This window comes from Cynocephalus volans, chromosome 10 (genome assembly GCF_027409185.1).
Source record: "Cynocephalus volans isolate mCynVol1 chromosome 10, mCynVol1.pri, whole genome shotgun sequence".
NCBI classification, from domain to species: Eukaryota; Metazoa; Chordata; class Mammalia; order Dermoptera; family Cynocephalidae; genus Cynocephalus; species Cynocephalus volans.
In genome coordinates, this window is record NC_084469.1 from 2615629 (window position 1) to 2755016 (window position 139388).

At 52.2% G+C, this 139388-nt stretch overlaps 5 protein-coding genes across 5 annotated transcripts; all 5 read left to right on the forward strand.

The window, feature by feature from the left end:
• Positions 1–40474: 40474 nt before the first annotated feature.
• On the forward strand, positions 40475–47528 carry LOC134389646 (keratin, type I cytoskeletal 42). The gene is made up of 8 exons (XM_063113220.1): positions 40475–40939; positions 43373–43455; positions 43589–43745; positions 44874–45035; positions 45626–45751; positions 45960–46180; positions 47266–47315; positions 47431–47528. Exons 1-8 carry the CDS (start codon positions 40475–40477, stop codon positions 47526–47528), a joined length of 1362 nt encoding a protein of 453 aa, XP_062969290.1.
• Positions 47529–49627: 2099 nt separating this feature from the next.
• Positions 49628–55537, forward strand: LOC134386814 (keratin, type I cytoskeletal 17). Its single transcript, XM_063108940.1, has 8 exons — positions 49628–50111; positions 51103–51185; positions 51637–51793; positions 53188–53349; positions 54005–54130; positions 54223–54443; positions 54536–54561; positions 55319–55537. Exons 1-8 carry the CDS (start codon positions 49680–49682, stop codon positions 55411–55413), a joined length of 1302 nt encoding a protein of 433 aa, XP_062965010.1. The 5' UTR covers positions 49628–49679; the 3' UTR covers positions 55414–55537.
• Positions 55538–62241: 6704 nt separating this feature from the next.
• Positions 62242–65165, forward strand: LOC134389060 (keratin, type I cytoskeletal 16). The gene is made up of 8 exons (XM_063112493.1): positions 62242–62815; positions 63262–63344; positions 63480–63636; positions 63751–63912; positions 64004–64129; positions 64424–64644; positions 64737–64795; positions 64947–65165. Exons 1-8 carry the CDS (start codon positions 62294–62296, stop codon positions 65048–65050), a joined length of 1434 nt encoding a protein of 477 aa, XP_062968563.1. The 5' UTR covers positions 62242–62293; the 3' UTR covers positions 65051–65165.
• Positions 65166–88300: 23135 nt separating this feature from the next.
• On the forward strand, positions 88301–92672 carry LOC134389061 (keratin, type I cytoskeletal 14). The gene is made up of 8 exons (XM_063112494.1): positions 88301–88900; positions 90072–90154; positions 90703–90859; positions 91026–91187; positions 91281–91406; positions 91502–91722; positions 91820–91866; positions 92416–92672. Exons 1-8 carry the CDS (start codon positions 88370–88372, stop codon positions 92511–92513), a joined length of 1425 nt encoding a protein of 474 aa, XP_062968564.1. The 5' UTR covers positions 88301–88369; the 3' UTR covers positions 92514–92672.
• A 9459-nt stretch (positions 92673–102131) lies between these two features.
• KRT9 (keratin 9) lies at positions 102132–109134 on the forward strand. The gene is made up of 10 exons (XM_063113223.1): positions 102132–102384; positions 102433–102701; positions 104080–104162; positions 104281–104437; positions 105163–105324; positions 106037–106162; positions 106284–106507; positions 106903–106961; positions 107026–107724; positions 109112–109134. Exons 1-10 carry the CDS (start codon positions 102132–102134, stop codon positions 109132–109134), a joined length of 2055 nt encoding a protein of 684 aa, XP_062969293.1.
• The last annotated feature ends 30254 nt before the right edge of the window (positions 109135–139388 follow it).

Genomic DNA, 139388 nt, shown 5'->3' on the forward strand with positions numbered 1-139388 from the left:
AGGGATTTCTTCCTCCACCTGGGACCTGCCTTTGCTGGCTCCTTGATCTTCCTCTGATCCCCTCTCAATTTCAGACCTTAAACTTTTCTCCCTTTGGTTTTGTAGATCAGTTGATCTCTGCCCCATGCCTGCCCCAAATGTGTACAGACAAGACCCATCTTGGTACTGGGAAAAATAAAGGGCTTGCAGGACCCCTAGAAGGTAGGTGGGGTTAAAAACATAAAAATTTTTTTTTCTACTGTACATTTAAACTACAGAAAACCAGAATATGCTGCCCCCAAATATGTCTTCTTGGCATAAGATTATTTTGAGCTGATTATTTAAGAAACCACAACCATAGGAAAAGCTCTGAAAATAGAGTAGAAGTTACCCTTTTGTAAGGGAAATATATATTTATAAAGAAATCTTCATTTATGAGGATGTCTCTCTCTGTGCCAGGAAGAGAAAGATGACTCTAAATCATTAGAGACTCTTGACTTCCAGTCAAGATGGCAGAACAGACAGTCCCCAGCGTCACTCTCTCCCATAAATTAACCAATTTACAACTATAAAAAAGCAATGACAGCCAAGCTGGGGCTGCTAGAGCTCAGGGGAAGACGAGGAGAGACCTACACAGTGCATGAAGGTGGGAGAAGCCATGATGAGAGAAAGAAAAAACTGCTCTGACCATTTTGAGCCCCGACTGCTTCCAGGCTAGAGCTGCTAAGAGCACAGATCATGGAGCATGGAGCAGGAGCCTGCAAAAGCCACAGCTGTGCCCTTTGGATGAAGCTGCTTGCAGGTGGCAGGGGAGAAGAGGGCCTTTGTGGCCCCAGGACCACTAATAGGGTTCCCGTGGACCCACATAGGAGTGAGGAGCCAGAACAACTGAAAAAAGGAGCCACTCAGAGGCTGGTCAGTCATTGCAAGGAACCAAAGCATGGCCCGTCCCATGGGAAGTGTTTGGAGCACGGGTGGTGGGGAAGATGGGCCCACCAGGGGAACACTGAGGCAGGGGGCAGGTGTGTGTGTGTGTGTCTCAGGCCTGGGCCACGCTCCCCCCCACAATGTGCAGCCAGCCCAGTTATGACCATCAAGCCTCAGCAAGAAGAGTCCTGGGTACCTGAGCTGGAGTGGTGGGGGGCGAGGGCTTTTGCCACACCCCCCTGACATCTGCATCCAGCCTGGCAATGACCAAGCCACCACTGGATGCCTCCGGTCTCCCCTGTGGGAATGAGGGGGGTGCCACAAGCCTCAATCCTGCTCCTGCTCCTTCAGCCTTCTTCCATCCCATTTCCTTCCATTTCCCTCTCCCTCCCAATTGCCCAATTGCTCCGCAACAACATCCTCTAATGTAAAAAGATAATATTAATAAAACTACATTTTCTTTTAAAAAAAAAGAATCTTAATTCAGCTGAAAGCTCAAAAAAAAAATCACTAGAGACTCTTATAATGGAGAAAGTCCAACTTAAATCTTCATAACAAACCATATTCTTATTTACTGTGCTTTTCCAGGCTACCTCCTCCAAACCAACCTTCCCCACACCCTTTGTTCTTTGTTTCAACAGAAAGAAATACAATGTTATTTAAGCCTGAAGTCTAAGACACCTCTTTCAGATATACTCATTTCTCTAGGTATCGCCCATGTATATGTAAGATATACATGTGTTAAAGTACATTAAAATAGAGACCAGACCTGAAGAATCTCTGGGCAGACAAACAGTTAGGCCTCATCAATGACCTAAATCTTGCTTGATGTGCAAACATAAGCAAAACTTAATTTGAACTATTTCTTGTAAATGCCTATATTAAAGAAAAAAAAAAAAGAACATTAGTTCAACCCATCAAAGACAGAGACTTTGCAACAGGATAGACAAAATAAGGAAACTGAACAACTGTAACCAATCAAATATTTGCTTTGCTTTGCTTTCTTCTGTGTCTTTCCTGTAAGAACCTTCCCCTTGCATTCCCTTTGTGGAACTCCTGAACTGCTTATGGTTTGGAGCTGTCTGATTTATTAATTGTTGTTTGCTCAAATAAACTCTTTAAAAATTTTATTATGGCTCAGTTTACTTTTTTAAAAAATAGTTTGTTGCCAGAAGTGGGATCTGAAGGAGACCCCTCAACCACCTCCAGGAGCAATGAGTAACCAGGTGTAGGCACCCACTGGGGCCATCGTGCTCACTGCATTCTCGCTGCACTTGGTGGTTGCAGGGTAAGTCCCTCTTGGATGCTGAGCTGTGCAATTTGTATCCTGAGCTCTCTGTTTATTGGAGCAATTTTTATTTCGGAGGTCAGACTGAGTGTGACCAGGACTAACCTAGGTCCAGTATAGTTAGTGCACTTTCTTCCGGGCTAGACCTTGGATCAAAATTGCGATTTGGAGACTGAACTGAGTGTTTGACCATTAAACACTGGGTCCAGTTGGAGGCCTGGATAAGTAAAATTTTAGAGGGACAGGGAATTGTGAATTTTTCAGAATCTAAGGAGTCTGGGACTCCTCCGTCTGGACCTCCAACTAATTTTATGGTCAGAAATTATGAACTCAAAGGCCAGCCCGTGGCTCACTTGGGAGAGTGTGGTGCTGATAACACCAAGGCCACGGGTTCGGGTCCCTATATAGGGATGGCTGGTTCACTCACTGGCTGAGCGTGGTGCTGACAACACCAAGTCAAGGGTTAAGATCCCCTTACCAGTCATCTTAAAAAAAAAAAAAGAAACTATGAACTCAGAACCTGTGCTTTTCTAGAGAAATGGGTACACCTTAGGAAGATAACTTAGACTTGCAGTGGCCACAATGGGGAGGTTTTATTCTAGGAAAAAATATTCATCCAGGGGCACATTAGGGGGAAAAAAAAATGAAGATCCTAAATTCCTCAGAAACAATGAGATACATTTTTTTATTGGTATACAGAGGCATCCAAAAGACAGAGTGACAAAAACAAAACAAAACAAATGAAAAACCTCTCTAAAGGAATCTCTACAGCACACTAGTAAAAATTATTTTGCATCTACTAGTCCCTTTGATCTCCTGCCTTTTTCCATCTGAATCTACTCAAAAACGACTTTAAAAAAATCTTTAGATCCTCAGGTGAGCCAGGAATATCGGCAACAACTCAATTCAAATCTTGGTCTTGTAGAAAATTCTGAGCTATTATAAAAACAACAGTCTAAGGCTAAAAAGGAAAAAGACTAATGGGAAGTAGACTGGATATCTCCTCAGTCACTCACCTAAAATTTAGTCCACAGTGTCAATAAGTTTGACTCTTGGTAATAGGCAAATATGTTCCAAAACTCCTTCTTGGAGAAAACTTAATATCCTTTCTCTTTGCCTTTGAGATGTCCAAATCTTTAAAATGCAGGCTTCAAGAATGACTCATCAGAAGGAAAAAAAAAAAAAAAAGAACTTTCTAGAAACAAGTTGGCAAATAAGAAAATCTTAAATGTCCTTCCCGCAAATATGAATAAAAAGTTTCGGCCATCTGAACAGGTAACTTTAACTGCTAGCGACACAATTTGGATCCAATTAGTCAGTTTTTCTATTATTTATTTGGCACGTGACTAAAGTTTTAGAACAGAAGCATAATAAGTCTGTGTGTCTGCCTGTGTTTATGTATGTCTATACATGTATGTTATCTATGTATAAAATTATTTTACCTCTGGATGGTATTATTAGAACTACTGTCAAAAGAGCTCTATTTAACTGGCTTAGAGAAAAATAAATGCTTACATAAATTAAGTATTTTCAGAGAAGAAAGGAACCAACCCAAATAAGTTTCAAGCTCATATGACTTTAATCTTTAATAAATAAAGATATTAGTCATTGTCTTAGTCCATTTTCTGTTGCTATAACAGAATACCTGAGACTGCATAATGAATTAAAAATTTATTTCTTACGGTTATGGAGGCCGGGAAGTCCAAGAGCACGATACTGGGGTTTGATGACGACCTTCTTGCTGCATCATAACATGGCAGAAAAGCAGAAGGGCAAGTGAGCATGTGCAGAAGAGGATGAAAGAAGGAGCTGAGCTCCCTTTTCTAAAAACCTGCTCTCATGAGAACGAACCTAGTCCCATGATAAAAGCATTCATCCTTTCATGAGGGCTCCACCCTCATGATGCAATCAACTCTTAAAGTCCTCATCTCTTAATACCATTACATTGGCTATTAAGTGTCCAACATGTGAACTTTGTGGCTGCGCATTCAACCAATAGCAGTGATTTATTAAAAATAGATATTTTACCTAGCTTTACTAATGCTCTTGTTATCTCTGATAAAAAAATTCGTTAACAAGAAAAATAACTTGAAATTACAATTAACTTTGTTTAATGTTGTAGTGGGTTGAATTATGTCCCCCCGAAACTCATTGGAGCTTGAATTGTGTCCCCCAAGTTTTATGTATTAAAAACTTAGCCCCCACTGTGACTGTTAAGAGGGTGGGAAATCCTAATTTGTTAATTGAACGGTGGAGCCTTGAAGAGGTGATTGGATTGTAGGATCATGCCATAATGAACGGATTAAAAATGGTGGTCAGGGACTTGGTTCTGAGGGCTTTAAAAGAAGAGGAGAGTCTATCCGTCTTTCTCTCTGCTCTCTCTGCTTCCACCATCTTGCAATGTGAGACCCCTGCGTCACTGTCGCCACCACCAGATGGACTTTGGACTTCTCAGCCTCAGAGACTGCAAGCAAAAAATTTCATTTTCTTTATAAATCTCCCAGTTCAGTGTACTTTGTTATAAGCAACAAAAATGGACTAATACAAATGTTATAATATGAAAATAGTTTGCAAAATCTTTCTGATAACTAAAAACATTAAAATATACTGTTACATTAAATGATAAATATTTATTAGATATCTATATCATTTCCAAATAAGATAAACCACTAAAACATTAACTCCTGAATGTAAGTTCAAGCTTATATATTTCCGGCTTCTTATTGAAGAGAAGCTAGAGATATTTGGGTCCACTGGTAAGCATCTGCTGTGCTACGAGGAAGCATATGCTGTTTAAAAACTGAAAAAAAACTACGAAATCATGTACTTCCTAATTTTCACTAGATATTGAGATTATTAAGGGTTAAAAATTCTAATTAGTATATATAATTAAAACTACTAGATATAATAGGAATAAAAGGAAACAACTGTATATAAAAAAATGTACAAGGTGAGATGTGTTTTTAACAAGGAAAAGTATAGAAGGTATATGTTTTCATCAAAAGAAAAAGAGTAATTTTGTCTTAAATCAAGATACTGATTGTTCCAGAATAAAAAAGAATAAACAGAGAAGACAAAAACGTAATGGAATAGAAAGTTGCAGAAAGTCTGAGAAAAATGAATTTTATGTGTGGTCAAACTACTGAGATTAGATAAATTTTATTTATAGCATTTTCTTTTTAAGCTTAATAGTGTACTGATAAAGAGTTAGAGTTTGGATTCCTTTCTGTTAAAATGACAGTTTTCTTGGAGCACTGGTCTGCTCTTTATAATGAAAGCATTTTTCTTTACCTTTGAAGTAATTGGCCTAGAAAACAAAGATTTTATGTTTTATCAGGATGATTTCTCATAGTCCACGTTGCCTTTTATTAGATCTTTGATCATTTAAGAAAAGTGAGTCTTTTCAATATTAAAAGAGTTTTTTTTCACAACTATGTAACTTTCTGTATTTGCCATTAAAATCTTTTGTCGCTTTGGTATTGTTTCACAGTGATCTGTGACTCTATTTAATCAAGTGTTTTAAACTTTTTGACATTGTTGACAGGTTCCTAAAATAAAATTCTAAATTAATTCATTTTGACCTTGAACTAACTTTGGGAGTTTCCAGAAGGGTCTTTGGAATATCTCAAAATAATTTATTTCCCCCCCTTATAAAAAGAGAAATGTTAAACTAATTAGGCTTGTTTGATGTGGTAAATTTATGGGAGGCATTGCCAAATAATAAGTGATACTAAACCTTCTTTAAGTTATATTTGTTCTTGATACACGTGTTCCAGAAGTTGTGTGAAATTCCTAGAAATCTGATATATCCTGGTATAATGTTATCAGCCATAAATCTAATTATTATCTTAAAATTCTGTATGCCATAAAATAACCATATTTCCTTGTCAATTACATTATAACAAAATCTCAACAGATTTCATATAAAGGACATTTAAAGTATTTTGTCACCCATAGACTGTTATCATTGTATTCTGATGCTTTCCTAAAGCTTTTGAAAGCAGCTATGATACAAAATTGCAAAGACTTGTGAAAAAGACTCTAACAAGTACAAGTTTCTGATGGTGCTATTGGACTGGCGAAGGATGTCCAGAACTCTAATGGAAAACTGATGGATTCATAAATCTGCTATATCAAAATCAAACAAAACAAAAATTAATTATATGGGACTCGATGAGGATAATTAAAATTTTATGACTTTTTGTTTGAAACATTGCTGGTCCTTTGATGTCTTGTTTTCTGATTTTTTTTTTTTTTTTCCTGTTTTTGGCAGCTGGTTGGTAAGGGGATCTGAACCCTTGACCTTGGTGTTATAACACCGTGCTCTAACCAACTGCACTAATCAGCCAAACCCGTTTTTCAGATTTAATAAACTCTTTTGTCTTCTCTCTTAAGCTGTCTATAACTTATAGCACTTTGATAAAATATATTTTTGTAAACAAAATGGAACATATATCTTTTTCTCTTTACCTGATTGCTCCAGAGTTTGGAAGCTCTTATTAAATATTCTTATTTTCATTGCAACGTAGATATTTGCATAGGTTCAATAAGAATCTATTCTCCTTGTAACAGGGCCATAATTGGTCAAGTACTTGGCTTGGCTTCTTAGCCTAGAGAGGTTTTTTTTTTTTTTTTTGTCACCTGGTAAGGGGATCGCAACCCTCTGCATGGTGTGGTCTGCACCACACTCAGCCAGTGAGCGCACAGGCCATCCCTGTATAGGATCCGAACCCGCGGCCTCGGCGCTCCCAGCGCCGCACTCTCCCGAGTGAGCCACGGGGTCGGCCCTCTAGAGAGATTTTTAAAAGTCTAATCTGATGTTCCTCATTACCAGACAATTTTTTAAAAAACTAAGGTTGACTGATACAAAGTCAGTAAAGCCCCTTGAATATTATCAAAGCTCTGACTCAAATATTGATATGCATAGAATCACTATCCTTGTTGCACTTAATCAACTTGAAACATATCAAATATGCTTATATCAAATATATTAAAATTCCCAAGTTTATAATAATTAAAGAAAATCCCTATAGGTCACCTTTGGAGTGTGCTGGGGAATCATCTGATTACTCTGAAAACTGGTAATTAGAAGGAAATACTTCATTTACCTTGCCTTTCCTGTAGAAACTGCATCGGTGGAAACAAACTGTAGATATGGAGAGAGAGGGATGCTTCTCTTTATAAAAGTATTTTGGGTTTTAGGAGATAAACTAGCACATTAAAATCTTAGAGAGTTGGGGGCCGGCCTGTGGCTTACTCGGGAGAGTGTGGTGCTGATAACACCAAGGCCATGGGTTCGGATCCTATATAGGGCGGCCGGTTAGCTCACTTCGGAGAGCGTGGTGCTTACAACACCAAGTCAAGGGTTAAGATCCCCTTACCAGTCATCTTAAAAAACAAACAAACAAAAAAAAACTTAGAGAGTTTATTTGAGCAGATAGTGATTCATGAATTGGGAAGTTCCAAACTGGTGTAGTTTGGGGCTCTGCTGAAGGGCCACGATGTTTCCATCCTCTTACAGGGTAAACACAGAAGCATAACAAATAAATTATTTTATTAGTTCAAGTCCAGATCATTCCAAGGGGAAGTCCCCAGTTAGAAGTTAGTTGGTGGTTTCTGAGTAATTAAGACTATTTATACTGAGTTGGGTTTTGATTTAATTATGTAGGAACCCAGGGCAGTGGAACTGCCTCAGTCTAATGGCCTGCCAATTAATTATTTTAACATACGTAATAAATGAAGAAAGAATGATATGATTAGAATATCACCATTTTGCAACCTGAAATGACTGAACGGAGCTGAACATCGATGATCGATGGCTGCCAAAGTCACAAAAGGAGAAACAACTCTATCCCACCAGCACCACATACAAATTGTCCCTGCTGAGAAGGCGAAAGAAGAAATCCTGAATCTGTTCCAGGCTTTGGGTCTAACTAGCAATTTACAAGCAATACAGAGGACAGAGGAACATGTGAAATTACACAATGGGAATGCACTCAGCAAACTTCAGACTGTGGAAACTCTACAGGACAAATGACCTCTTCAACAAATAAATTACAAGGGGGGGGGGAGAGGGAAAGATAAGAGATGGGGGAGGTACCTATAGATTGGAAGACTTAAGGTGCATAGAACCAAACCAAAACCAAAACTATCATTTATGAGAGTTACAAATTGAAATACCAGATTTTAATTATATTAAGAAATTATTATTAATTATTTTGGGTGTGATAATTGCATGTGGTTATGTTAAAGAAAAAGAGTTCTTATCTGTGAGCTACACACTGAGAAAATTTAGTGTGATTATTTTTTTATACATATTTATGGGGTACAGAGTTGACTATCAGTGTTTGTGTGTAGCATGTGATGACCAATCAATATCATTATCACGTTGGTCATCACAGATCGTGATTACTTTTTGTGTCCCTCACCCAGTTACTCCCTATCCCCCCCTCCCTCCCCCTTTCCCACCTCCAGTAACTCTAGGTCTGTTCTTTCCTCCTGAAAATTCAATGTTTTATTATGGTCTTTCTTTCTTTGCTTCTTAGCTCCCACTTATGAGTGAGGACATGCAGTATTTCTCTTTCTGTGCCTGCCTTATTTCACTAACATAATTTCCCCCAAGCTCATCTGTGTGGCTGTGAACGGTGGAGTTCCATTCTTTTTTATGGCTGAGTAGTATTCCATCATGTGTGCATATATATATACACACATGCACATCACATTTTCCTTATCCAGTCATCCATGGATGGACATTTAGGTTATATGCTGAAATATTAATGGATGAAATGATATGATGCTTGGGATTTGTCTGAAAATAATATGTGGGAGGAGGGGGGAGGTAGGTGGGGGTATAAAACTGACCATGACTTGATAATGGTTGACTCTGGGTAATAGGTGCATAGGGAGGTCTATTATATCATTTTTTTCTACTTTGGTGCGTGTTTAAAAATTTATATAGTGGAAGCGTGGCAAATAGATGTCTTAAGCCACTTTTTGTGCTGATTCCATGTTTTTTACTGGCTATATAATCTCCCTTTGTCTAGATGTAGCCTAAATTCCGTAACCAGACCCCTTCTGTTGGGCATCTAAATTGTTTCTAATCCTCTGTTCTCATCAACAGCCCTGGAGGAACATCCTTGTGGCTAATTCAACATGCAATTCCTTCAACATTTCTTAAGATAAATTCCTCTAAGTGGGTTTTCCAGGTGAATAGGTAAGCGTATCTTTACTTTGTGTTGTTTGCCACACCGACCTGCAGACACAAATTGATTCACATTCCCTCCAGTAGCCCATGAGAGGTCTTTACCCCTCTCCCAGTGACTTCTCAAACCCTTCTCTCTCTTGGCTTCTACGACCCTCTGTCAGATCTATCCTAAGGGCTTCACAGATCTTAGCTCATCACATTTAGTTCTCACATCAACGCAATGAGGCAGGTACTTTTATCATCAACATTTTATAAGACAGCAAGACCAAGGCTCAGAGAGAATAAGTAACCAGCCCAACGACACAGCTCCTAGTAAGCTGCGATTGGCACACAGAGCTGCCCGATGCCCGGGCCTGGCTTCATTACCACTAGCTGTAGCAATGGACAGCTCTTCCTTAGCCTTCTCTGCTGGCTCCCTTCTTTCTCTGGGCTGCTGCATGGTCCCAAACTTCTGCTTCCTGCTCCCTTCAATCTCTCATTCCTTTCTTCTGAAACAAACTCATTCCCCACCAGCTCTATGAACATGGTTCCTAAATTTGCACCTCAGTTCATTTCAGTTCTCTTGGGTTTATATTTCCACCAGGTCTATTCCCAGAGGGTGTTGTCAGAATCACAACAGCTCAGTGAACCAGAAAATTCTCTAGGGCAAAGGTCCTTGGGCCAGGGCTTTTCCCCCAGGCGCTCTGCTATCAGGGTAAGTCCCTTTGCCCGTCTGATTCTCAGTTCCCTCCTGTGCAAAGTGGGGGCAAAAACACAGAGTTGGAAAACAGCATGGCATTTCTCAAAAAATTAAACACAGAATCATCAGATGATCCAGCAATTCCACTTCTGAGTATATACCCCAAAGAATTGAAAATACGAACATGACAGGTACTTGCACACCAGTGTTTATAGCAGCATCATTACAATAGCCAAAGGGTGGAAATGACCCAGATGTCCATCAACAGATGAGTGGCAGGCAGAATGTGGTATATGCATACAATGGAATATTATTCAGCCTTAAAAAGGAAGGAATTCTAACACATGCTACATCATGAATAAACCTTGAAAACATTGTGCTAAATGAAATAAGCCAGATACAAAAGGACAAATATTGTATGATTTCACTTATATGAGGTACATAGAATAGTCAAATTTAGAGAGACAGAAAGTTAAATAGTGGTTACCAGGGGCTGGGAGACGGGTGAATGAGGAGTTATTGTTTAATTGGTGAAGAGTTTCAGTTTGGGATGATGAAAAAATTCTGGAGATGGACAGTGGTGACAGTAGCACAACAATGTGAATATACTTAATGCTACTGACTTTATGTTATATATATTGGACCACAATAAAACACACACACACGCACACATGGTTACCAAGTGAACTGAATGAAGTCAACACACATGACACCCCCCTTCTGTGTTTTATAAACATCTCAAACTCAGCATGTCCTGGACTAAGGCCCCCTCACGATTGAGCAGGTCCTGCCCCTGACCCTCCCGTAGCAGCCAATGGCAACTCCATCCCCTCGGAGAGAGCACCCTTGACTCCTCTCCCATCCCACATCCAACTGTTTAGGAGATCCTGGGGCTGTCCTGGCACAATATCTCCAGGGTCAGACCACTTCTCACCACCCCCTTTGCTCCCACCCTGGTCTGAGCCACCATCCTCTGTCATCTGGATTATTGCAACAGTTTCCTGATCTCCTAACGAGCCTCCTCCTTCCACCCCTGCTCCCTGGTGTTTGGTTTCCACACAGCAGCCAATGTCTGAGGCCTCCTGTGATCCAGTCCCTGTTACCTCTCCCAGCTCATCTCAACTACTCTACCTTCCATCCCCATTCCAGCCACAGCAGTTCCCTAGCTGGGCTTAGAACATGCAAGAAGTGCTCCTACCTTGGGGTCTGGAAGTGTCTCCCTAGATATTCCTGTCTTTCTTTCTCAAATTCTCAAGGTTTTGCTTAAATGTCACCTTTGTTCCGAAGCCTTTCCTGACCACCTTGTTGTAAATTGTGTCCCTGCCACCCTTAGTTCTCCCATATCCCCTCTCCCTGAGTTACTGCTCTTTTTCTTCCACAGCACCTTCTATTACACCCTATAATTTAATTATTTATTAGGGCTGTTAGTTAATGTCTGTCTCCCCCACTGGAATCTAACACCATATTTACTGATGTCCCCAAACCATTTAGCACAGGGCCTGGCACATCGTAAGGGCTCAATAAATACGAGTCAAATGCATATATGAATTAAAGTGCTTTATTTTCTATGAAGTCTGTACACATGTGAACAGTTACTATTACTTCCACTTTGATTAATTTATTATTTCTAGTTGCCTCAAGGATGTCTTCACCAGAATGTCCTGCCAGGAGCTCAAACCCAAGTTCTTGTCTTCCCTGTTTTGCCCCTGATTTCCCCAGCTCTGCCAGCCTCCTCCTGTTCTCTCCCCGACACTCCCAGGTTCCCTGTCCGCTTCCCCAAATCCCCAGCTATCATGGCTTTGCCTGGAGAGACCTATGCTTAGGCTGCTCCCTTGCTCAAAGACGTTCACTGGATCCCACTGGCTAAGGAATTAAGTAAAGCTGCCTACAGTGGCACTCAAGGACTTGCCCGTTATGCTCCCAAATGATTTTCCCCTCTACTATTTACGTTTGACCTAGACTTGGGACGAACCGGAATAATTAGAATCTATATTTTTGTACCTCGGTGCCTTTGCTCAGGCTGGCCCCTCCACCTGGAGTCCCTTCCTATATACCCCCTGTAGCCCCAGCACAATGACTGGTTTTGCTCAACCCAGGAGAAATACCGCATGTCCTCACTCATAAGTGGGATCTACAAAACAAAACAAAAAACAAATTAATAAGAAGGAAAGAAAGATACGACAATCACAATAATCCGTTGAACTTTCAAAAGGAGAGAATAGAACTGAGGCTACCAGAGGTGGGATAAGTAGAGAAGGGGGGGCGGGGATAGCAAGAAATTGGTAAAGGGCCACAAAAAAATGATTACATTGTGTGATATTGAATATACTAATTATCCTGATTTGAGCATCACATATTACACACAGGTATTGATAGTCAACGCTGAACCTCACAATCAATTATGTTTCAATTAAAAAAAAAAAAAAAAGGAATTTCAAGTCCGGTGCAGGGCTGCAGCACAGGCGCACTTCCTGCAGTGGCCACACGATGGCAGCACAGACCGGGTTTCAGTACAGAGATGCGCCTCCTGCACCACCCCGCCCGATGTTTCTCAATCCTAATAGGGTAACCCGGTCCCCTTGAGGTGTCGTACAGGAGGGTCCTCTCTCCAAGGCTGGGGGCTTTCGGGAGGGGTGGGGGCAGCAGGGCAGAACCTCTGGACTCCTGGCGTCCTGTAGTGAGTGTTTGTGTTTCCTTCCCGCAGCTCCCTCCCGCGTGGTTCCTTTTCCAAGAGACAAACCCGTGGGAAGGAAGGAACACTGGGTGCGGAGTCGGCAGATCTGGGTCCTGGTTCTGCGCTGCGGCCTTCGGCAAATGTCCTCTGTGTACCAGGAAAGGGTCTATTACAGAGCTGGGCAAATTTTCTCGTACCAAGTGCCTGTGAATATTCTTCTCCTTGCCCCCGGCGCCCCTGCATCCCGCCCCACCAGTTTTCCCAAAGGCAAAATAATGGATTGGACTAGGGATCTCACGTTCAGTCACATTCTCTCCCTTTCTGGGATCTGTGTGGTGGGGCAGGGGGGCGACGTAGGGGTCCCTGGGGCCCCGGAGGGCCCTGCTTCCAACTCGAGGCCTATTTATCCCCCCTGCCTCAAGAGGCAGGACTAACCCTGTCTAAGCAAATAATAACACAGGGCTTCTTAAAAATTCTTGCTGTGTGACCTTGGGTACGTTCCTTCGCGCCTCTGGCTTTAGCTGCCCACCTGTAAAGGGAGGGGCTGCTCCTCCTGGATGGTTGCAAGGTAACAGGGTGTAGTGGATTGAATTATGTCCCCCCAAACTCACTGAAGCCTGAACTGTGTCCCCCAGGTTTTATGGTTCGAAACAGTCCCCACTGTGACTGTTAAGAGGGTGGGAAATCCTATGATGGTAATTGAAAGGTGGAGCCTTGAAGATGTGATTGGATTGCAGGACCGATGCAGTAGTGAATGGATTAAAAATGGTGGTCATGGGCATGGCTCTGAGGGCTTTAAAAGGAGAGAGAGAAGAGTCTGTCTCTCCGCTCCACTATTTTTGCAATGCCTTACCCTGCCGTCCCTGAAGTCACCACCAGAGAAAGCCTTCACCACATGTGTTCCCTGGCCTTTGAGACTTTCTAGCCTCTGAAACTGTAAGCAATACATTTTGTTTTCTTACAAATTACCCAGTTCCGTGTATTTGGTTATAAGCAACAGAAACGACTAATACACAGGTCCTGGCGAATTACAAGTGCCCAGTCGGCAGTAGCTGCCTTAGTAGCAATAATAGTAATTATTATTAAGGTCCATTCCTGCTCCAACATTTGACGATTCGAGCTTCACCTTGAGACCCACTGAGAGAGCCGGAGAGGGCTGGTGGACACTTAGGGACGCCTAGAATGTTTGCGAGGGAGTAGGAGAGAGGAAAGACAAGGACAAGATTTCCGTGAAGGGTCAGGGACTGGGCCTGCCTGGGGCTTCCCTGGACGAGGGGACGGGTAGGGAAGGGGCGCCAGGGTCGAGCCTGGTCGCAGTGGGGAGAGGAGGCTGCGCGGCCAGCAGGGGGCGCCGCGAGTTCGCAGGCCCGGGGCTGAGGTCTCCCCAGCTGTTATTCCCGTGGATTTGTCTCGGGGAACGGTGGGCCTCTGCGCGCTCGCCTGGGATGCGATGCGGGGCGAGGGTTAAGCGGGGAGCTGTGGGTTTGTCTGTGATCACCACAGTGATCATTCATTCATTCATTCGGCCAGCACTCTTGAGCACCCACCAAGTGTCACGCACTGTACTGAGAGTAAGAGGTGATAGAGGCACATGCCCTGAGGACCAACACCCACGATCCAGGAGTCAGAGGTCAGCGCAGGGCGTGTGTGGGGGGAGGGGGTGGGAGAAGAGTCACCTTCCCCTAGAGAACAGGTGAGCCAGACAGGAGGCAGGAAGGCCTGGGGAGCCTGAAGCAGGTGGACAGTGTGGCGAGTTGAACAGAACGAGAGCGATTTGGGGTCCTTTTCCTCAAACACTGGCCCTGGACCGGCGATGTCGAAGCCACTCTGCACCTAGAGCTATGCTACTGCAGACACAGCGTCTGTGTGCGAGGAAGTTACAAATGTGTGTGTGTGTGGTGGGGGCAGGCAAACACCAGAACTGGAGCAAGCAGAGCCCTGGTCGGCTGGTGGGAGAGTCTCGCCCACTGCAGGGAAGGTAAGTGTGACATGTGGGGAAGGAGGGGCCACAAGAAGTGTGTCATGTGAGTCGGGGGTGGACCTTCCTGGCCAGGTGGGGATTGGACAGAGGCGTGGGGTAGGAATCAGGGGCAGCCGGGAGGCTTCTGCCAGAGTCCAGATGAGAGTGGGGCATGCGGATGGAGCAAAGGGACTGGTGGAAGAAGGTAGGGATGGGGTAGGACAATGGAAAGGGGGTGCCAAGGGCTGCTTGGAGCCTCTGAGCCTCAGTGAGCTCCGGAATGCTGGCATTGGCCACACAGAGGACAGTGAAGACAGGGGCGATGGGGAAGAAGAAGAAAATGAAGACCATCTTGGTTCTATTATGAGGAGTAGAGTGCCTTAATCAGGGAGGTGCTGACGGTCCCGTGTGTCCGGGGCAGGTCAAAGAGCAGGACCTGAAAGCATTAATCTGGTGGGGGCCTTTCAGGCCATCTTATCTGATTCCCTCCTCTTGCATATAGGGAAACTGAGGCTCTGAGAAGAGAAGGGAAGCCCAATCCCCCAAGACTGAGTTCAGTTTTTGGTGGCACATTTTAAGATGTGGAATGCTGATAGGAGCTTGTCTGGAAAGGGTCAGAGGTGAGAAACCATATCATTCCCACCATCACATTATCACTGCTGAGTACCTGCTGGGTGCTGAGCACTTTCCAGCACCATTCCTGTCACATGCACAGCCCTGACATCAGCAGGATTATGATCCCTCTTTTACAGAGGAGGGAATGGAGGTTCAGGAAGAGGTTAAGTACCACACCGAAGGTCACACAGCCAGTGACCTTGTGCCTGGTTCCACAACTCCTTCCCACCTGCCCTGTGAGACTGCCTCTGCCAGGGAACAGCCAGTGAGGCTGTCACATGGTAAGGGGCTGTCCTGGGGGCAGGAAGACCACTTCACCTGTGCATGCCCGCAGGGTCACAGGAGCCTGTGGGCAGGGAAGGCAGCTGATTTCATCCCAGAATGAGGAACTTTCCAGCCAGCAGAGCTGCCTGATCATAGAATGGGTTCTATTAAGGAGTAGAATGTATTCTACCTCTTCTCAGAACATGCAGTGGCTCCCTGTTGCCTCTAGAGCTGGAGCAGAATGCTTTAACCTATTGCATTCACCCAGCATTGGAGGCTCTGTCTGGCACAGTCCCCCTTCTCTCTCCAGCCTTGTCTTGTCTCCTCTCTCTGTTCCTCTATGTCCCTTGACGTTCTTTCTTTTGGCAATTTGTTGGGCATACCCCTTACCTCTGGGCCTTTGCACAGGCTGTTCCCCCTGCCTCTTTTTCTGGCCAACAACTTACCTGTTCTTCAGGCCACTGGAGGCCTTCCATGACACCCAACAATGTCAGGTCACCTTATGTGCTGCCCATTTAGGCTTCTCTGCTCTCCCTAAATATGCCTTGTCACTCCTTTGTCTCCCACTAGGCTGTCAGCTCCAGGCAGGCAGACACCACACTGTCTTGTTCTCAGGTGTTTCTCCAGCATCTAGCACAGCACCTTACATTGTGCTGAAGAAAGGTTTGTTGAAAGAAAGAATGAATACGAATGAAGGGAAGGAAGTGGACACTAGCTTGGAAGCTTCAAACGCTGCCTGGAATAGTTCGCCATTTCCCAGAATGGTCTTGGCCATCGCCACACCTGGCTGCACCAGTCCGGCCCTCTCTCTCCAGGAACCTGGATGAGCTTTTGCACACCCCAGCTGGGTTCCTAGCAGCGCTTCCCGAAACGACCACCAGGTGGTGGCAGACGCTAAGAGTCGGGGCTCAGCTCCCACCGGCTGGCCCCTGACCGCCGGTAGGGGGCGCTGCCGGGCTGCCAGGTGAGCCGGTGAGGTCGGCTGCGGCAGAAGCCGGCCAGGTGCGCCTCCCGGGCTAAGGGAGGCTGGGTCCGGGGAGAGGTCCGAACAGCAGCAGGGACGGAAGGCCGTGTGGCCGCTTTACTCTTCCTCATTTGCACAGTGAGGACTTCTACTGTATAGGTTTATAGGCAAACTGTGAAGGACCAGGGGAGGAATATTTGAGGCTTTGCCTGCAGTAAGGCCTCTGTAACAAACCGCTCATCTTCCCTTGCAGAGTGAAACCACCCAAGGATGAACTGGCATGGCTGTGTTCCAGTAAATCTTTATTTATGGGCACTAAAACTTGAATTTTATACAATTTTCATGTGTCACGAAATATCGTCCTTCTGATTTTTAAAATAACTACTTAAAAATGTAAGAATCATTCTTAGTTCTTGGGCCATGCAAAAACTGTGAGGGTGAGCCTGACTAGGTAAAGTCTGAAACCAGTGCCTGGCACGTAGTAGGGGCTCATTTAATGGGAGGTGTTGTTAGCTAGCCAGGAGCGCTCAGCAGGGCTCCACACAACCCCTGGAGGGGGCAGGACGCCGTCTTTCCAATCTTGTCCCCGGCTGTCTCCACCCTTTACAGAAAGCACTCAGTAAAGGTTAAGGGCTGTCACTTCTTTCCGACAGACACCTGGCTGTGTGTGGCAGGCCTCTGCCATGGGTTTCTCCTTCTAGAGAAGCCTCTGCCCCTTTCAGCTTCCAAGGCCCGACCTCATAGGTCTCTTTTCAAAAACTAAACCTAATTGAGGTGTTAATTACATAAAATAAAATGCACCTATTTAAGTGTAGAGTTCCTGGATTTTGACAAATGTATACACCCAGGGAACCCCCACAACAATCAAGATAGAGAACATTTCCTTCACCCCAAAAGCTTCGCTGTGCCCCTTCCCAGCCAAAGTTGACAAAAAAAAAAAAGAAAAGCTCCCAATTTTCATGCACTTGCGCTGGGTCAGGCTACACAGAAGCCATTAACAAGTTCTGTCTCTCGGGCTGGCCCGTGGCTCACTTGGGAGAGTGCAGTGCTGATAACACCAAGGCCACGGGTTCAGATCCCATATAGGGATGGCCGGTTATCTCACTGGTGAGCATGGTGCTGACAACACCAAGCCAAGGGTTGAGATCTCCTTACCGGTCATCTTTAAAAAAAAAACAAACAAAAAAACACAACAAGTTCTGTCTCATGGAAGCCTGGGGAACTGGTGAGGTGGGGGCAGTTGTCACAGGTGGGGACCTTAGGGCTGAGGACTCTGAGGCTGTGGGATGGGAAGCAACATGCCCACGATGAGCAGGAGGCAGAGCTGGGGTTTGAATCCTGGCCTCTGGTTGCCTAGTGCATCCTTAACCACTCCCCTGCCCTGCCTTTCCCTGGCCCCCTTCACGTTCCTCTGGCCATTTGGTGCACACCTCCTCTGCTCCTGGCTACTCCGAGGGAGCCCTGGGATCAGGAGCCTTGGCATCCCCAGGAGCTGGTCAGAAACACAGGTTCAGGCAGGGAAGCTCTGTTCTGAGGCCATCTCTTCCTGGGGAGTGGTGGCTGGGTTTGTGTCCTCTTCCCTGCTAGACTGTGAGCTCCTGGAGGGCAGGGGCTGAGCCCGCTGGTGCCCACATCAGGGCCTCCACCTGAGAATCAAAGGTGAATGAATAGATGAAGGGAAGGGCAGAAGGATGGAGCTTTGGGGGTGAGGGTTTGGGAGGGTGGGACTGTCATCTCAGGAGCTGACTGGAGGAATGAGGCCAGCGGGCAGGGGGTGGTCTATTCACTTGGAGTGGGGAGGTCTCCGCCTCCTCTGGCTACTGCCCAAGTTGATGTGGGGAACCTGGGTTGATTTGCATATCATTTGCATGTGCTTAGCATGTCTCTCTGGAGCCCCTCCTCCTCTCCCTGGCGCTGGGAGGGGGCAGGCTGAGTTTCAGTGCTCCCCCTCTGGGAATGTGGAGAGGGGCTTGCTGGATCCTCCCCGCTCTGGCACTTGCTTTCCAAGGTCCCCTTGCCTGGAATGCCCTTTCCCTGTGTCCCTATCACAATTCCATGATCTGGGTGATGGTTACACAGGGAGATTTATTCTGAAAATTCATTTAGTTGTGCAGTAAATTCATTTAGTATGAGCATTTTTCTGTATAAAAGCAAAAAGTTGAAAAAAGAGCAGATTTGATTCTCAAGGAGAGTCCATGCATATTCCACCTCCCCCTCCTGCCCACGCTTTGCACTGGAGACGCTGGCCCCCTCAACTCTTGTGAGCTGCTTTTTATTATTATTTGCCCTCCTCTCCTGCTGGACTGTGAGCTCCCTGAGGGCAGGGCCACGTCTGGTGCATCCTGTGCCCCCTGGCATGGGGCTGGGCACAGAGCAGGTGCTGAAGAATGGGCGAGCCTCAGCACCTAGAGGGGTGCTTCTCCTTACCAGCCCCCCTACCCGTGCGCACAGAAGGCTAGCATTAAAGCACTCAGCTGTGGCCCAGGGCTGGATGTGACAGCAGAGGTGCCAGAGGAGAGAGAGGCAGGACTCAGGGGTCCCTGGGATGGCCGACACGTGGTCCTCAGCACCCTGCCCTCCCCAATGCTGGTGCCCTGGCCTCCTGCCACTGCTTTCAGCAGTTGGCACCTCCTCTTGCTGTGTGCCTTCACCCTTGACCTGACCTTGAGGCTCTCTGGATCCCTGCTGAACCCCCTTCAGACTTGGGGAGGGGATGGTGTAGGTCTGGCTTCTCTGGACTCAGTTCCATGCTGGGACCTCTCTGCCACCTGCTGCCTGACTTACCCCTGCCCCTTGCCCTGCAAGTTGGGGCCTCCTGCTGCCTGAGTTACAGGGACACAGCAGTAAGCAGGCACACAGTTCCTTCCTCATCATTTGGAACTTGTCATAGAAGGATGTTGGGCAATAGCCTGGCCTCTCTGGCCTCAGTTTCCCTTTTCTGTAAGGTAGGGAGAACAATTCTGGCAGCCGTGAGTCAGTCAAGTCGGAGGGTGTGGGGGACCTTGGATGGGTGTGGAGCAAAGGCCTGCAGGGAACGGGATGGTTAGAGAGGGGACTTGCAGGCCTTCCCTTCAGTCGGGCTGGTGTCTGCAGGTGGGGGCAGGGGAGGAGTGGGAACGGCTTCCAGGGTTCCCCTTGGATGTGTGTGGGGTGCTGGGGAGAGCATGGGAGAATCAGGGGCCTGGGTTTTGGTCCGACTTGATCCTAACTGACTGCAGGCCCATTCCTTCTCTGGGCCTCAGTTTACCCTTTTGCAAAGGGGGCCATTGGGTTAGACTGTTCCTCAGGTCCATGAGTTCTGAGGCTGTCTCAATTTCATGCTTTGTTTGGCCCAAACAGGGTGTTATTTTGGAGTTAGTTTCTACATTTTAAACACTGGTGGCTTCCCAAACAAATTCAGAGTTCCAGCTTCCTGAGTGCAGAATGAGGAGATCTGGCTGCTTTGGGATTCCATGTTTGCAGGTAGCAAATGGTGGCAGCTGCTGGGGAAGGGAAGGGACCCGCCCCTCCCCACCATACATACCCTGGAGGCCTAGCCTGCTGTGTGCCTGTTGGGCTCCCTCCAACCAGGGGCCGTCCCTGCTAGGACCCTCTGCTCCTGGTTGCCCAAGCCCCAGGCCGGGGTCAACTCATGGCTGCTGCATGTGCGTGGGCAGGCTCTTTCTCTCTTGTTTTGTCAACTCGAGGCTTTGGAGGGCAGGTCTGGATTGGATCGGCATTAGCTCATGAGTTTACCCAAAGCAGAGAAGTAGGTCTTGGCATTTCCTGGGGGTGTTGGGAGCCTTGGTCAGGGCCCTGAGACAGTATGTGTGGGTGATGGGTCCCTCCCGCCTGGTCCTGTCATGTCCTTCCCTTCTCCCTGCAGAGACCCGAGTTCCCAGGGTCTCGTCCTGGCCACGGGGCTCTTGGAGACCAGACCCTGCCATCTCTTGGCCTCACCTCCACCCCTCCAACCCCAGAATGTCCACACTCCTCACTGTGGTCTTTGTGGCCTTGCCTGACCACAACCTTTCTTCCCTGCCCCTCTGCCCACCCCCCAACCTTCTCTGCCAGGTCAGCGTGGGGGCACTCTGTGCTGCTGCTGACCCTTGGCCTCCCGCCCCAGGCTGTAAGCTCCCCAACCTGCCTCCCCTGTCTCCAGCATAGAACCAGGTGCACAGTTGGGCTCAGGAAACGATCTGCTGGAGGAAGACTGGCCTTTGTCTGAGAGGCAGGGGGCTGAGGCTGGGACAGGGATGTGGTGAGCAGAAGTCACCAGGGGATACTGTGGGCTATTGCTGGCCATTACTGGGAGAGGGAGAAAGGGCAGCCCCTGCCCTCTAACCCACTGCCTGGCCCAACCATTCCTGACCACAGCCCTGGGCTCCTGCGCTCATTTGTTGTTGGCACTCACTGGGTGCCAGCCCCGGCTGGGCAGTGGGGCTGCAGGGATGTGTACTGAGCTCTTAGGGCTGGGGCTGCAAGGCCAGCCCGATTCCCTGCCCAGAGCCCAACTCCTCCACCTCTCAGCTCAAGCCTGCCCGCTCACCACAGGGGAACAGAACTTGCACCACAGTCCTGGGGGTCGGGCATATGTAGCAGACCTGGCTTGTTGGGGCCACAGCCCCTAGGCCCCACATCTGAGCAGCAGGGGAGCCTGCCGTGCTCCCAGCACATTCCACCTGGCCTGGCTGAGTTTCCCAGAGCCAGCAGAAAGGTAGGGCAGGAGCAAGTCTGAATCAGCCCAGGGCACTGCGAGTCCCAGCCGGCCTCCCTGCCCTCGGGCCCTGGGAGCGGGAAGTGAGCTCCACACCCTAAATCCTCGCCTTCGCTCCCCACCCACGCATTCAGCCTGGGGCCCAAACACGGCAGGGAGCCAGGCCCTCACCCTCTGTCCTTGGTAACCCAGGCACAACACCAACACCGGAGACTGTTTGTCCTGCCAGCGCCACACCCCAACCTGGGCTTGCACGCCCAGCCAGGGGGAGAAGACTTGCTGGGGGCAGGGAGGAAGGCAGGGGACAGAGGGCCCTATGGGCCTGGTGTCCCTGAGCCAGCCAGGGCTGTGGTCTAAGCACCTTGGACTGTATAGCCCCCAACCCCAGCCCCTTAAGACTCTGGAAGTCCTGGAAGGAGAAGGGCTGGGGGAGAGGGTCTGTGCTTGAACCTTGGCAGAAAAGCTCAGGGTGGAGGGGGAGAGCTGTCTCTGGCCAGCCAGGCTGCGGGCAGGGTTCAGGGGAGAAAGGCTTGTAGCCCTTTCTGCACAGGCAGGGGAGCAATGGGAGATTTAGCCAGCGCCCCCCCAGGGTCTGGGTGGGTGGCCCCTGAGGCTGCTCCAGCATCACGTTTGGGGACAGCTGGGTGGGCAAGTAGGTGGCATATCAGGGCCTGAGGAGCCTGGGGTGGGGGTGGCACCAGTGAGGGTAAGGACAGTTTTTTGGCTTTCCACGGGCCAGGGCTTGGGATTGTGGGGAGAGAAAGGCAGATGGGGGTCTCCATCTCTGGGGAGCCCCCTGTCTGATGGAGAAATGTGGCCTCAGCCTTCAGGGAGCACCTAGTCTGAGGGGGAGACACAGCCCCTGTCCTGGGGAGTTTTGATTTTCCACACTGGGTGACAGAAGCAGAGGACCATGGAATCACTGGGTTCCATCCAGAGCACAGGCTAACTAGTCCTCGCCGACTTGGCAAACGCTTCCATTTCTTAGGGACAGGTGGGAGGGAGGGTCTTACTGCTTTTCCTCTTTGAGGGGGAGGCACCTTCCCAGAGCTGGTGGACCCTCCCCCAAGTGGCCAGGCCTGGTCAAAGCTCTGAGTAATTTGCTGCTACTGGTCAAGTGCTTCCCGGTTAAGCAGTAGTGTCCCAGACTTCTTGGGCACCTCAGCCCCGCAGAGTGGGCAGGAGCCACCACTGTCCCCTCTTACCAATGAGGAAGCCGAGGCCCAGAGAAGGGTCAGCACTAGGGCTCAGGTTGCAAGAGGCAGACCACTGTGTTTAGAGCACCAGCTCTCCTGACATTTGGGGGGATTCACCTCAATGCTGTGGGCAGGCCCGGACAGTGCAGGAGGACAAGTTCCACAGAGTCCCTGACGTCCCCCAAGTCTGAAGCCTGCTGGGTGCCAACCCTCTCTCAGCCCCTCTCAGGCCCTGTCCCCTGGTTCAATCCCAGGTGGGCCAACAGGGAGGGTGGGGTGGGAGAGACTCGGTCCTGCTGAGGCTGCAGCCTTCCCGGCCCACCCAGGCTGAGTCAGGGCTGGGCGGGCACCAGGGGGGTGGCAGCTTTCCCAGGGCCAGTCCGGGCGGCGTCCACATTCCTCACAGCGGGGTGTGTTCGGGCTTGGCTGGGCCAGGTGTACGGTGCCCCGCCCAGGCCCCTACCTGCCTGCCTGTACTCGAGCCAGCTCAGGCTCTGGCCTTGTAAGGAGCGCATCAGGCAGACGCCCGGAATGGGGTGTGGGAACTGCTTGCCTTGCATGTCCTTGCTGGGTGGGGTGCATGCTGCGTGGGGGGCAGCCGCTGGAGCCCCAGGTCCACAATGGCCAGGCAATTGGGGTGCCCACTCCTCACCCCTACCCGTGCCCCTCTTTTGCCTCTGCAGCTGGAGAGCTGGAGGCTGAGGCCCCAGACAGTCTGTGGTTTGGGGCCTTGGTCTTTTTTTTCTCTCTGTAAATGCTGGTGGCAGAAAGAAGGATGTCCTGAGAGCCGGGGTGCTGGGGAAGGCCTGCAGGGTCCAGGAAGCTACAGCGAGGTGCATTTTATGGATTGCCCCCAGTCTCTAAGGAAGCCTTTGTCCTAGCCAGCTTGGAGCTCTGGGGCCAGGTGGTGTCCTGGGGTGGAGCCTTGGAGTGGGACCCTGTGCGCATGGGGGACTCCGGCTCTGGGGACTGCTGCCCACATCTGGTGGCCTGGCCCTGCTCCCTCCACCCCAGCTGGGCTGTCTGCACTGGCATCTGCAGCGGGGAGGCATCTACACGGGGGTGGGTCAAGGTCAGTCCTCACCACTCACTTGTGAAATTCTTCACATGGTCCACTTCCTCTCTTTGGGCCTCAGTTTCCTCTCCTGTGAAATGTGGACAGGAACCCCTTATCCCACCAATGTCCCTAGGTTCTGGGTGAAGAAGTGCTTTGGGACCGGATGGCTGTGCTGGGACCCCGTTCTTTCCCCACCGTGGTCCCCCACCCCTGCCCATCATCCCCTGTAGGTCAGGCCAGGCTCCTGGCTGGGGCTGGGGCAGGGAGTCTCAAGTCTGGGATTTGGGGACCCTCCTACTGTCCAACCTTTTCCTCGAGGGCTGCTGGTAGAGCCAGCCTTTCAATTGCACCAGGGGTCGGCTGGGGGTGCCTCCTTGCCTCCCTGTCACCCAGTACTGAGGCCACAGCCATTCGGAGCACAGCCCGTGGGGGCTGGGCTGCTCACCTCTGTCATGGCCCTCAGCAGCCAGGGCCTGGCTGTTTCCTGGGAACCCTGTGGAGGGCCCAGTGTGGGCCCAGGGTGGTCTGAGCTGCAGAACTCACTTCCCATGCCTTGGTGGGAACAAACGGGGCCCAGCCCTTGACCCAGGGTGGGCATGGGAATTCTGTCCTGTACGGAAGGTCAGGAAAGGTGACAGCAGGGCTGTGGGAGGAGAGGCTGAGGGATGAGCTGGGACGTTGGGCCTGGACGTGTAGCCCAGCCTCACCATGAGGGCAGCAGGCTGAGCTCCAGGCAGTGGGGGCTTGGGGTGGGGAGGGGGTGCCGGTAGGTGCAGCCCCCCCCCCCAGGCTCCAACTAGCCCATCACTGAGCAGTGGTGGGCAGGGCTGGCCTGGGATGTCCCAGGCTGGGGCAGGGACCTCTCAGGTCCTCCCTCTGGGGGCAGCATCCCCCTTCCCAGCCTTCCTTTGGCCGGGCCCCGGGGCTGGCATTCTGGGGTGACCCTGTGCTTGGGGAATCTCTGGGGACTTTGGCTGTCTTCCCTTCTTCTCTGTCCAGGGCCTTGTGGCAAGAGAGCAGCACTTTGTCACTGCTGCTTGCGGTGGAAGAAAGTGCCTCAGCCCCCGAAAGCCCTGCTCTGTGTCCTGGTGTCTTGAGGTTGAGGATGGTTTTGTGTGTGTGTGAGTGTGTATCTGCATGCCTGTATGTGTGTTGGTGGGGGAGACAGTGATCCCAGTGGAGATGGGCTTCTGGACATTTGGATCTGGGTCCTGTCATTGGAGTCTGAATCCCGAAGGATTCTGGGAATTGGCACTGACATCTGGGCTGGGGCAGTCCGGGAAGTCATGGACAGGTGAGAACAGGCTGGCAGGGTGCGGCGGCAGCTGGAATGTGCGGGCTCAGGTAGCCCCACCCTCCCTCATCCAAGAATGGGCCCTAGTTGGGGAGCCAGGACTCAGCCCGTCCCTCCAGCTGTCCCCAGCCCTGTTCCCTCTTGTGGGGAACCCCCACGCCCCCTTGCTCTATGCGGGGGCAGGCTGTTGGGGAGAAGCTGGCAACTTTTCCTGAAGATCCCCAGGTTCTTGGTGCTGTGTGTTTCTGACCCTTTGCACAGACAGACCATCTGTCACTTAAAGGGCCTCGTTCTGACAAGTTAGGGAAGAAAATGGCCGTACCTGTGGGAGGGTTTCCCTGAACCAGCAGCTAGGGGTTCTAGGCTAGCTCTGTACCTGAGATGGGGGCCGAGGACACCCTGCTAGTCCTGGAGATTTTGGGCACAAATCGTTGGCCTCTGCAGGTGGCTTTGTCGTCTCCTATCCTGTACAGTTGGCCAGGCACCCCATGGCCTTTGGGAACAAGGCTACCGTCCCGATGTGGCATGTGGGGCCTCTCACAGGCCGGCCCTGCCAACCTCTCCAGGCTCAGCTCCCACCTGTACCTCCCTGGATGTCTCACTCTTGCCTGAAGATGCCAGGCCCCTGCGTGCCCCCTGGCCCTTGCATGTGCCAGTCACCCTGCCTGGAAGGCCAACGTCTACTTGTGACTCCTGTTTGTACTAGACGCTGCTCGGACTCGTTCCCCAGCTGTCCTGCTTTGTGGGTTCTCCCATGCCCAGCCTGCTTAGGACTCCATGATACCTTGTGAAGTCCAGTATCTCCCTGGAGATAGAGCTCCCCAAGATCAGGGCCCACTGTGTGTCACTGTCACGTCCCCAGGCCAGGCCTGCCCTCATACAGGTCAGGGAGTGAGAGGATGAACTGGTGGCTGGGTGCGGGAAGTCTGGAGAATTCCTCTGAGGCCTGCGAACTTGCAGAGGCTATCACACAATCCTGGCCCCGATCTGCTTTCTCCAGTCTGAGGAGAAACATTCCTCTACCTTGGGAGATTCCGGAAATCTCTCTTGGGATCAGGGAGGGTACGAGCTCCTTTTCTCCCCCTGTGGGGATGCAAGTTTAGCAGGCTGGATGGCAATGGAGGCTTTGAGTGTGTAAAGTGTGAACACACAGGAGGCTGTGTGAGTGCGTCCATGAAAGTGTGAGCACGTGTGCATGAGTGTGAGGCTGTACAAGTCTGTGTAAATGTGTGAGAATGTGAGTGTGTGTGAGCGTGTGTCAGCCTGTGGTTGTGGATGTGTGAATCTGTATGTGTGAATATGCATGTGAGTTGTGTATAAGGGGTGTGGGAGTCTGAATGTGTACGTGGATGTGTGTGTGTATGAATCTGAGTGTGTGTATGTGTAAGTCTGCATGAATGTGTGTCTATGATTGAGTGTGAATATGTGTGTGCACTGTGGGTAAGTATGTGAATGTAGTTGTTTGTGCATGGGAGTTGGTGAGTGTGTGTGAATATGTTGAGTGTGTAAGTCTATGAGTGAGTATGTTGTGTCTGAGTGTGGATTTATGTGTGTCTGAGAGGGTGAATGTGCATGTGAGTTACATGTGAGTGTGACTGTGTAAAAGTGTGAGCCTGGGTGTGAATGTGCATTGAAGTGTGTGTGACTGTGTGTGAGCCTGGGTGTGAATGTGCATTGAAGTGTGTGTGAGACTGTAAGTATGAGGCAGTGTGAATGTGTGTTGAGGTGCGTGTGTGTCTGTGAGTGCGGGAGTACATGTTCATCTGTGAGCATGTGATCGTGTGTGTGTAAATAACGTGCGGCTCATCCTGCAGGAGTGCTCACCAGACCGGGGCGGGTCCAGGCTCTCCCCCTCCCCAACGCCATGTGTTCTGGGGAGAGCTGGGGCGAATCTTGGGAGGTCCAGGGAGCTCGGAGGCTCATCTTGGCCCCGGACCAGTTCACTCAAGGAGGCGGGTGAGCTTTCCACATTCTAAAGAGGGAACTCAGAGGCCATTCTCTATTTTTAAAAAAAGTAATATAGAATAGATTAAAAATATTTACAAAGTATGTGTAGGATTTAAGAATTAAGATCCAACAAACACCTGTGACTCCACTAACCAATTCTAGACACTCTACATTTGCCATGTGTCCTTCCCACCCCCCCACGTCCCCCACTACCCCCCCCCCCCCCGCCCCAGGTGTAACCACTAGGCTGGATTTTGGGTAATTATTCCCTTGCTTTCCTTTATCCACCCAAAGCCATTCCGGCGTCCGGTGAGGCCTGGACGGCAAACCCAGGACGCTTCCCCGGATCAGGCCGTCCAGAGCAGACAAGCCTGGCCCAGCCGCCAGAGCAGATCAGTGCTGCCCTCTGCGGGCGCGGGAAGCCGGCGTCATCCTGCTATGTCGGTCCCCAGTCTGCGTGAGGAGCGCCCCCAGCTCACCGTGCTGAGACCCACAGAGAGGGGGACGCATCACTGTGCACACACACGCTTGGACACAGATTTGCACACAGGGTATGCACACACTCTTCTATCCCTCCATTGTATTGTGTCCCGAGCAGGTGCCACACCCTGTGTGGGACTCCAACAGCAGCTGCTCTTCCTAAGGAGGTCGCAGCAGGGAGGAGGTGGTCCTCACGCGGTGGAGACTGCCCTGCCTCCGGGACCCGCAGACTCGGGGCGAGCAGTTTAACAGAGAGACATGAGGGGCTGGGCAGGGGGGAGGGACAGGTACCAGAGGCAGGGAAGGGCTTTTTGAGATGCAGCTTTGGGGCGGGGGGTGCGGGGGAGAGACATGACATAATGCACAGGCCAGCTTCAGAAGGAAATTTCGGGTCCATGAGCCTGGAGGCAGGGGAATGGACACAATGGCCCAGCCGGGGCCTGGTGCTATGCGGGTCGTGCGACTAGACAGGGAGGAGCTGAAGGTGGCGAGGAGGAGCCAGACCCCAGGGGAGAAGGGGCCGGTTTGAAGGGCGCAGGTGGAGGACGGGTCTCCGGTGTCCCTGCGTCCCTCCCCCAGCCCCAGGCCGCTCCTCCCGGGACTGGGCGCAGTGGCGCGCGACCCAGAGTGGCCAGCAGAGGGCGCACCCGTCACAGAATTGAGGCTCCAGGCGGCGCGCGGAGCGTGTCCGCTTAACAGGGCGTCTGTCACTCTTGGGAGGCGGCTGGGGGGCCTGGAGTCCCGATGGGGAGCACTGTGGCTTCCTCCTCGGGAGCCACCAAACATAGGGGTGAGAAGAGATGACCTCCTGAGGTGGGGGCCCCACAATGTTGTGTTTCTCCTCTTGCACTGCTCCCTGGCCAGGCATTTGTCTGGTCAATCTGTCCATCCCTTTGTCTCCAGGTGGTGACCTTGAAACCACCCCCCGGAAATGTGACCGCTCCTCCTAACCTGTCCTAGGGGTCTTCTTCTGGGACACGGGGTCTGTCAGGGCCTGTCGGCCTTTCTGGACAGCCCCCCGGCGTTCTAGCCCAGGGCTCTGCCTCTGCAGGCTCCCTGCCCCCCCCCGGCCGGCCGCAGGAGGAGCGCTTCCCCGTCTGTGTCCTTTCTCAGCCAGCGCCGTGGGATTCTCGAGTTCTCAGGACCAGACGTAGCCCTTGGTCTTCCGCCGCAGGGTTACGGGCTTCCATGGGGGTCTCAGCTGGAGGTGCGGCGGTCTTGTCAGCTACTTGGGGAGGGGGGCAGTTAGGGAAGAAAAGGTCCCTTCTGTTGTGAGTCCCTCCTTCCATCTCTTGACATCTCCACCCCAGCAGGGGCACCTCCAACTCGAGCCATTCATTTAGTCGTTTGTTCAGGTATGCATTTGTTTCTGCGGTTATGGAGCACTGTTTGCTAGGTCCATTTCTGGGGACAAAGAGAAGGAGGCAGGGTCCCTACTGCATGCCTAGAGGAGTAGACAGGTAAACAGGCTGTGACAACACAGGGTGCGACATGCTTTGGGAGAGGTGAATGGTCGTTTTCCTCTGAACTCTGCTTTCCCCCCTGGCGTCTCCATCCCACTCAGTGCACCATCACCCGCCCACCTGCTCAGCCCAGAAATGTGGCGTCATTCCCAGCCACGCCACTGTGTCCTGTCCTCACCTCCGTCTCTCTCCCAGGCCATGATCTCAGCCCTGGGGCCAGCTCGGCCCCATCCAGCTTTCTCATTGCCACAAGTCAGCCCCTTTTTCAAACCATCTGATGCCCAGACACAGAAAAGAAAGAATTAACAAATGTGACCTGAGGGAACATCTGTGTGGAAAAAAACTCATAAACGAAGTTGGAAAACCAAAGAGCAGCTGGAAAAAAGCACAACACCTGTGCCAAGGCAAGGCCTCATCCCCACTTCTATGGAAAGCTCACACAAGTCAGTAAGGAAGAGACAGCATAGGAAACAGACAAAGGACAGGAACAGCCAGTTCATAAGAGAAAAGAAGAAGTGACCAAAAAATACAGGGAAGGATGTTCAATTTCACTCATAACTAAATAAATGGAGACTAAAGCAACAGAGAGGCTTTTTCAACTATCATGAAAGACAAAAAAAGAAAAAAGAAAACAACAAAAACAAACTTTGATGATACCCAAAGCTGATCAAAGCATGGGGGAGACCTAATCTCATTCATAGTTATTGGGAGTGAAATTTGTAGAGCTTTACAAGATTTTCTTTTTCCCCCTGTGGAAAATTTCAAATATACACAAAAGTAGGGAGAATAACAAAACAAACTCCCATATGCTCATTACCCTGTTTCAATAATTGTCAACAAGCTGCCTTTCTGGTTTCTTCTCTCCCGTTCTACCATCTTTTGTGGGGGAGGTTAGAATATTCTTAAGCAAACTTCAGACATTATTTCATTTTTACTGTAGGAGAAAATTTGGCAATACTTATCAAAGTGATAAATGGATTTACCCTTTAACCCGGTAATCTCACTGCTAAAATTTCTCCTTAGGATATATTTGCTGTATATTTGGGGAGCTTTATTACAGTATTGTTCGTAAAAGCAAAAAACCTGGAGACCAGAGAGGTGGTTGGTAGCGATGGAATAAATAAATTATAGCTCATGGCTATGATGAATTAAAAAGAATGAGGTGGCTCTCCAAGGGATATTATTCACCAGAAAACTGAGGCATTGAAGAGATCGATAATATCCCTTTTGTATAATTAAAATCTATATAAATAGACACATTAAAAACCAAACAAAATACAGCACAGCAATGTTGGATGACTGTTGCTACAGGATGAAGTCCAAATTCTTTAGCATCTTTTTGCGGTGGTCTCCCTTTCCAACCCTTTTTTCCAGCCATTTCTCCCACGTGTATGTCCTATGGATTGGCCCAGAGATTCCCAAAGTAGGTTCCAAGGAACCTTAGCTTGACCAGCTCCTCCTGGAAGTGGCTCCATGTCCAAATAAATTCGGGAAATCCTTAGCACCACGGAGAGTCATAATATGCATTGGCTTGTTAAAGGCTCTGGGAAGTCTGCAGTGATACAAGCAGAGAAAAACTGTTTGGCCAGGATGTACCTTGTCCAGGCCCTCCAGCAGGGCCCAGCCCTTGTAGGTCAGCGGGCTGGCCTTGCCCTCTCTGACCTTACGTAGCCCCACTGTCTCCCTCTCTCACCCTGCCCTAGCCATGCTGGCCTTTCTTTCTGTTCCCTGAAGAGGAATTCCTCGGTCCAGCCTCAGGGCCTTTGCAGTCACCAGCTGTCACCTCTGCCTGGAAAGCCCTTCCCTGTACATGGCTGATCCTTCCTTCATTCCTTACAAGGTCATTATCCCTAGCACTCCTGTTGCCTCCCCCTGGAAATGCTGATCCAGCTATGACTCCCCAGGTGTTCCCCAAACACACCAGGCACGTTCTCACCTCTACCTGGACAATTTCCCACCTTGTCATCCCGGCCTGGCAAAGCACTGCCCTGGCTTTAAAACCCAGCTTTACTGTCCCTCCCTGTGAAACTGTCCTCAGCAGTTTGGTCTGAATGGGTCGCTCTCTCCCTGGTCCTGCCAGGGTGTTGGTACACACATACCTTTGTCACTACACAAATAACATTGTGTGGTAATGCTCTCTGTGCGTCTGTCTCTCGCTCTCTGGCCTGCCCTCATTGAAGGGAGGGCTCAGCTGACTCAGTACTGAATTCTGAGCACCAGCCCAGTGACTGCCACATAACGAATGCAATGAATGGGTGCTGAAGAAAGTCCAGCTTTGTGTTCTTAATGTCTGAATCCAACAAGCATCAATAGAGCACCTTCTGTGTACAAAGCACTGAGTTAGACTTTGTGTTGGGTACAGAGATAAACAGAAAGCCATCTTTTGGCTGTAAAGGATTATCATACTAGAAAGAGAGCGGATCCACCTCCCAATAATTCTAACACAAGTGCGAGTGGCTCGCACTCATGGTACTGGAATGGGCCAGGGGAGTGTATTAGTTTTCTGTGGCTGCTGTAACAAATTACCACAGATTTAGGGGCATAAAGCAACACACGTCTACTATCTTACAGTTCTGAAAGTCAGAAGTCCAAGCTGGGTCTTATGAGGCTGAGATCCAGGTGTCAGCACGGCTGTGTTCCGTCCGGAGGCTCCAGAGGAGAATCTACTCCTTGCCTTTTACAGCTCTAGAGGCTGCCGCAGTCCTTGGCTCAAAGGCCCTTTGTGACTCTGACTTCTGCTTCCGACGTCACTTCTCTGACTCTGACTCTCCTGCTTCCCTCCTATTGGGGACCCTCGTGATTACATTGGGCTTGCTCACATCTGCAAAGTGCCTTTTGCCTTATAAGGTGCATATTCCCAGGTTCTGGGGACTTGGACACGGACATATTTGGGGCTCATTATTCTGCCTACCGCAGGCAGGGAAGGATTACCTCTCATGGCAGGAGCCTTCACCAGCCAGCTTTGGAGTCACTGACGCTTTACTGAATCTCTAGTTACTACAAGACCTGGTGTGAGAGATACTTTTACTTGTTAACTCAGTGAATCCTTATGAAGAATTTGTCATGGAAACTCATTTTGCAGAAGGGGGGCTGAGGCTGAGAGAAGGAAAGAGACTTGCCCAACACCACACAGAGTCCAGATTTGACCCCAGGTTCTTAGGCTTGGACTTTAGAGCTCCGTTTATAACACTGTAGAGGCATGATCATAGATAACATGTTGCCTGACCCCGGGGGGATGAAAATTAGGAGCTATGGTTCCTCTCCTGAAAACCTTGCTGGGGAAAGTGTATCAACCTGGAATGTTAAGTAACAAGGCTCCCAGGGCCCCTGGGTTCTGAGGCAGACGTAGCAGGGACAACAGACTGCAGGAGTTAAGTGGAGGGAAGCTTGTTCCTGGCTGGTAGGTTGGGGCAGCTCAGCTTCAGAGATGGATGAGGTAGGCAGGCCTTCATGGAGAGAAGTTGGGGGGGCAGAGGGGGAAGGTGGCAGAGTTTTCTCTGGAACTCAGGCCTCTGCAAGGGAATGCACCTGCTCTGTCCTCCTGTTCTGCTCTTGGAAAGGAAGGATGACCTCCCCTGGTCCTCCTCCCCAGGTCCTCCTCCCCACGTTCTCCTCCCCTGGTCCTCCTCCCCAGCTCCTCCTCCCCTGGTCCTCCTCCCCAGGTCCTCCTCCCCACGTCCTCCTCCCCACATCCTCCTCCCCAGGTCCTCCTCCCCAGACCCTCCTCCCCTGGTCCTCCTCCCCACGTCCTCCTCCCCACGTCCTCCTCCCCACGTCCTCCTCCCCAGGTCCTCCTCCCCACGTCCTCCTCCCCACGTCCTCCTCCCCAGATCCTCCTCCCCAGATCCTCCTCCCCACGTCCTCCTCCCCACGTCCTCCTCCCCAGGTCCTCCTCCCCAGACCCTCCTCCCCTGGTCCTCCTCCCCTGGTCCTCCTCCCCACGTCCTCCTCCCCACGTCCTCCTCCCCACGTCCTCCTCCCCAGGTCCTCCTCCCCTGGTCCTCCTCCCCACGTCCTCCTCCCCAGGTCCTCCTCCCCACGTCCTCCTCCCCACGTTCTCCTCCCCACGTCCTCCTCCCCAGACCCTCCTCCTCTGGTCCTCCTCCCCAGATCCTCCTCCCCAGGTCCTCCTCCCCTGGTCCTCCTCCCCAGATCCTCCTCCCCAGGTCCTCCTCCCCAGGTCCTCCTCCCCTGGTCCTCCTCCCCAGGTCCTCCTCCCCTGGTCCTCCTCCCCAGGTCCTCCTCCCCTGATCCTCCTCACCAGGTCCTCCTCCCCTGGTCCTCCTCCCCTGGTCCTCCTCCCCACGTCCTCCTCCCCAGGTCCTCCTCCCCACGTCCTCCTCCCCACGTCCTCCTCCCCAGACCCTCCTCCCCTGGTCCTCCTCCCCAGATCCTCCTCCCCAGGTCCTCCTCCCCAGACCCTCCTCCTCTGGTCCTCCTCCCCACGTCCTCCTCCCCACGTCCTCCTCCCCACGTCCTCCTCCCCAGGTCCTCCTCCCCAGGTCCTCCTCCCCACGTCCTCCTCCACAGGTCCTCCTCCCCACGTCCTCCTCCCCAGATCCTCCTCCCCAGGTCCTCCTCCCTGGTCCTCCTCCCCACGTCCTCCTCCCCACGTCCTCCTCCCCTGGTCCTCCTCCCCAGGTCCTCCTCCCCACGTCCTCCTCCCCACGTCCTCCTCCCCAGACCCTCCTCCTCTGGTCCTCCTCCCCAGATCCTCCTCCCCAGGTCCTCCTCCCCTGGTCCTCCTCCCCAGATCCTCCTCCCCAGATCCTCCTCCCCAGGTCCTCCTCCCCAGGTCCTCCTCCCCACGTCCTCCTCCCCAGATCCTCCTCCCCAGATCCTCCTCCCCACGTCCTCCTCCCCAGGTCCTCCTCCCCTGGTCCTCCTCCCCAGGTCCTCCTCCCCTGGTCCTCCTCCCCTGGTCCTCCTCCCCACGTCCTCCTCCCCACGTCCTCCTCCCCACGTCCTCCTCCCCAGGTCCTCCTCCCCACGTCCTCCTCCCCACGTCCTCCTCCCCAGGTCCTCCTCCCCACGTCCTCCTCCCCACGTCCTCCTCCCCACGTCCTCCTCCCCAGGTCCTCCTCCCCACGTCCTCCTCCCCAGACCCTCCTCCTCTGGTCCTCCTCCCCAGATCCTCCTCCCCAGGTCCTCCTCCCCTGGTCCTCCTCCCCTGGTCCTCCTCCCCAGATCCTCCTCCCCAGATCCTCCTCCCCTGGTCCTCCTCCCCAGGTCCTCCTCCCCTGGTCCTCCTCACCAGGTCCTCCTCCCCTGGTCCTCCTCCCCTGGTCCTCCTCCCCACGTCCTCCTCCCCAGGTCCTCCTCCCCATGTCCTCCTCCCCACGTCCTCCTCCCCAGACCCTCCTCCCCTGGTCCTCCTCCCCAGATCCTCCTCCCCAGGTCCTCCTCCCCAGACCCTCCTCCCCAGGTCCTCCTCCCCACGTCCTCCTCCCCACGTCCTCCTCCCCACGTCCTCCTCCCCAGGTCCTCCTCCCCAGATCCTCCTCCCCACGTCCTCCTCCACAGGTCCTCCTCCCCACGTCCTCCTCCCCAGATCCTCCTCCCCAGGTCCTCCTCCCCACGTCCTCCTCCCCACGTCCTCCTCCCCACGTCCTCCTCCCCAGGTCCTCCTCCCCAGGTCCTCCTCCCCACGTCCTCCTCCCCACGTCCTCCTCCCCAGACCCTCCTCCTCTGGTCCTCCTCCCCAGATCCTCCTCCCCAGGTCCTCCTCCCCTGGTCCTCCTCCCCAGATCCTCCTCCCCAGGTCCTCCTCCCCACGTCCTCCTCCCCAGATCCTCCTCCCCTGGTCCTCCTCCCCAGATCCTCCTCCCCTGGTCCTCCTCCCCACGTCCTCCTCCCCTGGTCCTCCTCCCCAGATCCTCCTCCCCAGGTCCTCCTCCCCACGTCCTCCTCCCCAGATCCTCCTCCCCTGGTCCTCCTCCCCAGATCCTCCTCCCCAGGTCCTCCTCCCCTGGTCCTCCTCCCCACGTCCTCCTCCCCAGGTCCTCCTCCCCTGGTCCTCCTCCCCACGTCCTCCTCCCCAGGTCCTCCTCCCCAGGTCCTCCTCCCCACGTCCTCCTCCCCAGGTCCTCCTCCCCAGATCCTCCTCCCCTGGTCCTCCTCCCCAGATCCTCCTCCCCTGGTCCTCCTCCCCAGATCCTCCTCCCCTGGTCCTCCTACCCTGATCCTCCTCCCCTGGTCCTCCTCCCCAGATCCTCCTCCCCAGGTCCTCCTCCCCACGTCCTCCTCCCCAGATCCTCCTCCCCTGGTCCTCCTCCCCAGATCCTCCTCCCCTGGTCCTCCTGGTCATCCTCCTGCCCTCCTTGCCCTGCTTCTCCGTAGTGTGGTGGGCTGGGTGGTCAGCAGCAGGGGAGCCAAGAGACCCCTCTTCCTGCAGGCTGTGTTGCTGGCTGAAGGAAGGAGGAGACAGGCATGCTCAGAGCATCTGGAGGCTCACACGTAGAAGCGGGGAGAAACCCCCATGCCTAGGGAGCTCCTAGTCTGGGGGGAGACACAGCTGCTACCCTGAGGAAGTGTCCAATCTGAGGGGGGAGACACAGTCTCTCTCTCTCTCAGGAGCCTGGACACACCTGCCCCTAGAGGAAATCTCTCAGGATCATTAAAGAACCAGTACAAGAGTGGGAATTAATAAGGTGCAAGCTGCCTTGCAGGGCTTGGAGAGAGAAGAGCAGAGTGGGCAGGTGGGGCGAGGGAGGAGGTAGGGCTGGAGGGTGGCGTCTGGAAGGTTTCTAGGAGCCTGGAGCCCCCTGTGTCTCTGACTTCCTGCTTCCCCAGCCCCTCAGGGCCCCTCAGTCAGTCTGCAGGGCAAAGTGGGGATGGGTTGTAAGCCCCAGGCCTAAAGGACAGCCCCTCAGAGCTGCCGTCCTCTCACCCTCCCCCATTCCTCTCCCAGGCCAAGGAAGGGGGAAGGGGGTGTGCAAGAGGGAGGGAAGGAGGATCGGGAAGGATGGGGGAGCAGGAAGGAAGGAGGAGGAGGGTGGGGAGGAGGAAGAGGGAGGGGGAGGAGGAGGGAGGGGAGGATGAGGGGGAGGGGAGGATGAGGGGGGAGGGGAGGAGGAGGGGGAGGGGAAGAGGAAGAGGGAAGGATGGGGGAGCAGGAAGGGAGGAGGAGGAGGGTGGGGAGGAGGAAGAGGGAGGGGGAAGAGGAGGGAGGGGAGGAGGAAGAGGGAAGGATGGGGGAGCAGGAAGGAAGGGAGGAGGAGGGTGGGGAGGAGGAAGAGGGAGGGGGAGGAGGAGGGTGGGGAGGAGGAGGGAGGGGAGGAGGAGGGTGGGGAGGAGGAGGGAGGGGAGGAGGAGGAGGGAGGGAAGAAGGAGGGAGGGGAGTAGGAGGGAGGGGAGGAGGAAGAGGGAGGGGGAGGAGGAGGGAGGGGAGGAGGAAGAGGGAGGGGGAGGAGGAGGGAGGGAAGGAGGAGGAGGGAGGGGAGAAGGATAGGGAAGGACGGGGGAGCAGGAAGGAAGGGAGGAGGAGGGTGGGGAGGAGGAAGAGGGAGGGGGAGGAGGAGGGCGGGGAGGAGGAGGGAGGGGAGGAGGAGGAGGGAGGGGAGAAGGATAGGGAAGGACGGGGAGCAGGAAGGAAGGGAGGAGGAGGGTGGGGAGGAGGAAGAGGGAGGGGGAGGAGGAGGGTGGGGAGGAGGAGGGAGGGGAGGAGGAGGAGGGAGGGGAGAAGGATAGGGAAGGACGGGGAGCAGGAAGGAAGGGAGGAGGAGGGTGGGGAGGAGGAAGAGGGAGGGGGAGGAGGAGGGTGGGGAGGAGGAGGGAGGGGAGGTGGAGGGGGGAGGGGAGGAGGAGGCAGAGGAAGAAGTTGGTCTGGTTGGGCTGGAGTCTTCCAGCCTGTGGGAAGCAGCAAGATTTCCTGCAGGTGACTTGCTGAGGCCTGGGTTTCCCTTCCCAGACTTCTTCTGTACCCATTCCCGTGGTTCCCAGTCCTTTTTGCCTCCCTCGCCCTGTCCTCCTGCCCTGGGCCTCATCTGGGCATGTGGGCCTCTGGGTCCTTTTTTGGGAAGGGGCCCTGGGCAGCTGATGTGGCTCTGCCTGGAAAGAGGGAGTGTCCCCTGGGTGTCTGTATCACATGTCTTATGTCCACCCAGGTCAATAGTTCCTGGGAACCAGTCAGAGGGAGGTGGCTAAATGGGGCAGAGGGAGAGAAAGGCTGAGTCTGCCTGTCCCTGGGAAGAGGAGCCCTTGGCTGGAGTGAGCAGGGGCTCTGGGGGACCCACTTACCCTGTCTTTCCACACCGGGAGGAGGCTGCGGGAGCTGCAGCCTTACGTCTCCCAGGGCCCTGGGGAGGCGGAGGCGGAGCCTCTTTGAAGCCAGACACAAACCATTAGTGGGTGGATCTGGGCGGGGCTGCAAGGGCCTCAGGACAGAGGCAGGAAACAGCAGAGTGAGAGAGGATTCCACCTGGGGGTGGGGTGGGCAGGTGCGGCCTGGAAAAGGTGCATTTCTGAGGGGATACCTGGCCAGGGAGGGGCGGGGACCACGAGCCTATCCCATCCCGGACAAGGTCTCAATGTCGCAACGTCTGTGGGGTGAATGGACGGGAGCTGATGGGCCCTAGTGGCAGGGGCCTGGGGTGAGGGTCTTCAGGGTACTCTTCTCATCAGGTGTGCCAGGGTCCCAGTGGAGCCCACGTGGGGCTCCTGGGCCTCTCACTTCCCCTGATCACCTGAGACTGGCCTTTTCCCTTGGGTAGGTGGCCATGTTCCCTTCCTGGGACCCCGTGTCCACCCCAGCCACCACCCAGTCTCCATGACCCTAACAATTCAACAAGCACTCGCAGAGCACCCGCTGCATCCAAGCCCCTCCTAGAGGTTGACAATGCTTGGGGCACCCGTAGGAGCCACGGTCAGCTGGGCAGACATGGCATGATCTTTGTCAACATCAATAAGCACCTACTGAACATCAGCTGTATACTAGGCCTGAGATCATTCTGTACCCCCTGCCTTCCATCCACATGACAGGGGTGGGTACCATGGGATGCCTCCCCCAGCACCCTGGTCCTGCTCAAATCCGAGGCAGGGGCTGTCATGCTGCACTCCAGAGCTGGCTGGCTTTTCAGCAGTCTCTGGACAGGAGACTGAGGGCCTGAGGGGAGTCCAGCCTGGGTTGGTAGGCAGGGCATGGGGCAGATGTTGTGTTCTCCCAGCCACTCCTGCTCTTGCCTCCCTGTCTCCCACCTGTGCTGACTCCAGCAGCCTCTGGGGCTTGAGTGAAGGAGCCATTTGGATCTCTTCCTCTTTTTCCTTCTTGTCTTCCACATGGGCCAAGCTGCTGACAGCTGCGGGGGCTGTGGGCCTGGAACTGCCCCTCAGGTCTGCCAGGGGCCTCTGCCTGCCAGGGGAGGAGGACAGGCCCAGGCAGGAGGTGTCACGGCCCAGAGGACCTCTGTGCAGCCCTCCGCTGGCTCCTGCAGGCCTTCCTCCCCAAGCAGGGAGAGTGGGAGCTGCGGGAGGCGCTGGCCTCAGGCCTGGCTCTGACGCTGAGGCTGGGACGTCCTGACTGCCCGCCGCTCCAGTGCCCTGTGCCTCAGTTTCTGTACAACGCTGTGAGGATCCGAGGAGGAATGTCCAGGGCTTCTTAGCCCTGGCCAGGGAAGGCCATACACTCCAGAGGACCAGGGAGGGCTTCCTGGGGTCCTACTTCTGTCTCCGTCTGTGGTCTAACTTTGCCTCCATCTGGGGAGAGTAGGCTGAGCCAGCTTGTGCTTCAGTGTACGAGGCGTTCAGGGTCAGAGTGACTGAGGGGGCTTCACAGGCAGTAGAGTCTCCAAAGAGCAGAGGCAAAGAGGCCTGGAAGCCACTGGCATGGGGAAACTGAGGCCCAGAGAGGAAGAGGAGCAGACCCATGGCAGGAAGCCTGGTGTTGGGGTGAGGGACCTTGTGGGAGCCAAGTGATGGTAGTGGGGAGATGAGGCTTTGGTGGTTCTGGAGGGAGGAAGGAAGGTTAATAAACTCTCTGCCCATTCAAACTGGGCCTCAGGACTAAAGTCTGGGGGCTTTGGAAGTGTGGCTCCCAGGCAGGGTGAGGCTGGGGTGTGGGTTCCAGAGAGAGGTGCTGAAGGGTGCGCAGCATTCCTGGCCTGGCCTCCTCCTCAGACCCCTGGCTCTGCTCCTAATTTGGTGCTGGAAGCCAGGGGAGTCCCTTCTCTGGGCCCAGAGAGGCCTGGCTGGGGGGAGGATGAAGGGGGTAAGTCAGTCGGCTCGAGGTCGGGGGAAGAGGGGTTCTTAAGAGGGTGGCTGTGGCAGGGGCTGGGGAGGGGTCTACATTGTATGTCCTTCTGTGTGAGGGTGACTGGCTGGTGCAGGGCCCTGGCGCACCTGGGTGAACCCATGTTCCACTGTGTCCCTCTCCTCCATCAAGACAGTCCTGCATTCCCAACAAGTCCATCCTAACGTTTAACCTTGTGGTGGGCTGACCTTGCTCCTAGCCTTGGCTTTGAGCCTCCCCCCAGAGCACCATCCTAGGCTCCTGGGAGACCACCCACTTTCTAAGTGGGAAGTCCATCCAGCAATCTAGCCTCATCTTAGGAGCTTGGGGCCACAGGGAAAATGCGACTCACTCCCTGTCCCCGGGTGTGGGCAGAGATCCCAGGCCACCTGTGCTTCTCCCGCCTGTGGGCCAGGCTCTCCCTCCCCTGGCCCATCCCTTGGGCCTGGCTGCCCCGGGAGGCTCCACATTCAGACAGGCTGGTGCAGACATCAGTGTCCTGGCAGCGCCTAAATCATTAGCACCGCGGAGATTAGGCTGGTAACCTCCTTGTTGGGTGGAGCAGGTGCCAGCCTCCAGGATGTGCTATCACTGCTCCTTCGCAGGGGCCCTACTTCAGGGCATGGCACTGACTGAGGGCCTCCTGGCACAGATCCTGCTTCTCTGTGGCCTTCTCCTTCCCTTCGTGCTGCCTCTGGGAGCCCCTCTGCACTGACTTTCCTCAGGTGCTGGGAGAGTGCACAGGGAGTCGCCCCAACCCTCTGGTCTCAAGCCCCTCCTCACCCCCACCCCTTCTTCCTGTCACAGCTTGACTGATGTCCCTATCTCCCCAGGTTCCCTCAAAGACCTTGGGAGACAGAATTATCCCCATTTTACAGGTGAGAAAACTGAGGCTCTCGAATTGACTTCCTGAAAGACTTAGATCCGAAGCTCCTCAGGGCAGCAGCAGCATCGGCTCCCCCTAGAAACAGAAATCGCCCAGGCCAGGGGCCATGTCCCCTCTGGCAGACTTGGAATAATCCCAAGAGAGCTGGGGGCTCCCTTAGGACAGAGGCTAATTCTCCCCCTTCAGACCTGGGGGAGGATGTCAGGCCCCAAATCTCTCCACCCTCTCCCTGGGGCCCTGGAATGCTGGGTGGGGGGCCAGGCCAGCCTCTGGGCACTGGGCCTGTGGAGCCTTGTTCATGCCCTTTCTGGCTGTCAGGGCTGGGTTCTCCGGACTCCCCCCAAGAATGAGCTCAGCAGCCTAATTGTGGCTGAGGATGGAGGATCACCCTACCCTGGGGCTGCAGCTCCAACACCACCTTTGTTTCTGAGCAGACAATGGACTGCTCAGAGGCCACTGTGCCCAGGCTGGGCTTGCACGGGAGGGGCCCTGGGGATGCACTCAGCATGTCCAGCCCGAGCCCCAGGCCCTGGGTGGCTGGTGCAGAGGCAAATTACATGATGGGGATTTTGGCTCGGACTTCAAGAGCCAGGGGCCCGGCCCCCCTTCAGTCTGGCTATAAAGACTGCCTAGGGTCTCCATCCAGACCAGACCCTGTGCCTGACCTGTGGACACCATGGCTGCCACCACCACCAGCATCCGCCAGTTCTCAACCTCCGGCTCCGTCAAGGGCCTGAGTGTGCCTGGCGGGGGTTTCTCCCGGATGTCCTCCATCCGGGTTGGGGGAGCCTGCCGGGCCCCCAGCCTCCTGGGAGCCGGTAGCTGTGGCAACATGTCGGTCACCTCATCCCGCTTCTCGGCGGGTTTAGGAGGAGGCTATGGCAGTGGCTACACCTGCAACCTGGGTGGGGGCTTTGGGGCCAGCGTTGGTGTGGCAGATGCCCTGCTGGGGGGCAGTGAGAAGGAGACCATGCAGAACCTCAACGACCGCCTGGCCTCCTACCTGGACAAGGTGCGCGCCCTGGAGGAGGCCAACGCAGACCTGGAGGTGAAGATCCGAGAGTGGTACAAGAAGCAGGGCCCGGGGCCCGCTCGTGACTACAGCCACTACTTCAAGACCATCGAGGACCTGCGGAGCAAGGTGAGGCTCCCTGCCTTCTGCCCTTAGTAACTGCTTCTGACTCGCTCCATCTCAACCTTTGCAACCAATTCCCCCCAATTCTAGACTTCCATCATTCATGCATTCACTCACTCACTCACTCACTCACTTGCTGTGGACCTGGCTCTGTACGAGTCTCTGGTCCCATGTCTGGAGAACATCCTGTGCTGTGAGGTTTCTGGAAGCTCCCCAGGTGGACAGAGGAGAACTCCTCTCTTCTTGGGGGGAGCATATTTGGGGCGGGTGGAGGAGGAGTGGTCAGGGCAGGAGTCAGAGCCTTGAAGGCAGAGACGGTATTCCAGATGTAGGGAGCAGCATGGGCAAAGGCATAGAGGTGGGAAGTGTTTGGCATGACTGCTGGAAGGTGAGGCTGGATATCTCCTTCTTGCTATTCCGTTCTCCTCTGGGGCTGCCCTCCTACCTGCCTCCCTCTTTCAGGCTGTCTTCCTGGGTGGATGACATTTTCCTTCTCTCCCCAGATCTTGGGGTCTCTTCAACACTTTGAGGTTCAGTCTATGCCCTATTCATTGTGCTGATTTCACTAAGTCCAGCATGTTCTCATTGACTGCTTTTGTTGTGGGTCTTCCTCACTCCCTCCAAGATGGTCATTCTGGGGTTCTCTGAGGGCAGGGGCTAGTCTCTCTTTGCAGATTGGTGGGGTATCCCTGAGGTCAGGAGCTGTGTTTTCCTACTCAGACTGAAAGCTCCCAAGGGAAGGAATTTCTCTCAGTTAGTCTGATGGCGACAACACACATGTACACATACTTACACACTCCCATGACCTCTAAGAATGTGGCCTTGGCATTCTGTGAACGTGGCCATGCACATGGCCATGGGTCTTCCGCACAGACCCTGCCCCTGAGAGGGTCCTGGGATGCTGAAGCTGCCAGAGGCAGGTGAGGGGTTAAAGAGATGAGCACAGCAGGCCGGGGCCTGGCTGGGGCCTGGCTGGTCCCTGGCAGTTAGGCCTGCCCAGTTTCCTGGGTGGAGAGCTGGGCCTGGTGCTTCCCTGTGACGGGCTTTGCCTGCTCCTGCCCAGGACGTCCATCAGGTAGGGAATTCCTGCAATTTCCTCCTGGAAGCAGAGCTACTGGCAGTGCCAGATCAGATACTGAGCTTGGTCTGGGCAGTGGGAAACCCCGGGGAGCCTTGGTGAGTCAGTGCTCCTGAGCTTTGGGGTCACCCAGCACCTCCCCACCTACCCCCCAGTGTACTGTGTACCCCTCTGGCCCTCTGAGTCACCCTGCCCACCCCCACCTCCTCGGCATTCACAGCTGACCCTCGCTGTGCCCAGTCAACCTCCAGAGCAAGGAGGTGGATGGGGGCTGGTCTCTGCAGGCTACAGCTGGGCCCACTGAGGCTCAGAGCAGGTAACAAACCGGCAGGGAACAAGCAGGCTTCAGCCTGGCCCAGGGTCACTCCATTGAACTTAGGGGTCTGCGAGGGGTGCTGCCGCCACTCTCGATGCACGGCATGAGCCTGCTGGGGCTGCTTTTGACTGCTGCTGGGGCTTTTCCCTTATGTTCTCTACGCTTCAGCGTATGTTCTCATCCTTAAAAAATTCCAAATTCTCCCCAGCTCATGTTCCACGTCCACCAAACTCTTCTCTCTGCTCCCTTTGCATGGTGTGGAGGGCCTTGATCGGAGCCTCTCTTGGGCATTTCCTACGGTAACCATGATGGCAGCATGATTATAGCCAAGCTTCTGCTCCTTCCAGAGCATCTCCTTTTCATGTTCTCATTTAAACCTCCCAGATGACCTTGTGGGAAAAGAAAGCTTTGCCCTAGGTTTGAGGTGGGGCCAGTCATAACCTCATTAATTAATTAATCACTTCATTAAACAAATGTACCCTTGGGGCCAACTCTGGACCAGGCACTGTGCCCAGGGCTGAGGATTCCAAAGAGAACAAGACAGATAAGTTCTTGTCTCCCTGGAGCTCAGAGTTCAGTAGAGGAGGAAATAATTTAAAAAGTCATGGAAGTAGGTATAAAACCTGGAGAAGTGCTATGAAACGGAGATGGTCAGGGAAGAGGTCTGGCAGGGAGAGGGGGCCCAGACGGGGTATCCAGGAGGGCTTCCTGGAGGAGGTGACAACTGAGCCTAGAGGTGAATTTCATTGGGGAAGAGGAAGTGAGGCCCAGGCAGTTTAGTCAATGACCCCATGGTGGGAGTGGGGTGCACAGGGGTCTCTCTCTGGGCATCCATGTTTACCCATGCCTGGGCATCATGCCCCCACTAGTCTGTGAGCACTCCAAGAGCCTTAGGTGGGCCCCTGAAATTCCCAGCAGGGTGCTCAGACAGGGATCCGCATTGCCCTCATCTGGCCCACTCCCCAAAAGGCTGCAAGAAGGGTGTTGCAGGCCCTCCTTGGGGCTGGGGGGGCAGGGTGTTTAGTGGGCCCACTGTCTCTCCCAGATCCTGGCAGCTACCATCGACAATGCCAGCTTTGTGCTGCAGATCGACAACGCCCGCCTGGCAGCTGACGACTTCCGCACCAAGTGAGTCTGGGTCCCCGGGGGCTGCCTGGGGGCTGGTGGGAGGTCTTTGGCTCTGCACACCACAGAGTACTCTGTGTGTGTACAAGGGGGTGTCCTTGTGGCACTCCACGGCTCACACCTCCAACCGTCCCAGGTACGAGACGGAGCTGAACCTGCGCATGAGCGTGGAGGCCGACATCAACGGCCTGCGCAGGGTGCTGGACGAGCTGACCCTGGCCAGAGCTGACCTGGAGATGCAGATCGAGAACCTCAAGGAGGAGCTGGCCTACATGAGGAAGAACCACGAGGAGGTGAGGCCAGCTCAGGGAACTCAGGAGAACCTCGCCTGGGAGCAAGCAAACCTGGGGCCCCAGAATCTCCTGGGGCTGTGGCTATGCTCTCTGTCTGGCTCCTATCTCTGGTGGGCTCCTGGCCCTAACCCTGGCCCTGATTCTGACCCTCAGAGGGCCCTGAGTAAGGCCTGGAGGGGCCCCTCCTTCTAAAGATTCTTCCCTTGTTCCTGAGGCTCAGTGCACTGCGAGGGGTGGTTAAGTAACTAATGAATGAATCTATGTGAGAACACACAATGCTAATTGTTGTAATTAATTATAATAGTGATAGTCATAACAACAAGGAACATGTGCCCAGCACATTACAGGTGATTCACAGCAATAATCTCAGCTGATGCTGACAACATCGCTGGAAGAAAGATACTCTCAATGAAGAAGTTGAGGCTCAGAGAGGTTAAGGCATTTCCCCAAGGCTGCACAGGGACCTTCCCTCAGGTCTGTCTGACTTATGTCCACATCCAGGTCTGACTCCACCTCTCTGCTACCTCTCCTGCCTTCCTTTTCCAGAGAGCTCTGGGCCTTAGTGACCCTAAGCCTCAATCCAAGGCTCAATCCAAGGCCCTACCAGGGGACTCAGGAGGCTGCATATTCCCCTGTGCTTGTGGCTTCCCTCTCAGCTGAACTCTGGGCTGGCCTGAGCCAAGGGATTCTATCCCTAAATAGCAGGATGCCCCGAAAGTGTTCCCCTTGGCTTTGAGGCTGGTTATACAGTTGCTTCCCCTCACAGATGAACATTTCCTAATGAGGCCTGGCTCGGGCTGATACCAACATCAGGCTGCTTTCCCTGAGCTGTGCTGCGGGGCTGGTGGGGGGACCAGGCAGGTGGCCAGGGTGGTGAGAAGGTGGCCTTTGCTTATTCTCCGCCGTGCTGGGGAGTGTTCATCTCTCTCCTGCTTCAGCACACGCTGGGGATGTGTGTGTTGGGGGAGACTGTTGATATCCACGACCCTGTATATTTCAGCAACATCTGCCTCTACCTTCAGGGTGAGGAACTGTCAGCCTGTGTCTGTCATCGGCACCTGTCTCCCAAAGCAGAGAGGCAGGCCCCAGGGTGGCCCTGGGTGAGCTCCTGCTGTCCTCTTTGCCCAGGAAATGAACGCCCTTCGAGGCCAGGTGGGAGGGGACGTCAGCGTGGAGATGGACGCTGCCCCCGGCGTGGATCTGAGCCGCATCCTGAATGAGATGCGTGACCAGTACGAGAAGTTGGCAGAGAAGAACCGCAAGGACGCCGAGGACTGGTTCTTCAGCAAGGTGGGTGGCCTAGTGGGAGTGGGCATGCACACATGTGGGCACACGTGCTGCGTGCATGGGAGTACTCCCAGATCCACAGACTGTCCCAGTGGGAAGGATAGACATCTGGGAAGCAATTGGATCAGCCCCGTATACATTAGATGTAAAATGTGAGGCTTGAGAGGTCTGGAGCTCACACAACCCTCCCCTGTGGCCTGGGGAACAGGTGCAGGTCTCTACAACCCCTGTCTAGGGCTTCTCCCTCCATAGGTGTTTGTAGGATGTGCGTATTTGGATACATAACCCATGCCCTTGAACTATTGAGCATCTACAGTGTCCCAGTGACAGTAACAGGCACAAAAAGAATAAAACACAGTGCTGGTCTTTGAGGGGTTGCTGCTCAGCAGGAGTAACAAATGCAAATGAGTGCAGAGCAAGGTCAATTCTGCTAAGATCCAACGTGGGCACCTGTGAGCAGGGGCTTTTGGGGCCCCACAGAGGCTGGGGAGGGGCTGGTGGGTAATTCTGGGGGTAAGGGCTCAGGGGCAGCCTCTGTCCTCTGCCTCCTCTGGAAGCGTCTTTAAGTCCCTGTGGCCCACCCTGCCTTCCAGACGGAGGAGCTGAACCGCGAGGTGGCCACCAACACCGAGGCCCTGCAGAGCAGCAGGACAGAGATCACAGAGCTCCGCCGCTCTGTGCAGAACCTGGAGATCGAGTTGCAGTCCCAGCTCAGCATGGTAGGGCCTCTGTCCCCTTCGTAGATCCCCCACTGGGGGAACCAGAGGTTTCCCACCCAGCCTGTCTCTTCACACTGTGACATGGTTCCCCCTGACCCAGGTACTGCCCCACTGTGCTGGCAGCACCCACAACCCCCAAAGGCCCTCTCTGGGTGCTCCACCATGGGGAAGGGTCCCAGCTCAGTCTCACCTATCCCTTGACCCACAGAAAGCGTCGCTGGAGGGCAGCCTGGCCGAGACAGAGGCGCGCTATGGGGCCCAGCTGGCCCAGCTGCAGGGGCTCATCAGCAGCATTGAGCAGCAGCTGTGCGAGCTCCGCTGTGACATGGAGCGCCAGAACCACGAGTACCAGGTGCTGCTGGACGTGAAGACGCGGCTGGAGCAGGAGATCGCCACCTACCGCCGCCTGCTGGAGGGCGAGGATGCCCAGTGAGTGGGGGCGCCTGGGCATCTACTCGGGTGGGCAGGTCACCTATCTGGTGGGCTGGGGTCACCTGGTTTGAGCACCAGCAAAGGCCAGGAGGTGTGAATGGAAGAACCTGGGAGGTTTTCAGGAGGTGAAATTGAAAACGCCGCTGGGGTCTGACTGTGAGGAGCCTCAAATGCCAAGTTAAAGCATCTGGACTAGATCAGGTTGGCAATAGGGAGCCATGGAAGGATCTGGAGCAGAGAAGCGGTATGATCGTAAAGATGTTGTAGAACATTCAGTCTGGCTGCAGGGGGAGACATGGATCAGTGGGGTCAGGGTGGCGCTGGAGGGACCTGTCAGGAGGCTGAAGCAGGAAGTCAGGCAGAGAAGTCCTGTAGTGGCCGAGGGCAGGGAAATGAAGGTGCTGTGTACAGAAGAGAGGTTATAGCTAGAAACAGCAGGAGTGGATGCCTGAACGTGGGGTTGAGTGTGGCTCATAGTCAGGACTCAGTAAGTGTTGAGTGAACACATGAAGGAGTGGGTGACAATGACCCTAGTTTCCGTCTGGATGACTGTGGTTGGTGTGTCATTACCCAGGATGGGCCAAGGAGCAGCGTGAGTGGTAATCTGGCTTGGAGTTGGGGTGGTTAATCGGGGGCCCAGCGTGAGGGGCTGAGAGTGTCCTGGAGTCTCCATGCTTAGTCACCCACTCAGGCTTTTTGCTCCCTGACAACGGTGAAGTCCATTTATAGTCTAACCACAGTCGCTCCTGCTTTAATTGAGTCTGTTTGTGGGGCCTTCGGGATATGGAAAAAGCACTTGCTCAGCTCCTCCTTATAAGGCCCTAGTTAGTAGCCACAAAGTGCTGCTTAGCCTTCAGTCGGGTTGTCCCTTCTCTTCTTCCTGCCACACTGAGCCTGTGCCCTTTGATTCTTGGGCCTGTGCTGTTTGTTTCCGTGCCCTCCCAGCTGTGATTTCCTGCCTGTTTGTGGGGCCCCCTCGCCCCTCTGTCCAGACTTCCCCACCGGCCGCTCCCCGCCAGCCGTGCTCCCAGGGGGCCAGCTGGCCGGCATCCCTGGGCTGATGGTTCCCCCTCTCCCCGCAGCCTGGCCACTCAGTACTCCTCGTCCCTGTCTTCGCAGCCCACCCGGGAAGGTAAGAGCCTGCTTTGTCCTGCCCCAGGGAGGGGCTGTGTGGATCCAGAGGGAAGGGGTGTGGGGAGAGGCTCCTGCCTGAGGTTCCCTGCGTCCCCCTCCTCCACTGCCTGCAGCTGTGGTGACCAGCCGCCAGGTGCGCACCATCGTGGAGGAAGTCAAGGACGGCAAGGTGGTCTCCACCCGCGAGCAGGTCCACCGCTCCACCCACTGAGGCCCCTTTCTGCATGTGACGGCCCAGCCTCAAGGCCCAAGGGGCAGCCATTGCCTCCAGCACCCAGCACGCTACTGCCACGCCCTGAGTGCCCATCTGGGCCATTGCCCACGAGCTGTTGCCTTTCTGTATCTGCGGCCTGCAGCCCCTCACTGGGGGCCCCTCCTCGGTTTGCCCCAGTGACTGCTATTAAAGCTTTGCCTGAAGTTCAATGCCTCATGTGATCTGGTCTTGTCATTGGCAATATAGGCTCAGGGTCTAGGGGAGGAGGAGAGTTTTTTGAGCATTTGGGTATCGGCTCATCACCTGCCAACCTGTTCTGCCCACTCCATTCAGGCCTGGGGCTCCCGGGGGAATGAGAGGGAAGGAGGTGGAAGGATTGAGGGTGGAAGAATGAGAAAGTTTCTAAGAATTAGCCCCTGGGTCCTTGTCACCTGTGGCTCATTCCCAGGAGGGCCTCACAGACTTTCCGGGGACCATGACAGGTATAGAGTGCATCCTGCCTCAGCCCAGGGTGGGTTCAAGAGCAGAGGAAGAGGGGCTGGGTCGGAGGTTTTTGGAAGGAGTGGGCCAGGGTGTTGGTGGATGAGAGGGGTGGCAGCGGCCCAGCCAGCCCAGGAAACCAGACCGGCTCTGCCCAGCTCTGGGGTGTGTGTGGGGCGGGGTAGCCACTGTGTCTGTGAGCGTGGGGGGCGTCCTGTTTTCTTTGGTGGCTTGGCAGCTGCCGGGCTATTGAGGAATCTCTCTCCGCTGCTGGTGGGGCTGTCTGGGGCTGTCTGGGCCTGTTGGGGAAGTGGAAGACACTGGCAGTCTGAAACACGACCACATTCCACCCAGCAGGTTTGCCGGGACCCTGGGACCCAGGGCTGGTCTAGAGGTGGTGGGCAGGGCAGGGTAGGGCAGTGGGGCAGGGCACATGGCCCACCCTGAGGAGCCACATCTCAGTGAGCCTAGGGTGGAAGGGGTTGGCTGGGGGTCTCAGTAAGAGCCTCTTCTTGGGCAAGTCCTTTAGGTTCGCAGCTGGATGGTACCTGACATATATGCCCTTCATCTTACCCTGAGGTCTCCTGGGGGACACAGAAGGGGTGAGGAGGGTGGAAGGGGGCATGTTCCTCACATTTCCTTCAGATCCTCTCTTGCCACAACACTCCCCCCACAACCTGCCTTTTCTCCATCCTACAGCTAAGTTCCTCTTTGCCCACCCCAGCCCAGGACTGCCCCCTACACCTGTTGGAGACGGGGAAAGGTTTAGAAGAGAAGCCAGGCTACCAAGGCATTGTAAGCATGGGGAAAGGGTCAGAAAGCTGACCAGATGGAACTGTAGCCGCTGGAGTGCATCCCTGGGGGTCAGGGCTCTGCAGGAGCGGGCCAGTGAGGTGGGGTCCCTGGGGGAGGGGGTTGGGCACTGTGTCACAGTGAGGAGAAAGGAGGTAGCCCTGCCAGCACAATTCTGGGTTGGGGTCGGGACAGTATGACACTGCATCCTCTCTAAGCCTTAGTTTCCTTATCTGTGACATGGGTTGGTAATCTGAGGCTTGATGGAGTTCCCATGGTTTGAGGTGGGCCTGGTGGGTTTGGATCCAGTTTCCAAGGCAGGATGGGCTCTCAGTCCTTTCTGTGTCCTCAGCATCTAGCCCTAGGCCAGCGCCGGGTGTGGCAAAGGAAAGCAACCTCAGGTGGGAGCTGCTTGACTCCCCAACCTGTTTGTTTCCCCAGCAGACACAGGGTGCAGGGGGGCCAGGCTGGGGTGGCAGCTGCCTGGGAGGGCCTGGTGACGGTGACGTCCTGCCTTCTCTTCTCCGTATTAGGTCATGGGAAAGCGTAGCTGGAGGGCCTGCCTGAATCACAGGTGACGGCCTGAGATCAGAGACATGCACATGCACATGCAGAGCTCAGCACAGGGTCTGGAGAAGTGAGGCAAAGCCCTGATGATGGGAGGAGAGGGGGCCCACAGCCACCTGGGAGCTGGCAGGTGGCCAGCGGTGATGAAAGCCCAGGGGAATGGAAACAGAGGAGTGAGCCTGTTGTAATCGCTACACCCACTTGCCATGGGACTATAAAGGAAGCAGGCGAGCCCTGGCAGCAACACGCACTGGGGACTCTCTCTTTTTAAGCCCTCTTGCTCTGAGCCTGCAGCCCACCGTGACCACCATGACCACCACCATCCGCCAGTTCACCTCCTCCAGCTCCATCAAGGGCTCCTCTGGCCTGGGGGGCGGCTCGTCCCGCACCTCCTGCCGGCTGTCTGGCAGCCTGGGCACCGGCTCTTGCAGGCTGGGGTCTGCCAGTGGCCTGGGGGCTGCCCTTGGGGGCAGCAGCTATTCCAGCTGCTACAGCTTTGGCTCTGGTGGTGGCTATGGCAGCAGCTTTGGGGGGGTTGAGGGGCTGCTGGCCGGAGGTGAGAAGGCCACCATGCAGAACCTCAATGACCGCCTGGCCTCCTACCTGGACAAGGTGCGCGCCCTGGAGGAGGCCAACGCGGACCTGGAGGTGAAGATCCGCGACTGGTACCAGAAGCAGGCCCCGGGGCCCGCCCGTGACTACAGCCACTACTACAAGGTCGTTGAGGACCTGCACAACAAGGTAGAGCCTGCTGGTGGGAGTGGGCTTGGGGGCACGGCTTCTCCTCCCCCATCTCCTGCCCTCCACGCAGGCCTCGAGCCCAGCCTGGGGCTGCCACGGCCCGGGAACCAAGTGCAGCTTGGCTCTGGCTTGGCTTCTGGGAGCCCACCTTGGGGCCCCTACGTGGCCCATGTCTCCCTTTTCTGGGGGTAGCAGTCCGGGCCAGGGACAAGCAGGCCTCGTGCAGGGAAGCAGTGTAGTACTGGAGGAGGAGCCTCAGTTTCCTCACCATGGAGCTTCTTGCTACCTCATGTGGTTGTAGGATAAGGCGAGAGGGTGTGTGTAGAGAGCTGGACCCATGGGGCAGCAGGGGCACTTGGAGGGGGTCTGGGGGTGATGGTGGGGTGGGGCTCTGAGTGAGCTCCTGATGGCAGGCACCTGCTTTGAGGGTGTGGCAGGAGGGAGGGGGCGGGACCTCAGGGTGAGGAAGGCCTTATTTGGGGATTTCTCTGGCTTCCCTGTCCCTCCTGCTGTCCCTCAAGACTGGGGCTCAGAAAACTGGCCTGCTGAAGCCAGGGTTAGGGCTTAGCAGGGGTCATGACTTCTGATTTGGGGGAGCCTCTCCGGGGCATCATCTTGCCAACTGTAAAACAAGGGGTTGCCTACATCGGCTGCTCCCTCCTGGAATTCTGGGACAGCTTCTGCCTTGGGGGGCACTCTCCCATTCTTCTCTGGCTCCCGCGTACTCCCAGCTGCTGCCTCCTCTGCTTTAAGGCTGAGCCCGGCATGGGGGTCTGCGTTTGGGGAGGCAGGTGCTGGTGGGGAGGGGAGACAGGTTTCAGCTCGTCACTCTCCTGCTTGCCCTTCCTCTGCCAACAATGCAGCACAGTGCAGGGGACAGGCTGGGTGGGAGGGGTTGGTTCCCAGGGAAGGCCGTACATGCTGGCCCCCAGGCAGCGAGGCCATCTCAGACCCCCAACCTAGTGACCTGATCGCCATGCCATCTCCCCAGATCCTCACTGCCACCGTGGACAATGCTAACATCCTGCTGCAGATCGACAATGCCCGGCTGGCCGCTGATGACTTCCGTACCAAGTGAGTCCTGCTGGTGAGCGTGGGCAAGCTGGGCAGCTTGAGGAGGTGCTGGGGGCACCCTCCCCACCCTGAGACCAGGTTGCTTATGGCCAGGCCTAGGAAGTGGGGGTCAGGCAGTCCCAGGAGCTGCTAAGACCCCACCCCTTGGTCCAGGATACAGCCAATGCAGCAAATTCTGGAGGTCACTGGGCTTGGACGGGAGACACAAGAGAGGGAGGGGAGGCAGGAGGCAGAGAGGAGAGAAGTGAGGTGGCTGGGTGGGTGGGAGTCTTGCCTTATGATGATCCCAGGGCCCCAGGGCTAGAATTGCTTTCACCTCCCGGCCCCCCACCCTGGCCCATCATCCCTCACAGGCCCTTAGAGCCCTGGCAAAATGAAGCCAGATAAGGGTCCAGGGCCTGGGCCCATGAGTCCAGGTAGCCTGGACTGAAGTTTCCGGTTCCCATTGCAGGTTCGAGACAGAGCAGGCCCTGCGTGTGAGCGTGGAGGCCGACATCAACGGCCTGCGCAGGGTGCTGGACGAGCTGACCCTGGCCAGGGCCGACCTGGAGATGCAGATCGAGAACCTGAAGGAGGAGCTGGCCTACCTCCGGAAGAACCATGAGGAGGTGAGGTGGCTGGGGCAGCAGGTCAAAGAGGCCGAGGACCGGGTGGCAGGGCCCCGGGGCTGGGCCACGGCTGAGGCCGTGGGAGTCAACAGAGCAGGCACACTGGGGTTAGTCACTTCACAGGGCTGCCCTGTCACCTGATCCCCTGGGGCCCAGAGCCAGCATGCAGAGCAGCCTCCTCTGGTACCAAAATGCTTCTCTGCAGTCAAGGAACCTCCCAGGGGCCTGCAGAGGACTCCGCTACCTGTCCTGGCCTCCCTCATGAGGATGGAATAAGCGAGGAGGTCTCCTCCTTGGCCCAGTTCAAACCCTCAAGTCTGGACCCCACATAGAAGTTTGGAAATTAGGGGGGAAAAAGTTTGGGGGGCACAGACTTAGGAATTAGATTTTATCTTTGGAGAGCAGTCAGTTAGTGGGGGAGACACAGTCTGATGGTGGAGGCAGGGCCCATACAGACCAGGTGAACAAAAATCATCAGGAGGGTCAGAGGGTAGAGGATAGGCAGAACAAAGGAGGGGTCCTTGGGAGGAGCGGGGAACCCCTTGTGGGGGAAGGCTTGGGAGTGAAGGGCCAGGACAGGCCCAGATGCCCACATGTTACCTCTTGCTGTGTAACAGAGATGAAAAAAGATTACTCAAAGCAACATGAATGCAGCGATGAGAGCCTGAAGGGACCACATCTCAGCAACTCCTCTTTTAGAAGGAGAAACTAGGTAGCAACCCTGAGTTGGTTTTTGCTTCAGTTTTTATTGAAAAAACAAGGATATTACAGGAAAAGAGCAGATGGTTAATCAGTCATAGTAAGAACATACAGAAATTGGCTTTGTAACAATCTTCATCCAAGCATGCATGGTTCAAAGTAGTTTAAACAATATACCATCAAAAGAGTCATAAATTTATGCTAGGTGACATGCAAAAGAAACAATAAGACAATCATGAAAGTGCCTGACTTCTTGAGAAACTCACAGAAACAGCTTAAAGCAAAATGTGGAAAAACCGCCATGTACTAACTAATCTAGCAAAACGTCCTTGGAAATCTTAACACATATTTTCCCATCATTTAAGCTTTGTTGTATTAAAGGTTGTTGCCCTCAGAACAATCCTTGTTCTGTTTCAGTTCTTGTTCACATCAGAGGCTTTAAACCTGTCTGAGTTTCCTTTTCACAAAATCTTCCAATGAACCCATTATATTAACAATCAGTGTATATAATCCCTTAACTAAACAGTGATTAGAATTGATTCAGTGGGCTCTGGCCCCCTAGCTGTAGGCTCTTGCCTCCTATCCAAGGACTTTTGTCCCATACATGCATTACCTAAAAACCCTATGCTAAAAATCAAATAGGAATCAAGATTTCTAACCCTCTACACCCACACCCACATCCCCCTCCTCCACAGGAGATGAACGCCCTGCGAGGCCAGGTGGGTGGTGAGATCAACGTGGAGATGGACGCCGCCCCTGGCGTGGACCTGAGCCGCATCCTGTCTGAGATGCGTGACCAGTATGAGAAAATGGCAGAGAAGAACCGCAAGGACGCCGAGGACTGGTTCTTCAGCAAGGTGGGGGCTGCTGCAGGCCAGTGGCCTCTCCGTGTGGGGCCAGGGCACAGGGGCCTGAGCCCTGACAGTAAGCTCACTGCCTGGCATCTTGGGAGTGCTCCATCCTCAGCGAGCTTCAGGGACTCTAGGGATCAGGGTCACCCATTGCATCAATACACCTGGAGCTTAGCTGGAGCTGGGATCTGGGGGTCGGTGGGCAGGTGGGAGCCCCCATGGAATGAAGGCAGAGAGTAAAGACCTCAGGAGCCACCACCTCTCCCTCAGGAAGTCAGGAACAAGCACAGAGGCCAGGCTACATGTCCTGGCTGGTTCTCAAGTTTCCTATTTTGTGCTTCCCATTTGCAGGGATTAATACAAAAATTTAACATTTCAAAGGGTGTGTTCCTGGGCTTTGGAAGTGGGAAGCTGGCAGGAAGGCACCGTTCCCCACAGTCAGGTTTGGGAGGAGGCCTGAGAGGCTCAGGGGAGGTCTGGAAGGTGGGCATGGCTGGATATTACGTGTTACGGGATATTACATATTACAGGGCATGAGGAAGGCCCAAGGTGCCTGTCTGGGAACAGATGCGGCCCTGGGCTGAGTGTATGGAGCCATGGGGGCTGTCTCATTTGGGGAAGGATGCAGACTCATGCTGCCTGTCCTGTGTCCTGTCTGCAGACAGAGGAGCTGAACCGTGAAGTGGCCACCAACAGCGAGCTGGTGCAGAGCGGCAAGAGCGAGATCTCTGAGCTGCGGCGCACTCTGCAGGCCTTGGAAATCGAGCTGCAGTCCCAGATCAGCATGGTAGGAATGCTGCTGTGCATGGCGGTGGGCGCAGGGCCTAGAGGGGGCACTGACCACCCTCACTAAACCCTGCTCCTCCTACCCTTCTGCAGAAAGCATCCCTGGAGGGCAGCCTGGCAGAGACAGAGAACCGCTACTGCGTGCAGCTGTCCCAGATCCAGGGGCTGATCAGCAGTGTGGAGGAGCAGCTGGCACAGCTGCGCTGTGAGATGGAGCAGCAGAACCAGGAGTACAAGATCTTGCTGGATGTGAAGACGCGGCTGGAGCAGGAGATCGCCACCTACCGCCGCCTGCTGGAGGGCGAGGATGCCCAGTGAGTGGGGGTCTGGGGCCAGGGCTGGGGGCCTCAGGGGTGGGGATGGGGCTCTCAGACCCACATCTAATCTCCTCTCTGTTTTTTTGCAGCCTGATTCAATACAAGCCCAAAGAACGTAAGGATCTCAGTGGCTGAGAGCTGGTGGCTGTTGGGGGGTTGTTGCTCAGGGCAGGCGACCCACCTGCACATTGCTGGGTCAGGGTCCCCAAGGGGCTCCAGGAAAAGATGACTGGTCCACAGCAAGAGTGGGGCAAGGAACTTGTTAGGGCTCAGAGTTGATGCTCAGGGCAAGGATCAGATGAGGGAGACTGGTTTGATGGGGGGTGGGACAGGGAACAGCCCTTACCCTGGAGATCATAGTCTCAGGGAGGAGACGTGGTCCTAGCTCTGGAGACTCTGATCTGATGGGGAGACAGGGACATGGTCCTTGTCCTCCAGATCCCAGTCTGATGGGGAAGATGTGATCCTAGCCCTGGGGTTCCTAGTGTAGTGGGGGTGATGGAGACCTGGTTTTTGTCTTGGAGATCCCAGTCTGATAGGGGAGGTGGGAGGATAGCCCGTGCCCCGGAGACTGCAGAGAAATGGAGATAGATTTCATGAAGTGCTCGGTCTGCGGGGCCCCTCTGCAAGCAGAAGGACAGAGTGGGTCAGAACCAAATAGCCCATCCGGGGAGGCAAGACTGACATGGGACACCAGCAGAGGGTGGGCTGGAAGGGAGGCAGTGGTTAGGTCAGGAAGGTGTGTGGTACAATGTGGAGGCAGCAGAGGCACCTGCAGCAGCTGGGACAGGGCGACTCCCACACAGGGGGCCTGGGGCCGAGTGAGGGTCTGTCGGCTCCCGCCCACCTCCAAGAGTCTGCTTCTTCTGCAGCCGTGACTACCCGCCAGGTGCGCACCATTGTGGAAGAGGTCCAGGACGGCAAGGTCATCTCCTCCCGCGAGCAGGTCCACCAGACCACCCGCTGAAGACTCGGCTCCTCCAGGCTAGCCCCCACCTGCCCTGCAGCCTCTGGCCTGTCCAGCTCAGCCTCCTGCTTCAGCCCCTCCCCACACGCCCCTGCCTAAGACCAATAAAGCTTGTTGACTCAGATGTGAAATGCGTCCTTGTGGGGGCCACTGACGTGGGCACTCGGGACAAATGGGTGGACAGGGAGGGAATGTGGATGACGGGAAACAGTCTTTGGACACCCACTGTTGTTGACTTGGAGGTCAGGGGTCAGCTTAGACCAGGGTAAAGGGTAAGTCTGGGGAGAGCTTGGGGGTGCTTTGTGTTTCTCGAGGGCTGGTGGTCCGTGGAGGGTGGTCCAGGCTGTGCCAGGCGCAGGATGGAGTCAGCATATCAGGGTGGTCCGAAGTGGCCTCCTCTTGCCCTGTTAGTAGCTCTGTGACTTTGGGCAGTCACTTCCCCGTGCTGAGCCATGCTTTCTCATCCATAAACGAAGCCTGAATCCCAAGGGATGACTCATCCATCAATTGCTCCTCCTGGTCCTGTGTGTGGTGCCCTCCCCCAAGAGGGGGCAGGGGGCGGGCATGGACTGGGAGAGGCACGAGGGGGGTCGGGTATGCGGTTAAGGCCCAAGGTCCCGTGAGTCTCAGGAAACACTCAGAGGTGAGCAGGGCCTGTGCGTCTAGGGAAGGCTGTGGACCCCAGGCAGGTGTGGAGAAACGGCGGGGCCTCTCAGGGAAGTTTCGTCAGACGGTCAGCTGTGGCTCAGGAGGTGGCGGCTGTGCCCTGGGAGCAGTGCCACTCTCCCTGGCAGTTTGGCCCCCCTTGGTTCCATGCCTGGGGGTGAGGGTAGTGTGAGGAGGGTGGGAAACTGCATCCTGGGGCAGGGGAGGAGGGGTGGTCCTGCCCCAGTCCCACCCGGGAGCTTTGGTTCCATTCGCCCTGGCAGCAGGCGAGGGCCAGCTGCGGGAACAGTGAGAGGGGAGGAGCCCAACCCCTGGAAGTCTTCCTCTGAGTAAATCCTCAATCCGGAGTCCCCTGGGCGGGGCAGGCTGCCTTCCTGGTTCTCTTCAAGGAGGGGTGGGTGAAAGAGGCTAATGAGAAGAGGGTGCCCCCACCCCAGTTCACTGCTTGGCCTCGGGGCGGGCGTGGTGGTGGTCGCTGCGGCTGCAGAATCAGACCAGGGCCCTCCCAACACCCTCTCTCTCCTGGTGCCTGGAGGCTGAGGTTGGGGCCCAGGGGGGGAGGAGGCAGGAGTGGCCAGAGTCTCCTGAGGCCTGGCATGGTGGGGGGCCTCGGGACTAGCAGAGGCCAGGGGCCGGACAGGTGGGGGTGGTGGCAACTGGGGTGTGGGGACTTTGGGCAGGTCATGGGCCCTCTCTGGACCTCAGAAGCCACAGTATAAAATGAGGGGTGGGAGCTAATAGCCCTTCAAGGGTCTGACACCCCAGGGTGGCAATTTCTTGTCCACAGGAGAGACAGCCGGCTGGGGTTGGGGAGCCCGGGCTGGCTACAGCGGCAGCTGCAGGACTCACGCTGGGGCAGCCTCTGCCCCATCAGAGGCCAGCGTCTCAGCAACCAGGCAGCAAATGTGGTGTGGATGGGGGGCAAGAGGGAGGACTGTTCCCAACAGACCCCGCCGCATATCGGGCCACAACAAGAAGAACCAGCCCTGGGCTGAGGTTGGCTCATCCCGGAGGGTGATCTCATTTATCTGAGCAACAGTCCCAGGAAGCAGGGAGGGTCTAGGGAGAGGCGTCCCATTGTGTGGATGTGGACACTGAGGCTCCGAGGAACAGTGACTCAGCCCTTGCCCCCGAGTCTGGTGTGTCAGGGGTGGAGCAGGGCGTGGGAGGGGAGTGGACCCCTCATGTGTGTGGGGAAAAGGGGCCAAGACCCGCCTCCTGCCCCACCCGGGCTCTCAGGCAGGGCTGTCTTTCCCTTCTGCGGGCTCCAGGGGTCACTTTTACGGATGAGGCAAGTGAGGAGGGGTCGGAGTATGGGGAGGACTGGAGACAGCCCCAGAGTGTACCCCTCCCACAAAGTGAGTGGGTGGGTGGCTCAGGAGGCTGTAACGGAGGAGCACTCAGGTGTGCCAAGAGAGCTGAACCAGCAGAGGCAGCGGCTGCCAGGCTGGGGAGGGTGGTCCCCAGAGGATGATATGGGGAACTTTGGTGGCTTTGTCCAGGTGCCCCAAGCAGGCCCAGGCTGCTGGGTCATGCACATGGGGCTGCATTGGGAAACCCAGCTGTGGGACTCCACGGAGGGACTCACAGTTTATCCACAGCCCCCGCCCTCTGCAGAGAATGTTTTGTCCCTGTCAGCGAGGCAGAAGCTGCTGGTCTATGACTGCCCTTGGGGCCACCTCACTCGCTCTTGTATGATGGACACACACACCTGATTCCCAGTCAGGCCCAGCCCGTGGTAGCCCACCCCTAGGACTCTTCCTCCACATCCGAACCTTGGCAGGGGCTGACCTGGCAGCATTCCCCATAGGAAGAGGACTGGTGGGTGGCACTCTGTGCATGGCACTGCACTGCGCCGTGCCTGGGTCTGTACTGAGTCCAGGGGAGTGAGGAGACACTGGCTTTGGCCTACAGGGACAGTGTCTGCCTCCGGGGGCCCAAGGAGCCACCAATCTAGGGGTGGTGAGCAGGGCACAGCACGGGGCTGACAGTGCTCCCTTGGCCCGTGTGCAGTGTGGGCCTCTTGTGCCATCCCAGGCTTTGGGGGGTTGAAGGGAACAGAGAGACCAGGGCCAGGGTGTTCTGCCCCGGGCACAGAACCAAGGCTGTACCTGAGCTTGATGGATCCTTGGACTCCTTCAAGATCCCCTTGTTTGTGCAGACAGAGTGAGGGGCTGTCACACCCTCACCCTCAGAAGGGGGCATCACACATGGGGTAGGGGAGAGGATCACTTAAATGGTGCCTGGCACTCACAGATTCCCCCTGGTCGGGACCAGTCACAGTGCCAGAGCCTGGACCGTGGCATTTGCCTACCCCCAGGGGCCCTGCCCCCTCTGTCTCCTGCATGCCCCTTGGATCCTGCTGTGGCCAACCACACAGTGTTGGGATTGTCTTTACCACTCTCTCTCCCCACCAGACTGTGTGTGCGAGGGCTCGTCTGTCTTGTTCTTTGAATCTGAGTGCCCAGTCCCGAGCCTGGCACATAATAGGTATGCCGTAAACTCTCACTGAGTAAATGTAATGATGGCCACCAGTCTGTGCCAGGTGCTTTCTTTGTTCCACCTCTAATCCTCGGACATGCCTGTGAGTAGTGCTGTTACCTCATTTCCCAGAGAAGGAAACTGAGGCTCAGAGAGGCTGAAGGGCTGGCCCAAGGTCTCGCCCCTGCTTGCCCCGACTCTAGGCTGCTTGGTCCTGATTCAGTGGGGGTCTTCTCTTCCTTCCTCCTGCCCTGAAGGCTGTGGTTCTGGCTGGGGTCCTGTAGCAGCCCCTCTCTCCCCTCAGCCTCCCTGTGGCCTCCCTCCCAGCACCTTGGGCTGTCTCCTGCCTTCCCAGCCTGGGAATCCCCAGGGGAGCTCGTAAACCAGTGGCCATGACCAGGCCTGTCCTGAGCCATGCTGATGCAGGGGCTGGAGTGGGGGCTGGGAATTTGCACGGGATCTGATGATCAGTCGGGTTGGAGAAGCCTTGCAAGTTGAGGCGTGGCACCGGCCAATGATGTTTCCTGGCCTACTTGGGTATGACGTAACTTCATACCTGGGATGGAGTGGGGCAAAGGAAGGGTAAGGAGGCAGGGGTGGGGGAGGGAATCCACTGCTTGGAGGGTGCCAGCTCGTGGGAGTCTGTGTTCTGTGCCCACCAGATTTAGCAGTCCTGGCTCTTGGTGACCTCAGGGCAGGTGCGCTTCACTGGCACAGAGGACATGCCCCCCTTTCCTTCCCTGCCAACTCAGATCCTCCTGGGCCTAGCTGGAGCCTCCCTCTGGACCCTTCTGAGGGTCAGGGCTAGGTGGGTAGCCCCGTCCTTCACTGCTGAAACTAAGAGGAGGGTAACACTCATCCCCCCCACCTCCTGCAGGGTGTGGGGAGGCAGGCCGGCCAACAACCCCAGGGTTTCCTGCCACGAGGTGCTGTGTTCCCTGGCCTTAGTGTTCTCTTCAAGGTCAAATGATAAGTTCTTCTAAGGTCAAGGCTATGTCACCATCCCCTCTCCTTGCCCCAGTCCCTGAGTGCCGAGCACAGGGTGTGTGTGTGTGATCTATGGTACTGGCTGAGTGGTTTGCAGCTTCCCTTGGCTTCTCAGCCCATACAGATCCCCAGACCTTTAGGGTTGGACCTGTGTGTAATCCCATCCTGACTCCTCCCAGAATGGGGCCAGGGGTGGGCAGGGATCCAATCAGAAAGGAAGCGAATGTGTGCGTGCGTGTGTGCATGTGCACGTGTGTGTTTGTGTGTGTGTGTGTGTGTGCATGTGTGCATGCGTGTGTGCGTGTGTGCGCATGTGCGTGTGTGTGTGCGTGTGCGCATGTGTGTGTGTGTGTGTGTGTGTGTGTGAGTACTGGGGGCAGAGAATGAAGAGTTCCCAGCAGGTTCAAGTCTCTGCTCTCCTGCTTTCCTGCTGTTTAGCCCTGGGCAAGTCTTTCATGCTCTCTGGTTGGGGCTTGGTGGCCTTTGGTGACCCTGAGGGCCATTTCCAGTTCTGAGGAGTCTGTGGTTGGACCTGAACTCCAGGCCCATCCTGACATCTGCACTCTAGGGATTTTGTCCAAGATTCTAGGGTCCTCTCTGCCCATTTCCGGAGTCTGGGATGGGGAATATCAGGCTCCCTGTCCCGGGTTTGGCTCAAGGTGTGTGCATCAGCTCTGTTCAGCCCTGGGGGCCGAGTGACTGACTGGACAGGATGTGACAGTAGCACAGCCCTGGTCATGCTGAGACACAGAATCTCCTGCCCAGCAGAGCTCAGGCAGAGGCAAGGCCTCCCTGGACTCCTTTCACCTCAACAGAGGCACAGTAGAACAGACAGGGGCCAGCACGTGGGTCACCCCCACAGCACTCCAAGGAGGTTCTGTCTCTGGGTCCAGCCCTCGGTGCTGGACCAGGCTCTCAAGCCAGGGTCATGCCTGCTGTGGGCAGAGCTTGTACCAGGCCCTGAAGGATGTGGGTGAAAATCGGACACACCTGGCCCCTGCCTGCAGCTATCATGGGAGCCCAGAGGGGGCCAGAGCTCCAGTCTCGACCCGGCTCCTCAGCTTAAAGCGCAGTGACTCTGGGTGAATCACCACCTCTCTCTGGTTCTCCCTCTGTCCTCCTCACTCTGCAGAGTTAATTCAAAGATCAAGAGAATGACATAACGTTGAGATGTGTGGAGAGAGTGGTCTAGGATGGGGGATTTGGCATGGCGGGGAGCAGACAGGAAGACATTCAAACCTCAGTGCCAGGTGACTTGTGTCTTGGGCAGCCCACCCGCCCCCCTAGCTCCTCATCTGTGGACTGGTGGCAGGAATAATGTTCACCTCATGCCCACCTTACAGGCTGTGCGGATGTGTCAGGCCCTCTGTGCATTGTCTGAGCAGGCAGGTGACCAGAGTCTTGGTGCCCTCTCCTGTCTCCTCGAGTGCATGAATGGAGCTGCTACACCTGGCCTGGAATCTGTGGTCACACAAGAGAAAACTGCTGGAAACCAATCCCTGGACAGGACCATTTCTGTGGGGAGACTCTGAGGCCCATGGTGGGGTCAGCAGTGATGCACAGCATCAGTGGCAGGATGGGGACACCCTTCCACCACAGTCACAGGAGGGTGCCATGATTAGGGGAGGGCAGTAGGTGGAGAGGAAGAACCATGTGTTGGGGGGTGATCGTCAGGTGGGAGTGTGGGTGCAGGGCTCTGTGTGGGGTGGAGAGGGGGTGCCAGAGTGTAGAGGTGGGCATGAAGAGGCAGGCAAGGGGCAGCTGGGTGGGAAAAGGATGATGGGAAGGTTGAGGGGCAGGGCTAGCCAGTGGGCAAGGGCCAGTGGGCTCCTTCATGCATGTTTCTTTGTGGCTGGGGGTGTGTCCTCTCCTTCTACAGATGAGAAAACTGAGGACCAGAAGAGCTAAAGGACCTGCCTGTGCTGTGCCACTTGTAAGGGGCAGAGCAGGAATGCAGCTGCCACCTGCCTGGCTCGACAGTGCATGCTGTTTCTATGGTACACACCACTTCTGGGGGTCTGGGGGCTCAAAGGCTGCCTCTGAAACTGGAATTAGATCCAACAGGGGAAAGAAAGTCATAGGATTTTTAGAGTTAGAAAAGACTCCAAGATCACCTAGTCTAGTCTTGTCATTACTGAGGGGAGACAAGCCCAGAGAGGAGAGGTGAAAGGCCTCAGGTCATACAGCAAAGTGAAGCCGTGAACCCAGCTCCTGCTCAGAGCCGGCGCGCAGGATTCCCACAGCTGCATCCCAGGACAGCCCTGGGATGGCAATGTTGAGGTCTCATTCAGCCAGGCTGTCACTGTGGGGCAGGGAGTCCTTCCTAAGGGCTGACTCACTGCCTGGGGACGCGGCTGCCACAAAGCCGCCTGTGCCATGGCTCCACTGGCCCCTCGGGCTCTGGGAACAGGAGCCAGATTCCTGGCTGCCCAGCCTGAGTCACGACTGACTCGCGTTTGTGTTTTTTTCTCAGCCCCACACCCCCAGAGCTGGGTGGGAACTCTGAACCAGCACACAGCAAAGTGAGTCGACCCTGTGCTGAATAATCCAGAGTGGGGAGTTGGACGGGACCTGAGTGATGAAATCCGGAGGGGAGCCTGGAGTCAGCAGCTGGGAGGCCCCACCTTCCCTGGTGCATATAAAGCTTCCTGGGGTTGGAGGCAGTCACAGCGTCCTCTCTCAGCCGCCGAGCATCTTTCTCTTCTCTCAGCCAACTCCCTCGCTCATCGCCTCCCTCCTGGGCACCATGACCACCTGCAGCCGCCAGTTCACCTCCTCCAGCTCCATGAAGGGCTCCTGTGGCATCGGGGGTGGCTCCAGCCGCATCTCCTCTGTCCTGGCCGGTGGATCCTGCCGGGTCCCCAGCACCTATGGGGGCCTGTCAGTCTCCTCCTCCCGCTTCTCCTCCGGGGGAGCCTGCGGGCTGGGGAGCGGCTACGGTGGTGGCTTCAGCAGCAGCAGCAGCTTTGGTGGTGCTCTAGGTAGCGGCTTTGGTGGAGGATATGGTGCTGGCCTGGGTGCTGGCTTCGGTGGTGGCTTCGGTGGTGGGTTTGGTGGTGGTGATGGTGGTCTCCTCTCTGGCAATGAGAAGATCACTATGCAGAACCTCAACGACCGCCTGGCCTCCTACCTGGACAAAGTGCGCGCCCTGGAGGAGGCCAACACGGACCTGGAGGTGAAGATCCACGACTGGTACCAGAGGCAGCGGCCCAGCGAGGCCAAAGACTACACCCCCTACTTCAAGACCATTGAGGACCTGAGGAACAAGGTGGTTGGCTCTGGTGGATAGAGTGGTGGTGGTCCTTAGAAAACCTCTCTAAAAATTCCATTTTACAAACAGGGAGACTGAGGCACCTTGGGGGAGTGACCAGAGTCACCCAGAGAAGTGGTAGCATAGGGTCCCTTTTTAGCATCTCTGTGTCTGAGCTGGGGCTGGAACCCTGAATCTCTCATTCCCTCCAAGGATTCTTTGCATTGCAAGCTCAGCTTTTCAGCCTTGGGCCAGGATGGGGGTGGTGGGAGACGTGGGTGCATCCCACACACCATGAGCTGGGTGGAGAAGGCATCCCAGCCTAGCTGGGGGAGTGTAGGGCCTTACCTGCCATCCAGGCAACCCCCAGATTTGGGAGGTTCCTTTTCCCCTTTCTACCCTTCACCCTCAAGCAGCAGGGTCCTTGGCTGACCAGGCCTCCTATCCTTCCATCTCCACTCCAGATCATCGCGGCCACCGTTGAGAATGCACAGCCCATCCTGCAGATTGACAATGCCAGGCTGGCGGCCGATGACTTCAGAACCAAGTGAGTTGCCAGCATGGTGGGCTGAGGGCAGAGGGCAGAGGGCAAGGGGTGGGACTGTCCATCCAGGAGGTCCAGCAGACACTGAGCCTTGGGAGCCCCAAGGATGTTTCTGATTCTCTGACTCTGTCCTGTCAGGTATGAGCATGAGCTGGCTCTGCGCCAGAGTGTGGAGGCCGACATCAACGGGCTGCGCAGGGTGCTGGATGAGCTGACCCTGGCCAGAGCTGACCTGGAGATGCAGATCGAGAGCCTGAAGGAGGAGCTGGCCTACCTGAAGAAGAACCACGAGGAGGTGAGGTCGCTGCTGGCTTTGGGGGTGGGAGGCTGGTGTAGTGGGGTTGCCAGATCCATGTAGGGCCAGCAGAGGGTTCAGCTGGGCTGACCACCTCCTGCCATCTTTTCCTAGGAGATGCTTGCCCTGCGGGGTCAGACCGGTGGGGACATCAATGTGGAGATGGACGCCGCCCCTGGCGTGGACCTGAGCCGCATCCTGAACGAGATGCGTGACCAGTACGAGCAGATGGCAGAGAAGAACCGCAGAGATGCTGAGGCCTGGTTCCTGAGCAAGGTGGGGCTGGGTCCTCAGTCCTTCTGCAAGACATCCCAGCCAGGGGGCCTCTGGAGCATCTCACACCTTTTGCTCTTCTTTCCCATCTCAGACTGAGGAGCTAAACAAAGAAGTGGCCTCTAACAGCGAACTGATACAGAGTGGGCGCAGCGAGGTGACTGAGCTCCGGAGGGTGTTCCAGGGCCTGGAGATCGAGCTGCAGTCCCAGCTCAGCATGGTATGAGGGACCTGGCCCAGCTGCAGCCCCCAAGTCACCAGTAATAGCCACTGCCACCTCAACAGTGCCACAATCTAGTTCCAACTTTCTTTTCCCAGGAGTAGGAAAATTTTAAGATGGAAAATTTTAAACAGATGGAAAAATTAAGGCCCAGCATGGTGGAATAACTTTTCTCCATGTTGTACAGCCCATCCGTACCCCAGCTGGGATGAAAATCCATGCATCTCTCAGGAAACATGCCCAGAGACTTGGAGGGACAGGAGTGACCATGTATGTTGACTCTCCCACTTGCAGAAAGCATCCCTGGAGAGCAGCCTGGAGGAGACCAAAGGCCGCTACTGCGTGCAGCTGGCGCAGATCCAGGGGCTGATCGGCAGTGTGGAGGAGCAGCTGGCACAGCTGCGCTGTGAGATGGAGCAGCAGAGCCAGGAGTACCAGATCCTGCTGGATGTGAAAACGCGGCTGGAGCAGGAGATCGCCACCTACCGCCGCCTGCTGGAGGGCGAGGATGCCCAGTGAGTGCCCGGTCACCCCCCCACCCCGAGTTCATGCCCCCACTGCACACTCACTGCGCCCCACCATGTGTCTAATGGTCTGTCTCTTTCAGTCTTCACAGCCTCCCCTCCTCCCAGCACACATCTGGCCAATCCTATTCTTCCCGTGAGGGTAAGGCTCCTGAGGTCCCCAGGCACTGAGGCCCCTCTGCCTGTTTCCATAGGGTGGGGGCCAAGCCCTTTCCCCCACAGCCTCTTCCTCCCTGTCCTGGAGGCTGCTTGGCCCCCAGAGCCCTTCTCACCTCCTCTCTCTTCTCCCACAGTCTTCTCCTCGTCCTCCTCGTCCTCTTCCAGCCGCCAGACCCGACCCATCCTCAAGGAGCAGGCCTCGTCCAGCTTCAGCCAGGGCCAGAGCTCCAAGCACTGAGCTGCCTCCCCCAGAGCCTCCTGCCCACCCGCCAGCTGCTGCTCCTGAAGGCCTGGGTCAGGGCTCTGTTCTCCCAGCACGGTTCCCAGCTGTCTCCCCTCCCCCTGCGCTGGTGGTGGGCTAATAAAGCTGACTTTCTGGTTGATGCAAACCTGTGTGATTTCTGTTCTTGAACTGATGGGAGGGGAGTGGATGGTGCCTCCCAGGAATGCTTCTGGAGCCCCGCAGCCTGAGAGATGCAGGAAATGGAACAAATCTCAGAAGACCTGGAAGGGTCTTCCTAGAAGACCTTCGTGCCACACGGGAGTGGGAGGGGGGCGCAGGAAGGGCACGTGCTGACAGACACATGTGCGGGAGGCATTCTGTGGAAGTTCTTCTATCACACTCTCCTAGTAACCTGTGAGGGGGCGCGGTCAGGCCCATTGTGAGTTGACAACCCCCGGGATTCAGGGAGATTAAGTAACTTGCGTAAAACCACGCAGACAGTGACTGGCATGATTGGGATTCAAACTCAGGCCTGTCTGGCTACAAAGACAATGCCTTTCTTTTACCACCAGTCCATCTTTTAGGTATTTTTAGGTATTAAAGACTCCAAAGCTTGAGCTCCTAACACGACCCCTGGGCTCCCCATATCCGCACATGATGATTTCTGTATTGGAAGGTGGAAGGGAGAGACTTCTGCCTTGGAGATGCTGTCTGTGGTCAGAAAGGAAAGCTTTCTTCTCCTGGACCGCTCCCCCTCACCACTCCCGTCAGCTTGTTCCTCTTCCTTATTCCTTGTAGCTGGTTAACTGAGTGCTGACGAGTGCCCTAGAAGATATCTGTCACCCATACCCTCTGTATCCCACGGCCACCTCCACATGCAGACCTTCTTCCTCTCTCCCGAGAACTGGGTGCAGTCTCCTAACTGGGGCCCCTTGCTGTCCATCTCTCCCACTCCTGATTTCCACCTACTGACCTGTCCACAAGAATGTGGTCAAGATTCAGAACAAGGAAGTGATCAGGACTTTCCTGTGCAACAGCCTGTGACAGTCGCCTTCCCCCTGCACACTGGGCCCTGCTGCTGCAGCTCTGCCTTGTCGTCCTCCTGCCCTTCCAGCCCTGCCGCCCCTGAGTCAGCCCTACCTGACTAACTGCATGGCTCACACCTCCACTCACTGACCCTTCTACCTGGATGCCTTCCATATCTAAAAAATTAAATTAAAAAACCAAAGTTATGTGTGCATAACACCATGAGATTTTTCATAGAAAAGAGCCATCCCCAGGCTGGATCCCACTCCTCCATTTCCACCACCCACTTTCAATTTTAGCTGTTTCTTTTGGTATCCCTCCTTATGTCTAAATTATAGGCTTATACTGCTCTTTCCTGATTTTTCATTTTTAGTTTTTAATCTCTTGACTTCCTGCTTGAAGGATAGGAATTTAGCTCTCTTACATAGCATTGCGCTTCCCGGTTTTTTCCTTACTTTCTTTCTTCCCACCTTCTCAATATATTCATATTTTGGTTAGATAAATGTTTAATGTTTACATTATTATGATTATTGAAATATTATTCACAGTTGAACCATGTTTTATGCTACATTAAATTTCCTTGGAATAAATATCGCTTTTTCAATTTGCTTAAGTTTTCTGTGTATCTATCATTAATTTGTTCCCTAATTCACTGCCAGAAGTATGTCTCCTCTTCCTATGAGAAAATCCTGGGTGCTCCATTAATTTCATCCTCTTGAAGATGTCCACTCTGGAGCCCCCTCTCCTGTTCCATTTGGTTCTGGCTGCTCCCTGGGCCTGCTGCCCAGCAGTCACCCTGGAATCTCCCTTCACCGCTATCCTGGGCATCTCTTTTTTTTCTCTGTTGCATCTCTTGTTTTCTGGATCCCATGTCTTCCCCTCCCTCCCTCCCTTCCTTCCTTCCTTCCTTCCTTCCTTCCTTCCTTCCTTCCTTCCTTCCTTCCTTCCTTCCTTCCTTCCTTCCTTCCTTCCTTCCTTCCTTCCTTCCTTCCTTCCTTCCTTCCTTCCTATCCCTCTTTGTTTTAGTGAAGCACATCCTCTAGTAGTTTCCTGAGAAAGGATTCATAGGGGTTAAATTTTTTGAGACCTTTTCTATCTGAAAAGATCTTTAGTCTACCTTCACTCTTGACTGATAGTTTGGCTGGGTATGGAATTCTTGGTTGGAGAGCATTTTTCTCTCAGCATTTGAAGGAATTGTTTCACTGCTTCTGGGCTCTCAGTGTTGCTATTGAGACGTCTAGTGCCATTTTGACCCTAGTTCCTCTGTACTATCTTATCCCAACTCTCCTCCCTAGAAGCTTCCAGTTCTCTGTCTCTCCAGCAGGCTGAAGTACCACACATACTTGCCTTGATACAGCCGTGTCTTCATCCATTGGATTGGACATCAGCAGACCTTCCAGTGTGGGAGTCCACTGAATGATCTTCAGTTCTGGAAAATTTTCTTCCTTTCATTTTTTTTTTTTTTTTGGCAGCTGGCCAGGGAGGAGATCCAACTGGCAAATTTTCTTATTTCATGATTTCCTCCCTCCAATCTCTTTGTTTCTGGAGCTCCTCTTTATACTATGCATTCTGTTTGATTTTCTGTCTAACTTGTCTTTTTTTTTTTTACTTTCTGAGAAATTTCTTTATCTTTTCTATCTTTATCTTTTCTATCATTTCAAGTCTTAAAAAATCTGCTGTATTTTTGGTATCCAATAGCTCTGGATATTTTTTAGTAGTGTTGTTCTTGTTTCAAGATGCAATATTTTCTCTTGTCTCTTTGAGCCTATTCGTTGTGGCTCCAGCAATTCTTCTGTTTCTGTCATCGTCTCGGTTTCCTCTGAATTCCTTTTTTCCTGCCTGTCTTGTCTCCATTTTTCATGCCAGAGCCTTTGCTCAAATGTCTGGTGGTCCTTGCCAGTCATTTATATTTAAGAGTAAGTCACTAGGAAACTGACTGGAGTGTGTGAGTATGTGTGTATACAGCAGGGGAGCTTGTCCCTTGGTGGGTCTCATTATATAATAATCTGGTGAAGAATAAGCTGTCTCATTGGGGGCCCCCAGATGTCAGTACCTGTAGGTCTTTCCTCTTGGGTAGGGTCTTCCTTAGAAAGGAGGTCTCTAATGTCCTGTCTGGGTTGTAAAAGCTACCAGCTTTCTAGAAGCTGTGTCAGGGAGAGGGACTGAGAGGGTCTCAGTCTCAGTTAATCTTCTGATTGGTTTCAGTTTCTTACTCCACCCCCTGGCCCTGCTTGGTGTTTAGGGGTTCAGAGTCTGTCTGGATAAGTTCTCCAGAGTAAGCTCCCATTTCTTCAAGGTATAAAGGAGGAGTGGTTGGCATCACATGGGTGAGGGAGTGAGAAAATATAGAGACCCCCCTGCTTTTTTGACAGACTTCTAACCCATCCTCCAGTTTCTAGCCCACTTGCTCCCCACTCTCAAAGGTACCCTGTGCCTCCCACTCCAGAGACTTTCAGGTTCTGATGTGTGGATTTGCTTGCTTCTTGGCTTCTCCCTGTGCAAGCACTGAGTTTTCTTTGTGTTTGTTTTCCAGATTCCAAAATTTTGTGCTATAATTTCCTTTCTCTTTCTTTTTGTCCATGTGGATTTTATCCCTCTACAGTAATTTTAGTTGTTTTTAGCAGGTGAAGATAAACCACATGTTTAGTCTGCCAGTTTACCAAAGTCCTCGCTTCATGTGCAAAATCCTATTCATCTTTCAGGGTTGCTGATCCTAACTCATTATTCTGTAATGCATAACCAATGTTGGGTATTCAGCAATCATCTCCCTTTTTCTGATTATCAACCCTGATGGGCTACTTGGGCCAGAGGGTGAGTCTATGACTCAGACTGAATCCCAAATCCCAATACCGAAAGGTAACCACTAATAACATTTTGACTAGTTTCTTTCATATAAATGAAATATGTTTATATATATTATGAGTTACAGTTACAACTACAATTACACTGAATGTCTCTACCATTTTACATTCAATTTTTGTTAATATAAGAGAAACACTTTTCCATGTTATTAAAGGTGTTCTAATAAAAGTATTTCCTGTGTTATTAAAAGTGTTATACGTTTTTAATGCTGTTTTTACTGTTGTTTTTTTAAAAAATTTTTTTGGTTGCCATTGAAAATAATTGAACAATGAACATGTTTCTGCATAAAACGCCTACAAATATTTTGGATTATTTCTTTAGGCTAGATTCCCAGAAGTATAATTACTAGGTCAGAAGATACAAATGCTTTCAGGTTCTTGATTTACTTTGCCAAATTGATTTAAATAGAAGCAGTGCCAATTGCACGCATGGCTTGCCAGCAGGGAGTGAGAGTGTCTATTTCAAAATGGGGTCAGAAATAGGGTCTCCTTCTGAACAGGTGCCATCTTTGCTCTAACATCCTTTGATCGGCTCAAAGCCTTTCATGTTCTCCAACTTGGAATATTATTTTTTAAAAACCTCTTTTGTAGATTGATTTATCTGTCACTTTTAAAGCTGATGTCTTAGAAGGACCCTTATACAGAGACATAGTCCTGGCCTGGGTTACAAAGAAACTCCTGGGCTGGTGCACATGAGTTTTTAGTAATGAGATATCAGAACAGAAGATGCACAATACCCTTTACCTGGGTGTGTGAGCTGTTTTGACAGGGCTATCTTTGCTGGTATCACTGAGTGCATAGCTCTAATCAGTGGACCCTTGGGGATCTCCCTGAGAAAGGCCTCTACTTGACAGATGAGGAAACCGAGGTTCAGAGTAACTAAGGGGGGAAAAAACTTTTCTTGGGTCTCACAGCTAAAATTCTCTGAGAGCAGGAATCACGTTTCTCCTGTTCATTGCTGTATCTTGTGGAAACAAATCATGAGTCCCTTTTAAATAGGACAATCTTAGGCAGAAATGTGAGTTTCCCCTTCAAGAAGAGAATTAGCTTTTCCATCTGGAAATGTCTGGCTGCCTGGATTTTTCAAACTAAGGTCCAAGTCACAAATCAAAGTGCATTTAGCTCTTTGGTGGCCTTTCCCATTTCCAAAGATCCTAGCACTGAGACGAGCAGTTTGAATACTCTCAATGTTCCTTGTGACTTGTCTGTTTTGAACACACCCTCAGCTTCCTTACGCTTGAGTTGCTGTCAAAGTTTGTGAAATATTGTTTTAGATAATTGCATACAGTGCTAAAACAATGACTAGAGTGAGAATTAATGATAGCCCATAAAATGCATCTGCTGATGTAAATGAATGAGTGGTGAGCTGGTAAGGTATTGCTTTCTTTGGGCCCATTGTTTCTGAGAGCTATAAAAAGCTCAGCGTCCCTGTAGTGTCTGAGATAAGCAACTTCTTATGCTTGTCTTCCCACTGCTGTAGTTTGTTGTTTAAGATCTTCTGACGGCTCCCTGAAAAATATACACAAATGGAACTCTGTTTTGCTAGTCCCCAACAACCCTTAGACAGTACCCAGCGCATCAGGGACACAGTAAAGATTTGTGGAGTCAAGCCATGGAGGTTTGGCTTAGAAGTCTCTACTCTTTCTGGTCTCCATGGAACATTCTCATAAGCAAGTTTCTTTTATTTTTATTTTTAATTTCTTTGAATGTTTTGTTTTGTTTTTATTGGTTATGAATATTCATGGCATACAAAGCAAATTGTCACCACTTGTGCCTAAGATGTGATGGCCAGATCCACACGGGCAGCATGTCCATTACCACAAATTGTGATTATACCCCATGTCCCCTACCCAATTATCCCCGATCTCCTTCCCCATCCCCCTTTCCCCCACTCCACTTTGTATTCCTAGTTATGTTCTCTCCCTCTGCACGTCCAATGCACCACTGTGGTCTTTCTTTCCTTTCTTCTTTATCTCCTAGCTACCACTTATGAGAGAGAACATATGGTGATTTTCCCTCTGTGCTTTGATAAGCAAGTTTCTTGAGAGCAGGCTTCTCTGGCGTCTTGTGCTTCTCATCCCGTTGGCACAGGCGGTCTCCATGGGTAGCAACATGGCACTGATGAGCTGCCATGGAAGAGAAAGCAAATATCTTCCTGAGCCCTGGAGGGATGGAGCTCGTCTATGAACAAGAGTGGAGTTCTAAACCTGGCTTTTCCTCTAATGTGCTGTGTGGGTCTCCACCATGCGTCCCCACTGCCCCAATAGCCCTAGGCCTCTGAAAGCCTTAGAGCAGATCAAGGGGTGTTAGAGCAAAGACGGCAGCTGTTCAGAAGGAGACCCTATTTTTGGCCGGCCCGTGGCTCACTTGTGAGAGTGTGGTGCTGACAACACCAAGTCAAGGGTTAAGATCCCCTTACCGGTCATCTTTAAAAAAATAAAAAAAGAAGGAGACCCCATTTCTGACTTCACCCCCTGTCAACACATTGCTAGGTCCCCAGGGTCCCTCTTTCCCCTACAATTGCAGGATTGTTACACATAAAACAGATACGTTTTGTCCCTTCCATCTTTTATCTACCATACGAATAGTGTGACAACATGAAGGAAATATAGAAAATGAAAACACATTGATTGTTCTGTCTCCAGAGTTTCATTCTCCCAGATTCTTTTCTGGTCTCAATATATGTGAATATACAGCAAAGGTGATTTCCAAATTATTTAAGAAGCTTCATTTAATGTTAAATTAATAAAAGTAAAAGACCAGTATAAAGGGGCATATATGCAAGGATATTCACGGCTGCATTATTTGTAGTGACAGAAAATGGAAAACAAATTTTCTACTGGTAGTTTGAGAAAATAATGCTCTGCTTACCATGGAGTATTAAGCAGCCATCACAGTCAATAAGTGGGAGTGATGTCAGACGGCCAGGAGGGGTTCCCCAAGGAACTGGGGAGAGAAATGCACAATGCAGAAAAGCTCATGCAGCATATTGGCTTCAGTTGTGTGAAATAAATAATAGCATATGTGTATGAGTATGATTTATGAGTACCAAAAATATGAAAAGATACATATGAGGTTATTAACATAATTACTTGGGGGTGGGGTGGGAGGGTAGAGGGGAAGGGGGGATCCGAGAAAAACAGAAAATGTGAAAAAGAGTGCACACGTTTTTATACATCTACACAAAATTGTGTATGTGTGTATATGAATAAAGAAATCAAACAAAAATTTGAAAACCAAAGAATCAATTAATTAATTTGTTGGATACCACATTAACTTCCTAATGAAAAACAGACTGCATGCACTAACATTCTGGCTTGTCAATTTCATATTACCATAACGTAGATTTCTAATTTACTTTGTGCTTAGATAGGACTACACAACTTAAAAGTGATAACTAAAAGAAAAAAAAAAAAAAAGATCATAGCCCCTTGCAGAGGGTAGCGTGGACCAGTGGGAGGAGGACAGAGGCCAACCTGGGGTGAGCTTTGAGTGTGAACGTGGGTGGCTGCCCCATGTCTCTGCCTCTCGGTCTCCTCGTCTGTAAATTTTGGGTATTGCTATCTCCCTGAAGGGTGCATGCGAGGACTAAAGCAGACAAAGGGTGAACAAAGCACACGGTAGATACCCAAACACGTTGGTCGATCCTCCTCTCTCCCTTCTGACAGTTTTCAGAACCACTTCGTTGCCTCGTTTGGTTCTTGCAGCCGGGCTGCAGGCAGGCAGTTGGTTCTGCCTCCTGAGGCTGGGCTGGAGCAAACGTTCCTCCCTGCCTGCTCTCTGCCAAGCCTCCTCTCTATCTCCACACACCTGACTCATCCCATTTTATAGGTGAGGAAATTGAGGCTCCAGGAGGCTGTGTGACTTGCCTAAGGGTGCATGACTGGTAGGTGTGGTGTCAGAATGGGCCCCCTCCCTATGCCACCTCTGCATAGATCTTCCAGGTGAGCAGACCCCTAGCCTCGTGTCACTGGATCAGGTTTGCAGAGAAGGCGAGTTCTAGCAGTAGCGCAGAGAATTCAGTCCAAATCCACTTAGAGGTTGCTCTGGGCCAGGGGTTGTGCTGGGCTGAGGTGGGTGCAGGGTGGGGCCACAGTGGTAATCAGGAGCCACCCTGGCCGTTAATGAGATAGTTATGTACAGCACCTACTCAGGGAAGGGTGCTCTTTGTCCTCCTCCTAGAGGTCCTCTAGTGTGGAATGGGCGGTGGTGCCATGGTGGCTGAGCGCCTTCTCAACAGCCGGGTCTTGGCTGGTGTCTCCCCTTTCCCTCCTCCCCTAGGTGAGGCAATGGGGGACTGAGCTCTGTAAGTTACAAAGGCCTAAACAGTGGCTTGTGTTTGCACTGTCTGCCCAGAGGGCCACAAGAACTGCAGCCTTAGTTAACTCCGTAGCATGGGAATAAAACCTTTCTAGGAGCAGATCTGCCTGGGTTTGAGTCCCAGCCCCCCTTTCTACTTGCCTTCCATTGTTGCTCTGAGGATTACAAGGGATGATAAGGTTAAGACCTGGCCCATGCTTAGCCCTCAATACATGTTAGCGTTTTGGAATGAGACTCTAAGAGGGTGAGCTTTACCTCTAAGCTGGCCCTAGGGGAGAGCTGCTTAAGCTGGTTCTGTTCTGTCCCACTGGAAGACTCGAGTCAGGGTTTCGTTTTCATACTTCTCTGCCATCACCACCACCACCATCGTCACCACCACCACCACCACCTCCACCCCAACAACCACCACCACCACCACCACCATCGTCACCACCACCATCACCACCACCACCACCATCACCATCACCACCATCACCACCACCACCACCACCATTATCACCACCATCACTCAACCACCACCACCTCTACCCCAACCACCACCACCACCACCACCACCACCACCACCTCCACCCCAACCACCACCATCACCACCACCACCATCGTCACCACCACCTCCACCCCAACAACCACCACCACCACCACCACCATCACCACCACCACCACCACCATCACCACCACCACCACCACCTCCACCACCACCACCACCATCACCACTGTCACCACCACCATCTCCACCCCAACAACCACCACCACCATCACCACCATCATCACCACCACCACCACCATCACCACCACCACCTCCACCACCACCACCACCACCACCACCACCACCACCTCCACCACCACCACCACCATCACCACTGTCACCACCACCATCTCCACCCCAACAACCACCACCACCATCACCACCATCATCACCACCACCACCACCATCACCACCACCACCACCACCTCCACCACCACCACCACCACCATCACCACCATCGTCACCACCACCACCTCCACCCCAACAACCACAACCACCATCACCACCACCACCACCACCACCACCATCACCACCTCCACCACCACCACCACCACCTCCACCACCACCACCACCATCACCACTGTCACCACCACCACCTCCACCCCAACAACCACCTCCACCACCACCACCACCACCACCATCACCACCATCGTCACCACCACCACCTCCACCCCAACAACCACCACCACCATCACCACCACCATCGTCACCACCACCACCTCCACCCCAACAACCACCATCTCCATCACAATCATCACCACCACCACCTCCAGTACCTCCAACACCCCCAGCATCATCACCTCCCTCCCTCTATCACTCCTCTAGTTCTTTGAAGGGGATGCTGTTCATGTGGTTTAAGTTGGGTGAGAAATAAACAAAGTCTTGGGACACAAAGACATCACTCAACCTGGGACAGTCGAAGGACAGACACACACCATGCACTGCAGCAGAAGGATGCTCACTGGATGCTGACAGAAAGACTAACAGAACGGTGATGTCCGGGCCCCTTGAGTAAAGACCAGATAATGTGGCAGTGCAGACTTGGACGCCCCACCAGGGCTCCCGTGGGGCTCCCTGGGGTCAGACAGTGCTTGGTCCATGTGGTGAAGGCTGGGTGGCTTCTGGATGCTGCTTCCGCTCCTGCCCACTGGGGTGTCTCCCCTGATCGCTGGGGCCCACTGACTCTTATTCTCCCCTCTCACCAGTATCCCTCCCCCAGCCTGGTTTTCCCTCTTTCACCTTATCTTACCTGAAAGCAGAACTGCTTTGCATTTCATGAGCTCCTCCTAGTCCATTGTTTATGGCCTAAACGCTGGAGCTGGCTCATACTAACTCTTGAGAGCTGGATGTTAAAAGCTCAGTAATTTTGCAAAGCTGATTATTAAACACAGCCAGTATTAACAATGAAACACATAAACTTAAAATTGAGTAAATTGTAGTGGAAACAAAGTTAATAAATACTTAAAACTCATTGCTTCCAAATTATTTTACTACATTTTAGTAATATCTATGCTCCTGAGGTTACTTATGACTGTCTTACCCACGTGGTGGGCACACCACATGTGTGCTCGTGCACATCTCTTCCCAACTCTGTGTGAAGCAACTTCATATTGGTCGCTTGACATTGGTCACACGGGGGTATTTACATCATAGAAATAGTAAACTCTATAAATAGGAACTTAATTTATTGTTTTATTGATTGTCTAGACTTAAGAAAGGGATGGGAAAAATGTTAATAATGCAAGTTAATATATATATATATTTTACAGAAATTGGCCTTTATTTGTTATACTAAAGTCTGTTTGACTTTTGATACAAAGTAACATTTTAGTACGGAAAATCTCAGTCTGTCTGCACCCATTGTACCATCACAGTCCAACTCTGTCTGCAGCAAGTTAACCTTAAATGTGTGTCATGTTGAGTTCTGGTCAAGATGGCAGAATAGACGGTCCACAGTGTCACTCTCTCCCACAGATCAACCAAATTTACTACTGTAAAAATGTAACATCAGCCAAGCCAGGGCCACTGGAGCTCAGGGGAAGAGGAGGAGAGACCTACGGAGTTCATGAAGGTGGGAGAAACTACGATGAGAGGAAGAAAAAGCTGCTCTTAGCATTTTGGGCCACAGCTGCTTTAAGTCTCGAGCTGATGAGTGCATGGAGCAGGAGCGGGCAGAAGCCACAGCTGTGTCCTTCAGATGGCGTTGCTTGGAGGTGGCAGGGGAGAAGAGGGCCTTGGTGGCCCCCAGGACAGCAAGGCCACTAATAGGGTTCCCATGGACCCACTCAGGAGCGAGGAGCCAGAACAGCTGGAAAATGCGAGCTATTCAGAGGCTGGTAAGTCATCACAAGGGACCAGCATAGGGCCTGTCCCATAGGAAGTGTTTCAAGCATGGGTGGTGGGTGAGATGGGAACACCAGGAGAACACTGGGCCACAGCAAGGACAGCCGACCTGCCCCCCAGTCAGCGCAGGACCACTCAGAGGAGACTAGCCAGGAATGCAGGATTGCACGGGGTGCAGTTTAATGAAAAAACTTAGGCCTAGATCAGAGATTCTACAGAACACAGATCCACCAGGTCTCTAGAGAGCCGGAAGTACCTACAAGATCAACCATTAAACCCCGAGCTGCACAAAAATCCTTCCCTAGGGAAATAGCAGCAAAGCAGCAATTTAAATAACCACACAGCTCAAGTACTGGTTCCCACAGGAAGTTCCCCCATGTTAGAAGCAAAGGACAAAAAATTAGTTCTGGCCCAGGCACAGAACCAGCGCCTTGGGGTCTGCCTGGGAACCAGAGACTTGGATTGGGGGACTGGACCCCACTCCCACTTCCAGGCAAACTGTGCCAGTGCCTTGGGCCCTGCCTGGGGATCTGAGGCATGGAGAAGGGGTCTGGACCTCTCTCCCACAACCAGGCACACCATGCCAGTGCCTTGGGGCCCACCCAGTGACCCGAGGCATGAAGAAGGGGACCAGACCCCCCTCACACAACCAGGCACACCACGCCTGCACCTTGGGGCCTGCCTGGGGACCTGAGGCATGGAGAAGGGGACCGGACCTTTCTCCCATAACCAGACACACCATGCCAGCGCCTTGGAGCTCACCCAGAGACCCAGGGTATGGAGAAGGGGACCGGATCTCTCTCCCACCACCAGGCACATGGCACCAGTGCCTTGGGGCCCGCCCAGAGATCCAGGGCATGGAGAAGGGGACCAGACTGCCCTCCCTCAAACAGGCACACTGTGCCAGCACCTCGGGGCCCTCCCAGGGCCCTGGGGCATGGAGAAGGGGACCGGACCCCTCTCCCACAACCAGGTACAACAAGCCAGCTCCTTGGGTCTCACCTGTTGACCCGAGGCATGGAGAACAGGACTGGCCACCCCTCCCACAACCAACATGGCACCAGCGCCTTGGGGCCTGCCCAGGGACCAGAGGCATGGAGAAGGGGACCAAACACACCCCACAACCAGGCACACCGCCAGTGCCAAGGAGCATACCCAAAACAGCACCTCCACATGGGTGGCCCACCACAGCCACCACAACAACCATGGCTGCCGCAAAAGCCGCTAGATGCCACAACCACCACCCAGATAGTCTGCCAACCACTGGAGTGCATGACACAAGAAGAGTCACCAGCAGAGACAAAGAAAAGACGATGTCCCTTTCCAGAAAACCCATTTCAGAGTGACAGAAGAAGCATCTGCTCTATGATAATATTGAGGAAACTGACCACATCTCTCAGCATTGGACAGATCATCTAGGCAACAAATTAACACAGTAACCATTATTCTTTCAGAAGGAGAGAAGAAATCTAGGGAAATTACAGGGGGGAGAGGGAGGGAATGGGGGAAGAGGAGAGATTGGACCAGGGGCATAAAGAATATTTGTGATTTGTAACAATATGATGCTAGTAATATTGATTTAATCAACATATCTCAATGTTCAACCCCCCAAATATGTATAACCGATTTTGTTTCAATAAATAAAATAAATTAAAAATAAATAAATAAATAAATAAATAAATAAATAAATAAATAAAAAGAAAAATAAAGAGACGTTCCTATAAAAAAAAAGTGTGTCATGTCTGTAGTCATCTCATTGCAAATAGCAAAATATTAAGATTATTTTCTTCTGGTATTTGAAATCTATTATCTGATTCAGCAAAGAAGTCATTCAGATCATTGATGAGTGAACGAAGTTAGGGCATATGCCTTTGTACTTTCACTTTTATCTTACTTTTTAACATAAATAGACGTTTCAACTAACATTCATGTCAGAACTACATGGTCAATTGCAAGCATAAATTACAAGAATTTGACAAAAATCAGTGGAAGAATCCTGTGAGAATCAATATATAGACTTTACAATGTATAGAATTTACAATATATAAAATCAATATGTAAAATTTACAATAAAGAGTATTTCTTGTTATTTGCAAATTGACTGCTAAATATCCCTTATATTAGTAAAATTTCTGATAAAATCATTTATTATATATATACATACACACGAGGATATTTCAAAAAGTTCATGGAAAAACAGAATAGAAAGATAATATGAATCTATCCATGAATTTTTTGAAGTTTTTTAGGAAATATATATATATCTCAAAAAACTTCAAAAAAAATATATATTCCACTTCCCTTTTGGCTAGCTGGTTGTTAAACACTTCCCAGCATAACACTCACTGGCTTAGTTAAAATTAAAAAACTCTGGTATCTTAGTATGGGTTCCCTGGAAGCAGACCTTGAGACAAAAGTTCAAGTGTAGGAAGTTTTTGGGGGGTGTCTCATGCAACACCATCAGGAAAAGGATAAATGAGACAGAAGGGAAGGGAGTTAGGAAGGGTGTGTTATCGAGCAAGTTGCCACCGTGGACAACTGCAGCGTAATCCTGCTGGGGAGCTCTGAGAGATGGCGAACATGTGCCTCACATTCCCAAAGGACAAGGAAGCTGGGATATTTATCCTCTAAATCCCGTTGCTTACTGGTTGAGGGTTGCTCTTGGGTAGGAGGAGTGGGGGAGTGGTGTTAATTTCCCAACACTCTGGTCTGCCCTGTGAGTAGGCAGAAGGGCTCTGGTGGCCAGAGAAGGCCCTTGAGCAAAGATCTCTGATGCTGACAGCTGGAAATCTGGCCAGTAAATGCCCAGGAAAAGTGGCTGGAGATTGGTGCTGGCAGGAGGCAAGCTGTGATGCTGCCAGGAGTAGGGCCCCTGGCTTTATGGAGCATGTTGGCTCTTTCGGGACACTGCACATTCTATTGGCAGCTGGGAGGGGGATGCCAGAGGCACGAATTGCAAGAGGCACTAGCTCATGGGGACTGAGGTCCAGGATATAATACAGACCTTCTGTACAGGGTGGTTGTTAGGACTAAATGAGGTGACGTCAGTGGCAGTGACTAGCACCATGCCTGACAGCAGGGGCTAAGTAAACTGAAGCTTTTAGGGTCCTTCAGATTCTGTGAAGACAGATTCTTCTCAGACCTTAGAAGATGTTGGTCTCTCTTGACCATCAGATGTGCCTCCTTCCTAGATGGTGAGAGTTTCATATTCTATCATGTTTCCCTTTTTGTCTTGGCTGCCAGGAAACTCAGAGCTAGGTGTCAAGTATAGTAGCCTCCTTCTTTATAATTACTCCCACTTCCCTTTTGCAGTAGACACAAATTGGGGTGACTGCTTAGCTCATAGGGGTTGGGGCCAAATCTATGTTCCCCTTCTTCTGATACCAGATGCTTCCTCTCTGGTCATGGGTCGGAGGCACATGTGCTTTCTGGGTTAGTCATAGGAGTCCAGCCACTGGATATATCAGGCCACACAAAAGCCTTCCTTGAGGTTTTTCCATTCGAGCTGATCCTCTCTGGCCATAAGGATGAGCTCAGGGCTGCCTTAGCCATGGTTCCAGCCTTATCTTTACGGCTCTCTTATGCCTCCTTTTCCTTGTTTAGGTGGTGAGAACCAATGAAGCAATAAATTGCCTCTTTTGAAACTAATTCAAGTTGGCTGTCTGTCGCTAACAACCAAAATGTGTTTGTCAATATAGCCTATTTCCTAGTTCTTGATTAATTTTTCTTCTGCCCTTGCTGGATATTTTTAGTTTTATTGTACACGTGTCTTTTATCACAAGCTGCCCATGTCCTCTTTTAGAATTGGGTGACATAGAAATAGTCATTTTTGCAGACATTGCCTCCGTTGCACTGACAGCCAGGGCTGGGAAGAGAACCAGGTCCTGGCTGGAGCTGAGCGACCCAGCGGACCTCCCCAACCTCAGGACTGAATTGGAACCTGAGCTGCTGTGTCCCTACCTCCCTCACTCTGAGGCCAAGGGGAGCTGGCATGGGGTCCCTGGCTGCTCCCACACCTTCTCCCTCACGCCCCAACCATCTCGCTGACGCTTCCTCAGCAGGGTTTCCAGGGCTGCCCTGTCTCCACAGCCTCCACCGCCGCCAGGCTCTCGCAGACTCACCGGCTCATCCCCTCGCCAGCCACCGGCTGACCTCAGAAGCTCACCTGCCCTGAAAAGCTCACTTGCGGCTTCCTGCTGCCCCCACCCCACCCCCGCTCCCACCAATGCTGCAGCACTAGCCTGGACTCTTTGTTCTCTGCCTCAAGGTCTTTGGCTGAATTCTGATGCCTGCTCTCTGCTTGTGCTCACTCCCTGTCCTCCATTGGTTAAACTCTAGGGCTTAATTAATTTAAGGGAACTTTTAGCCAAACCTTGACTCTGTGCCAAGCTCCATGCTGGCCACTTGCCGTGGATTATCTACTCCTCTCAATAATCCTGCTGGGTGGGAACTGTGGTTATGCCCCTTTGATAGGAAACCCAGCTCGGAGTGCTGCAGCGACTAGATCCAAGTCACATGGCTGGCTGTCAGTGGAACCCAGACTTGAGCCTCGGCCCTGCTCCTTCCCCAATCCCACACGGCATCCCAGTCTTGGGGGTAGGGTGGGCTGCAAGACACTGGATCTGCTCTTGGGCCTCTGACTGGTGGAAATGACCCCCTCTTCTTACCCATGAGTCTAGGACTACCCAGGGACACCCCCGCCCCACCCCTTCCCTTTCCCTTGTCCTGCTGTCCCCTGGCTCAGGGTTCCTGACACAGCCATTCCCACTTCCAGGTGCTGACTCTCCTTAAGACTCACGTTGGGTGCTGGAGTTCCCACAGCCACACCCATGGCTGGGATTGCCCTCTCCCTACTCCACCCTCCAGAGCTCTTCCTTCTTTCAAAACCTGGGTCAAAGCACACCCTTTCCAAGAAGCCTGCTATGCACTACCCACCCCACCTGGTGGCTCCTCGGCTCCAGGCTCCCCTCAGCCTATGGGACGGAGAAAGCTCTGGGCTTGTTGCCCTCCTGCATCAGACTGGACAGCCCCAAGGGCAAGGGCTGTGTCTCCCCCATCAGACAAGAGTAATTACAGTAAATTAACTTACTGAGCACCTACGATGTGAGAGACACTTTGTGGCCCCCTAAGGCACCGTAGCAAACCATAAGGGGGCACAGATCACAGGAGCAGTGGGAGGACCAGGTGGGGCAGGTGATGGGACTTCCCGGGAGAAGAGAGGTCTGAGCCGACACCATCCCCTACCTGGACAATGGCAAATCCTCCTTACCAGTTTTCCCTTTTCTTCTCCCTCCCCCTCCAAGTATGTTCCACATGGATACCAGAGTGGCCTTTGTAAAACTCACCCGACGGCATCACATTCTAACTTACAGAGTCCTTCAGTGGCCCCAGTGTGGTCAGGGTAAAGTCTGAGCTTCCCAGCACATTTACCACCACGCAGCCTCTCTCTCAGTCTCATCAGCAGGTGCAGCCTTGAGCTGTGAGCTCCAGCAGTGCTTACCTGCTTGTAGTTTCCATCACCCCAGTGTTGCACTCCTCAGGCACTTCCCTGAGGAGATGGGATGTCCCTCCTCACTTTCTTTGCTTGCTTGGCATCTATCCATCTTCAAGGTTCAGGTCAGTGAAGAGCTCCTCAAGGACGCTTGCCCACACCACCCCCAGGCTGGGCAGACTGCCCTCTCTCTGTGTTCCATCCCACCCTCCCTCCATCCACCCACTTTCCATCCAGCCCTCCCTCCCTCCATCCATCCTGTTCCTTCCTTCCATTCATCCATTCAGTTGCTCCCCTGTCTGCCCACTCGCCATCCATCCATCCATCTATCCATTCACTCTTCCACATTGTCTGACCCTCCTTTCTCTCCCCTCCCTCCCTCTCTCCTTCATTGAGCATCTACATTATGTAACACAGTCTGCAGAAATCATACCTTAAAGCTGTGTGTTGAACTGAGGCTTGGCTTTAAAGAATGGATATTTGGGTAGGAAGAGAGGATAGAGGTGGAAACTCAGGCAGAGGCTGGGGGATAGGTGGGGCTGTGGGGATCAGCAAGGGGACTGGCCTGTTGGGGACAGGACTTGGTTTACAGTGGGGCATCAGGAGTAGTGGGCTGGAGAATTTAAGCCATGCTTTCTTTGAACCGGGAGCTAATGGAAGGTTTGTGACCCAATTTATTGCTGGCCTTTCGCATCTGTTTTAGTCTATTTCTGTTGTTTATAACAAAATACCTGGAACTGGGTGATTTAAAAAGAAAACAAAATTTATTGCTTACAGTTTCTGAGGCTAGGAGGTTCAAAGTCCAGGGAACACATCTGGTGAAGGTTTTCTTTTGTGGTGACTTCAGTGATGGCAGAGGGCCACATAGTGAAAATGGTGGAGCAGAGAGAGCAAGAGAGAGACTCTCCTCTCTCTTCTTTTAAAGCCCTCAGAACCACTCCCCCGACCACCATGTTTAATCATTCACTATGGCATGATCCTATAATCTAATCACCTCTTCAAGGCCTCACCTTTCAATTTACCATAATAAGATTTCCTATCCTCAACAGTTACAGTGGAAATTAAGCTTCTAATATACAGACTTTGGGGACACAATTCAATCAACCCACAGCAGCATCCCTGTTCTTTATAAACTGAGTGAGATTCTGGGGTGCAGGCACAGCTTTTATCACCCCACACACATTTGCACCCTGCCTAGCTCAGGCCCTGGGTGACACTTGTGAAACAGTTTGTACTTTTGAAGTAGACTTTGCTGTGTGACTTAGCACATGCCCCTTTCCCTCTCTGGGCCTCAAGCTCCCTATCCATAAAGTCAAGAGGCTGCTCTAGATGACTGCTGAGGCCCTTTTTGGCTCTGTTATTGGGGGCTTTCTAGCAGGAGGGGACCTGCTTTTGAAGGCAGGCAGAGCTGGAGGAATCCTGGCTGAGCGGCATCCTTGCCATGAACTTTGGGAAGTTCCTCAGCCTCTGAGCTTTCTTCATCTGTAATGTGGGACAGTCAACCTCTGCTCTGTCAACTTTGCAGAACAGCTGGAGGCTCAGACAAGGCCACCAACAATGACATGCTTGGCTCAGCCGATCTGTTGTGCTAACCCAGGCTCACAAAGGACTCTTAACACAAATGGGCAGGCTGGTGTGGGAAGCCTGTAGGTGGTAGAGTTCTCTGGGGGAGAGGGGACCCAAGGGCCTTGGGGAGGTGCTCCAGGCTCCCGATTGCCTCCGTGCCTGCAATCCTGCCTGATGCCTGCTTCCAGCCCTTATGCTAGCCCTGCCCTTCCTGCAGCAGAGGCTGCTCTGTTTCCACCCCATCATCCCTGCAAGTGATAGTCCTGAGCTCTAGGAGACTTTAACTTCTCTGCACACAGACGGCTGAGATTTGGTGGGGTGAGGAATGGGTAAGGTGAACGGGGCTGGGCAGGGGAGGTTGTGGAGGAGCAGAGTAGCAAGGGCAGGGGTACAGGACTCTGCCAGGAGGAAAGGAGAAGCTGAGTCCTGGGCAGACCCTGGGGACCTGGGAATAACAAGGGGGACTCCACCTTGTCACTTGACCACGAGACTTTCTGGACCCCAGACTGTCCATCTATGAGATGGGGAGGACCTACATTGTCCCCTTCTTTCCCAAAGGACGGGTGAGGGCCTAGAAAAAGACTATAGACTACAATGATTAGAGGAACACTTGGCATCTCTTCCAGGGATGCCAGCATGGGAGTGTCTTAGGGCACTGAGAGGGCTTGAGGAAGCCCCCTCTGGCTTTGGAGCTGGACAAGGGAGAAAGAAAGAGTTCTTTCTCTTGGCCTGGGCCCCCCAAGTTCTCTAGGAGTTCAGAACAAAGGAGGCTTTTGAGCCCAGTGGGCGACAACAGTTCCTTCACTGATGATTCCTCCACTGGGGGGTTCAAAAATCAGTGGGTCAAAGTCTGAGAAACAGGATTTTTGCATAGGCTCTAAGTATATTCGTCAAGGTATTTATTAATTTCAACTGGAAAAACAGAAACTTTATGATAAAGAAATCCAGTAAGCACTCCCTTAGCCAAGTGAACGAGGTTTACATCACCAGCAGTAAGATACATCAGCGTATCTGTCTCAGATGCCTGCTAGGATGCAGGGAAAGATGCAACATCATTTCTGTGTTTTTCTTGCCAAAAAACATAACTTCAATCTGGTCATGAGAAAATATCAGAAAAACCCAAACGAAGGGGCGTTCTACAAAACAATTGATCAGCACTCTTCAAAAGGGTCAAGATCACAAAAGACAAAGAACTCCAACCGAGGAGCTGTCATCGGCTGGAGACTAAGGAGACATGAAAACTAGGCAATGTGGAAATATGAGCTGGATCCTGCAACAGAAAAGGAACATTAGTGCAAACACCGATGGAAATTCCAACAAAGACTGTATGTAGTTAATTATTAGCATTGTGTCAATGTCAATTTCTTGGTTTTGAAAACTGTACATTGCTTATGTAACATGTTCACATTAGGGGAATTAGGGTGAAAGGCACACATGAATTCTCTGTACTGTTTTGTAACTTTTCCCGAAAGTCTAAAAGTATCTCAACATAAAAGTTAAAAAAAAAAAAAAAGGCTCTCTTCCACAGTGGTTATCTATTTGTGAAGGAGCAAGAGAATTGAGTGGTGGAAAGTTCACGCCTAAGACCTGAGAATTCTGTGTCTCCTGCTGCCCAGTCTCCAGCACCCTTGTATGTTGACCTAAAAGCTACTCCCAGCAGCCTTCCGGTTAGGCCTCGCCCACATCTTATCACAACCATCTCTCCAAGCTTTCACTACTGCCTCTGCAACATGGGGAGCTGCCAGTTTGTTACACGGTGTAGTGGTTGAAGAGTGTCCCCCCCTAATTCACGTCTACCTGGAACATCAGAATGTGACCTTGTTTGGAAACAGGGTCTTTGCATAGGTATTTAAGGTAAGAGTTGAAATAAGATTATACCGGGTTGAAATAAGATTATTAGGGTGGGCAGTAAATCCAATTAACGTCATTATAAGAGACAGAAAAGGATACAGAGAGACACTCAGAGACAAAGGCCATGTGAAGATGAAGGCCAGGATTGGGGTTCGGCAGCCACAAGCCAGGGAGCCAGAGAGCCACCAGCAGATGGAAGCGGCAAGGGAGGACCCTTCCGTACAGTCTTCAGAGGAAGCATGGCCTTGCCAGCACCCCGATCTCAGACTTACAGCCTCCAAAACTGTGAGAGAATAAGTTTTTGCTGTTTTACGTCACTGAGTTTGCGGCAATTTGTTGCAGCGGCCCTGGGAAGCTGATATGTGTGTCAGCACTCTTCTTCCGTTGCTTCGTATCTTGAGTCATTCTGATGTGCATTCTCTCTTCCCTTTAGGCTGGGGGCCTCCAAAGGCAGGGACAGTCTCTTCCACTAGCGTGTGCTCAGAGTGCAGGGGCTGTGCCTCCTCCTCAGTCTGGGCTGTCCTGAGGTTTGCTTCCTCAGAACCTCATCCTCTAGCATGCAGCCCAGCCCTCAACACACAATGCGGGCTCTGTGGGGGGCTGCCTGGCCCTGCTCATGTCACCTGTTTGGGTTGGCAGCAGTCTCCCATCGGCTGGGTGGTGCAGGGAGACTCACCAACCAGAAGAGGCACCACCCCAGGCTCCTCCTTCAACCCCCCCTTTCCTGGGGCAGGCTGACCCCCTCACAAAGCCTGTCCAGAAGTCCAGAGGTGGGGGTACTCCAGGACCCAGCAGTCAGAGCTGGCTATCTGATAGGTACGCCCCCAAATCCACTAACCCCCCGCTGCCCCAGAAAGCTGTCTCTCCTCAGAACATCATAAACAACAGGCCTCCAGGCACCAGGGAGGGGTGAGAATGTGGTATCCTCTAAGTCTGCACTCCCGGTCTGGCGGGGCCATGTGCAGCGCCTTGATCACTGAGACCACGGCTGCAGGGGAGGGAGGTTGGCCTCAGGCTCTGGCTTGGGTCAGGGCAGGGGGAGAAGAGCAGGCTTGTATTCCATGCTGGGGTTCCAGAGTCCATGCCAGTGGGCAGAGGTCTCTTCTTAGATTGTGTGCATGGGTTTATCTGTCATTGGTCACTACCATCTTTATCTTTTGAATTCGCCTGGGAGGAGGGAGAGGAGAGAGCTTCTTTTGGGTTCCGTTAAATCAGATGAAGGGAGAAGAAGAGCTTTTCTTGTGTCCTGAGCCCCAGGGCTTCTATCCTTGGTTCCCTGCGGAGGAGGAAGACAGGGTGGTGGGGGGCCCAGAGGAAGCTGATATTGGGCTCTGCACTCCACTCCCACTCCCTGGATCCCTCTGAATGCTGAATTTTTCTCCAGTGAGCACCGGCCCCTGCAACAGCTAACAGCAACATGCCTCCCAGTGAAAGTATCTGTCCCTCAGCCAAAATCCCTGCTGCCTCTCACTGGGGAAATTGTAGGGCTGAGCCATGGTGGGGGATATTCTCTGGAAGGAGATTAGGAGTTTCTGTCAGGGGCGGGTGGAGCGGGGTGGGGCTCTGGCTTACTCACATCCTCGAGAGTCCTTGGCATGGCGGATTTGGGGAGCTGGTAGCCTCAAGTGTCTGTCTCAGCATTGTCTTCTGAGCTCCTAAGCCCTAGCGGGGGGGTGGGGGAGCTCCCTGACTTCTGCTTTGGTGGTAGGTAAGGTGGGGGTGGGGCTGGCGGAAGGCTCTGCTTCCCTCCTGGGAGCAGTTGATCCTAGAAAAGTGTTGGAGCTTCCAGACGGGGCTGTTGGGGCCTGTCTGGAGAGATGGGACCTGTCAGGCAACCCCAGACACGACCACATTCCTCCCAACATGCCTGCTGGGGTCTGTGGAGCTGAGGGGCTGATGGGAAGGTGAGGTGGGGGCCGGAAGGGATTGCTTTTGGAGGCTGTGTAGGAGAGGTGGGGTAGCTGAAGTCTTGACATACAAACTTCCAAGGCAGGACCAAATGGACTCCTGGAAATGTCCCCTGACCCTCGGGGCCTCAGGAGTCAGGGACCCTCATGTTCACTCTGGCCACATTCTTGGCACAGCCTGCTCCTCTCCCAGGTGCCTGTACTCCTCCTTGAAACATCCCCGGGGCCAGCTCCACAATGAGATCAAATGAGGGTGCCTGAACCAGCCCTCTCTCACACACTGGGGCTGCCCTGGGGGGGTCTAAGAAGACACCCGAGGCTGCAAGCAAAAAGGCCCCCTCCAGGCCCGTTCCTGCAATGCTGCTCCATCCCCATTGGGGCCAAGGCTGGACTACAGCGGTGCTAATCAGACTTTGTGTCACACGCGGTTGACAAAACCCTTTCACATATGTGGTCACATTGGGTTCGTGGAGCTGCCAGAAGTAGGCAGAGCAGATGATATTTACTCCCATTTTGCAGATGAGCAAACTGAGGCTCAAAAAAGTGTCAAGTCCTGGGCCACACAGGTGTAAGTGGCAGAGCCAGGAATCACCTGACTTCATGATCTTTCCCGACATCTCTGGCTATGCCTGTGAGACCACCTGCCCTTGGCCAGATTGAGCAGCCAGTGCCATGGGCCTGTCCCCAGGTGTATGGTGGATGGGAGATCCTCCTCTTAGAGAGGATATTAGGATCTGTGCCCAGGGCTGGGGAGAGCTGCCTGGATTTCCCTTTAACGGGGGGGTCAGGGTAGAAGTCTGAGCCACCCGACTGGCTGGGCATGCTTCAGAGACATGGCTTCTTAGCACAATCCAGCAGGAGGACCTGGAAGGGCCCTGAGACCTTCTTGTCTTCTTTAACAGATGGTAGCGCTGAGGGTGGCATGCATGTGCCCAAGGTGACCTTGCCATGCTGGTCTTCCCCCAGCCAGGCATCAGTTGCCTGCAGGGTGGGCCTCCTCTAAGTGGATATTAAAGGCCCATCCAATTAATGGGGAGCTGACAGGTCACCAGGTTTACAGTGCAGAGAGGCCCTGCTCCCTGTCACCCTGGCGAGTCCAGTGCACAGGTTCCTGAGGGCTGTGGCTGCCCGGGCCCGATGGGAAAGTGTAGCCCGCAGGTCCACACCTCTCCGTGTGAATCACGCCTGGCGGGACAAGAAAGCCCCAAACACCCCAAACAATGAGTTTCCAGTAAAATATGACAGACATGATGAGGCAGAGGAGAGGAGGGATCTGACTGGGAGTTGGCGCTCGCCTGTGGGTGATGAAAGCCAAGGGGTTGGGAACTGCCGGGCCCGCCCCTACTCCTGGGTATAAAGCACTTGCATCCTTTTCCAGCTCACCTGAGTGCCTTTCTCTTCTCTCAGCCAACTCGCTCGCTCATCGCCTCCCTCCTGGGCACCATGACCACCTGCAGCCGCCAGTTCACCTCCTCCAGCTCCATGAAGGGCTCCTGTGGCATCGGGGGTGGCTCCAGCCGCATCTCCTCTGTCCTGGCCGGTGGATCCTGCCGGGTCCCCAGCACCTATGGGGGCCTGTCAGTCTCCTCCTCCCGCTTCTCCTCCGGGGGAGCCTACGGGCTGGGGAGCGGCTACGGTGGTGGCTTCAGCAGCAGCAGCAGCTTTGGTGGTGCTCTAGGTAGCGGCTTTGGTGGAGGATATGGTGCTGGCCTGGGTGCTGGCTTCGGTGGTGGCTTCGGTGGTGGGTTTGGTGGTGGCCTCGGTGGTGGTGAGGGGCTCCTGGTGGGCAGTGAGAAGGTCACCATGCAGAACCTCAACGACCGCCTGGCCTCCTACCTGGACAAGGTGCGCGCCCTGGAGGAGGCCAACGCGGACCTGGAGGTGAAGATCCGCGACTGGTACCAGAGGCAGCGGCCCAGCGAGGCCAAAGACTACACCCCCTACTTCAAGACCATTGAGGACCTGAGGAACAAGGTGGGTGGACTGAGCAGCAGGAGGTGGCATCCCAGCTACCTCCCTCTGGGAACAATAGATGCCTCAGGGGGCCACCTGCACCTTTAGATTTCTAGACACGACAGACTTCAACCCCAGATCCCTTCTTCTGAGGCCCTGGATACCCCAAACAGAGCTGGTCAGTGAGAAGACGGTCTCCCTTGCCCTGCCTTGATCATTTCCCTGCCTCCAGCCCTCACGCCATGTGAGACCAGGGATTCCTACCCTTACATTTTACGGAGTTGAAGTTGGAGCGGTGCTGTGACCTGCTGAAGATCACACAGCAAATTAATGAATGGCAGAGCCGAGGCTAGAGCCCTCATGCCCCACCTGCCAGTTCAGGAGACAGCTACCTGTTCTCCAGTACAGGGGAGGAGCAAGGCTGTAACGGGACCAGGCTAGACACTCAAACCGCTTATTAGCTCATTAGTCTGGGCTGTGGCTGCTGCCGCCCATGAGCCTTGGCACTGGCTGGCCACTCCCCACAGCCAGGCGGGTGTGGAAAACCCACAGAGGCTATCAGTTGTGGCCCACCTTATGTGCCCTGCACAAGAAGGAGCCTGGTGTGCTTGTGCCCATCTGACTCCAGGCCCCTTCTCCCTGTCCTGCATTGCCCTGGGAACCCTCCCTGCTGAACCTGCTTGGCTTTGATGCCTTGCATGGATTAGGAAAATTAAATGATGAGTTAAGGGACTCCAGCCTGGCTCACGGTTTGTCTTCTTTTTCTTCCCCTGCTTCCTTTTTTCTAATCCCCAGTGCAAGCTGGGTCTCATCTCTTGGTGGGTCCCACGCCCAGTGGACTTGAAAAGGAATGCATGTGCCTGTAGAGGACTGGTGGGGCTGATAGATGCAGAGAGAGGAGAATCTAGATCAGGAAGGGGGTCTCGGGAGCCTTAAGGCATTCCCCTCATCTGTAGATGGGAGATGTGAAGCCCTGAGACCCATCTTAGGTTTTGCAGCAAGTCTGGCAGAACTGGAATCACAACTCCAGCACTTTGGATTCAAATGACACAGCTCTTTTTACCCACTCTGCTGACAATGAGTTGACAAAATCCCGTGTAAAAGCTGGACCACCTGGGCCTAATGCAGGTTGCAGTGAAGTCTGGCTAGTGATGTCCCTTTGACAAATGACCTGTGCCCTTTCATCCTGCAGATCCTCACGGCCACCGTGGACAATGCCAATGTCCTCCTGCAGATTGATAATGCTCGCCTGGCTGCTGATGACTTCCGTACCAAGTGAGTTTGCAGTGGTGGCTCAGAATATCCAGTTTCCCCGGGGTGGAGCATTTTTGGAGCAGTGTTTCCTATATAGAGCTGACCAGTGCCAGGATAGCTACATAAAAACCCCTTGGGGTGTTTGTAAAAACACAGCACTTGGGCCCATCCTTGGAGTTTTGATTAAGTTATTTGTAACAGGCTACCTGGGTGATTCTGATCCACAGCCAGGTTTGGGAACCACAGCTTCGGGGAGAGACACGCCGTACTTCCCCACCTGCCCTGAAGTGCAGGAGGTAGTCATATTTGGAGACCTTGCACACTATTGGTTGGCTGAAGCTAGAAGTGCATCCCCCTCCCCCCAAATTTTGCAGCACAATGAACTGCCTTATTCCCAGGCCCCCAGGAATGTTCAGATCTGAGCAATCAATGGGCACTGTGTTCAAGATCGGCTCCCTAAACCACGCACAGGGTGCCAGCACCGGGGAGAAGCTGCAAGGGGGTAGAGAACAAAATCCTCAGTGTGGCCAGGATGGGTGTTTCATTCTTTTTCTCTCGGGTCATCCCAGGTACGAGACGGAGCTGAACCTGCGCATGAGCGTGGAGGCCGACATCAACGGCCTGCGCCGGGTGCTGGACGAGCTGACCCTGGCCAGGGCCGACCTGGAGATGCAGATCGAGAGCCTGAAGGAGGAGCTGGCCTACCTGAAGAAGAACCACGAGGAGGTGAGAGCTAAATGGGAAAGCCAGCTTAAAAGAATAGCAGGGAGGGAAGAGATGGAACTTACATGGTGGGAGGGCAATGTTCAGGCCAGGAACACCTCTGACCAGGAAACCCCAATCAGCTGCCACAGTGAGCTTCCTGACTGTGGTCTGTTCTTGGGTTGTGCAGGAGATGAATTCCCTGAGAGGCCAGGTGGGCGGAGATGTCAACGTGGAGATGGATGCAGCTCCTGGTGTGGACCTGAGCCGCATCCTGAACGAGATGCGAGATCAGTATGAGAAGATGGCAGAGAAGAACCGCAAGGACGCCGAGGACTGGTTCTTCACCAAGGTGGGTGTCATTTGGTGTAGTAGAGACCCAGACAACCTGCCTTCTTGGACCTTCTGGGAGTCTGAGAAAAGATGGGTGTTCTCTTTTCTGCAGACAGAAGAGCTGAACCGCGAGGTGGCCACCAACAGCGAGCTGGTGCAGAGCGGCAAGAGCGAGATCTCTGAGCTGCGGCGCACTCTGCAGAACCTGGAGATCGAGCTGCAGTCTCAGCTCAGCATGGTAGGAACACTGCTGTGCATGCGGATGGGCCTGGGACTAGCAGGGAGGAAATGACCATCCTCACTGATCCCCGATCCTCATTCTATTCCTCACAGAAAGCATCCCTGGAGGGCAGCCTGGAGGAGACCAAAGGCCGCTACTGCATGCAGCTGGCGCAGATCCAGGAGCTGATCGGCAGTGTGGAGGAGCAGCTGGCACAGCTGCGCTGTGAGATGGAGCAGCAGAACCAGGAGTACAAGATCTTGCTGGACGTGAAGACGCGGCTGGAGCAGGAGATCGCCACCTACCGCCGCCTGCTGGAGGGCGAGGATGCCCAGTGAGTGCCCGGCCCCCCCCCAGTTCACGCCCCCACTGCACACTCACTGCCCTCCTCCCCCTGTGTCTAATGGTTCTTTCTCTTTTAATCTCCACAGCCTCTCCTCCTCCCAGTTCTCCTCTGGCTCTCAGTCATCCAGAGATGGTAAGACCTCACTCTTCGTCAAGCCTGGGCTCAGGACCACCCTCTGTACCCTGGCAGGTCGAGGGCATCGGTCAGTGGCTTCTTGAGGGGTTGAGCTATGGTGTTCCTAGCCAGTGTTTCTTATGAACCTACTTGGGTAGAAGAAGCCATTTTCTAAACCCTCCTTAGGGTGAGGAGCAGTGGCCCCCACCTTTTACTTCCAACCTGTGTCTGTGGCAGACCCGCCTGCTAATGGAGGTCAGCACCACGGACAGGACCCTGCATGGCTCTTCATGGGGGTTAGTTTGGCTGTACCAGTTGGGTCTGAGCTCTTAGGAAGCTGCAGTCTGAGGACACAGACTCTGCTCCTGACCTTAGGGAGCCCTAGTCAGAAAAGAAATATGTCGATGGATCAGTGCTTGGGCAACAGCAGTGAGTGAAACGAACATCAGGGGAGAGGGCAGTAGGGAGACAGTTCATTTAAGTCTCCTCAGCTTCTTGGCCTCCCCACTCCCAATTACTCCATTGTCTGTCCACCTCTGGTAACACCCTCTTTTCCCTCTTTCCCAGTGACCTCCTCCAGCCGTCAGATCCGCACCAAGGTCATGGATGTGCATGATGGCAAGGTGGTATCCACCCATGAGCAGGTCCTCCGCACCAAGAACTGAGGCTTCTCAGCACTGCTCAAGCCTAGAAGGCCCCCTATGTGGACACAGATCTCACTGGGGGATCCCCTGTCCTGCCCCCCAAGCACTTCTCACCTCAGCCCTACTTCACCCTTGCTCCCTCCTGGCAATCAATACAGCTTTGTTATCTGAGTTGCACAACTCCCGCCTCTGCCTGGTCATTGTTAGGAGTTGGGGTGGGGAGAATGTGGGGGAAGCACTTTTTTGGAGCTCATCATAGCACTTGGCTATGGGCTCTGGAGCTGGGAGAAAGGGCCTGGGGGCGGGTTGGGCTCAGGTCCCAGGATGGCTTTCACCATGTCAGAAGATACAGACAGATGTGTGTACAAGGTCATATGTTGTGCCTGGGCATGGAGGAACATTCATTCATTCACTCACTCATTTACAAGTTCATTCACTCACCAGGTATTGAGTGATGGTAAAGAATTCTTAACATTTTTTGTGGTCAGGGATATCTTGGAGGATATATTAAAAGCTATAAATCTTTTGCCTTGCCTCTCACCTCCAGATAAGCACACACAGATTTGCATACAATTTCATGGAGTTCACGGCTCCCCTAAAGCTCCTCAGTGGAGGTCCATAAAACCAAAATTTATGCTCTATTGACAGTCTTGTCTCCTTTCATCTCACCTGATCTTGCCTCCAGAGCTGGGTCTAACCCTGCCTACACTTAGTTGGTCCAGGGCAAGTTGACTCTCATCTCCAAGTTTCAGTTTCCACATCTGTAAAATGGACATAATGAAGTAAGCATGTAGGGCCTCTACACTGTGCCTGGCATGGTGCAGGCTCAAGGCACGGCTGTTAGTGATACTGGGCGAGCTACCTCTTGTACGTGGTGACTACCCATCCACAATGAGAAAATTTTTAGAGGCTTTGGGGATAGACTGGTTTCTAACCCTGGCTTTGTCTGTATTAGCTCTATGACCTTGCAGAGTCTGAGTATCAGTTTCCTCACTCGTACAGTAAGGATGATGAACCTGCTTCTGCTTCTTGGGGTCGATAAAAGAATCCAATGAGTGAATGCACCTTAATAGCCAGGGTTGTAGAACCCTGCCCTTGGTGGGGAGTGTCTTTTTTTCTCTTTAGGGGATGGAAAAGGAGTGGGAAGGGGAGGCGACTCACCTGAGTGAGTGGTGAAGACTCAAGAGGTAGGTGGGACTCACTACCCCAAGCTAGGAAAGGAGTTGACTAGTCCCGTGCCAGTTTCAACAGTTGATTGATTTGGCTGAGTGAAGGAAACATCCAGAGGGAGTCAAAAATGGGAGTGGGATTGAAGGAAGACTTAGTTTGGGCAAGGGGGTTAAAAGCCTGGGCTTTGCAGTCAGACAACTTGAACTGGAGTCCTGGCTCCTATGCTGACTGGCCTTGAAGAGTTTGGGCAAGATACTGATCCCCACATACCTCTTTTACAAGGTGGAGAGTAAACACCTTTACTGCACAAGGCTGATGCAGGATTCAATGATCTCACGCAGGCAGTGTGTTTAGCATTGTGCTTGGCACACAGTCAGCACTCTATAAATGGTAGCATAACAGGGTGAGTTACTAGGAAAAGGAATGAAGTGATGGTTTCTCTTGTCCCTACTTCCACCCCAGGAAAGGGAGGACTGCTTCATGTCCCTGAAACTCTAGAGTGTCTTTTTACCTGAGTGTCGGCATCAAGAAGGGTTGATCTGATGTGATCCCTGGGTAAGGGAGGGCTGTCCTGGAGGTGAGGCACTAGAGTTTTAGAGGTACAAGGGGACAACTCAGGGCGAGGAAAATTGCAGGAGGCCTCTTCATTGAATTAGGAAGAGGTGGGTTTGCGGGCCCTAGAGGTGGCAGGACCCTAGTGAGGAGGGGCTTTGTGACACTCTAGGGATGCTGGTTCCAGGGTTCCCAGCTGGGCAACAAGCCTTCTGGAATCTGGGAAACTGTCCACATTTGAGAAGTCACATGGGCCTAGATAGAGAGCGAAACATAGCAACAGTCACCAGTGGGGACTGATGGCCAGAATACTCTGGACTTCATAAGACTCTCCAGACACTTCTTTGCAGGTAGTGCCAAATTAAATTTTCCATCCCCAGAAGAGACCTGCTTTCGAGAATATAGAAATGCAAGATTTCTTAGACTGGGTGTGCTGGGATGAGCTTCCTCTCTGCTCGAGTGGCTGCCGTTACTGTTTGGAGGGACTACAGGAGAGAACTGGGCTTGCCTGAGGGTAGAGATGGTGGCTGGAAGCCACTTGGGTAGAGACAGTGGCTGGAAGCCACTTGGGTAGAGACGGTGGCTGGAAGCCACTTGGGTAGAGATGGTGGCTGGAAGCCACTTGGCTGAGCACAGGCTCAGAACTGGGTGGTGACAAAGCCAAGCAGGGGGGCTTGGCGTTAGTCGCACCCTGTATTCTCAAGGCCCCAAAGGAAAAGGGCAGACAGGGCAGCTGCCCCAGAGTCTCTCACACATTCCCTCCCCTCAGGGGTCCCCCCTCTCCCCATCATCGTACCCCACTGGGGAGAGTAGAGCCAACATTTGGGTCCTGCTGATGATCAGTTTTCTTGTCCAGAGGGCCTGGGGGCCACAAGCAGCCAACTCAAGACCTGGGCCTGGCAGCCCTGACAGTGGTGAGACTGTCCCCCCGCCCCCATCTAAACAATAGACCAGAAAAGTGACTCGATAGCACAGTCTAGTGGAGGCAGGAGGGGTTGCCTCTCAGAGCCCTGGGGTGGGTCAGGTGAGCCCTCTTGCTCCGCCTCCCCCTAAGGTCGTCTGGGAGGTGTGGTCCTCTCTCTGCCTTCCCGGCACACAGAGTGGGGCAGTGCTAGGCAGGACACTCCTCTAACGTCCTCATCCTAGGGAGACCCGCTTGCTGAGGGAGGCCAAGCCCAGCCTGAGAGCAGCCTTGTGCCGTGCCCTGGTGGCTTTATGCCTGTTCTGTTCTCCCTCGGGATGAGATGAAGCTGAGTCCAGTGAGGTCAGCATGTATTTTCCTAGCTTACTTCAAGGCTTTTGTTTTATGGGATGGGCCCCACCTTGAAATTCTCAGTCCCCTTTAGTTTTTGGGGCTATTTTTATTGAGAAAAGATTTCAAATGATTCCAGGGAACTTTTTTTTTTTTAAGATGACCGGTAAGGGGTTCTTAACCCTTGACTTGGTGTTGTCAGCACCACGCTGTCCCAAGTGAGCTAACCGGCCCTCCGTATGCAGGGATCTGAACCCGTGGCCTTGGTGTTATCAGCACCGCAGTCTCCCAAGTGAGCCACGGGCTGGCCCTTGATTCCAGGGAACTTTATAGGCAGCAGGTGGTATTTCTCCCTATGTCTACCTGATCAGGCACATGGTTCTTCCCCAAGGCCACAGATGACCTGGTTTGGGTAATGTAGCCAACTGTTCCTACAGGTGGTGTCAAAGGAGGGAGCCCCAAGGAGGCCCTGATGTCCTGGCTGGTGTTCAGGAGGTTCCCTGGCCCATCTCGTGGAGCTTGGATGCTGCCATGAAGGGAACAAGGGCTGCCAGGGACTTCCAGGTCTATGGCCTGGCCTCAGGCAGATACAGGAGGCTCCAGCTCCTCCTCCATCACCATTTGCTGGGCCAGAGTTTTCCTGTGGGGCTTCCCTCTGTAAGGCCAGACCTAGGAAAGGAAGCCTTTTTCCTTTGAAGTACTCTGATGAAATCTGGGGGTTACTTGGCATGGGAGAAAGGGCAAATAAAAACAGAGAAATAGAGGGCAACAGAATTGCATATAGAACAGAGAGAGGGAGAGAGAGACATAATCAGAGAGAGAGATACAGAGAAAGACAGATGGAGAGAGATGGATGGAGAGAGAGAGAAGTAGAGGGAGAGAGAGACGGAGAGAGAGGGAGAGAGAGAAGGAGACAGAGATGAGAGAGAGGGAGAGAGGGCTAGGCCCTGGGCTAGGCCTAGGCAGTGCGAAGCATTCATTTATTTGGCCATTCGTTCACTCATCCACACAAATTTATTGAAGCTTACTGTTCTAGGTGTGGGGAGATAGGAAAGAGTCGAGACAGACTGAACGAGAAGAGAGACGAAGTGAGGAGGAAGGCGGAGAGGGACCCAGAGAATGTGTGGGACTTGGAGTAGAGAGAAGGAGCCTCGAGCTTGTGCCTGTCTTTGCTCCCGTGCACTGGAGGACCAACCCTGGCTCCACCCTCTGCTCGTTTAGTTCTGTGACTGTGGCCAAGATACTAACCCTCTCTGAGCCTCAATTTCCTCACCTGTAAAATGATCTTACAGTTAGTACCCAGCTCAGAAAATATCTGGTAAAGATTAAATACAACAGTGCAGGCAAAGCAACGAGGGTCTTGCTTGCAACACTGGCGGTTCCTTGATGGGAGGAACCACGACCCTCCAGCCTTTGTGTGTCCTCCCCAGCTCTCTCTTGGCACAGGTGCTTGATTTTAATGGGGCTCAATAGACTAAAGGGATGAACTAATACTAAGCAAGACAGCTTAGAACCCAAGTTGTCCAGACAGCCCAGGGGGAAGTCAGGGAGCAGACACAGTGGCACTGACAGTCAGGAAAGTGTGCCACTGTGTGCCAGACCCACACCAGCAGTCTTACAGTATTAGCTCTTTTAAGCCTCACAACAACCTCATGAGATTGAGGTCAGAAGTATTTTTCTCCTCCAAAATTCTTTCTTTGACCTAACCCACTGCCCTTTCTTTTCTTTTTTTTTTTAAGCTGATGTGTTCCACTTTTATTATGTAAAGTACCATTGGGCCCATCCCACCAGGTGAAGTCTCTGTCAGCAAGCTGGGTGTTAGAGGAAGGTCTCCTCTGCAGAGCATGAACCCCACAAGCCCATGTCTTCTCTCTTGAGGACACGCCTTTGGGGTTGACCCTCACTCTTGGGGTACACTCAGCTGGTGGCCAGGCTCCCCATGTCCGCTGCCCTTTCTTTAGCCACTCTGGACTTCTGCCCTTGCAGTCATGTTGTCCTCCCCGCCTCAGGACATTTGCACATGCTTTTTGTCCCTCTTCCCCTTTTCCTTCTCCTGTCTCCCTCCTACATACCCTTCACTCAAGTGTCTCTTTCTCAGGGAGACAGTCCCTGATCCCCAGACCAGGCCACACCCCTTATTATGTGTTCCCCATTTTCCCACCAACAGTGCTCACTTTAGTTTTGAATTATATATTTATGTTTGAGGGTCTGTTTTATCCCATAACTGTCCAAGAAAGTAGGGGCTTACTCAACACTTTATCCCCAGCACAATGCCTGGCACACAGTAGTGCTCTATAAAGGATGAATCCACATTTACAGTGAGAAAACACGTCCAGATTGGGGAAGCAACCTTCCCCAAGTGAGTGTTTCTAGACTCAGACCTGTCTGGCTCCAAAGCATGTGCCCTCAGCCTCTCTGCTAGGTGTGTCCTGGCAGACACCAGCCTGGGGTGTCTAGGCTCAGGTGGAGGTGCCAGCCGAGGACCCATCCCATCCCCTCACCTTGGTCTGGTGGTGTCGGTCTAGGTGGCGTGATGCAGGTGCCTGTTGCATGAGAAAGACTCAGTGTTGACAGCCTTGTGCTGGTGGGCAGTGTGCACCTGCCCAGACAGCTCATGGAGAGGCGGGCCCATGTGCCAGGGGAGGTGCTGTGACTCATGCCTGCGCTCCCTCTCCCAGCTGCCAGCCACACGCTGACTCAAGTCTCTCCCTGACCTGCACCTGGGGCTCAATGACAGATATCAGTGGGCAGCAAGTGGGGGGTATGGGCAGCTGGTTACAGGCAAGAAGCAAGGCTCCATGGCCGGAACAGGACTGTTCTTGTCCTACCCCCAAGTCCTCGAGCCCCTAAAGGAGGGCCCCTTTCCCTTTGGAGACACCTTGCAGGTGGAGTCTCTGTTTGGTTCCATCTCTGTCCATTTGTCTGCCTATATGGATCCTCGACGCCCTTTCTCTCCTAGTCCATCCACCCCATGAGAGCAGGGCCTGTACTTGGGATGCTGGCACTGTGGGTCTAGGCTGCAGTCTTGCACATGGGCTGCAGAGAGTCCATGCTGATTCTGGCTGGGGCTCAGGTGCCGGAGTGCCATGAGCTACAGGGGCTCCTTTCATTGCTCATTCTTTGGAGGGTTCCCATGGGAGGTGTTGGTGGGTAGAAGAGTGAGCCATGTCACACGGCCTACAAGAAATCACTCACTCAGGCCAGGGCTATCAGCTTCCCTTATTTCTGGCCCTGTCTTGCCAATCTGGTTCCTTGTTCCAGGCGGAGAGCTTGGGAGGATGAAAAGTGGTGCCCAGCCGCCACTGGACTGTAGTTGTCCAGCACAGGGAGCTTTTCTTCATGTCGGAAGGCAGGGCCATATGTGGAGAAAACTGACAGATGTGGAGGGACAAGGGCCCTTGTCAGGAGAGGCCTGCACCTGGATGGTAGTTGGGCATTCATCTGGAGACCCCTCCGTCTTTATGGTCCTCGGCAACTCTGCATGAAGAGGCTTCTCATAAGGAAACTGAGGCCAAGGCCACAGGGCTAGGGAGGGTGGGGCTGGCAGGTGGCCTGGCCTCAGTTTCTAAGGAGCTGCTGCTCTCTCTACTCAACTGTCCCCTGGAATCCCATCAGGGAAGACCAGACAGTGAGAGCACAGGCGCTGGGAGCTGATGGGCAGGGACGGCTGAGACATGGGAGAAAGGCCCAAGCTTCTTAGCACTCAGAGATAGGAGGGGAGTTGTGAGGGGTCCCTCAATCTCCACAGAGGATTGGCCAGGTAGGTCCAACATTCGGGGGAGGGCCATGTTTGACAGCCCAGATGGAGCAAATGGACTGTCAAGTCCTCTGATCGCTGGCCCCTGGGAGATGGGTAAGGGAGAGGGCCAGTGGGCAGTGGGCCAGGGCAGCTTGCCTTCCTGGGGAGCTGGGATGGAATTCTGAGGGCCAGAGCCTGCTGCTCTGAGTGAGGCTCATGGCATGGTTGGAGGGTGGGAAGTTGAAGAGGTGGTGAGGGCAGAGGTTGGTGGGTTTGGCACCAGGGCTGGAAATGGGCCATCTCTCAAGAAAGCCAGCTGTGTAGGGTACCCCAGATGGGAGTTTCTGATCAGCCAGGCAGGTCTCAACTGTTCTCAGGATCCTCCAACATGAATGCATACAGGGTCCCAGAAGTGCCGTTCTGCTGGCTCTCCCCACGGCTGCCCACCTCCAAGTCTGCCCAGCCTCTTCTCATCCAGCTCAGGCACCTGGGGCCTGGGGTTTACATCCTCATCAGATTGGAGACATCAGCGTGGGGATGGAGAAGGGGGTAAGTTCCCAGGCCTCAGACCACATTGCAGGCAGATTCTGGGTTTCCCAGGAGAGCTTTGCAGGGACCTGGGGAAGGTTTAGAACCATTCAAGAAAGTAGAAAGGGAATCAGCATACTTCCCACCAGCCTTCGTCTAAGAGTTTCCCATGTGTTAGGCATTCACAAAATGCCTTCAATATTCTCTGTACTATCTACTTAATTTCTAATATTTTATTTAGTGTATTTTGTAGCACTCATTTATATGTTTATTTAACATATTTTGATAAATTAGCTCATCTTTCATTTCAACAAATAAATTTATAAAGGAAATCTTATATAACTACCAAAAAAAGGAAAATCAGAATCATTTACCAGAAATAGAAGGAAATGATATAAATAAATACTTAACTTTCTTCTAGGTGCCATTGTTCCTAAAGGTTCTGAGCCCAGGACCAACTCTTGTTTTATTGAACAGGGTTATTGACAAGTGTGGGGGGTATTAAAGAGGCTGTAGTGTCCCACTGAGATTTTCTCCTTGACTAATTAGATGATTGAAAATAGAAAAAAGAAATACTCTTACTAAGTGATTTGGTATCATTTAACAGTCTCTGTGCACCACCTAAAAGCATCTCAAGAAACACTGGTTCTTTACGATGCTTAAACATCCTTCGGCCTCAGCCCAGAGATAATTGCCTTTTCTCTCATCTCATATGTGTTGGGATCCTACTTGAACCAGACATGGTGCTGGGCTCTGGGAAGCACAAGATGAGCAGGTGCAGGCTCAGAGGAGCTGCAGCTGCCGACAGGGGACAGTCATGGAGATACAGTGTGAGAAACTGACTGACGGAGCAAAGTGCAAACCCAGAGGGGCTTCATGGAGGAGGAGGCACCCAGAGGGGTCGCCAAAGATGAGCAGGAGTTTTCTGTGTAGAAAAGACAGAGAGGGACGTTTCAGGTGAAGGAAACTGCAGGCGCTGAGTGTTCTTTGAGGTAGGTAGGGTGTTTTGGGAACATTGCATGAGTTGGTAGGGGGTCTAGGGAATGGTTGGAGATGGGGCAGGAATAAAGAGACAGGGGACGGGCCTTGAGTGCTGGGAATGTAAACCTTATTTTGGGGGTGAAAGGAAGACATTGGAGTGATGTGGTCACACATGGTTTAGAAAGATCATTCCGGCTGCTATGCAGGAATCAGAGGGACAAGGGAGAGGCAGGAGGAACAGTTAGAAGCTGATGGCGAAGTCTGGGGGAGGGCAGACTTGAGAAGGAGTTGGGGGGTTGAATAATCAGAGGTGCTCTAACACTTCTTGAGTGTTTCTTATGTGTCTCTTACTAGGAGATGGGCAAACTATTGGTACTGTCACTTCACAGAGGAGAAACTGAGGCACAAGGGGTTAAGTAACTTATCAAAGTTGCACAGCTAGAGAGCATGGAGCTGGATTGAGTTCAGGTGGTCTAGCCCCAGAGCCCACAGCTTTCTTTACCACCCTCTTCTGGGCTTGGTGACCAGAATATGCATCTGAGTTTCTGCCAGGAGCAAGGAGAAGTCACACATCTCTGTATCCCTTCCAGGGCTCAGTACAGGGTAGGTACCCAACCAAGGTCAATTCCATATCCACTGGTGGGCCCTACAAAAGGACCAGGACAATGAAGCCACTAGCATTCCTGCTCAGACGTCAGCTAGTGTTAGCCCCACTTTATTTATCTGGTCTGCTGTCTTCTCCCAGTCCTCCATGGGAACTCTGCTGTTCTCCAACGCTGGCAGACACATTGCTGTGTGCTACTGTCTGTTTTTTGGCCATGCCCCTTCTCTCCTCGCCAAGCTGGAGTCTTCTGGGGGCAAAACCTCTGTCTCCCAAGTCAACCTTGAGGATCCCAAGAGTGAGGACTGGTTTCCCATCAGATTGGGGCTACAAGAAGGCAGGGGCTGTGCCTCCCCCATCTTCTATAATAGATCCTTTGTACCTAGTCCCAGCTCAGTCCACACTGGGCATTGGTGGGACTCTTCTCCTGGGAGTTTCTATCTTAGAAGGGCTCAGTCTCAGGCCTGTTGTTGGGGCCAGCTGGAGACCAAACTCCAGGATCTAGGTCACCCCCTTGGCAGCAGAGCTGATTTATGGTGCCCCTGACAGCCTAATATCATCAAATTACCCCACACAATGGAGAGGGGCTGGGTCCCCTCTGGGCAGTCACCAGAGGACGCTGAGCCTGGGGCAGCCCGACTGCCTCCCATATCCCAGACCTCCTTTGAGTCTGTGAGGGGAAGCTGGCCCAGACTGAGGGCACACCTAGGCGTGCCACCTTCAGCACAGGGTATAAGTAGGCGGCCCTGGGGACAGCATTCCAGAGCCAGCGGCACTCCTACACCGCTTCCTACCCCACAAGCTGTGGACAGCACCATGAGTTGCAGACAGTTCTCCTCCAGCTACTGGGGCCGTGGGGGCGACGGGGGTGGCGAGGGCAGCATGAGGTCTTCTTTCAGCCGCTTCAGCTCCTCAGGGGCTGGTGGAGGAGGAGGCCGGTTCAGCTCTTCCAGTGGCTATGGCGGGGGGAGCTCTCGTGTCTGTGGGAGGGGAGGTGGCGGAGGTGGCAGTGGTTTTGGATCCAGCTATGGCGGAGGATCTGGGGGCGGTTTTAGTGCTGGTAGTTTTGGTGGTAGCTTTGGGGGAGGTTCCAGGGGTTTTGGTGGTGGTTCTGGAGGAGGCTTTGGTGGCTCTGGGGGCTTTGGAGGTGGCTTTGGTGGTGGTGCTGGAGGCAGTGATGGTGGCATTCTGGCTGCTGATGAGAAGACCACCATGCAGGACCTCAACGTCCGGCTGGCCTCCTACATGGATAAAGTGCAGGCGCTCGAGGAGGCCAACACCAAACTGGAGAATAAGATCCAGGAGTGGTATGACAACAAAGGGCCCAGAATCTTCCAGAAGGACTACTCCTCTTACTACGACACCTTGGCGGGTCTCAAGAACCAGGTAGGTGCTGGAAATTCCAGTCTCTTTCTCTGTTTCTCTGTCTCTCTCTCTCTCACACACTCATTTACCTGCTTTATCTTCCAAAAAGGTAAGATGCTAGACTCTAAGCTTAGACAAAGGCCAGGGATTCTGTCTTCTGGAAACTTTAAATTTTCATCAGAAACAAACTTGTGTTTGGCTCCTGAGGGCCGCAGGGCTGGGACTTTGGCCCATGCTCTGGGCTTTTCTGTCCATTTCCCCAACTTTCAGAGTCTAGGGAGAGGAGGAAGGAGGCCTGGATCAATGTGGGTGAGGCTGGAACTGGATGTGGAGCCTCCTTTTGGCCTGGTCCCAAGTCAGTCCTATCTCTCCCTTCCTACTTCTCCTGAATTGCTTTCGGGGCCTATCTTGATCTTTTCAGGTTTTTTGGACCCAGATATACATGCTGATTGTTCAAATGATGGAGAGGATCTAGAACTCTGGGTATGGAAGCCATCTATCCTCTCATCCATCCATCCATCCATCCATCCATCCATCCATCATCCATCATCCATCCATCCATCATCCATCCATCCATCCATCCATCCATCCATCATCCATCCATCCATCCATCATCCATCATCCATCCATCCATCCATCCATCCATCCATCCATCCATCCATCCATCATCCATCCATCCATCCATCCATCCATCCATCCATCCATCCATCCATCCATCATCCATCCATCCATCCATCATCCATCCATCCATCCACATGTCCATCTATCTATCCATTTATTCATCCACTCCGTTTTGTGAGTGGCTACCCTCAGTTTTGCTCTGGGCAGACAGTGATGTACCAGACCCAGGTTCTGCCCTCTAAGGAGCTCACAGTCTGGCTCTTCACTGTACTCACTCACGCCCCTTGCTTTCACACCTTCGTGCCTCTGGATGTGCTATTTCTTCTGCCCCAAACCTCTTCCATCTATGTATTCATGTGCAATCTCAGCCATCTGTGAGGGCTCAGTTCATTTGCCACCTCCTTCCTGAAGTCTTTCTTGATCTCCCATAGCCATAAGCCATCTCTCCTTTCCTTGAACTCTTTTAGGATACTTTGGACTTTGAAGTTGATGGTGGGCTTCTTGAGGAAGAGTATGTCACTGATATATAAACCTCACAGTGTCCTTTGCAGTAGACTTTCAAAATTTTGTTGAATGAATAAGTGAAGGCCACACTGAACATCCTTGCTGAAGGCTGTGAGGGGTCTGTGCCCTGTACCAGCTGTTGGAACTATCTTCTACCCCTTAGGCATCTTCCTGGATGGGATCCTCACCTCCTATGGCTTTCCCTGGCCTCCTCCCCTCCAAGCAGTGGGTCATAGCAGGGGAACATGGCTTCATTCTGTCTCCTTTTTTTCAGGTTGTGGACCTGACAGTGGACAATAACAAAAGGCTCCTGGACATCGACAACACTCGCATGACGCTGGATGACTTCAGAGTGAAGTGAGTCTTGCTCCCTTCTCCCTCTCCTGTCATCAATCCTTACCCCACCCCCCAGGGCTCTGGAGGTCCCTGGAGGGCCTGGTGCCCTCTTGATCATCCCCTACCTGCTGGTCTGCAGGTTTGAGATGGAGCAGAGCCTGCGGCAAGGGGTGGAGGCTGACATCAATGGCCTGCGGCAGGTGCTGGACAATCTGACCATGGAAAAGTCTGACCTGGAGATGCAGTATGAAACTCTGCAGGAGGAGCTGATGTCCCTCAAGAAGAATCACGAGGAGGTAGGGTCCTGGCTACATAAGCTTATTGGGGAGGGGGAGGGACAGAAGTGCAGCGACAGCAGGGGGGACTATAGAGCACTGCCTGGGAGACACCCTCTCCCTTAATTTTGAGGAGACTCCTAGCTGCTCCACAGACCTGCCTAGGGTGGTGGTTGGGCTTTGGTTTCACAACTGTGTCCTCTTTTGGTTCTTAGCACCTCTTGCTTGTAGCGAGTGGTTATTTTTTTCTCCTCTCATATGTGTTGGGATCCTACTTGGACCAGACACGGTAAGGAAACATGTTGAGGGGACCAGAAGGAGAAAGCTGAAAGGTAGGGAAGAGGATCCCACCCTCTGACCTTGTTAGGTTGGTGAGACAAAGAGATTAAAGGACTCTGAGCCAAACACTTACCAAGTCAGGAAGTTTATTTCCAGCAAACCTGGAGGGGAGATTGAAAGATTAGTTCCTGCCCCCCGTACAAACTAATAGTGGTTTTATAGGGTTTGAATTAGGGGAAGGAGTTTGGTAGCTATTTTGAGCATCCGGCACTTTGTAGGTGCTTTGCAGTTTTCCTGTTTTGCACAAGATTCTGTTCTTCACAAAATTCAGTTTTTCTTAAAAAGCGCTTTGCTTAAGAGAAAGGGAGGGGCTAGGGAGCAGGGGGAGGAAGCGGTTAACATGGCTGTGCTCATGCTAGGCTGATTGTGAGGCCTGATATACCGCATATTCCCTTCTCTCCTGGCAGGAGATGAGCCAGCTGACTGGGAAGAACACTGGGGATGTCAATGTGGAGATGAATGTTGCTCCTGGCAAAGATCTGACCAAGATCCTCAATGACATGCGCCAGGACTATGAGCATCTCATTGCTAAGAACCGTAAGGACATCGAACAACAATATGAGTCTCAGGTGAGCAGGACGGCTGCTCACTCAAGCTCCTGTGCCTCTGCCTACATGTCCCTCAATTCCTCCGCCCCGTCCCTGTCTTCTCCCACCCCTTCACTCTCCCACCTCTCCATCTCTCGGTGCGGCTGTCATCCGCCACACAAACGTCATCATAGAGGAGCTTCTGGGTGTCGGGTTTGGTGTAAAGTGCTGAAGTCTCAGAGATGAGCCAAACAGTTTATTAGATGTTTGTGAACAAGTGCAGAGCCTGAATAACACACTATAATGCTACGTGATGTAAGCTACTAGGGGGATACAGTGTGCCGCACACGACACTGAGCTCCTTGATGGCTCCCTTCCTCCCTGGATCTCTAGTGCCTGTCATAGAGCCTGGCACATAGAGATGTGGTCTGTAGAGTGTGTGTGTGTGAGTGTGTGTGTGTGTACATGTGTGTGCACGTGTATGTGTTTAGAAGGTGGGGGCAGTTTGAAACAAAGTCAGAAAAATGATTTGGGGACAAAGCATGAAAGGTCTTGAAACCTTGCTAAGAAGGAATGTCATGCTGAGAGAACTGGACAACCCTACATGGCTGGAGGGACTCAGAATTCAGAACCATTTATCCTTGGCTTTGGCTCAGCCTTAGCCCTGGAGGTTGAGATCCTGGTGGTGATACAGAACCTCGTACACTGAAATTGCCGGCCCAGCCTGGTCCTTACTGAGCCTTTGGGTTTGCAGATGGACCAGATCGAGCAGCAGGTGACGAAGAGTGGCAAGGAGATGGAGTCCAACACTAAGGAGGTGACCCACCTCTGGCACAGTGTCCAGGAGTTAGAGATTGAGCTGCAATCTCAGCTCAGCAAGGTTGGTAATTCTGCTGTGGACCCTCTGCCAGGCCACAGAAAAGCTTTGAATGATCCCCAGGAGTGGGAAGGAGAAGACCTAGGATGTAGCATCTCTCTTAAAGCCTCCTCCTGCCCCCTAGAAATCGGCCCTGGAGAAGTCCTTGGAAAACACTAAGAACCACTACTGTGGCCAGCTGCAGCAGATCCAGGGGCAGATCGGTAACCTGGAGGAACAGCTCACTGAGATCCGGGCAGAGATTGAGTGCCAGAATCAGGAATACAGCCTTCTGCTCAGCATCAAGATACGACTGGTGAAGGAAATCGAGACCTACCGCCACCTCCTTGAGGGTGGCCAGGAAGACTTGTAGGTGCCCCAGGATTCTGTGGAACCCCTAGGCCTCTGATACTACTTTTGTCCCTCTGGATGGAGGCAGCTGGGGAAGATCTTGTATGCACGAGTGTGATGGGTGGAGGACTTCTTCATCCTGCAGGGGGACCTCAGGGCATTTGGGCTTTGGGAAAGGAGGGTGATGACAATGAGAGAAGGGGTTACCTCCCTACTCCAGGGAGGGGAAGTCTTCACAGTCCCAGTTGGAGGCTTCACAGTCCCAGCTCTGGTGCCAGCCCACTCTCTGTCCTCTGTCGTCTGTCCCAGGAAGGTAGACAGGAAGATTCACATTTGGGTCTTGCCTCTGTCCAGGCCCAGCCTTGTATATGGGGGGCCAATCATTTTATCTCTGTGTTCTTTTTGTTTCTCAGTGAATCTTCTGGAGCTGGACAAATTGGCTTTGGAGGTGGCAGAGGGAGGCAAGGAGGAAGTGGGGGCAGTCATGGAAGAGGATCCAGGGGAGGAAGTGGAGGAAGCTATGGGGGAGGAAGTAGTTCTGGAGGAGGAAGTGGAGGTGGCCATGGTGGAGGAAGTGGGTCCAGGGGAGGAAGTGGAGGCAGCTATGAGGGAGGAAGTAGTTCTGGAGGAGGAAGTGGTGGTGGCCATGGTGGAGGAAGTGGGTCCAGGGGAGGAAGTGGAGGCAGCTATGAGGGAGGAAGTAGTTCTGGAGGAGGAAGTGGTGGTGGCCATGGTGGAGGAAGTGGGTCCAGGGGAGGAAGTGGAGGCAGCTATGGGGGAGGAAGTAGTTCTGGAGGAGGAAGTGGAGGTGGCCATGGTGGAGGAAGTGGGTCCAGGGGAGGAAGCGGAGGCAGCTATGGGGGAGGAAGTAGTTCTGGAGGAGGAAGTGGAGGTGGCCATGGTGGAGGAAGTGGGTCCAGGGGAGGAAGCGGAGGCAGCTATGGGGGAGGAAGTAGTTCTGGAGGAGGAAGTGGAGGTGGCCATGGTGGAGGAAGTGGGTCCAGGGGAGGAAGTGGAGGCAGCTATGGGGGAGGAAGTAGTTCTGGAGGAGGAAGTGGAGGTGGCCATGGTGGAGGAAGTGGGTCCAGGGGAGGAAGTGGAGGTGGTTACGGAGGAGGAAGTGGATCTGGAGGAGGAAGTGGTGGCAGCTGTGAAGAAGAAAGTGGATCTGGAGGAGGAAGTGGTGGCAACTATGGAGGAGGAAGTGGTGGCAACTATGGAGGAGGAAGTGGAAGGTCGCCTCAGTCCCAGTCCTCTTCCTCAAAATCTGGTGACTTTGATGATACACAAGGTAAGGGACAATTCTAGGCTATGGATTGGGGGAGGAGGAACAAGTCTAGGCTCTGTGGTGGGGGGAGAGTCAAGATACCACCCCCTTTTTCTTCCCCCTACAGGTTTTATTTATTTATTTTAGGTTTTATTTTAACTTCTCAATATACATTGTAGTTGATTTTCATGTCCCTTTGCCCGTTCCTCTTCCCCCCTCCCTCTCTATCCTCCTCCCCCCACTACATCATATCTGTTCACTGGTCTTAACAAGTTTAAGGAATTGTTGTGATTGTTTTCTTCTTCCTCCCCAGTTTCTTGAACCTCTCTGGGGAATAGATGTTCTGAACAGAACTGGGTTTTAGGGAAGTCTCTAGTGAGGTACCATAGACCTGCCCTTGGTTCTGAATTGATTATTATTTTCGACAGAGCCTTAGATGAGTCTGGGACCAGATCTACACGTGGCCTGAGTCTCGGTAGTACAGGAGACGGGTTGAAAATTGTGCATTATCTTGTATATTTTTCACCAAACCCTATGAAATAGGTTTTATTATTATCCCCATTTTAAGGAAAACGAGGTTACAAAAATACGTAATTTTGTCAAGGTCACATAGGTTATAAATGAGGGACTCAGCTCTTTGGGGCTCCACAGCCAGTACTTCCAACCATCGTGAGGATGGGAGGCCAGGATCAGCAACAGTTCAGGTTGAAAGCATTTCCAAGGCTTTAGTCAGTGGTCAGCTCGCACATGCATAACATGATGTAGTTGCCAAAGGACCATATAGTGAATGTAATAATTGAAACATCAGAGAGTCACACAGGTGGGGTGGTCTCTAGGTCTGGGAAAACTTCCCCATATACCCATAGAATTTTATAAAATAAAAATTTAATATGAAATATAGAAAAAGGCTGGGTAACATGGCTGAGAATGTTTCACTCAGAGAAGCCTGGGGTGCCTGGGAGCTGCCCTTCTATAGGGTGTCTGGTGTGGTTTTGTGCATCCAGGGGCACTGCAGGGCCACAGATGTGCAGCTTGGGGTGAGGCTGGTGCCATCTTTGTTTCAATATCCAAATAATTTACTAACAAAGTTATCAAACAGTGGAGGGATCTGCCTCATGAGCTCCCATCCTCAGAAATGGAAGAGCATTTGCCAGGGTTGCTGCAGGAGTGTTCCAGGAATTGGGTGGGGGCCACTAGGTTGGGTGACCCCAAGCTCCTTCCATCTCAGGATTCTCCAGCTCTCTGAGCTCCAGGCTCCTTGCACCCAGTATCCCCCTCTTTCTCCAAGTCCCAGCCTCTCTGTCTCCTGCATTAGGTCCTCTCTTCTCATTCATCTCCCTTCCATCTCTCCACAGGCTACTACTACATGCGATACTAGAGCCCCTGTCTGCTTTCGCTGCCCAGTCCCAGCTGAGCATTTGCCGGATGGGCAGACCCAGATGAAGCCTGCTCATTGCATCCTGACGTCAGGAATAGCTGGCAGCGAGCCCCAGTGCCCATTTGGGACTGGACTGATTTGGCCTGTGTGCCTCTGGCTGCCCACTGGGTTCCTCCCCTGCTTGGTTTAGGGGACTTCCCTTCCTCTCTCTGGCCTGGGATGACCCCACTCCTGATTCTGACTTCCTAATAAAGCTTTCCTACTGCAAATCAGACTTGGTATTTGACCCACTTGTTCTTTGTGATTAAGAGGGGACAGAAAGGAGGTGAGGGAGAACCAGAGAATCCACTATAAAAAGTGTTGGTTTGCTTTTCTATCACTTAACTTTTGCTGGCAACAAAGCAACCCGTAATCTAGTGGCTTAAAATGATAACTGGTCATTTAGCTCATAACTTTGCAGCTGGAAATTTAGACTGGACAGTTGTTTTATGCATCTGTGGTCAGCTGCAGGTCAGTGAGGCTCTGCCTCTGGGGCTTGACTGGACACTGGTTGGGGCAACGGGGATGAATGGGCCCTAGAACTCTCATCCTCCAGTCAGCTATCTTGAGCGAGTGTTCCAAGATAATGTGCCAAATCCTGACGCTTAGACTCGGAGCTGTCAGTTTGGCTGCATTATATTAGCCAAAACAACCTAGCCCAGATTTAAGAGCAGGGGAATGTCACGTGGCAACAGGCATGAATATACAGGGAGTAATAATTGAGGCCATTTTTTGCAAACAATCGATCATAGTCTATTAGCAAGTCATGTGTTAGCTGTGGAGGGAAACAAGGCAAAAATGATGTGGTTTTTGCTTTGAAGATGTTACAGATGGTAAAATGTATAGGCACAGATAAGGTGCCCCAAGGCAGAGTAAGGAACACTCCACAAGACAGCAGCCAACAATATTCTTCAAGGATTCTTTTTTTTTTTTTTTTTTAAATTCTTTCACGTTTAAACACAAATGCAGCAGCGGTGTGGATGACTCAAGCTGTACAAACAATTAACCCACACATTCCAATTTTGGATATAAAAGTCTTTTAAAAAATAATTTAAAAAACACTGGGACATAGGGGCCGGCCTGTGGCTCACTTGGGAGAGTGCAGTGCTGGTAACACCAAGGCCACAGGTTCGGATCCTATATAGGGATGGCCCATGGCTCACTTGGGAGAGCGTGGTGCTGACAACACCAAGTCAAGGGTTAAGATCCCCTTACCGGTCATCTTTTAAAAAACAAAACAAAACACTGGGACCTGCACATTGCCAACTTAAACTCTTATCTACACAAATTGCAATATTTATAAATGAGTCACAGGCACTCATTATATTTACCATAAATTCACTCTGGGGAGACACAGACTAATACCATCAAAGCTAATTAATGTGAAACCAAGTTAAATCTTAGACTTATACATGACAAATGATACCAACGAGAGACACAAAAGACTATATAATCTATCTGAATAAACAATGATGATTTTTTTGGTAATTCTGGTAAAAGCCGTTTGGATTTGCAACATCTGGGCCTTCAGGTCAGTTCGCAGCCGTTCGCAGCTCTGTGCAGAGCTGTTTCCGAGGGGGATGGTGAGCCCCAGAACAAGTCTCCAGGGCTCCGGGCTGGGGGTGGGGCTTCTGTGCTGGCCTCACACCCAAAGCCCACCGCCAGGCTAGGCTCATGCTGGCTGAGACCCTGGAATGGGACATTCGCGGGAAACCCCCAGGGGTCTCCCAAACCCAGGACAAGAGGCTTCTGAGCGAGACAATATGCATAGCTACCAAGGTACCCAGTCCTGCGCACAGCATGGGGAAGTTGGGGCCTAAGTGCTGGCATCTGCCCCAAACTCCACCGGTTACTGGATCAACCAGGCACCCCTTGGGGGCTGGACTCATTCTGGACCACCAGTCACAAGGGGGCAGTGTGGCTAGTGTCCGGCCGGCAGAAGGCCACCTCCACTGCCTCACCAAGGGCCTCCTGGCCTGGCCTCTACCCTCTGGAGCCCACAGGCTGCAGGATGGCGCAGTGGCGGCGTGGGTAGGGAGTCTCAGGGGATGTCCTCCTTCCTATGACAGCACTGCGAGGATGCACGGACCAGTCGCAGACTTAGGAGGGGGCAGCTGCACCTCCTGCTTGCACAGGTGGCCCTCGCGCATCAGCGACTGGTGCTTCTTCAGCGTGTCCTCCAGGCTCTGCTTGTGTGTCACCAGGTACTGGTTGCTGCAGCCTTGCTACTTGTACTGGGTGTGGAAGCGTGGGTCCCACTCACTGTGCCAGGCGCGCAGGAACTCGCAGCTGAGGTGCAGGTAGCTCACCAGGTGGGGCCAGAGCACGTAGCTGCCCAGCACTGAGGGCAGGTAGTAGTCACAGCGCTTCCACGTGGCCCCGGCCTGAGAAGAGGCCCTAGTAGAGGTGCGGGGGGACAGACAGGCCCTCAGCCTATGTATAGGATACTGTGGCTGCATATTAAGCCACCCCAAAGCTTAGAGGCTTGAAATAACATTTATTTTGCTCATGAATCTGCAGTCTTGACAGGGCTTGGCTGTCTTGACATCTGCTATGCTTGGTGTCATTGTGGCTCACTGGCTGGGGCTGGAGTCATCTGAAGTTTTGCTCACTCACAGGTCTGGCCCAGCTGGGGCTCCTTAGGCATCTCTCTCTATTTCTGTGGAGACTTTCCAGGTCATCCCTCCAGCAGGGCAGCTTTGAGGTATGCAGACTTCTCACATGCTGGATCGCGGCTCCCAAGATGTACGTCTTACGTGAGAAACAGACAGAAATAGGCTGTTTTGCTGTATCACCTGGACTTGGAAGTCACACAGTATCACTTCTGCTGTAGTCACAGGCCTGACTAGATTTAAGGGACAGAACATAGACCTTGCGGTAGGCAGAATTCTAAGGTGATCTCTCAAGATTTCTAGCCCTGATGTACACATACCTTCTCCCACTTATTTGATCAAACACCAACTTATGTGCTGTTGTGAAGGATTTTGGTGATTAAGGTCTCAAATATGTTGACCTTAAGATAGGGAGATTATCCAGTGGGCCTGACCTAATCACAAGAGCCCTTTAAAAACCTAGAGTTTTCTCCGGATGGTCACAGAAGAAGTAGGATTAGAAGTATGAGAAAATTTCAATGTGCCATTCCTGGTTAAAGATGAAGGGGACCATGTAGCAAGGAACATGGGTCGCCTCTAGGAGCTGAAAGCCATCAAGGAAAAGAGGATCTGAGTCCTCCAGCTGCAAGGAACAGAATTTTTTCCAAGATCAAGAAAGAGTTTGGAAGCAGATTTTCTCCCCCCTCAGATCCCTGAGATGAGAACTCAGCCTGGCCAACATCTTGATTTCAGCCTGTGATATTCTGCCTAGAGAAACCAGTCACACCTACAGAACTGTCAGCTCATATATGGGTGCTGTTTTTAGCTGCTAAGTTTGCAGTGATTTGTTAAGGAGGAATAGAAAACAAATACAGGTTGCATCTCTAGATGGAGGTGTATCGATGTCACACTGAAGAATAGCATGGGCAATGGGATGTGTTTACATGGCCACCTTTGGAGAACGTAAATCACCGCTGGCTGGTTCAAATCATTTGGGGGGGGGGAGGAGTTATGTAAGGGTACTCTTAGGGCACTAAGTGACAAAGAAGCTCAGGAAAAGTCAAGACCCTGACACTTATGGAGATGGGAGCAAAATTGTATCTCTGGGTCTAAGGTGGCTCTAGCAAGATGCCTGAGCAATGAATTTGTGATCTTTTCTCTAGAATTCCACTGTTAATGTGCAACTGGTTACTTTCTTCTCTGGTTCTTCTCTTGCTAATTGCTGTCTTTCTCATCTGCCATTTTGTGTCTTTTCTCTACCTCTATTTGGGGAATTCTCCATCTCGAGTCTGAGGCTTCCCGAGGGAGAAGCCAGAAACTTGCTTTCCTTACCTGCCTTGCAGCCAGGGCATGGGCACATGACTGCTCTGCCAGTCAGGGGCACCACACAAGACTCCGATTCGGATATAAAGGAAGCTCTGAGTGGAATCTATTATGGCAGGAAAAGGGCTGGGCAGAGACATACGGTTTATTGAAACAGCAGTAGTGGTGGTTCTGTCAGGGACATGCAGTGCCCAATGTCAATAGTTTGAGCTGCAATATCTGTGGCCGGCTGTGACAGCAGTGGTGTCTTCCTGGAGCAATCCTGGAGTGTTATTTGAAGAATGCTTCTGTTTGCATATCCCCCAACTCTGGTTCTCTGCACATTCTGGAAAAGATGGATTGTTTTCTCTATAGGTGAAAGCAAATGTATTCTGATATTCTTTGTTTATTGAGATAGAGAAAAAAGCATTTCTCACACCAGGTGCCAGGGACTGTAGTGATCTCTTCTAGTAAGTAGATCAATTCTGGATCAAGAATTGCTATTGGAACAACCATGCAATAAATTATAAAATAATTCATTGCCTATTCTCTGATATCTTTCCATATTCTGCACAGGGAAAACAGGCAAGTTAATGGGGAAGTAACCAGAGTCAATGCTAAATTTATCAGACCTTAATGTGGCACCAATCTCTGTCATTCCCTTGGAGATATAGTATTGTTGGCCCTTCTCACTACAATAATAATTACTCCTTTGGTCAGGGAGCCATTTACTAGCTATGTCTATTTCATTTCAGACAGGAAAATAGCCACAGGATGGGTCCAGGTACCACCGGGCTCATGAGATGCAGACTTGGGTCAAAACTCCATTTTCCCTGATCTTCTGTACCAACAAATGCTACTCTGGCTATTCTAATAAGTAAAGGATTTATAAGAGCTCTCGATAGCTAAAAGAATCATGAAGAGGGCTGGAGAAACAGAATCTAGACTGAATTTCCAAGAACCCCCAAAATGACGCAGCACAGTGGGTCTGCCACGGGAGCTGCTGCCTCTGCCAAGACCATGAAACTGCCATGTCAGCATGTGGCCTTCTGGACTGAGAAACAGCCTCCACCCATTGGGCTCTAGAACCGTGCTGCTTCATCAGAGCCTGTACACTGGATGCCCCAAGTGGAGCACATTTTCTAACGTAACTCCTTCTAAAGTAAGTCTCACGTGGGCGCATCTGATTGGTAGGCCCTAAACCACGTGGCTCGTCTTACTGGTGAAGAAGGCTGGGAAATATAGTTTTCAGATCTACCTGGAAAAGAACAGTGACCAAAATGATGGATGTAAACTACACTCACATACGATTCCAGTAAAACTGGTGAATTGTTCTGCATTTTCAGAGAGTAGAATGGGTTTGGAGCCAGTGTCCAATAATCCCCAGAAGTCTGGGTGTTTTCTTTCCCTCAGGACACAGCTATTCTTGTAAATGTCCACAGGTTCCTATGAGGAAGGTTGGGAGGTCGACGTCAGTATGTGCTTGCAATGTGATTGTAGGGTCTTTCCTCCAGAGCACCTGGCCTTCCCTTCATTCAACATTCTCTGGGTCTATGAGCTGATTCTGGTTTTGGAATTGGATAAAGGTGGTCACTCTCCATCAGGGGGTTCACGACAGGCCTCTTCCTGACCTGACGTTTTCTTGTTGGGGGTTGGGGCAGTGAACTGTGGCAGATATGGAAGACTGATTTGCTCATATTAGTTTCAACATCCTTATGGTGAACTTTCCTGTATTCTAGAGGCTGGTAGTCTTAAACCTATCTTTTTCTGGACTCCCTTAGCTATGGCTCTATGTGCAGTTTAGGTTTTTCCAATCAGATGCACTCTGTGGGTCATGAGTTGAGTGGTGAGAGAGGAGGAGAGGGGAAAGTCATACATTTTTTGTTGGTGTGGATCCAACAGGGTATATGGTGGCTTCCTGATTCCCAAGCTTTCTGATTGTGGCAGACCAGGGATTCACTTGGGGGCCAGTACTGTGGTATTAATCTGGGAACTGCAAACTCCTCTTCCCAGAGGCCCAATCTGGAGTCTGCTCCTTCAGGCTTTAGCGATTGTGCAAGCACCTAATGCCCTATATTAATTCCTTTCTGTAAAAAAAGTGAGATTGCTTTCTGTTTCTTAAAACTGAACTCCGATTGAGTCAGGATCTTTGTGGGCTGCCTGTATATTTTGGTCCTAGAGACCCATGATCAATAGACCACCCTCACAGATCATACAGATTTTATCATTTTGTTTACTATTCTAACCTTCAGCTTTGAGGTTTTCCCCCTTGTTTATGTATTTCTTAATAGCCAGAGTCTAGTGTCTTCTGGGCTCCCATAGTTGGGGAATAAGTAAACAGGTTCCACACAATAACTCCATTCCAACATTCCTGTCTGCCTAGATGGTTGGATTCCTTCCTTTTTATTATAACAAAGATTTTCTGGAAACAACTTTATTTTGAATAGGCCACCACTGAATTCAGTTTCTGTCACCCAATTGAACAACCATTTTAGATCCACTCCGAGATACTCAAGCAGCTGAACTTCCAATCTCTGGTGAATGCCTTTGTATTGATTAATTCAGCTGGATCAAAAATTAGAATCCATCCCCGAAACTAGTCTTTGCATTTCTGCTAATATAGATGAGCGACATCTTGAAATTCTCCTAGTGTGTATTCCCAGGTGGCCTCCCATCCAGATGGTAACCAGGTCCGACCCTGCTTAGCTTCTGAGATCAGACAAGATTGGGTGCATTCAAAGTGGGATGGCCGTAAACCTAGTGTGTAAACCTTCTTCTCTAAGCTTTGACTTTGTAATTGACCTCTTCCCCCAGCTATGCTGGGACCTGGCTTATTTATAATTTTGGAGGCAACAAAGGGTAGTATGGTGGAGCATGAATATAACTTGGAGATTGGGTACTATGGGTTAATTAAATTCACTAATACATTTTGTGTTCCAATTCTGTGGGTGCCTTTCTTTCCTGATTGATATAACAACTTTTATATAAAAGACTGGACAAGGTTGTGATTTCAACTGATGTTGTGGCTTGGGGAATTCAATTTTGAGTTTATTAGTTACTTCAGTTTTGTCACTACAAGAAGAAATGGTTTTTTTTTAGCAGAATTGTGGGAAGTCCCTGGTCCTCTGACTTGCCAGAGTCAAGAATTTAGAACTTTGAATGCATTACTCTTTCTCTAAGCTCTGCAGTGCAGTTAGAAGAAACTAGCTAACTTCTACTCAGTTAGGGTTCCATGGGCTTCTAGAGGCCCATATTCTAATAATAGCTGGATTTTCACTACCTTCAGGACCATCTAGGTCAGATAACCAATCTGATTCTCATGTCATTCATTCAATAACCTTTGTGGGATAAAGCTCCTTCTATGCCAGACACTGTTCTAAGTGCTTGGAATATGTCAATGAACACAAGAGAGAAAGATTCCTGCTTGCATATAGCTTACATTGTAGATAAGGGGAGGGGAAAAGAAATCAATGTAATAAATAAATGAAATAAATAAATAGATAATATATTTGAAGGTACTAAGTGCAAAAAGATGTAGGGAGTGGTAAGGCAGATTGGAGTGCCGTGGTAGAGTGGAGAAGATTGCAATGTTAATAGGGCGGCCAACGGTGGGCTCATGGAGAAGCTGAAATGTAAGCAATGACTTGACAGCAAGGGAGGCAGTCAAGCAGGTATGTGGCCGGAGGTCATTTCAGACATAAGGCTCAGGTGTGTAAGACCCTAAAGTGAGATTGTCTTTGGTATGATTAAAGAAGAGGAAGGAGGCCAGTGTAGCTGGAGCAGAGTGAAAGGAGCTAAGCAGTGGAAGATGAGGTCAGAGAGGAAAGGGCAGCTAGATTAAGCCGGGCCTTGTAGGGCACTCTAAGGAACTTGGTTTTTACTCTCAGTGAAGTGGGGAGCCATAGACAGCACGGTTGATGAAGTGGGGAGCCATAGACAGCACGGTTGAAAGCAAAGGGCTCTGAAATAGCAGATGCCAGGAGATAGGAGGAGGCTGCGTGCCTGAGCTCAGTGCTTGGAGCGGGGACTTCAGGAGAGCTGCCCAACCAGGAGCAACCACATCAGTCTTAGGTGAGCAAGAAACAGATGTGCATTGTGTTACGCCATGAGATTTTGAGCTTGTCACAGCTGCTAACACTGACAATCATGACTAACACACGGGGCTTTGAGCAGAGGAGTGACATGCCACTTAATACGAGGCAGACCAGGGATTCGCTTGGGGGCCAGTACTGTGGTGTTAATCTGGGAACTGACTACCTTGGAGGGAGGAAATCCAGGGGAGAGGCCATGGCACTCAGAGTGGAGATGGCTGTGGGTGGCGGGATGCTGGCCATCACCTGCAGGTGGCACCCTCAGGATTCCTTGAAGGACTCCATGTTGTAAAAGAAAGAGAGGACTCAAGGATGTCTCTGATTCTTTTGTCTGAGCAACTGGAAGAAAGAATTGTCACCCACTGAGATGGGAGGGCTGCTAGCAGAGGCGGCTGGGGTTAAGACGAGGAACCAGGTTTGGACATGCTGAATTTACAATGTCTGTTAGATATCCATGCAGAGATCCCTTAGAAGTCTCTGTCCGGCAGTCCCTCCTGTTACTAAGTCCTGTATCCATCAGGGTTTTTACCTACAAAGATCTGAACTCACACTCTGAAGCCGGTTTGTTAAGGGACGTTAGTTAAGTCATAGAACCTCCAGGAAGAACTCCCAGAGAACAAGGCTTGAAGGCAGTATGGCTCGGGGGAAGGCTCACTCTTGGCACCATGTGCAGGCACAGGTTTGGCGGCTTGTCCCACTTAATGCTACCACTAAACCTCTGGCATTGCTGCTTCTAGAAGCTGGATGTCTGCAGTCATTCCTGCCAGAATTGATTCCACTGGGCACCTCCTTCTAGTAGTCCCAGCTTGCAGGCTTATGTGATGTGTTTGACGGGGGAAGTGTGGTCATGTGCGTGCTCCAGCTGCAGGGGAGACTGCAAGGCTAATTTCTGGCTTCTATATTGGGAAGGCACAGACACCAGATGAAGAATTCCTTTTCAAAGGAGCTGCGTGGTCACAAATAAGAGCAATTGTCCATGAGAGGAAGGGGCAGGGACTAATGTTTATTGAGAAATTACTATGTGCCAGGCACTATGCTAAGCACTTTACATATGCAGTCGGCCATCCACATCCATGGGTTCTGCATTGGTGGATTCAACCGAGCATGGACTGAAAATATTTGAAAAAAATTGAGTCTGTACTGAACATGTACAGCCATTTTTTCTTGTCATTATTCCTTACACAATAAAATAAAACAACTATTTACATAGCATTTACATTGTATTAGGTATCATAAGTAATCCAGAAAGGATTTAAAGTATATGAGAGGAAATGCACAGGGTATATGCAAATGCTAAACCATTTTATATCAGGGACTTGTGCATCTGTGGATTTTGTTATCCTTGGGAGGTCCTGAAACTCATCCGCTATGGATACCGAGGGACGACTCTATTCCCTTATTTAATCTTCACAGCAGCCTCACGATGCTATTCATATTTTCATTTTATACACGATCACACAGCTCCTAAGCAGTGGAGCCAGGATTCGAATCTAGGAAACTGGGATTATTATGCCCATTTTACAGATGAGGAAACTCTAGCTCAGAGAGGTTAAGTAACTTGTCCAAGGTCACATAGCTTATAAGTGATCAAGGAAAGATTTAAATCGAGTTTGGCTGGGTTCCAAAGCTGATGCTCTTTTTCCTGCCCTCTATGGCTTCAAACAATTTTTGAGGCCTGTGTGCAGACTCCTGTGAGCAGGGGCTTGTCATGTGGGAAGAAGGACTGTACAGAGCTGAGAATGAAAAGTGACCTCACACATACAACTTTTTTCCTGGGACCTCAGTTTCCCCCCAGCCTTCTGGTCTGCAGTTGCCAAAGGGAGGAATGAGGACGGCAGCAGGTTGCTCTCTGAAGCTCCTTCTGGCTCCAACACCCTATTATTCCAGCACTCATAAATCTTGAGAGCTTTGATCTGCTAAGTCCCTCCCCTTGGAGTCTCCTGCATGTCCAGGCTGCTGCTGGTGCTCCTGGCCTCAAGCCTGATGCTCTCTCCCCATCTCAGGCCCAAACAGGAACAAAATCAATCCCCTTCTCCATTCCTCTTACTAGACTGAGGGGCACTGGGACTGTCTGAGCATTCTTCTTAAACCAAAAGGAAAGTTCAAGGAAGCGAGCCAACAAGAGCAGATAGAACCCAGGAGAAACAGCACTAAATGAAAGGAAAAGATGGAGAGCAGAGGTAAGGCAGAGCGTCCTCAAAACTGCCCCTTCATGAAAATCTTAAGTTGGAGTCCCCCTCTATTTTAATCCCTTCCCCAGGTCATTCATTCATCTATTCACTCATTCAACGAATACTCACTGGTGTCTATTCTGTGTCAGGGGTCAGAAATAGACAGAACTGTGGACAGAGCAGATGAGGTCTCCACCCTCCTGGGTTCACAGTCTAGAACCAGAGGTGGACAAGCAGATTGGGAGTTGCCAAACAGTGCGGCAAGTGCCATTGGTGATGGTGGCGGGGGGTGTGAGAGCAGAGGGGTCTACTGACCCAGCTATGGCAGCTGGGGACGATTCCTATGACAGGCATGGGACAGGGACCTTCCACATGTCGTCTAATTTATTTCTCACAACAACTGCTTGATGTAGACCTTGTTGCTTCCATTTACAGGAAAGGAAACTGAGGTTCCAAGAAGGAAGTAACTTGCCTAAGTCACCCACACTAAGGTTGACCTGGCTCCAAATCTCACCCTCTTAGAACAGCCCATCTAGACTCTTTTTTTTTTTTTTTTTTAACACTTTCTAAGTTCAGAGCTCTGGCCTCAGTTTCCCCCAGAAGGCACTTTGTCTGAGCTTGTTAAAGTTGTTAGTGAACAACTAAGCAAGGTATGATAGTGTTGGACCAGACGGTCTCTCTGCACCAGCTCTCTCTACTTCCGATGATTTTAATCTTCCAGAGCTTTCTCCCCACTCAGTAATCTCCCGTCCATCTTTGCTGCCACCAGCACCTTCAGCCTCAGAGACATGCCATTCTCATCTTAACTCAGGCCAAACCCGGTCAAACATGATCCCTTTCATCTGTTCCCCTCAGCGTGACTAAGACATGTAGGGGGTTGTCAGAAGGAACTTTTGTCAAGACAGAGGGAAACTTCAAGGAAACAAGTCTGGGAAAATACCAAACCCATTAAGAGTCAACTGTGAGATCCAAAGGTGGGGTGGGGGTGGGGAGGAAGGTTGGCTCCTGTGAGTTCACTGGAAGGCCCCGGCAGAGCCTTTCCCTACCTTTATCAAGTCATTGGTCCCTTTATTCAACAGGTACAGCCTGAGGCCTGCTCTGTGCTGGGCATGGGCTGGTTGCTGGGGCTACAACAGCGACCCAGGCAGGCACAGGCTCTGCCTCCATAGAGTTTTATGGGACAGCACTCTGAATTCCATTATGGGAAGTCCAGGGACTTTTGGGGCACACAGCAGGAATGCCTAACCCATTCTTGGGAGTCAGGGGACATTCCATGGAGGAATTGCTGGGTCAAGCCCTGAAGGATGTTGGATTTGTCCAGGTGATATCTGATGGAAGTGGTGCGTGCATGAGTGTGTGTGTGTGTGTGTGTGTGTGTGTGTGTGTGTGTGTGTGTTGGGGGTGGGGAATGTTCTGGGCAGGGGGAGCTACATCTATAAAGGCTGGAGGTGAGACTGAATGTGGCACAGGGAGGAACCGGAGCTTGTTTCCTGGGGTCATTGTGCTGAAAATGAGATGGGGCTGGTGAGAGATAAGAGTGGGTCGGTGGGGGTCGGGGGTAACTTGTAGAAGACTTGCTCACAGTGAGGGGACCAAACTGTATCCCGAGGGCCGCAGATAAGTCCATGTCCTCTCTGTACTCACCCTTTTCCAGCCCTGTAGTGGGTGACAAGGACCTATTGACCAAGAACTACTCACTGCCTTTGTTCTGGAGAAACCCCTAGTGGAGGACGACTCAGGCCAGAGGATGAGTGCTCTCCATCCTGATCTACAGCAGCTGTCCTAGTGATGGGGAACATCAGCTGTCAAACTCCCAGCACCTGCCTTCTCCTGACCATTGGGACTGGGGCACGTCACTTCAAGAGCTCCTTGTGTGCCCATCACAGCCCATCCCTTGTGAGGCCCCCCACCGCCCATCTGAGGGTCCCTTCCCCCTCCAAGGGGTGTGCTCCATTGGTAACCACAGTGATCATCATTGTCATCGTCTCCGCCTCCACCCCAGGATCACCAGTGTTGCTGCTGGACCCTTCTGTGCCGGCACTGTGGCCTTTACAGAAGTCACCTACTTTTTTTCCCCACAACCACTCAGCTTCACAGGTGGCAAACTGAGGCTTGGAGAGATGATGTAATTCAGCTGACAAAGAATCTGGGTTGGTCTGACCCTCAAGCTCAGACCTAGCATCTCGTGCTGTTTATAACAATCACAGAATACCTACTGCGTGCAGAGACGAACACCTCCCACGAACAGAAAAGCTCTGGAAATTCTCTTCTTGGGAAGCAAGCAATCACACTTGAACAATGGGTCTCTTTCCCAGTTATTTCTCATTTCTGGGCTCCAGTTTCCTCACTGGACCTCACTGGAGGTCCTCAGTGTGTGGAATACATGAAGTGACTATGAAGGAGTGAGGACGCTGGTGTGGCTGGTCTCCATGGGCATTCTGAGCCACGGAAAGCCATGATGCGTAATATTTCAGCATTTTCTCTGCCTCTGGGGTCTCACATCCACCTCTGCTGTCACCAGCCTCCGCAGCCCCAGGGCCATGTGTTCTCCCTTCTCTCAGGCCCAAACATGAGCAAAACCAAGTTCCTTCTCTTTATTTCCCTTGGCATGACTAGCACATGCTGAGGTTTTCCAAAGTGACTTCTGTTAGCCCTAATGGAAACCTCTGGTAAATACAAAGGAAACAAAAAAAATTCAAAATCCTTAGTGAATAGTCATGTTTGAGATGTGAAAGGTTGGGGCAGGAAGGCTTGCTCTAAACATCCCGTTCATAGTAATTCCTAACCAAGACCCTTCCTCAATTCTTGAGGCCTCTGGATTTTCCAGAATATGTTATCTGGGGTGTTGATAAACGTAAAGTAATCCTAAACCAAGCAAAACTCCTGTGATCAAATCCAGTGGGAAATACAGAAGTAAAGCAGCCAAACAGGTTTTGTTTGTTTGTTTTTTATTCGCAGGACTTAAAGCACATTGTGAGTTTCTAAGAGGAGGTTACAATACCAAAAATTCCCTGACTGAATTGACTACAAGCTGTGCTGCTGAATTCGTGGTGGCAAATGCTGGTGATGCTGCTGGGGTGGCTGGGGGCCCTTCCCCTGACCTGCTTTCTGCAGCTGGGGAGGGAACTTCTAGGAGGGTGAGGGTCCCCCCTGAAGATGGATGCACCTCTGCTCAGAGTTTCTGAGAAACTCCAGCCCCAGGGCAGGGTGGGTCAAGGGGAACAGTTGTGTCTCTACTCCAGAGTGCAGAAGCTGAGCATGGGGACTGATAGGGAGAGTCCCTTCCTCCATTCCCCACCTCCCAGCATCTCTTTCCCCCAAGCCACTGATCAAGGCCTTGTCATTGTCCCAACTAATGCCTGTGCCAGTTCATCACACCCTGTTTTCTCTGATGTCCTCACAATCGTGCCACTGTGCCCTGAGCTGGGTACATTTTCCTCCACGATGTATGTTACAATATGCTAACAATAAAGATACAAAATGTAATGACTCCCATTGCTTGAGCTTCTGCTAGGTCCTAGGCACATCAGATATGCTATTTCATTCATTCCCACAATCACAATTTAAGGAAGATCTTGTTGCCTCAGGACCCTGAGTCTTAGACAGGCTCAATAACTTGCCCAAGGTCATGTGACTTATAAGTGACAGGGCCTGGATTTGAGACTGAGTCTGGCTTGGCTCCAAAGTGGATGCTCTTTGCAACACCCTCCCAGCTGAGCACCTCCTGAGGTTAGAGAAGCCCCGTCCCCTGAGCTGAGAAGACCTAACCCTAACCCTCAATTCTCAGACAGCAGTGGTTCAGATAGGCAGGAACCAGCTGTACTAACTTCTAAACAAGTCACTTCTCTGCGGGAAGCTGAGGTCAGTTCTTGCTGAACACATGTGTGCAGGTGTGACTGATGACGAAAGGGGGTGAAGGCTGAAGACCCTCTGGCTCTCCTGACATATGATTCTGAAACTCATCAATCTTTAAAAAAAAAAAAAATCTGCATTCCCCAAGCTTTCTCCTCCCCACGAGCCTCTCTAGTCTCTTTCCGATGTCATGGCTCCCTTCATCCACGGCAGAAAGCTGTTCTAGTTTTCTGTTAGGTCCAAATATTAAAATAACCAAGTCCTCTTTGCCCTTCTCTTGATTCTCTTCTCTTTTTGGTCACACCTGAAATACTTCAGAATTTTCAGAGGAAAATTTGGCAAGCCCCGGGAAGACTTTATGGAACTGAACAAGAAGTATTCAGAACCTGTAAAGCTACTAGATAGAGTCAAGCTTATGGGGTTACGGGTAGAGGAAGACAATAACTGTCTCCAATGCTACTCCCACCTGCAAATCCACATTGGCTCCTTAGCCCCTTTCCTAGGTCACTCATGCAGTCAACAAATACTCAGTGAGCACATGATCCCTGGCCCCATGGGCCTCACCTCCTACCAGGGGACAAAAGTGAAACAGAAACCTGTGAGCTGAGTGCTGTGATGGAGATGCATACAGGCGGGGGAGCTCAGAGCAGGGCCAATCTGGGCTTGGGGAGGACCAGGAAGAGCGCTAGGGAGAAGCAGGTGGGACAGGAAGAAAGTGACGGTGCTGGTGGAGGTGGGATGGGTGGTGGGGACGCACATGCAGAGGCCTGGAGGGAAGAGCAAGTCTGGCACACTCAGGAAACCAAGGGAAGTTTGGGATGGTGGGAGGGAAAGAGTGCGAAGGGTTGGAGCTGGAGAGGTCAGCAGGGCCGGATCCTGGGGAAGGGTTTTGAACGCCATGCTGGGGAGGTGGGATCCATGAAGGTGTCTGGGTTCAAGCTGTCATAGCCAAATAAAATACAGAGATGAATCTCTAAACAAAATATTTTATTTGGGAATCACAGAATTGCAATTCGGGGCATACACATAGACTGGGGTGGTCTTTGGTATGTCCAAAGAACAAAGGAAGATTTGGGAATTTTATTAGAAAGAGAAATGCCATGTATTGTTTGGAAAGCTCATTGGCACTAGTGAAGTTTTTGAGAGTTGGCAGGCTTTGATTGGTGAGTGATGGCAGGAGGCAAAACTAGTCTTACAGTCAATGACATTTGTTTTAGGAACTACTAAGTAAAAATGGTCTTCGGTTACAGCAGGTTGTTTCCGCAGCTGGGCTTCTGGAAAATTCTTGGAGTCGGTGCTATGTGCTCCAAGTGCTTTTTCCACCTGGCCCCTTGACTCTGATTTACTGTATGACAAGGATGACCTAATTTGTATAATCAACTTTCCCAAGGCTGTGGAACCTTCTAACATCGAATTTCTACTGTGATCTGGGAGTTGCTCAGAGGCTGCTGTGGCCCTTCTGTCTATGCCCACATTTCCTATCTGTGTAGGGCAAATGCTGGGAGGAGGGAGAGCTTAGTGGAGACCCTCCCAGACCAAAACTGACCTCTGCTCCAGAATGTCCCCTTCCCATGAGGTGGTCTTGGGAGAAGCCAAGGTTCAGAGAGGTTCGGTGACGTGTCTAAGGACAAAAAGCTGGTGGGGGGGTGGAAAGAGTCTAGATTTGAGCCCACATGCAAGGGACTCCAAGGCTGGCAAGGAGTCACTTAGCCCCCTTGCAGGGATTTAGGGATGTTCCTATGTTTCACTGGAAATATGCTCCTGGTTTGCCTAGCTATCCACAGCTCTATCTCCTGAGGATCCCACTAAACTCTACTCCTGGTAGAACTGCAAATCGAAGGGACTGTCATATTCTGAGAAGTTTTTAAATGTTTGGGCTGCATTGTGATTCTAGCAGGCCTGGTACCCAGAGGCAGGAGGCTGGGCTGCTGACCCAGTTGCAGGGGGCAGGTAGTTGGGCAGGTGTGGACGGCTTCCCTCAGCTCCAATTTCCTTCATAGATGTGGCTGCAGCGGCCCCTTGCGGTCGTTCTACACACCAGGAAACAGCGTCAGATGAACTACAATTTTAGAGCTAGGAGGGGAGCTCTCTTTCCTTAGAAAGGGTGCCTTCTCCACTCTTTTGTTGTGCAGAGAGGTAAAGACACATGCCCAGGGCCACACAGGTAGAATCCAGGTCTTTGAACGTCTAGCCCTCCTGGGAGTCTCTCTCTTGTAGAACTCTCAGTGTAATGCCCCTGTGCCACAGGGAGGCCAGGGAGCATGTGCAGTGTGGGGCCTGCCCTTGCCCAGACAGGCTCCCTCTGACCCTTCCTCTCCACTCAGCATTGGGCTGGATCAGGGGTGTGGAAAGAGGCGGCAGGGTAGTGAGTCCCCTGTGGCCCCCAGGGGGCGCTGTGGCTCTGAGTTGGCGGGGCCCTGCTGTACCTCCTGCCCCGGCGGGGGTGGGTGGAGAAGGGGGGGTCCTACAGGCTGAGGACAAAGGGAACTGCAGCCGGCCTGTGGAGCATGCTCAGGTGGGGCCCTGTGGCCAGCAGCCTGCCCTGTCTGGAGCTGAGGCTGGCCTCAAAGTGGACATCACCACCCCCCTCTGGGGCTCCGATGCCAGACCTGTGATGCAGCCCATACCCCTTCCACCAAACTACACTTTGCAGATGCTGTCTCTTCTCACAGAGCCTGTGAATGCCCGGTGAAGTGGGCAGGGCAGGATCATTGCCCCTGTTACAGGTTGGCAAACAGTTTCAGAGAGGCTGAGGCACTTGCCCAAGGCCAACCACTGATAAAAGACAGGGCATGGACTCACGGGCTTTGGACTTTCAATCCGCGACTCTTTCCTGCACAAGGGGAAGGCAGGAGAGGAGGACTTTGGAGTCAGCGTCACTACTACCTGCCCATGGAGCCTTAGGCATGTCACTTAACCTCTCTGAGCCTCGCTTTCCTCATCTGTAAAATGGGTGGGGGTCATCTCCCTTGGGAGGTTATTGTAAGGAGTGGACATACTAGATGTAAAGAGATAGATCTAGGGAGCCAGTGTTGTAGATGTGGGGGCCACGGGGCCCTGTCCTCTGTACAGCCGCCTCCCTGGGGATCCTGGCTGGGAACCTGAGTCCTACCATTCCTCCTTGAGGCAGGGTGAGCTTCCCTGGACTGTGGTGCAGAGTGTGGGGTGGTCAGGCTGCCGGGAGCTTGTGCAGAGATGGAGCCAGTTCAGGGTCTGGAGAGTCAGGGACAGGGCAGGAGGGATGTGAGATGAGTCACTCACCAGCTCAGACTGCGGTGTGAAGAGGAAGAAGTGTGGGGGCTGGGCCAGGGCTGGCAGCACCAGGCACAGACAAACCGGGCAGGGAGGCGGCCCTGCAGGAGGAGCCAAGGGCGTGGCCCCCTGCCAGCTCCACATTGCAGGCCTCTGTCCTGCCCTGTGCTCCTCAGGAGTGGGGGTGGGCTGAAGGAGACCTGTTGTGTGGGGAGTGGAGTCCAGAGAACCTGAGGAGAGCTGAGGTGAAAGTCTGGCTGCTTGCCAACCCCTCCTGCTCTCCTCCCAGTGCTGAGGCTTTCCTTCCTGCCCATGTCACTGGGGACAGAGGAGAATGCTCTGTGGGCCTCTCCCAGCCAGCTCCCTTGGGGTCACCACAAGGACAGACAGACAGACCGAGGCAGTGTCCATCCATGCACCAGCACCTTGTAGCTGTCCATCTGCTCAGACTTCCAGCCACACCTGCATCCATTGGGCTCCTGCAGGATGTGATGGATTCTCAGGGTTAACTGTGTGGACTGTAGGGAACTTCTTCCAGAGGTGTGGACAGGAGAAGCAGGGGATAGGGACCAGGAGAGGAATGTGCCCAGGGGAGGTTCAGGTAAAGCACCAGAGGGACTCAGAGCAGGAGGGAGCTGGGGCTGTTGAGTGGGGAGCGTGCCAGGGATCACAGAGGCCTTAAGGAAGGGCGATGTACTAGTGTCCTGTTACTGCTGTCACAAGTTAGCACAGACTCAGTGGTTTAAAACAACACAAACTTACTATCATAGCTCTGGAGGGCAGAAGTCTGAAATGGATCTTCTGAGTTAAAACCAAGGTGTTGACAGAAACGTGCTCCTTCTAGAGGCTCTGGGGCTGAATCTGTTTCCTTGCCGTTCCCAGTTTCTGGAGGCCGCCTGCATTCCTTGGCTTGTGGCCCCTTCAAAATGCATCACTCTGACCGCTGTTTCCATCATCACATCTTCTGTCTTGACCTCAGCTGCCTTGGACTCAACCAGATACTCCGGGATAATCTATGTCCCATCGCAAGGTCCTTAATTTAATCATGTCTGCATAGTCCCCTTTGCCATGTACATGTTCACAGTTTCCGGGGATGGGACATGTACATCTTTGGAGGACCATTACTCTGCCTACCACAGGTGGCACTGGAGATGGGGCAGGGTTGGGACATGTAATAGCCCAGGGGAAGGATGCTGCAGGTGGAGGGGGCAGCCCAAGCAGAGGCAGGGGTGTGAGGACGTACACAGCACCTGCCAGCACCTGTGTGTGGTTGCGGGAAGGTGTGGTTTGGGGGAACAGGGTTGGAAAGACTGCATTGACATGGCCAGCGCCTTAAACGCAGTTGGCCTCCAAGGTTGACTGGTGAATGTTGGCCCCTGAGGGGTGGGGGACTGGGGTGGGCCAGCTGGATGCTGGGTGAACAGCGAGCATTGCTGGTTAGTGTTCATTCCTCTCACATCCAGCTCCTCCTCTCCAGGCCTCAGCACTGCTTCATTCAGGCACCACGGGAGTTAGACCCTTGTAACTGTCCCCTCAGTGGTGGTCAGCCCTGTCCCCCTCCCACCCATGGGCCCCCACTGCTGGCAGGCTCAGAGCCAGTACATCTCCCCTCCCTTGCCTCCCCCAGCCTCAAGTCCTCTGAATCTGTCCCCCAGTTTTATGCCCCAGACACACTGAGCTGCTTCCTGAACTCCCCACATTCTTTCATGCGGCCAGGCCATTTCCAGTGGCTTTCCTTGTGCCAGAAATGCCCTTGTCCAAGCTCCCTTCCCACTCCCCACCCTGCAAGTCCCAGCTCTTAGGAAGCATGCCTTCCCCTTCTCTCCTCCCCGCTGCACACGGAGCAGGGAGCGGCTCCCACAAGACCTTTTATAAAAATCCACACCTGCCCAGTGGCTGTGCCATGCAGGGATGATGGACACATGACATCTAATTCTCACATGGGTGATAATAGCTACCAATTACTGAGGGCTTGCTGTGCCAGCACACAAACCCTCTGAGGCTGGTGTTATTAGCCTCATTTCAGAGACGGGGGACTGAGGCTCTGTGAGGGGAAGTAATTGGCCTTGCATAACATGGCTACAACATAAATGGTGGGTCTGGCTCCAAGGCCACGTGCCACGCTCAGAGAGGTTATCGTCCACATTTTACAGGGAGAAAGCTGAAGCCTGGGGAGCTTAAATAACTAACTGGGCCTGGCTAATGAGTGCCCCTCAGACTTGGGCGTGGCTCATTTCAAAGGCCAAGGCCGTCACTGCCTCGCTGCACCATCACCTGCTAATCTTAACTGTTGCGCTCTGCTGCTCAGCCTCTGTTTCATGGTTATTTGTGCGGATCTTTCCCTGCCCCACACCACCTCTTCCACCCTGGGGGGAGCTAGCTAGGGGCTGGGTCTGGGTCTATTTCCTCTCTGTATTTTGCTCCCCCACTCCGGTCCCCTGGCTCAGGGCCTGGCTCAGAGGACATGCCCGGCACATGAGGGTATGAGGGAATGGACAGTGCTTCTTGGGCATGGCTTTGGGCAAAGAAGGGAGGCCACCTATAGCCACCAGATCCAGAGGGGCTGACGCTATAGTTCTCACTGGACCCAGGCCTGGGGCCCCAGCCCTGTCCACATTTCTTGGCAGATCTGAACATTCCAGTTTGTTTTTCTGCAAATATATATACGAGGGCACTATAAAACGGTTAAAAAAATGGAATTAATAAATAATACAAATCTTTCCATGAACTTTCTGAAGTACCCTCTTGTGTGTGTGTGTACGGAGAGGTAATACACACATAACACAGTACAAAATTTAAAAGCTACCGAGGATATACAGCAAAATGTTAGTCTGTTTCCACCCTTTAAATCCAGTCTGCCAGCTCCCCTCCCAGAAGCATCCCTGCTATCACTTTCTTGTGTGTCCTTCTGAAGATACCCTATGCACTTACAAACATATGCGCGTACATGTGGTTCCCTGGAGCACAGAGAAATGGCAGCAAGCTGCATACATTGCTCTGCCATCTGACTTTTCCATTTGATAAAAACTTTGAACACTTTTCCTGTTAGTGCTGTGTAGCGCTGCCTCATTCTTTCTGGTGACTGTACAGTATTCTGCATAGAGCTATCGCATAATGGATATTTAGGCATTTCCAGTCTTTTGCTACAAGAAATAGTGCTGCGGTGAACATCCTAGTACATCATGTCATTTTGCACATGTGCAAAAGTGCACCTGAAAGAGAAATATGTGGTAGAGAAATTGATGGGCCAAAGAATTATATTTAAAACTGTGATGTATATTGGAAATTACTGTTCATAGTTTATACTGATTTTACCACTAAGAGCAATGGGCAGAACATCCAGTTCCCCATATTCCCAGCAAACAGTAAGTTATCCTTCTCATCTTTACCAACCTGACACATAAACAACGGGATTTCGTGGTAGTCTGTGTTTGCATTTGTCTTACTGTGAATGAGGTGGAACATTTTCACATGTCTAAGTGCAACTCGTAAGTCCTCTTCCAGGCACTGTTCACTCATATTATTTGCCCTTTTTCCTCCTAGGGTGCTGGTCTCTTAGTTATTTGAAAGAACCCTTGATATGTCTTAAGGATATTAGCCATTGGGCCATGAAATGGATTGTAAATATTTTCCCATCTTGTTGTTCCTACAAGGTGTGTAGAGAAACGCTCCCTGTTTATCACTTTCTACCTTTGACTCTAGTTATTTGCCTACTTGTCTTATCTCTTCTGTAATTATCCCTTGTATTCCTCGTAACTTTTACTCACATTGTCTGACTGAAGGCTTACAACTTCCACGTGAGGTGAGTGTCGATGCTCCCGTTCGTGTTGGAGGCATGTCTCTATGGATCTCTTGCACTTCTGCATGTCTTGCAACTAGAGGCCCTGGCAGTTTTTGTTTTGGTCTATCTTTTGAAGGATGGTGTAGTAGTTAACTGCTTTAGAAGAAAGAGATAGAGCATCTCCCTCGAGAGAAGAGGTAGGTTTTTTACTGTTTTGTGTAATAATGATGATATTTCTCTCCAGAGCAAAGATCAGACAAGTTTACTTGCAGCCCATAATAAAAGATTTGGTTTCCTAAAGGTAGGGATTCCTCAGCTGTGATGCAAAGTGCACTGTGTATGTGGCATCCACCTGGGTCAAGCTTTGCATTGTCCCTATGGTACCTGGGAACAAGAGGAATCAATGCACACATGAAGTTCACATTTCTTTCTGTGCTGTCAGTAATAAAATTCTTTGTCTCTGACCCAGGGGTCTCGTGTCTTCTGCCAACATCCATAAAACTGTGGCAAAATAACTTGTTAGTTTGCAAAAAGAGTAAGATCTCAGACCTTACAGTTCTTGGCACCTGGACAAAGTGAGGCTTTGATATCCTGAGTTCAAGGTCACCTGGATAGAAAGCAGCAAAACTGGGTCTCTTACTTTATACTTTAAGCACGGTGCTCACATGGCCTTCCCCTGCTAGCTGCAGGTGACTTTTTCTGGCTGCTTTACCTCTCTATCATACCTCTTGCATTGTTTCAACATACATGTTCAATGGTTCTCATGCTTTGGGCCAGTGGTTCTCAAACTTTAGTGAGCCTCAGAATCACCTGGGGAGCTTATTAAAAATTCAAACTTATTAAAAACGCAGGTTTACCCAAAGAGTTGATTCAGTAACCTTGGGGTGGAACCCTGGAATCAGCATTTTAAACAAGCTCCCTGCCCAGTTGTTCTGTCCCAGGGGGTCTAAGGACCACATGCTGAGAGGAGCTGCTATAGTGAACAGGCTGCCACTGAGAGTTTAATCAAAACTGTTGCTGGGGAGCCCTGCCGTCAGCTCTGAGGGAGGCGGCTGCAGTCCTTTGGTCTTGAAGGGATAAGGCTAGGATTATGGGGGCGGCAGAGGGACAGAGCGACGGGGGACTGGGACACCCGAGCTGGGTGACAGCCCTTGTGTTCCCAGCTTCAGAGTGCTCTGCACCTGGCTGTCTGACTCATCTGATGCTTTGCATGTGACACCTCCTGGCTCAAAAATCATTGTTGGCTTCTGCAGGAAAAAAAAAAAAAAAAAAAATCAGATCAGCTAGTCTGACCTGCAAGGCCCTTGGTTGTCTGATTCTAACCAGCTCTGCAGCCTCTGCTCCCCCAGTTCTCCTTTGGCATAGTGGTTAGACCACACGGTGAGGGGCAAGTCCTCCCGCGTTCAAATCTCAGCTTTGCTCCTTACTAAACTAAGCGTAAACAAGTAGCCCTCAGTTTCCTCGTCAGTAAAATGGGGACATCAACAGTATCGACAGCATAGGGGAGCTCTGATGATTTAAACAAATTCCTGTATGCCACACACTTGAACACAGGCACATAGTAAGTCCTCAACACATTTGGCATGTTTTTACAAGCTCCTTCTTTGTTACTGAGACGTCCTACCATCTGCCACCTCCATGTCCTCACTCCCTTCACCACTTCCTGTAGCTCCCCCTGGGGCTGCTTGGGGACCCTCCTGCAGGATGCTGTCCTCTTCACCCCAGGCCTTGCTCCCTTGCTCTGGGTGTCCTCCTCCCTGAGCTCTGGCAGCCCTCTTCTGTGCACGCCTTCTGACCCTGGCCTGCCACCTGTCAGGAGCCTGCAGTGTTTACTTCTTTCTCTTCCCTGAGCTCAGATTGTCCTCCGGGACAGACAGCCTGGATCCAGGGCGCCTGCCTGCTGGTCTTGGCTCAGCAGGAAGCCAGCTGTGAGACCTCAGGAGGCTGAGGCCCCACTCCAATCTCAGCTAAAGTACCAGTTTTTGAGCTTTAGAAGAGGAAGAACCCTTTGCTGAAGCAAAATTGTACAGAAAGCTGGTGAGGGCTGCTTAGGGTGAAGGAGCGGTGTGTGTGTGTGTGTGTGTGTGTGTGTACACGTGTGTATTTGTGAATGTGTGAGAAGGTGTATGGAGGTCAGTGTGAGCGTGAGAGTACGTGTGCAAGTAGGTGTGCATGCATGTGTGTGAGCGTGTGTGTGTGTATGTGCACGAGAGTGTAAGAATGTGGGAGCGTGTGTGAGCGTGGGTGGTCAGCGGCAGACCTGCTCAGCTCCCACTTCTTTGCTTAGGGCTCTGCAGGTGAGGCTTAAGAACCTCCAGGCTAGAGGGTTTCTACACCTGCATCTTGTTGGGCTTATAGAAGATGCTTCAGCTGTTTCTAAATGGTCACAGTGAAGACAGGGACAAGGTAAAATGGACGTGGCAGGAAAGAAAAGCTTAGGGTTCCCAAAATCTCCCCTCCCCCTCCCTGAGCTCGAACCCTTCCTTCTGAAACCCCAGATAGAGATCTCCCTGTTGGAAGATGTGTTTGGTTGTGAGTGCCAGGGGCCTAGCTGTTTGTTTACTGAGTGGGGACTGGTATCTTTCATGGATCTTCTCATCCCCACAGGCTCTAGCCCTAATCCCAGACAAGACCTGCAGAGGAAGCTCCCCTTCCCCAACTCCAGTACATTCCACTGGAGGAGGGCGGGGTCCAGCAGGACTGAGCCGGCGGAGGGCAGGAGGTGCTTTCTGGCACTGGGGCTCCTTGGCTGATCCTCCGCCCCTCCCTGGTGCTGGCACAGCTGGAAGGCCTTGGGCTGGGGCTGGCATCACATTGGGTCGGTCCTGCCTGGAACTGAAGTGAGGTGCCCAAGGGAGCCTGAGAGGTTTTGTCCTCTGTTAATGCTCTGTGTGTGTGTCTTTCGGGTGGGGTGTGTGTGTCTTCCCATTGACTGTCCACCAATGAAAATGCCCCTCAGATACCAGGCCATTGTCATGGAGTCAGGCCTCAGCTGCTCTTTCTCTGGGCAAAGGGCCTCTCCCCCTCAGCCCCCAGACCTGAGAACTCTGGTGTTCCCAGCTCCTGGCAGCCTACTTAGCTATGGAATTCTCTGAGGTTTCTGCCTGATGAATGTTCATCCTGCAGCAGGCTGGAGCTGGGAGGAGCCAGGAGGAGCCAGGAAGTGCTGGGGCTCAGCATTTTATCTCCGGAGCAGTTCTGAAGCTCCTTCCAGCTGCTCTTAGGAATGTCCCTTCTCCCCTGCCCCTCCTGCCTGGCTGGCCAAGAAACTCAGCTAACCTGACCACCCCACCCCACTCTGCAAGGCCTCACTTGCCAGCTTGCAGCCAGTGAGGAGTCAGAATTGGAAATATTGAAACCCTCCCCTCAACCTGACTGTGGAGGTCATACATGTTCATTGTTGCTTTGTTGAAAATTTGGAAAACGCAGGTCCCAGTCAGAAGTCACCTCCCTACTCCCTACCCCTTACTGTGGGCTCCGTGAGGGCAGGGCCTGGGTGGACACAGCCTTCATCCTTCCCCCTTCCTCAGTGGGCATCTCTGGCAGAGATGAGGGCAATGTGAGGGCTTGGTGAGGAGAACCTACTTCTACCAGGACTCCTTCTAAACCAGATCCAGGAGGACCCCAGGGGTGACGATCGGGTAAGTTGTGGCCCAGACCAGTCCCCTGCCTGCAGTGCAAATGCCAGGTTCAGGCCTCAGACTAGGAGCCATGAAAGCCACTTCTTCCCTCATGCTCCACGTGAAGCTGTCAGCTCAGCCGCCTGGCTCTGCTTTCAAGACATCCCCCCCACCAGGCCACTGCTCCCCAAGTCCTGTGATGTCTCCCCAGAACAACCCCCCAGCACCTCTCCTGGATGTTGTAAGAGTCTCTTATCAGATCTCCAGCTTCTCTCCCGGCCCCCACAATCTACTCCCTAGAGCTGCCGGGGATCCCAGCACAATTGCTCAAAGCCCCATTTCTCTCAAGATGAAGTCCAGCTCCTTATTAGACAGCAGACCCCTGTGTGCAGTGGCCCAGCCTCCTCTGGGCTTGACCCCGGCAGACCCCCTCCTCGGCCCACCCCTCTTAGCCACTAGGCCTGTCTCCCTGACCACCCCCTCAAAGCCTCCCCCGCTGACAGCCCTTCACAGGCCCCCATCCCCACTTTGTCCACCCCATGGACCCCTCACTGTCCTACCAGAATGAATGCTCCAGGAAGGCAGGGAGCTTTCCACTGTTCTGTTCTAGAAGCCCAGAGTGTAGAAGGTGCCTGGCACAAGGACGGTGGGCTGTAACACTATCTGTTGAATAAAAAAACAAAAGGACTTCTCTCTTTTCCTCTGTTCTAGCAAATAATCATTTAACATTTACTAGCGCTGGAGTCAGCCCTGGGGCTACCTACAGTGGTGAAGCTCTAAGTCTAGTTGGGGAGACAATTTGTGGAGACAGAGCTGTGGTGTGTTTTGGGGCCAGTCCAGGCTGCTGTGGGAGGTGGCGATGGGAACACTGACCCAGCCTGAGTGAGTGAGGCCCAAGCAGAGACCACCTAGCATTACTGCCATCCAGGTAAAGGGAAGAGGCAGGTGGGCAGGGAGGATGGTCCAGGCGCTGGCTCTCAGCCCTGGTGGTGTCAGCACCCTGCTCTGACCAACTGAGTAGCCAGCCAGCCCCGGATTAGATAAGTTTGGAGATGGAGAGATCTTAAGCGTGCTGAGCAGGGCAGAGCAGGTTTGGGAAGTCAGCCACTGAGGGAGGGGGCAGAGGCCGCCCAGATGCCCTCTCACGGGCTCTAGAAAATCAGGGCAGGCACTGGGACATTTGTCTTTCACTCTGTCTTGTGTCTGATTCTCTCCATGCCCCAGTCCGGGTGCTGTGGCTTGGGGAGGGCAGAGGCAGAGGGAGACACTGCTGGCTAAGTCCTGGGGGCCTCCCTGTGTGGAGAGGAGCCCGAGCCTCCTCATGTACATCACCCAGGAGTGGGGGGTGGGGGGAAGTCAGTTCCTGGTCTTCCAGGGTGTGGCATGTGGCACCTGGGGAAAGCAAATCCTCTCCCTTCCCCCACTTTCCTGGACAAAGGACTCAGCCCTCTTTCCACTCCCCCAACCCCTCCCCCATGATCTGCCCCAGTTCGGGTCAGGCTGGTTTTTCCTCCCCTGAGGACTCGAAGAGGAACGAACACTGGGGCCATCCTGCCCCAGCCACCTGCCACGCCCCAGATGTAACTCTCAGCATCTACACATTTGTTTATATTGATTGCTTTGAGGCCTAAATGCCTACTGACTCAATAGTTCTAGCGTGGTAGTCTACACAGTGGCTACCTGCTCCAACACTCCTAAAAAATCCCCCAGTTATTCCAGAAAGTCCCCAGAGGAAAGCCTCCCACATGCTGACAAGGTGGTTGCTGGCTGTAGGCCCAAGTAGGGTACACTCAGCGCCAGCTCCAACCCAGGAGGGGCTCGCTGTCTGGTGTGAGAACACCCAGGGGGACTGACCCCAGATGCTCCCAAGCTGCTGATTCTTGGGGAGCCGGAGTGGGAGGGGCTCAGTTTTAAGTCACTCAGGCCTGAAGAGACCTCCTTGTTCCCAGACTCTTGCAAAGTTCTGCCGCCCTCTCTTCCCAGGTAAACCCCGCCCGAAGGACCCAGGGCTGGGGGCTGGAACACAGACGCCTTTCCTGGGCTCTCTCTTCTCCCCACATCTGCTTTTCCTCTCTCCTCTCCCAGCGGATGAGCGGACAGTGATGTCAGAGGTGTGTGTGGGGAGAGAGGACGGCATTTACTATGTGAAATTGTTAGTTCCAAATGTCCACCAGACAGTGTTTCCTAAGAAATTATTAATTTTTATTTAACGGGTAATGCATAAATACATTCTTGTAAAAATTAAAGCCATAGATATCAAGCTTAGGTTTCCCCTGACTCTGTCAAGGAGATCGTTCCTGTCAGTCTGCTGCGTTTCCTTGCACATAGCTACGTGTTTACACACACGTTCACATTCACCTGTAGAAATAAGTCATCTTTTAAGTGCATGTCCACGTGATCATATCCTGTTGCGTGTATTGCTCTCCCACTGCCTTTATTGTCCCAACAACTGGTTCTTTAGGGTTTTTTATGTCACTGTGTATTGACATTACTCATTCTGCTTAGGCTCCGCTTCTAGTCCTCCACAGCATGAATGTCGCATAGTTTACTTAACCCCCTCTCCCACCCGAGGAGTGATTGTTTCTGTCTCTCCACTATTACAAAAAGTGCTTCAAAGAGCATCTCTTTATACATCCTCCTGAATACATGAGCAAAGCACTCTCTGGGGTGACTATGAGGAGTGGAACTGGTGGCTCCAGGGTGTGTGAACTTTTTTTTTTTTAATGGAAGATACCCTGCAAAGTGGCTGCTACAAGGTACTTTAACAGTTCGTGGAAAAATAGAATTAAAAGATAATACTAATCTTTCCCTGAACTTTTTGAAGTACCCTCTACAACTCACCTCCTGCCAACATGTTTGGGGGGGTTCACATGCCCATAGCTTCCCTTTATATTATTAAACTTTATATTATTAAACTTTCCCACTGTCTCCTGGATTGGGGAGAGGTAATCACCTTCTGTGTTGGTTGGTGGGGACCTGGGAGAGAGGCCTGTTGCCCTTTATAGAAACTTCCAGCCAGCCCTGTTCACGGTCCTATCTGCCATGTCTCCCGTCAACGTAGCTGGTGCCCCCAGTTCCCGAGCTTCTCTGGAACATGTGCTGACGATTGTTTGCTTCTCTTGGGTGTCCTGACTCCCCTTTTCTGCCCTGTTCCTACACCCCCAAACCTTAGGCTTCTGTTTTCTCTGTCTGCTATGTTACCATTTTTGACCTTAAAATTTTTTGTTGCCATTTCTCATCTTCTACTGTCTCTCTTTTTAAATTCTATTTAAATATTCTTTAACTAAGATCACGGGGTCTTAGGAAGGAGCAAAAATTAATATAGATGTTCAATCTACCACATTTCATCAAAACTAATGTGTATCTATAAACCTCCAGACTGTCAGCCTCTTAGAGGCAGGAAAAGTTTGTATTTATTTCTGTGTCCTAGCAACTAACAACATGCCTGGCAAATAAATAGAAGAGGCTTCACACATGTTGAAAGGAGCAGTGGGTGAGAAAGTACGTCGAGCTCCTTGTGCTGATGGTGCCTGGAGAAGGGGATGGTGTCTAGGTGAGGGGTTGCTAGTTTACACAACAGGCAAGTTCATGAGATCTTCCACACTTTGCTTTTCTCTGCCCCAGCTTGTGAATTCTGTGTTCATATACCTGAGTCTGTCTCCTCTGCTATGCTGAACTTTGGACAACCTTGCTTGAATGGCCCGCGGACTGACCGAATAATTGTGGTTTGGAGCAGGAAAGGCAAGTTAGGACTTTGGCAGGTGACAGTATCCAGGCCAGTGGAGGAAAACACCTTGACCCCTATCCTGTGAAAGGAGGGACAGCATTAATGGTTGGGACTGTGGCTTGAGGGAGTTAAAAAGATCTGGGTTTGAATACCAGGCACACTGTTTACTTGCCTGGCTCGGTCAAGTTATTAACCTTTTTGAGCCTCAGTTTTCTTTACTGTAAAATGGGGACAATAATATGTAACTCACAGCATTAGTTGAGGTACTGTATGCAAAGTGTTTAAGTGGTGGTTGGCACAGTGGAAGTTGCTGTGATTATTCCCTGTATCGTTGTCACCTCCATCATCATTATCACTTCATCCTTGTTGCCACTGTCATCATCTCACCATTCCATTCTACCCAGGGCCTAGGATGCTCACCTCCAGCTTTTTCCCAGTGGTCTTCAACCACTATCCCATTTCCTCTGGGATGATGAAAACTCCCCTCTGAGCACTGTCCGCATTTGCTCAAGTGTAGGAATCTTCTAGTGTGTGTCCAGGTAGATGATGCAGAAAGAGCCTTAGCCTCAGATTCAGGACTTTGAAACTAATCCTAGTTCTGCCTCAGTTGGCCATGTGATCTCGGGTACGTCACTTTACCTGTCTGAGCTTCCTTGGGCTAAATTGGCTTTTCTGTAATTTGTGGGTTATTAACAGGTATTGCTAGATGCTATGGTCTGAATGTTTGTTTTGAACATTTGTTCAATATATGAACAAATTCATATGTTGAACCCTAAACCCCAATGTGATAGTGTTAAGAGGTGGGCCCTTTTGGGAGGGGATGAAGTCATGAGGGTGGAGCCCTTATGAATGGGATTAGTGTCCTTATAAAAGAGGCCTGAGGGAGTTTGTTCACTCCTTTTGCCACGTGAGGACACAGGACATAGAGGTGCCATCTATGAAGCAGAGAATGAGCTCTCACCAGACACTGAATCTGCCGATGCCTTGATCTTGGACGTCCCAGCCCCCAGAAATGTGAGCAATACATTTCTGTTGTTTGTAAGTTACCTAGTGTAAGGCATTTTGTTACAGCAGCCTGAATGAACTCCCAGCATACAAACAGGTGAAAGATCCCAGGTCCAGTACATTTGGGAAATGCCAGTTAAACAAATTTAGATAATAATACTTGTAATCGTAATTATAACAACATACTATATAATAAGAAAAACATTACATAATAAAGCAATAATAGCATTGCTTGAGTACTTCCTGTTTCCAGGCACTGTGATAAACCCTTTACAAGCATCACACTTATTCCTTGAAACAACCTATGAAATAGGCATCATACCCAGCTGCTTTGCAGCAACGTCTTAGAATGTAAAAAAAAAAAAAAAATGGCATTAATAAATAAATTTAAAAGAAAAAGAGGTATCATCATGATCATCACCCTCTCTGTCTGACAAATGAGGGACTGAGGTTTTGAGGGCCTCTGGTACTGTGCATTGTGAATCTCCAGAAGGGAGGCAGAGCGTGCAGTGTTTCTGATCTTATTTGACAGGGATCTCTTTTCCCACAAGGATTTCATGGTGTTAGGGATTTGCAGAATCAAGCTGGTGAAGGCTGGGCAGGATCCTCTCTGGGATCCTTTTGAGCGCTAACATTCCCTTCTCATCACTTTGGACCCTGTGAGTCTTTCTTCTGCAGACCCAGAACTCCAAAAGAGCCCCTGCACCCAGGCTCTGCCCTCCTGAAGCCAAAGGTCGATTGGAGTCTCCTGGTGGTGGGCAGTCTGTTCACTGAATGGAAGCTGTACCTTGACCCTTCAATTCCATCTCAGGGGAGGACAGCC

Excerpts from the sequence above, each read along its gene's own strand:
- LOC134389646 (XM_063113220.1), top strand. The coding sequence starts at position 40,475 with ATGGCTGCCACCACCACCAGCATCCGCCAGTTCTCAACCTCCGGCTCC. Across the intron at positions 45,752-45,959 it reads TGCAGTCCCAGCTCAGCATG|AAAGCGTCGCTGGAGGGCAG; the intron begins GTAGGGCCTCTG and ends CTTGACCCACAG. Across the intron at positions 47,316-47,430 it reads TTCGCAGCCCACCCGGGAAG|CTGTGGTGACCAGCCGCCAG; the intron begins GTAAGAGCCTGC and ends CACTGCCTGCAG.
- LOC134386814 (XM_063108940.1), top strand. The coding sequence starts at position 49,680 with ATGACCACCACCATCCGCCAGTTCACCTCCTCCAGCTCCATCAAGGGC. Across the intron at positions 51,186-51,636 it reads GCTGATGACTTCCGTACCAA|GTTCGAGACAGAGCAGGCCC; the intron begins GTGAGTCCTGCT and ends TTCCCATTGCAG. Across the intron at positions 53,350-54,004 it reads AGGACTGGTTCTTCAGCAAG|ACAGAGGAGCTGAACCGTGA; the intron begins GTGGGGGCTGCT and ends TCCTGTCTGCAG.
- LOC134389060 (XM_063112493.1), top strand. The coding sequence starts at position 62,294 with ATGACCACCTGCAGCCGCCAGTTCACCTCCTCCAGCTCCATGAAGGGC. Across the intron at positions 62,816-63,261 it reads TTGAGGACCTGAGGAACAAG|ATCATCGCGGCCACCGTTGA; the intron begins GTGGTTGGCTCT and ends TCTCCACTCCAG. Across the intron at positions 64,130-64,423 it reads TGCAGTCCCAGCTCAGCATG|AAAGCATCCCTGGAGAGCAG; the intron begins GTATGAGGGACC and ends TCCCACTTGCAG.
- LOC134389061 (XM_063112494.1), top strand. The coding sequence starts at position 88,370 with ATGACCACCTGCAGCCGCCAGTTCACCTCCTCCAGCTCCATGAAGGGC. Across the intron at positions 88,901-90,071 it reads TTGAGGACCTGAGGAACAAG|ATCCTCACGGCCACCGTGGA; the intron begins GTGGGTGGACTG and ends TTCATCCTGCAG. Across the intron at positions 90,155-90,702 it reads GCTGATGACTTCCGTACCAA|GTACGAGACGGAGCTGAACC; the intron begins GTGAGTTTGCAG and ends GGGTCATCCCAG.
- KRT9 (XM_063113223.1), top strand. The coding sequence starts at position 102,132 with ATGAGTTGCAGACAGTTCTCCTCCAGCTACTGGGGCCGTGGGGGCGAC. Across the intron at positions 102,385-102,432 it reads TTTTAGTGCTGGTAGTTTTG|GAGGCTTTGGTGGCTCTGGG; the intron begins GTGGTAGCTTTG and ends GTGGTTCTGGAG. Across the intron at positions 107,725-109,111 it reads TATGGAGGAGGAAGTGGAAG|GCTACTACTACATGCGATAC; the intron begins GTCGCCTCAGTC and ends ATCTCTCCACAG.